The sequence below is a fragment of the Scomber japonicus genome, chromosome 2 (assembly GCF_027409825.1).
Source record: "Scomber japonicus isolate fScoJap1 chromosome 2, fScoJap1.pri, whole genome shotgun sequence".
Classification (NCBI taxonomy): Eukaryota; Metazoa; Chordata; class Actinopteri; order Scombriformes; family Scombridae; genus Scomber; species Scomber japonicus.
This window is the reverse complement of record NC_070579.1, coordinates 24,984,377-25,089,809: the sequence shown is the minus strand read 5'-3', so window position 1 is coordinate 25,089,809 and position 105,433 is coordinate 24,984,377. Positions and strand designations below refer to the sequence as shown.

General features: G+C 38.8%; 7 protein-coding genes across 7 annotated transcripts in view; 2 read left to right on the top strand and 5 right to left on the bottom strand.

Annotated features, from left to right (window-relative positions):
- Nucleotides 1–616: 616 nt before the first annotated feature.
- LOC128364753 (GTP-binding protein Rhes-like) lies at nt 617–1,311 on the top strand. Its single transcript, XM_053325358.1, has one exon. The coding sequence runs from the start codon at nt 617–619 to the stop codon at nt 1,241–1,243; it is 627 nt and encodes a 208-aa protein (XP_053181333.1). The 3' UTR covers nt 1,244–1,311.
- Nucleotides 1,312–5,248: 3,937 nt separating this feature from the next.
- Nucleotides 5,249–19,560, bottom strand: LOC128364686 (phosphoribosyl pyrophosphate synthase-associated protein 1-like). The gene is made up of 10 exons (XM_053325280.1): nt 18,949–19,560; nt 15,513–15,565; nt 15,323–15,389; nt 12,891–13,063; nt 12,304–12,419; nt 12,050–12,105; nt 11,626–11,771; nt 7,016–7,086; nt 6,593–6,739; nt 5,249–5,768 (listed from the first exon to the last, which is right to left on the bottom strand). Exons 1-10 carry the CDS (start codon nt 19,110–19,112, stop codon nt 5,610–5,612), a joined length of 1,152 nt encoding a protein of 383 aa, XP_053181255.1. The 5' UTR covers nt 19,113–19,560; the 3' UTR covers nt 5,249–5,609.
- A 1,884-nt stretch (nt 19,561–21,444) lies between these two features.
- si:dkey-45d16.4 (scaffold attachment factor B1) lies at nt 21,445–25,286 on the bottom strand. The gene is made up of 7 exons (XM_053325334.1): nt 25,236–25,286; nt 24,330–24,452; nt 24,055–24,196; nt 23,820–23,928; nt 23,163–23,250; nt 22,484–22,669; nt 21,445–21,900 (listed from the first exon to the last, which is right to left on the bottom strand). Exons 1-7 carry the CDS (start codon nt 25,270–25,272, stop codon nt 21,773–21,775), a joined length of 813 nt encoding a protein of 270 aa, XP_053181309.1. The 5' UTR covers nt 25,273–25,286; the 3' UTR covers nt 21,445–21,772.
- Nucleotides 25,287–33,478: 8,192 nt separating this feature from the next.
- LOC128364781 (bMERB domain-containing protein 1-like) lies at nt 33,479–42,834 on the bottom strand. The gene is made up of 6 exons (XM_053325394.1): nt 42,768–42,834; nt 38,408–38,528; nt 36,233–36,306; nt 35,463–35,577; nt 33,954–34,024; nt 33,479–33,591 (listed from the first exon to the last, which is right to left on the bottom strand). The coding sequence occupies exons 1-6, from the start codon at nt 42,832–42,834 to the stop codon at nt 33,479–33,481; spliced, it is 561 nt and encodes a 186-aa protein (XP_053181369.1).
- Nucleotides 42,835–43,258: 424 nt separating this feature from the next.
- On the bottom strand, nt 43,259–65,189 carry LOC128364594 (phosphoinositide 3-kinase regulatory subunit 6). The gene is made up of 22 exons (XM_053325162.1): nt 65,134–65,189; nt 56,678–56,753; nt 55,564–55,648; nt 55,228–55,332; nt 54,547–54,638; nt 54,313–54,381; nt 53,670–53,802; nt 53,174–53,243; nt 52,828–53,026; nt 51,968–52,115; nt 51,097–51,183; nt 50,150–50,390; nt 49,521–49,808; nt 48,659–48,758; nt 47,908–48,030; nt 46,770–46,877; nt 46,496–46,598; nt 46,277–46,341; nt 46,052–46,142; nt 45,892–45,953; nt 45,646–45,752; nt 43,259–45,188 (listed from the first exon to the last, which is right to left on the bottom strand). Exons 3-22 carry the CDS (start codon nt 55,628–55,630, stop codon nt 45,032–45,034), a joined length of 2,415 nt encoding a protein of 804 aa, XP_053181137.1. The 5' UTR covers nt 55,631–55,648; nt 56,678–56,753; nt 65,134–65,189; the 3' UTR covers nt 43,259–45,031.
- Nucleotides 65,190–67,857: 2,668 nt separating this feature from the next.
- On the bottom strand, nt 67,858–90,527 carry pik3r5 (phosphoinositide-3-kinase, regulatory subunit 5). The gene is made up of 18 exons (XM_053336276.1): nt 90,261–90,527; nt 81,754–81,869; nt 77,666–77,781; nt 77,469–77,537; nt 76,575–76,713; nt 75,834–75,903; nt 74,779–74,953; nt 74,263–74,431; nt 74,097–74,165; nt 72,850–73,745; nt 72,574–72,681; nt 72,235–72,366; nt 71,947–72,040; nt 71,365–71,441; nt 70,782–70,875; nt 70,384–70,466; nt 69,694–69,809; nt 67,858–69,374 (listed from the first exon to the last, which is right to left on the bottom strand). The coding sequence occupies exons 2-18, from the start codon at nt 81,851–81,853 to the stop codon at nt 69,224–69,226; spliced, it is 2,658 nt and encodes an 885-aa protein (XP_053192251.1). The 5' UTR covers nt 81,854–81,869; nt 90,261–90,527; the 3' UTR covers nt 67,858–69,223.
- Nucleotides 90,528–94,317: 3,790 nt separating this feature from the next.
- ntn1a (netrin 1a) overlaps nt 94,318–105,433 on the top strand; it is a 61,139-nt gene continuing 50,023 nt past the window's right edge. The window contains 3 exon segments of the mRNA XM_053335210.1: nt 94,318–94,457; nt 94,739–95,151; nt 95,153–95,793. Coding sequence (XP_053191185.1) covers nt 94,772–95,151; nt 95,153–95,793 — 1,021 coding nt within the window. The 5' untranslated portion in view covers nt 94,318–94,457; nt 94,739–94,771.

Genomic DNA, 105,433 nt, shown 5'->3' with positions numbered 1-105,433 from the left:
TTTTAATGTTTCATTATGTTATCACAACCGATACACAAAATAGATGGAAAGATGATTCCCCATAGGTACTTGATGACTGCCTGGAATTATAGGACCCCACTCAAACAGTATTTTCAATGCTCTTCTTTCTGTTTATTCACTGTTTATTCACCTCCTCTCTCCTCTTGAATTTGCCCCCTGCACTCATTTACATGCTCTGCCATCATTGGCTGCCTGGATGTTACGCTTCAACAGGCTGCCTCCTGCTGATTGGTTACAAGTGCAGGAGGGAATGAAAGCTCTCTCACCAAAACAGGGATAAAAGGCAGAGTGGGATCACAGACACAGAGGAGCACCCAATAGGCAACTGTGAGGAGCTTTAACAGAGAGCTGCTGCCAGCCTGATAAAGTGGCAGGTGAAAAAGAAAAAAGAAGCTTAAGAAGAAGGCCCTCAAGAAACTGCTGAGGGGAACATTTTCAAGAAAATACTATTTAAAAGAAGAGAGTAAGTCTGACAGTTGTTGAAATTGATAGTGTCAAGCTTTACAGAAACTGTTGTAACCACTAAGGGGAAGTGAGTATATTTAGGCAGTTTTTGTGACATTTTCTTCACTCGGTCAGGTCATAAATAAGCAGCATGTCTCTGGAGGTGAAAGAGAAGACCCAGGTGCGTCTAGTGTTCCTGGGGGCAGCAGGAGTGGGCAAGACAGCCTTAATTCGGCGTTTCCTTCAGGACACCTTTGAGCCCAAACACCGGCGCACAGTGGAGGAGCTACACAGCAAGGAGTATGACATTGGAGGGGTCAAGATCACTGTGGAGATCCTGGACACCAGTGGCAGCTACTCCTTCCCAGCCATGCGCAAGCTCTCCATCCAAAACAGTGATGCCTTCGCACTGGTGTACGCTGTGAATGACCCCGAGTCATTGGAGGCTGTCAAGAGCCTTAGGGATGAGATTCTGGAAATCAAGGAGGACAAGTACACACCAATTGTGGTGGTGGGGAACAAGGTGGACCGGAAAGATGAGCGTCAGGTGGCCAGTGATGACGTGCTGTCAACGGTAGAGATGGATTGGAACAACAGTTATCTGGAAGCTTCTGCAAAGGAAAATGCCAACGTGGTGGAGGTGTTCAAGGAGCTCCTGCAGCAAGCAAACCTTCCTAGCCGCCTCAGTCCCGCATTACGCAGACGCAGGGAGACCTTTCCGAAAGACACTAACTTCCGGCCACCTATGAACAAGACCAACAGCTGTATTCTGTCATAATGAGAGGCAGGGAAAAAGAAATGTGTGTCATGAAGGGACGAGAGATGGTATGATGTGCAATTCAGAGCTGCTGGACAGAGGAGAGTCAAAAAGATGTGACTTCAAGTCATTGTGGGTGTAAAGTGAAGAGTTGCCTGCTTAATATACTGTAACTGATTCTGGACCAATACAGACACTTCAGGTTCATAACTGAGAAGAGAATACACTTAGGAGCAGAACTGTATTAAGACTGACCTTGAAAAGACTGCCACTTGAATAATTATGAATCTGAATTACATGAGGAGGAGAAAAAGGACATTAATTGCTCAGTTGTTTACTTGATGTAATGTTGTTGCTGCGTATTTGGAGACATGCTGCTGGTGATTAGATCAATGTATAGCTTTTGGATTTCTATTTAAATGTTCACCAACATCAAGATTTCTGAACTGTTGCAAACAGATTATTATTTACTAAGCAAAAGTGTGTGTGTATATATATATATATATATATATATATGTGTGTGTGTTGTGGTTTGTGCAAAAGTCATATCTTTCATATAAAATGTATTTATTCACCTGTAGCACATCATAATGTTTACATTTTTTGTATTTCAGTTTGTATTTGCAATTGAGAATGACATTATTCTTGTTTTTTTAAGTGGTGAAATGCAAATGTTGACTATAAATGCACTTTTTCATTTTGGAATCAGCATTCAATTTTTTGTTTATGAATTTAAATTTTTTATCATCATATTTTGTTGTTTAATTTACACATGTAAGTGTAATGTGAATTTAAATGTGTAAATAAAGATAAATAAGCACAAAAAGTGAAATTAGTTGTGTGAAATTGTTGATATTAATGTACTCGATGTATAGGATATCTGTAAGTACTAAAAGTAAATAACCAAATCGTAAATTACATTACAATTAAACAATTTCTTTAAGAGATTCATGATAGTACCTCTGATAAATGACAACAATAAACAAACATAAGATACTTCAGGGACATGGGTCATGTTCTCTTACAATATAATAAAACTGTGTTATAGCAGTGCTGCTAGTTTGGCCAAAGGGAGTTGTGAACTTTCATGGTACATTTGAGAGTTTTGGTACCATGGTACATGGTACTTTCTTCACAGGGTCAGAAAAATGCAAAGTGTTACTTTTGGTGGAAAGCTTGTTAGTGATTATTATAGGATATGCATATTTTGATGTTGTTTTAGGTACGAAGTGTAACACAAAAATGGGATACAAGATAAAACTGTGCTTGTGAAATATAGAACAGTGACGATGAGAAGCAATTGTATTGATAATTGATTTGTCACTGCAACGCATGCATTACAAAACTGTTTACTGATTGATTACTGTTTACTTGGCTAGAGTCCCAGCATGTTCACTTTCTAGTTCCACTATTACTGCTCCTGCGTCCACGCAGTCATAAAATAAGGCAACCCAAGTCCATAAGTGTCAACAAAAGTTATCACCGCATTAGTTCCTGATTCTAAAAAGTGACTAAAATTGGTAAAAAATATGAATTGCAGGAGCATGAGCACCAGGTTTTCTCAACTGTCACAATCCTACAGTATTTTAAAGTATATGCTGCCATCTGTTGGTGAAAAGCACATACTACACTCACTAAAACTAAACTCACTGTATGTGTAACCCTGGTGTCCATTGTTGTACCTTCAATTGATGTCCTGTGTTTGATTCATGTTCACATGTGCACATTTAAGGTTTTGAGAAAAATGATTTTGTCAGTGACTTTTGTGTTAGCTGTCTCAAACTTCATGGCTCTGTGTTCCTATCGTCTTAAAGATTCCCTCCAGACATGTTTTTGGATGTACATAAAACAGTCTCCTTTGACTAATAATTGACTTTGAGTCATAATTTGTAATATGGTTTTTCCACAAAAAAAGTTCTAATATGTCATTACTACATCATTGAAAGGGTCTGTTATCAGTGTTTGCACTTACACAAAATGGTGTTGAGTTGAATACTGGACAAGACTTGGCTCTAAACTAACTTGCCATGTCACAAATCATGTTCATTGGTAACCTACAGGCGTTAAACTCAGATTAGGTGAGCGCAGAGAAACCCACTCCTTTCAGCAGATTAATGTGAAAACAGGATGGTTGTCTTAAACTCTGCACATACATCATTCTGCACAGTGAAGCTCAAACATCCAACTGTAGCACCAAGAAGCAGAACACATTTTTGAGTGATGGGGGGGCATTACATTTTCATCAGTCTTCAAGTTTTCATCAAGTTTCAAAGATTGTTTGCTGATTGTCCATCATTAATCTGGAGTGATTGGATTGACTCAGTGTACTCAGTCTGTTGTGTATCAGAGCTGGGGACAGTAGTCAAAGTTGCACAATAGATACTCAACTGTCCCTCAGTAACATAACATTTGAATACTATATGGTTCAGCTGTACTCCTGTCTAACCGGTTGACAAAATGGTCCATTGTGTAGTTCCTCAAATAGATGTACATGGTTCCCCTATAGGCAACCTGCCGAGCAGAGACAGTTGTAGTGCTCAGGTCCAAGTCCCCCCCCCACACCTCACACCATCAGATTAGACTGAACCAAGTAAGTTTCCTGTTTTAATTTGAGGAAGTGGCAGGGTAAACGTTTGTGGGCAGTTCCTCTTTCAGTCCACATTTAAACATTCTTCCGCACTGTACTCTTGTTCATTTATGAAGGGAGGGAGGCCTAGCAGCTTCACAGTCACTCAGGTGTGTGGATTTGTCATCTCACGACATGGACTTTTAATTTTGATTCACTCTATGGTCAGAGATGGATATTTTAAGTTTTAAGAGTAGGCATTTTACAAAGACAACGTTCACTTTAGCATTGTTATTTTGATCAGAACTCCATGGTAAGATTTTAGTTGCAGTGAGGGAGGCAATTCATACAATTACGACTTGGTTTTGTCAGATGTCTTTGCCCCTGGACTTGGTCAAAGCTCCTCAGCATATTAAAGCAACTCTGAGGCGTTTAGAACAAGTTCAAGGTCATGGATAGAACACAGCAAGATTATTGAACAAAGTAATGTAATGTCAGCTATGTGTTGCTTATATGTCATTATATTAGTATTTTTGGTGTATTCAGATTACTAGAATGCAAGGTTCAATTTTTTCTGCCTCTTTACAAGAATAAAAATAGCTAGAATGTGTCAAATGCCTAAATTTACTCTGTCTGAGCCATCATTGGGCATGTGTCAATGTGTAAGATATGCTAGTGGATGAGTCACCTATGAGGCAGCAAAGAAATGTTGAATTTGTTTGCTGGCATTTGACACATTCTAGCTTTTTTTGTTCTTGTAAAGAGGCAGAAAAATGTAAACCTTGCATTTAAGTAATAAATATTTTTTTTTATTTTAAATTTTTTTTAAGGAATGAATATATTTGTAGTTGAATTTTACCTTAAATCAGGGGACACAGTTACAAAGATCATCCTAACTGGTCATCTATTGTGTATTAAAATTGTATTTCACATCTTGTTATTTTAAGAGGCATTACAATCTTCATTTACCTTTAGTGTTAGACAACGTCACACGCAGCATGACAAGGTCAGTTTTAATTTTTTTGAAAAAATAAATAAATCAAGGCACGTTACAACAATCTAAGCTCAGTACTCTGCCTGCATAACCAAATCTTCTTCTAGCACTAAACTGTTTCCTGATAAGTGCTGTACTGTATGATATACTGCAACCATAAAATGACAAACAGCTCTGTGATGATTATTTTTATCTCAAGTGTAGCTGAATACTGCAGTGTGACATTTCATACTTTTCTATGCTTCATAAAGCAAGCTGCCTCCTGTGTGACTGAAACTGCTACTGAAACTTCAGTCTGAGGCGTGAAGCTGCTCTACTGTACATTTTCTGACAGTTAGAGGAATTTCTTCACTCTTCCACTGCCAAAATGCAAACCATACTTTCTAATGTAAGCTGTGGTGTTTTCTTATGAACTTTTACCATAGAAAAATGTTTAATATAAAAAACAACAACAAAAAGACACAACTTACTCTCTCAAGGGAAATAGCTTTATTTGTCAAACTCAGTAAGTCAAATACTGAGAGTCCACACATGATACATTATGTTGTGCTATTTAATGTCTCCAGATGGTAGGGGGCATATATTATGAAAATAACAAACTCTGTATTGTCTGTACAGTCCCAATATGTAACATATAGGAGGAATGACACAGTTTGTGTAGCTTCATATGCAACATACAGTAAAAAGAGCAAATGTCTATGAACATGTTGATCAGAAAAAAAAAACTATGAGAAATATAAAGTTAAAGAGCACACCGTAAACTGTTGATTCTTGGTCTTCGTGTGTGATTGGTCATGTGTGACTGCTTTGTCGGGGAATATGTTGCCTCAGTCGTCTAAAGCGATGTTGCGGAATAGATAAGCCATGGACTCTCCATTGTGAATGCGCCGGATGGCCTCAGCCAGGATCATACTCACATCCACAGTTTTGATTTTTGGACACTGCAGCTTCTGTACCTCATGGGGAACAGTGTTGGTCACCACCACCTGGAGGTGCAATACATCAGAGAGTTCATTTGTTTCAGACTTTTTCTTTTTTTTTTATAATCATGGTTTTAATGCCCTGAGTGTAGTCTCTCAGGCAGCACTGCAACCTTTTTTTTTCAAGCCGCACAAAATCTGTACCCAATCTGTACACCTTTGCTAACACTGGGAAATAAAACAAACCATGTAGCTAATTCTGAACTTGATTTTCTACATTTGTGTTATCAAAAACATGAGCAACCCTAACCCATGGGCAACAACTAATAAATCTCACATGGAAGATACCACATACATGTGCATATAAACAAACCATCAACAAAGTAACTTTTATGATCTCCTATGTGAAAACTTCACTCTCATAACTCACCAATAATTACAGCCAATTATCACACTGTATCTTACTAACACAGCTGATGTTTTGACAAGGTCTGTATTAATAAATACTGACAACAACAAAAAAAGTATTATATTGACAGAAAGTCAAATTGTTACAAACTCTTAGTAGTTTGCATCTCAATGTTACTAAGATGTTATTTTTTTTAATCAAATAAGTTATTAAAACAAATTGTTACATTGGTGCTCTCTCCAGCTACCATATGACACATTATAAAGCAGAATCAGAAATGAAGACTTTGACATTTAGGAGGACAAATCACATGTTTCTCAGCCTCTCATTTCCCGATGTAAATAAACCAATTTAGAAGTGGCAGTTTTATCATATTAAAACGCATTTAATATAGTTTTTGCCCATGTATCTGTGAATTATAACTTCAGTGAAAGGAGAAAGGATGACAGTTGATAATTTTGCCAGCCACACATAATTTTACCTCATCAATAGCAGATTCCTCTATTAGTCTTGGTGCCTCTGCAGACAGCAGGCCATGTGTAGCCATGATGTAGATCTTGTAGGCTCCCCTCTCCTTCAGGATTTCTGCTGCTGCAACAAAGTCCTCCACGTCATCTATGATGTCATCCTGAGAAAGTGGGTTTAGGTAAGTATTTAGCTTAAGAGGTGCCTTTTTGTATGTGTTTGAACAGAAAACATTCAATCCCATACATTTGCATATCAATTAAGCAAGTCATTTACCTTAATGTCCCTATCATGACATAGGATTACCCAATAATTAAATCCATTCCTCACACTATATCTTACCAATGCAGTTGTTTCTGAGGTCCTATGTTTTAGTATGAGGAATGAAATCCTGAATTGTAAGAATAAAAGTAAATAACATAAAATCTAGGGGTCTTACAATAATGATGGCAATTCTGCCTCCTACATCTCCAACAACAGTGATAGGTGGCTTCTCCTTCGCCATCATCACTGGAAGACAGATAAAAAGGAACATTATCATCAGGAAAGAAAGGATCTTGCAATCCCAATCAGGAGTGGATTCTTGAGGGCAAAGAGATTAGGTGAGAAGGGTGGTTAAAACCTCCAAACATCATGCAAGACAGCTTGACTCCACAAGCTTTCAGCTACCACAGCACCAATCCGACAACTGCAGGGCATTTGAGTGATTTTGGGCATTAGACTGTTTTTGGCAAAATAAAGTTATTTGAGGGACAAATTTGTGCTCATGCTCAATTCAACACAAGACTTAAGAGTATGTATATGGTGTAGTTGCAAGTAGCTACTTTTGGTATGGTGGTAGAGGAAGAAGGGAGTATAGAACTGAGCCTCTTTTAGGAACCACCAGACCAGAGTCAATCATTATTTATAACTACCCTGTTACAAAAAGAGTAACTTATCTTTGAGCTTGCTTACAGTCCCCCAAATAGAAGTTGCTGATACCAAACAGACATATACTAATGTATAACGTACTTGGTCAGATTTCAAGTAATAAATCTCCCCAGGTGCCTGTGAGCCATGCCAAAACCTTCCTCCAAACAAAAGCAAGCCAGAGGTCAGTTCCAATATTCATCACAGACCATACAGCAAGGCCGCTGTGCATGTGAAAATGTGTATGGATGATTACAGATTTCTGGATTGAAAGAAACCTAGAAAACTATAATCAAATTGCTGATTTTTTTTAAAAAAACAAAAATGAATCAAGCAGTTAGTGAACCTACAACTCAAAACAGAAACTGGAAAACATGAACAGTCAGGCCATGATTTTATTGTTTGCGGATTTTGCGGCATGATTTTGTTCATTAAAAGCAATGAATGAACGAACAACAATATCTAGTTCTTAATCAGCACTGTTCAAATGTATGTGATTCCATAACACAAATCTAATTGAATTAATTGGCATGAGTCATTATAAAGAAAATCAATGATGTAGTGTTTCATGTCTCAAATCAGTCTTCAGGCTCTATTCAACCTCCTAAATGTTAACATTTAGCAGCCTGAGGACTGACATCTACGATGACTAAAAAAAAAACACCACCACGCTACTCATACTGTCTGAGTCACAATTTGTCACTCCAGTAATCTATCTTAATTTTACAAGAACCAAAATCATTTCAAGTGAGAGGATGTGAGACTGAGAGCTTCACACAATTATCTTGGGGCAAAATGATTTTTACCTCATAATCTTGATGAAATATTTTCCCTTTGCCTTGCCAAAAGGAAAGTATAAACAGACATGTATTGTTGTCAATAGAGCAACCTGATGGCTTTAACAGCAAATCTGGGACAGGAAAGTTCCAAGTGTTTCATTTCCTCATTCATTTGAATCTCTTTGCAAATAAAAAAAAATCCCCTGTTTGACTCAGATATAAGCTCCTACAACAAAAATATGCCCCTTGGATTCCTGTTGATCAAGATAAAGTGCAGGGAAGAGAACATATTTTGAAAAAAATAATTTACATCCTGATTGCTTCATAACCTCAAAAGGTAAGCAGGGGGCCAGTGTGTGAAATACCTAACGTCAATAAGAAGACCATCAATTTTCAAGGCAGTTTTAATTTAGCTCTAGAAAAAGGCACAAATTAAAATGAACTGGCATGTTTTCTGCACTGAGGTGAGATATTCACAGACCTAGACTTACAGGACAGTGAAATATTGTCAATTCAAATGCAGTAATTACATTCTATTTTATGTAGTGCAACAAATCTTCTCACGAACTGCTTCTGAATTGTTTTCATAAATGGCCAAAAAAAAAAGTAATATTGAGGCTAACATAATGTGCTGCAGCTATTTTCATTTTTAAACATGACCATATTAAAAAAAGAGACACTTAACTCTAAGAAAAGAGCTATTCTTAACTGGGCACCAATCAAAATCAGCCAATAAAATAACTGACCCGATTGGTGTCAATAACTCACAACTTCACTGCCCAATCCATCAAGGCTTACATGTTTTCCTGAAACAAGCATCTATGGCAGTTTGTCTGCAAGGGAAAAAAATTGTTTTGTTTTCCATTTCTCCACAAGTTGATGTTAGTATCGTGACCAGTGTTCATCGACATTTCATTATAATTCATGATTGTCCAGATGTAAAAGTAAGAGGAAGCCCTCAGTAACGCATCCTGTCATTCCATGCAGGGAGGAATAAAAAATCAACAGGAAGCAAAAATGGATTCAAGCATCATGGTCATACTTGGGAGCTCTATCCCAGGGAAAGGGACTGTATGTCTGCTGCCTGCTGTTGGTAAAAGATAGGACATACAAAAGATATTTAAAAACTGTACAATTAGACATAATACTAACACAGTAATAATAACAATAAGCTACTGCTTTTTTGAAAAGGAGCTTCATAATCCCACAACTGTATTCAGACGATAGAAACTTTTTTGTACCATGAATTGAAATTCTACATTAGTGATTCAAGTGTGAAGAGAGAGATGGCTGGAATGAGTGTGATTTCACTCCAGCTGGAAAAGAGAAATAGAAAGCTGACATAAAATACATTTCCCAGTCAAGAGGCAGAATGAGATGGATGTAAAATTCAGTTGAAAAGAGGGCAGGCAGCATAAGATGTGATGAGGTGGGGGGATAAATCTGGCTGAGGAAGAAAAAGGGGCAATGTCAGGGCACTGCCTGCAGTATTTCACAGTTGGCTACCACAATGCCTGGGGTAGAACCAAGAAACCTGACCTGAAAGAACTAAGAAAACTGTGTGTGTCTGTGAGACTGCAGGGTCAGCTTTCTCATTACTCGTGTCTTACGCTGGACATTTTAGGCAGCATAAGGAAGAGACTGTGAGCAGTATAACCCAATTCAGTACACTGAGGGATTTTGTTGCTGCAGCCTTATTTGGTCTGGTATGACCAGGACCTAATGGTCGCTAATATTAGCCAATGTCAGCAAGACAGATTTCTGATAGATATTGCCATGTATGTGGCATTAGGCAAGGCAAGGCCATTTTATTTATATAGCACATTTCATACACAATGGCAACTCAATGTGCTTTACATAAAACAGAAAAAATGAGCTGCAGCTGTTTACAATACTTTTTTGTGGGAGTCCAATCAGAAGACCGTTACAGTAATCGAGTCTACTTGAGATGAAAGCATGAATCAACTTCTCCTGGTCTGTTGGAGACATAAACCCTTCACTCTGGATATGTTCTTAAGCTGATAGAAGGCTGTTTTGGTGATTGATTTGATATGACTGCTGAAGGTCAGATCTGAGTCTATCAGCACGCCAAGGTTTCAGACTTGGTCCCTAGTTTTTAGAGAGAGTGACTCGAGATGTTTACTGACAGCAATCCTCTTCTCTTTATTGCCAAAAACAATGACCTCAGTTTTGTCCTGATTTAATTGAAGGACATTTTGGTTCATCCAATTTGTTACTTGCTCTAAACAGTGACACAATGACTGTATTGGACTGTAGTCATCTGGGGACAGTGCTAGGTATATCTGTGTGTCATCTGCATAACTGTGTCTAGTTTAGTTGTTGTGTCTAGTCTACATTAGAGTTCTGCAGAATTTGACCCAAGGGCAGCATATATAGACTGAACAGAAGGGGTTCAAGAACTGACCCCTGAGGAACTCCATAGGTCATAGCCACTCGATCGGATTCATAACTTCCAATGGTCACAAAATAACTCTGCTCCTCCAAGTAGGACCTGAACCAGTCTAGGACTGTTCCGCTGAGTCCTGCCCAAGTTTCCAACCTGTTCAACAGTATACTGTGATCCACAGTGTCAAACGCTAAGCTTATCAACCGTAGCAAACAGAGTACGAGTGTTGTTGATGTTCTTATTAATAATTTCAGAAAAGTGTTGCTGTCTAGCCTTGAGTAACTCATAGTTAAAATTACAAAGACTTTGTTTGTAGAGGCCAAGGTGAAATTTGAAGTTTAGTTTTTCTCCACTTACGCTCTGCTTTCCTGCATTCTGTTTTTAAAGCCTTTATCATCATAGTGTTCCTCCATGGTGTTTTCTTTCTGATCAAGGTCGTCTTAGTTTTAATAGGTGCAACAGCATCCATGACATTTGAGATTTTCCAGTTAAATTGATCCAGGATCCATTACTGTTCATTAACTTTATCACTCTTCTCTACTCATGCTGCACTATGTTTTAGCATGTTCCACTATCCCACATTTGTCAATTGTGGTCACTATTCACCAAAAGTTACATATTTTTGCTTTGGATTGGATTGGATTTTGGATCTTATAAAGAGCATGGTAATTAATATAACAAAGATCCACAGATCTCTGTGAGTAGTTATGTTTAGCAATTTATACAATTAAACTTTAGTTCATAATTTCTGTGTCTAGAGTACCTTGGCACTCATTCTTCTCACTCATGAATACAAAGTTCAAAACTCAATCACTCTAATACCCCTACTGGGAAATTTGCTATCCAACAAAACGGTTGCAGTTCCCTTTGTTTACCCAATCCAAGTGCTGTGGGAAACCCTGATGAAAGACAAAGAGACAGAGAAACTTGTGAATATGCACAGGTGTGTCTTACATGGCAGCTCCAGGCCGGTGTGTCCTGTGGTGGTGCGGGACAAGGGGGGAGACTGTCGACCATCAGCCATGTCTGACTCTGAATGATGAGCGTCCCCATGCATCACTGCCAATCCGAGCCGCAGCCTCTCAGCATAGGACTGAGCTCTGAGACAGACACGCAGACACACGAAAGTCAAAGAAACTGACAAAAACAAAACATACAAACAAATACATGGGCAAAAGAGAGTAGAAAGAAGTTTTTGGACAGACGCATCTACACACTTGACATGAACTGGTATTATGAAAAGACAAAGACAATAAGGACTTAAGGAGGAGGGAAACTGTCATGATCACAGTAAGAGAAGAGAGTCATGGGCATAAAACAGAGAAGGCAACTAGAAAACTTAAGTATGTCAGCACGAGCAAGCTCTGAGTGTCCCTACCTCTTGGCAGCTGATGGGGACTTGGCAACAATAATGGCATTCCTGTAGTCTGGGATCTGAGGAGACAAAAATACTCTTTTCAGTGCTAGAATATAACCTGACCTTTAACCATACACAGCATATGAAACAATATAAGAATATAAAATAGCTTTAAATGACCCTGTACCCAGTACCAAAAATGAATTGATGTAGAGTATAACAATATCATTGTGATGCTGACAAAGAAGAGTGTGTGCAGTTTAGTGTAGCTTCACCTCCTCCTGAATGTACTGGATGAGGAACGGGGAAGCTCTCAGATTGTCAACAGGGAAGCTGAAGAAGCCCTGGATTTCCTTCTGGTGGAGGTCCATAGTAATGATGTGAGTTAGCCCTGCAACAACAAAAAGTCACATACATGGATTGCAGGATTAGAGAATATGTCTGGGTTAGTATGGTTTTAGAGCATATTTCTGGACTTATAGTTGTATAAAATGTATTTTTTCACACCACTCTTGGTATGGAAAGGTATTGCACAATGAGCAAACAGATAATCATTTAGAAGATTTAGGATAAGATTATGCAAAATATTTTGAATACAAGGAGGCATTGTTATGAATAATAATCGTACCTCTCCTTCTACCACTCTGCTCTATCATTCACATGCATACATGTAAAATATTTAGAAATCTGATTATAAATGGCCGAGAAATCGTCTTCCTCTCGGAAAAATGTACGCTGGGGAAATCAAGTCTCTAACACCATACCCCAATTATGGAAACCAGGTTTCTTGCTCACAAATCCAGGTTACTGACAGTAACCCAGTTACTTGCAGTACCAGCCACTTAGTAATGAGAGTTCATACCAGCTTTAGCTAACATGGATGCTAGCAGCTTGCAGACAACGGATCCCCTCTTCCTCATCTTGCACTGCTTGCTATAAGGAAAGTAGGGGATGACTCCAATGATGTTTTTGGCACAGGATGTCTTCAAGGCATAAGCCATAACCAGCAGCTCCATGACTGCCGTGTTGACATCTCTGAGAAACAACAGATGAAATTCAAGAGACTGCATTAGATACCACACCCTCAACAGCCCTGAACAGGTGTGCAAATACTTTGAGCCAATGGGGAATGACTGACCAGCAGCTGAATGTTTACAAGATCATGCTCCCATAAACCTGTGTACATAGAATGAACAGTTTGAAGCAAAGACTAACCTGTTTTATCAACTGTTGTTTTTACATGGTATGTTGCTGGACTCCACCCATAACCAGCTTTTTGCCCTAAGCCAAAATAACCTCAAAATAAGGCTCAACATTTCAAGAAAATATCTAATTGCAATTACTTTCTCTGATACTGCAATTGTGATATGATTTATGATATTCCAGTGATTGATCATTTTTACATCATTATTCTCATTTTCATTGAAAAACACTGAAATGATTATGGTATTATTTTTGCAAGGAGCTTTAGGAAAGATGTGTTCGTAAGTAGAATATGTTGTGTGTATGATGTGTAGGGCAAGACATCTCTGCAGCATGATATTATTTAATCTAAAATGGTATTTTGATGCACATTTCTCCTTTAAAAAGTTTGCACCACCTGCAACTAAAAAGAATTGCGGTAGGCCATACTTCCATTTTGATAGGATTTTAATTAATTTATCAGCACTACCTCACAAGCTAATGGTTGCTGTAATTTGACTATCAAGTTGTAACAAAGGAAACACATGGCTGACTGCCAAACTAAACATGACCTCATTATAAAGCAGGAAAACCACATTTGCTTACATGATATTTTTAAATGTACATCCTAACTAACTAACTAAGTAACTAACAACAAAAACACTGTATTGTGGAGAGATTATGATTGTTGACAGCTTGTTGAAACCAAAGTTCCCACACAGGCAGGTCAGTGTCCTACTGGAAAAATGTGATGTTCCCTCCAGGTTCTGTCGGAGCCTCAATCTTCGACATAGCAAATAACTTATTAACAATGACAAACAGGAGACTAAACTGGTTGCAGTGACATGATTACAGTTACATTATTCCTTCCCTCTTTTACCCTCTAGCAAAGCTTGGATCTATTCAGTGGTGGACGAAGTACACAGACCACGTACTTGAGTAGAAGTTGAGATACCTAGTGTAAAATATTACTCCAGTAAAAGTGAAAGTGCTCCCTTTAAATGTCGACTTGAGTAAAAGTATAAAAGTACTTGGCTTCAAATGTACTTAAGTATCAAAAGTAAAAGTAATTTGGTGTAATGTAGTTCCAATGTCTTGGTATGTCCTTTATACACTCAATCAAGTCATTTAAGGTTAAAAAGCCCACTAACACCACCCTGAAAACAAAATGTTTTCCATTTGTGATATCTGGTATTGATATCTTTTGAAATTATCATAAGCACATCATACTAAATGGAAATCACCTGATTAGGAATTAATAGGGAGGGGGAAAACCACACTAGACACATATTTCTTTAACTTCCATGTGTTGGCAGGGCAGGCTACTGGACAGCGAAACTTTGTCAAATGAATGCTAATAGAGATATGGATGGAGGAGAAGGCAAGTTGGGACAAGTAGCCAGGTAGGGGGCCGGGCCAAAACTGCTCGACACACGATGTGTTCTGATTGGTACACTTGCGGTGCACGTTCATTTGGACCTGTCACAGCAGCTGGTCACGCATGCATGTTGTGGAAAGGAACATTGAAAGGAACGACAGGTTTTTGGAAAGTAGTTGAGTAAAAAGTAAGATTTTCCTCTTCCAAATGTAGTTGAGTCAAAGTATAAAGTCTCACAAAACAATGATACTCAAGTAAAGTACAGATCCGCTAAAAAGTTACTTAAGTACAGTAACGAATTACTTGTACTTCGTTACTGTCCACCACTGGATCTATTTAGAGCTATTAAGATCAATTGGATCTAAATTCCACTATTCACTGTAATTTTAGTTACTGTGATCTTCATCAACTTCTGCAAAATATATGGGTGTTTGGCTTGCTAGAAGTTCAATATAGTCTACTGTTTGGTGCCAAGCTGTTGAAGTACAGTCTGTTATTTTTAAACTAAAATCAGCTGCCTGCCACTGTCAGAAACAGGGATGACTGACTTGGTGAGACTTGAACCAATAGTACTAGTAATAGTACTTCACATCTGTGAACTATAAAATCAAGGCAATTAGGTTAAGAAAGCTGATTGGAACTGCCGAGGTGGGTGACAGTCCTCTACACATAGTGATAGGATTAACTGTGAACACGAAACACATTGAATCATAAAGAGCTTGTCTCCGTCTCACCTGGGAATGGTCTGAATGATAAAGATGTCTTGTCCACGAACAGACTCTTTCACATCCACTCTGGTCTCTGACAGCAAAATTAAAAAAAACACACAATCACTGTAGGTTCAAGCCATGTAAGATGTCACAAAACCAAAAAGACATCCAACATGGATACATGAGTGACCTGATGGATATTTCTCTGCCTTACCTGTATTTGACTCTTGATAAACCACCGACTTTCCCAACTCCACACCCAAGCGTCTGGGAAGAACAAACAGGCAACACTGTATTAAAACATACACAGACCTATTTGTAATTCATTAATTAAAGAGTGTTAATGTTGTGGCGTGTACTAGACTGTCTTTAAATCACTCGGGACTGGATAAGCTGCCACCCAGGAGTGTGACCCTGCAGTGATGATCTTTATAGGGTGAATCTGACTCACTTTCCCTCTAGCTCCAAACCAAATTATCATAGCAGTGAACTTAAAAGTGACAGATTAAAAGTACACTGCGCAGTTTTCAACCATTGCCAGTGCTATGGAGCAATGTCGTATGGGTGGGTCCCCGTTTTGTTTGTATCATCCATGCGTGAGTCATACTCAAAGATAGACTCAATGCATTTCAGTGAAATACACTAAATGTAAACAATTTATTTGTTTACAAAAAAACTCCACAGGTTACGTTTAGTTTGCTGGTAGTAATTTGTGTGGCAGTCATGAAGCAAGCCTACAAATTTAAAGTTTTAATAGGTTCAGCAGTGTAATAAGGCTGTTTATCTATTTACAACTTCAAAAACAAAACACGTCACATAATCCACAAAAAGCACTTGGCTCAAACAGACACTAAGTTGATATTGGCCTTAATAGTTTTGCAGCATCAAGTCAAAGTTTGAACAAGCCCACTATGAATAGAGCTGTGCCTTGGGCAGGAAAGTATGCTGTGAATTTCATAAGCAAACCATGACATAATAGTGCCAATTACAAAGCATGAACTTGACAGCCCTTTAAGGCACGCCACAGATGAGTGAGGGCTTGGCTTGGTGACAGTGGGAGGCCCTGCCAGTACAGTCAGCACAGTTCCTGCCAGGCAAGACAAGTATGTCTGCCACATTTCTCAAACTTGTGCCAATATTTGGTATAGTGCCGTCATCTATTATGAACTACTGTGCATTAAAGCAGCAGACAAATAAAAAGAAATATCAAATAATATGGGGCCTGCCCACCATCTTGGTTCATAGATCTACTGATCTAATAAGGGAAGGCACCAAGAATATTGTAAATGCAACTCAATTTGCAGGCTTATGATCTACTATCTATTTAGCACATTCAGTGAAGAATAACATGGTTATAAAAATAAGGAACACTTTAGTTAAAGGGGTGTTTACCCACAGCCCATGCACCACGTGTACACCTCAGTAAATATTCAGGACAGTATTCATTAACATTTTCTGTGTACTCATGTTGTTATTTAACCTTTGCTCCATAAGAAAACAACAGGGCTCCAGAGTGTGTATAATCTCCCTAATAATGTTTTGCAATGTTGCCAAACAATGAAAACTGAGAAAACTAAGCTCTTTTTCACTGTGGGGGCAGTGCAACTTCTGTTTGGCTGTCTGACACGTCTGCAGGGCCGAGAAAAACATTGTGGTTCCCTGATTTCAACAAGCAAACAACAAGAGAGGATATTGATGTTTGCAGAGATCTAGGTCAGTCTGTCACTGTTTTCATAAGAATTTCAAACACATTATTCCCATCGTCAGTCTCATTGTCTATCATTCAGATGCATTATACTTAGTATTGTTTGTTTTACTACCCATTTTGAATACCCCATGAATCACTGCCAGAATAACATCCAGAGTACAGCATATCTGTCCTGCAGTGTCTGCACAGTACACTCCTTTCATCACAATGATTCTAACTGAAAGGTCCTTTGAACGTATCACACCAACACCAAGAAGACAATACAATACAACAATTCTGTCATCTTCACTGTATAGCCTTGTGCATAGTGAGTAGCTTATTTGCAACTATACTTTTAAGTGCAATGATGATTAAAGGGAAAAGGCTTCCATTTCTCAAAGGCTGACAGATTCTTTACTTCACTTTTCAACAGCAAACATTTTGTGGTTACAATCAAGATCAGTTGATCAGTTGGCTGAAGTCTTTGAATTAATGGTTAACATAGAGAGATAGATGGATACTTTATTAATCCCTAAGGAAATTAAGCAAACAATGCTTCAATTTAGATTTGAATTGTTTTTAACTAGTTACAATTTCATAGCAAGTTTTACATCATGATTATAGACAGAAAGAAGTGACACCAACTGTAACCACAGACTAAAGGACTACACAGGCAATATACAATATCTTTTTATTTATACTAATAAAACAATACAGAAGTCTATCCAAAGCAAATTCTACCTCCAGTTTAACTAAGTATTAAGTACTAAAACAAAGCCTTGTTTCTAACAGTGGAAGTTGTAGGTGTAAGTGACAGTGAAGTCAACAGTGTTGTGTTTGTAAAAGATCAGACAAATAATATATCAAACCAAACTATTCTCAAAATGCTGGAACATTCACAAGCACTCATATAGAAATGAGTTTTCTTTCAGGTTTATTCTTACCACTAAAATCTGTTACTGATGTTGCTTCTGAATCTTTTAAAAGCTGAAAAACAACTTGTTGCTGTGTGGGTTACAATGTTGTTCCTGTCCAACCCAATTATGTTTTTAATTATATTGCAATTTTATGGTGTGACTCCTACTTTTTTTTTATTGGACTGATGTTGAACCGACGTGAAAGATGTTATTTATCACACCAACATCTTGTGGACAACATCTGTTTGTTTTTGTAGCCTATCTGGAGTGCCTTAAATTCAAAACAATACTCCCCTTGTGTAACCTACAACCAGGACTCCCTGGTATAACGTGTATGTTTAAGAAAATTAATTCCCACTTCTTAGAAAAGAATAAACCCTCTTTTCATTGCTACTTGGCATTCATAACGTTTTTATCCTGAGAAAGGGTGAGATGGGACATACTGTTTAAAAACACTGACCCCTTATGGGCTCAACAATGAATCTTCAATTGGAAAAAAAACAATTTCTGTATTATGGCTTTCTTTTGGACTGATCTTCACAGCAATGGTAACACAAAACTCTCACTATACAAGTTAGCATCTGATATATAGCTACTTAGCTTTTTGCTGCCTGATGATTAAAATGATCTTTTAATGTTGTTGGTGTTACAAATGTCTACATATTATCCAATGGTATAGCCCATAAATCCATTTCTGCATAGCACTGACTTTTACATTATCATCTTTAAGATAGGCTATATGAATATATTAGGAACAAGAAGTCACTTTGTGTCAAAAAATATGGATTTGAATGAGCTCCCTCGTGGAACTCAAATGTGGACTACATGAATTGATGATGTCACTGATTATGGATTCGTACCAGCTGTGAGATAAAGGCATACAAAGACATTTGTATTGAACTTGCTCTGAGACAAAGTGAGGTTGAAACGGTTTCTGGAGCAGATGTAGCCCAGTCTAGGCCTGAATATGTAACAAAGACAAGCCAATCCTAAAAATGACAGACATTAAATGGTAATAGTCATGGTAGTATCGTTTAATCACTCACTCTGTGATCTTCTTGGCCAGCTCGGTACAGGCAGTCGTAGAGTTGGCAGAAAAAACACGGTATCCACTTCTTGAAATATTCATTTTCGGGTAACCATACGACAACTTTGGAGTTTGAGAGTGAGAGACCAGAGACCTGTGACCCCCAAAACGCCTAATAGGCATGTTTTTCTAGACACAATGTGGGATTTGGTCACGTTTCGCCTAAATTGTAAAGAAAAAAAAACCGTCCTATATTACGAGAACAACTTCCACACTAAAATATTAGTACGTGTTAGTTTACACTTCTACCATGCAGACGCATTTTAAAGTAAGAAAAATACTGACATCACTGTAGCTCTGTAACGTAACACTGTATGTAAACTAAACAACAAAGAGCACATGTAACGTGGGAGCAACACTCAACTTCCACCTTAACACCAACTACTCTACCACAACAGCAGATGCGAAGCTCAACTCTGTGCTCCCTTTATCGTCCCTCACAACACACACCGCGGCTTTCAATACAATGAAGACGAACTGAAATGTACAAAGAACAGCATAGGCACTGCTACAGTGTAATACGATTTTTTTAAAAACTCAGCAACATTCAAGCGTGCCGACTGTAAACTTTGTAGCAATGCGGTCGCAGCAGTAAAAGAAGAAGAAAAAAAATCGAAAAGAGCGTAGTGACGTTTAAGAGAACCAATTACCGAGCAGTTCGAAACGACAGGGGGCGTGAAAGATACAATAATGACCAATCAGTGCGCGGGATTTGAATGACATACTTTTAAAGCGCAATTGCCAAAAATGTGGCGGCGGATGTGTTTTTCTTTTTTTCCCCTCAGGCAATAATGTAGCAAAATACAGTTAGAAACGTGACTGTCAGGTTTAGGGATTGCCACAGTGTCGTGGAAGGGGGTACTCCGTGTAAAAACAGTGTAAAATAGGCGAAAAATGTCAAATTGGGGCTAATTTTAAGTACTTTATATACAATGTTGGATAGTTTCATATTTCATAAAGAGATCATACAATGCCCTGTATGTAAGGAACAAATAATACAACTGTCAAAAAATGTAGTTTTAGGATAAAGTAAGATATTTCTGTTTGAAACGTGGAGGAGACATGTAAAGTAGCATGAAATGGAAATGCTTAAAATCAAAGTGCAGATCTACCTTAAAGTTGTACTTACATTAATCATTGAAAATACTGCCAACTCAGTTATGCTCTACATTAACATGAGATATGATCTTAAGATATGAGGCATCGTCCAAACTTTTGCATGGATATTATGTAGATTTGATTGTTTAATTGCACTACAGAGAGTAAGTACATACAGCTGGTCTTTAAAATAGCCTACTGATTCTTGGTACAATAGTCATCATCATACCCTAAAGCTATATCTGACATACATAGGGTCTCATTACAAGTACAGACGTGTATTGCTGAAACGCCAGCAGGACTTGTGCACTCACACTTTGTGGTAATTTGAATGTAGCAGGTGATCATCATGAGGAATCCACACAAACATAGCATGTACTTTTTTATTATTATTTGCATAACAGAAATGATCAGCTTTTTAGACTAAAAAATATTGTTTAGATGCTTTCATTTTATACAAAGTAGGCTGTTGCAGAAAAATGAAGTGGCTTCTGCAACTGTGGCAGCTTATAAAGAAAATAATAATACAAAACATATAATAATACATCAATGTACAGTAGGTTACAGTAGCAACTGCCATATAATGATAGATGGATAATTAAATAAATCAAAGAGCAGAAAAACACTTCCTGTAAATCAGTGAAAGGCGCAATAAAAACTGCTCTTGCATGTAGATATAAGTAATATTGTCACACCTCATGGGTGTTACAATTTCAACTGAAGATGTCATTTCACTAATAACAATTTTATTGAAAAAATACTGTAACATGCCTCCAACATGACATTAGAACTATAATGTAATTTTGGGTCAAATAATGTTAATTGTGTATATTATCTATACATTATGAACACATACTGTACTTAGTACTCATGACTGGTATTGGTGTGATTATATGCAGTGCAAAAGTGCTTACCAATCAATGGATTCACAGACAGTAAAGATAGTTTGAGCAGACTTCCATATCAATCAAATTATCCATATGGAAAGTGACTGAATAAAGCATGGTAAATGCTCCAGGATTTCCAAAAGCTTGAACTGCACTCTAACTTTCCTATTAATAACATAGGTATACAACTTTTTTTCATTCTGACACCACAAAGACTGGTGTCCCAACAGACGATAAAATATACTGTTCTTGGCATCACACAAGAAAAAGTATTTATCTGCTTTTGTGCAACTAATCACAGCTGATCATGCGCTTGTTTGTGATCCAGTTTTGGCACAGTGGATCACCATACCAAAGACGTCACACCCTTTGGTCCAATAACTTCTTGGATGAAAATCCAGTAGTTGTGGCAGTTTTTAAACCTCATACAGAGTATGTCGTCTTCGTTAAAACACACTCTTTTGGTTTTTAATCGAATAGCTTTCTGCAGCTGACCTTTTGAGACCCAGTCAGTTTATGCCTGTTTGGTACACATACTGTATACTGTATGTCTGCACACACTCAGACACCCATAATATTACTCAAAGACTGCCCTCCATTTGAAATCTCAATTCACTGGATATCCCTTTAATCCCATTTTATTTTGTTATTTTACCAGGTCAATAACCTGCATATAACAACCAACAGCAATTTATATTTTTACGTCCTGTTTCATTGCTTTCCTTCCTCTTTTTAATGGCCAACACTGTTCTTCTTTGCTTTCAGTTTTTTGAAGATGGCATTAAAATGCCAGTGAAATCAGCCTTTCAGCACCTTTTCTTTAAGAAGGTCCAAGATGACCTGCCTTTCTTGGCTCTCCAGCTCAAATCTTCGCTCCCTTTCTTTTCTCTCAGCTCCCAGACGTTCCCGCTCCAGAGCAATCTTACCTGACAATTAAAAAAAGGGAAATCAGATGTGTAATTTAATGCCCCTTGAGGACGATAATAGTTTATCAGTCAGCATATACTTATTTACTCCCTAATTTTGAACAACATTTTCACAAGACTTTGTTCTTGTTCAACTGATCTATCTGTACACATGTCAAAGCTCTTGTATTTTCTATGAGTTGCTGATATGGGATGTGTTCATTCTTAAGTGATCCCTGTTACTTTAATTCAAAATTTAACCCAGACTTTATTACATTTTGTCTGAGATGAAAATAAATGAGATTGTTAGAGCCTGTTTACAACCTTAAAATGAATAGTGTTGCATTAGTAGACAGGATATTTATTACCCACTTTAGTTACAATGAATGTTCCAAAACAACTAACATTGTTCCTGTCAATTCGTGTCTTTATTTTTATTTTTTGTGGCTTTAAAACTAATCAATATGTCGCCTACAAGATATAAATATCCACACAAAAGGAAATCTGAAAGAGGGCTGGGTTAGGGATATATATTTTAGCACCTTTATGTTTTTGCACATGGATGGATTAAGAGCCACACTGCACTGCTCTATGGAAATCTTACTTCTCTGAATCTCTAGCTCCTCCCTGCGGAGGGCAAGCTCCTCCTCCCGCAACCGTTGTTCTGCCTCTGAGCGTTTCTCCAGGAAGCTGAGGATCTCTGAATAAGTCTGGCAGCAACACTGGCAGGCCTGCTTGGCTGTGGGTGCCGCTGAAAGTTCAGCCATTTCTTCATGGTCTTCTTCTGGTTCTGCTGTTAATGAAAGTTTGTGAAAACGTACTACTTTTTGAGGGGAGGTCACATATAGCAGTCAGTTATAATGTAACACCCCTGGAGTTGGCATGGATTTATTGCTGAAGGGCATTTGAGGAACTGCAAGTACTTGTTTACCCAGGTGCATAAAATTGGAATTGACGGATGCGGCTGAGGGACTTAAGTTATGCTACACCTAATCTGTATTTGGAGTATTTCCATCATGTCTTACCTCAAAGCACACATGCTACTCATCCATGCATTGCTTGCATAGCTGATTAAGTTGATATACACTGTTGTTTATTTGTTTTGTTTTTCAATTATTAAAGTATAACTCTTGCATGGACTCTCTCTTTGTCATGTTGATTGAACCAGTTTGTCACAGTTCCTTGATTTAGGAATCACACTGAAGGCACTAAATACATTTTCTGTTGACTATGTGCTCCGGGCATCAAGAGATTCCTATCCAGTGTCCTGAATTGGTTTTTACCTGTAGTAGTTTGTGTGATTGTTATGTTAGGCTTGTCCTGCTCTGGAAGGCTTAGCTCTTCTATTGCTCGCTTTCTCAACTCATCTTCCTAGGAAAAACAAAAAAAAAGATAAAATATATTTTAAAACAATATAAGTAAGTAAGAAAATTAGAATTATAAACACCAGCACCTGTTGCAATAACAGTTTCCACAGAGAACATCGAGAGGTATGTCCAATTTGAATGGCTAGCCTCAGTTCCACTTAAATGTTACAGCAGATAATCTGTCATCATGAGAGTAAGAAAAAATGGATGTCACTTCTTGTTTGTAACTTGAACGAGAGAGATTGGAAAAGGGTTAAAGATCACAATAGGCTATGCAGAGCTGTTGACAACATACTGCATAACACAGTATATCATCTTTCTTTATCTATATATCATAAATGATTATGCTATTATAAAGTTTAAATATGCAAAGACTGGTCAAATTTGAAATTACAACAATTTTAGTAAAGAGCAATTTCTGCAACTCAGAAGTACCACCATTAACTAAATTAATATACCCCCCCAAACCAGGTCAAGGGTACAAAATACCCTTTGTAAAAAACAAATAAAAATTCTTATGCTATTACATCAGTTTACCAACGCTCCTCTGTTGAAACAACACACAACACCCACCTGGTACTTTGTGCTTTCACCACTGACCAGGAGCCCCCTCTCAGCCTCCAGCTCCAAAACTTCATGGAGCAGATCCTCTTTCTGGGCGTACAATCTCTCTGTTCCAAACCTGAGTACACCAAAAGCAGAGTTATACTTATGTTTGTTAAGGCCAGACACACTTCCGATGCAGGCCATTATACTCAAAGGAAATAATACAGTATACAGCTTTACAGGTTCTGTTGACTGCACCAACCTGCGCAAGCTGGGGAAGTCTTGCTTCTTGTAGTAGTCTAACAGCAGCATCGTTCTCTCTCTACACCTCCTGGCATCCACTTCAAAATTTTCATCTTGGAGGGCTGCTGTGATAATCTCCCCCACACGAGCCCAGATCCGTCCTGACAAAGATTAGTAAATTCATACATCTGTGACCACATATTGTCCACATGTGTTGTGTATCTGTAGTGCTCTGCAATTGAACAGTCTTGGGGAGTTTTCAGGTGGATTAGTCCTTTAAAAAATCAGGCTAACCTGGCTCTTTGGAGGCAAAGGGGTTCTGAGCAATAACTTCACGCAGAAGGATGATGTCATGCCGTGCTGAAAAGCGCACCTGACGTTTCCGTGGGGTTGTTGAAGGGCCAGCAAGAGAAAAACCTGAAGTTGGGAATAAAATGAGATAACAATAAAATGGTTACAGCATTGTAATGTTTTGAAATACAGTGTGACTGGTTCAGTGTTGGCCTGACTTTTGACTATCATGAAAGTCAAACAGGTCAAATTGAATCAATATTTACATTATACTTGTTTCTATTGTTATCATTATTAGTATCCAGAGATACCATGTCCAACTTGGGGATATATGTGCAAAATTCACTGTAAAGTAGGAATCCCACTGTATTAATTTGGCCAATAAGATTGCAGTATTAAAATGATCAAAGTTAAGTAATTGTAAAACTTAAAAAAACAATAATAATCTAAAACTTTTCAGAAAAATGTTCATGAAAACTGATTGCTTTACTTCACGAAAAGGGTTATTTTACTGCCACCATGTAGTCATGTAATCATGTTATAACTGGCCATAGTGAGAAATAAATTGGGCCTGTGTTTTGGTCCAAAGGTGTAAGTGACAGCAGTCTGTCAGCTGCAGCACTGCTGTTTGTCAGATGACAGGAGCTCTGTCATTGCTGTCTTCCACAGTGCACAAGTGCAATCTGCAGGTAACCTACAGCTATAAGAATCCACACAGAAAAGAGACAAATCTCCAGTAAAGTACTGATGGTCCCACAGTGGCTACAGCACGTCCAATGCCGGACCATGCGTCAGAGGAGGCGGAGCAGCGTTTGTGCACGATTCGTCAAAATCCCCTAATGTCATTTGGGAGATGTTAATAGAAGTGTTTAAGAGACGCGTCAGACGTAGGGTGGTAGTATTTCTCACCGTTGTTGATCGGGACCTCCACCACTACCCGTTCCATGTTTCTGTTTGGAGCATCCGGGAACTGCCTGACGCGCACTGTACACGTCCACTCACCAGTACAGGTTCCCTACTGACGTGTAACTCAACTTGGCGGAGAATCAGATTCTGGCAAAACGGAGGTCGCGCTCGTCTAAGTAACACTTACTCAAACTGGCCACTAGATGGAGCGATATAATCGCTTTTCAGTAATATTGAAGGAACCGGTGCACCATGATGTGAAGGTGATTGGTACACGTAAGACCTAAAATTGATTTTCTACCTCTCAGTTCCTGATGACAGCTGATATTTACATGGTGTAATTTTTTTTGTTTTAATTAAAATCCACTGAATGTTTTGTCAGGGTTAAATAACCGTAGTTGGTTCATGCAGTTGTAAACTTCTATTTTTTTTTCAACACTACACAAAAAATATTTCTCTCAGTGTTCCAGATCTTTGCAGATTGATTCATCAATTTTCATAGTGAACTGGGAAAAAAATGATTAAGCCAAAGACTATACAGTTTGTAATTAATACACAAAACTACTAGTGTGTTTGTGCCTATTCTCTCCCATGATTTCACACTAACTAAAATATTTCAGTTTTCAGAAAAAGTTGCATGGCTGTGTGAACATGCTTGTGTGCGTTTGATGGAACTGAGGGATAGATTTAAAAAATAAAAAGAGCAGGAAGGAGATCCCTGAATGAGTCCAGATCCTTGCCTGAGACTCATTAATCAACCTTTCCGGTCATCTGCTTTCCTCTAACCCACACCTCTCACTGCATCTCTCCTGCCATCTATAAGTTTTGATTATTTTTCTGTTTCTTTTGACCAGCTGTTTTTTTCAGGATCATGAAAGTGATATTGAAAGATCCATCAGATGTTATAAGTTCAACTACAAAGAAGTTGGATGACAGTACAAAATGCACAAATGGGATTCAATTTCGATAATGTGAACAATCTTTAGCATTATATGGCCACCACATGTCCCAGGATGATTGAAAATAAACTTTTGTTTCTATTTATCATAATCTGATGAATTTGTCAGCCACATTCCAAAGTGGACTCCTAATAAAACCATGGCCATGGAATACCATGAACTTCACCCCCTTATTTCTACTGTTTTGAGTTATTAGGTATTTTTGCTTGTTTGTTTGTTTGTTTGTTTTAGTTTGGTCATTCCTTCCTCTTCTCATCCATCTTTTCCAAGCAAAGGGAGTAGGTACTCTTATGACTCCATCCTTCATCCATATGTTAATGTTGTCCTCTGTTGTTGCTTGCTGTTAACATGGGAGCTGTGGCATGGATTTAATTATGGGTCCTAACCTCTGCCACACCCCTATTGTATCCTTAACTTTGGCTAAAATTGCTTGCGGTGATAAGTTTAAGTTTTGTGTTGCACTTTTTGTTTCTAAGGTGAATCTGCAACAGTCCACTTCTAAAAATTTGAGTTTGAGACTGGCAAATATTTATAACCATCTCTTGACGGATTGTTTTGGTTAGATGGACTTTGGTTAGCTTGAGTTCTCAGAAGTACAGACAAAGCTTGTGCTGGACCTCACATCTGTTTATTAAACATTCAGGGCTTAGCTGCTATTGTGCCATATATTGCATATTTATTTGGTTTATTTGCAGTCTGTAAAAACAATCCCCTGCAGTTAAAATAATTATTGGACCTGCCATACCATCAAAATAACCTTCAGTTTATTCACCAGTTAATCATAAGTGGAAGGGTCAGAATCAGGAGTCAGATTGGTTAAGTGCTGGGGGAAAAAGGAGAATAGAAATAAGCAACAAACAGAAGTGTGAATTTTCAGGTCATAAATGGTCATACTCCCTTTAAAAAACTCATATACTTGCAGCCACACTGTCATTGCTAAAAACCAGCATGAAATTGCTGCTGACATAATGAAATGGAGATAAGCAGGAGAGCAGATGCGGGACCTGGCAACCTGCTGCATCTGAATCATCTGATTATTTGGTTGGAGTTGCTGGAGGAGTGTTTTGATGACATAGGAGGGAGTGACAAAAGAAGGAATGGAAACAGAAAGGTGAGAGCATAAAGAGGACTGACTGGGGTATGACTCAGAGTTGCTTTTTTAAAGAGAGGAAATCAGTTTGGTCTCCTGTATTGGTGACTTCAGGAGAGAGTTAGTGGAATATGGCAACCTTCCAAGTCAAGGCGCTAGTACTACCCACGCTCTCATTACTGGTGACTGTGATGTTGAGCATTGCTGTCATTTAGAGACCCCTGGACTGAAGAGAGATGACACCAGCCACGAATGAAAAACAGAAGGAAACAGTTTGTTGCATAAAACCGAATTTTACAAAGTGGTGGCGATTAATATATGGAAGATATATTATATTACTTGGATTGAATGCCATAATAATCATCATCAACACTGTACTCCATATACAGTACAAATCATCACTATGGTTATGCACATGAAAGAATAGAAAACAGGCAGGCTCCAGCTGCCTGCACACCAGCAGCTGGCAGTTTCAGTGCTCAGATGTCACTGGACTGTTAATTAGCTAGGACACACAGTGCTGGTCCTGCTACGATCAAAGAACTCCTCCAGTGAGTGCTTCAGAGCAGATCAACCTCCATAATAACAACATAAAGAGTTTTTCTTCATAGTAGCAATCTGACACCCCTCCAAAACATCCCTTCTCCGCTATTTTGCAGTGTTTACAAAGCATGTTTCTGCCTTTGTACATTTGCTTTCCCAATTGGCAGGATTATTATTTTATGTAGTATATTCATAACACTCAAATGTAGTTATTTTCCTAATTTTCAGTGTTTTATTATATCATATCCTAGTCTCTCTTGCTATAATAACTACAGCTGAATTTTTGCATTTGTTTTAGGCTTTGATGTTATATGCATGCATGCGGCTGTAATGCTGCTTCTCTTTCACAGAAATTATTTGGAAAATCCTGAACTTTTAATGGATAAGTTGGTTTAATATAAGCTTGTACTCTGGTCCTTCTTGATAAGAATATTGCAGGATTAAGTATGCTTTAATTCAAAAACTGACTTTTAGAACTGCAGTAGCAATATGTTTATAAACACAGAAGTGCTCATATTCAGTACTTCATGTTAATAAACCGTGAACACCAGCAAACACCACCTATATTTGTCTTCAGAAGTCCATCCTTTCATCTTTCATGGGAAACAAATTTGACATATATTCATACTGTAAATAATATATATATATATAATATAGTGTAGTCATTGTACAGTCAGTTCAGAACAAACACAATGAGAAGCAGGAAAACATATGCAGGGAGCAAAACCTCTCAGATAAAAGCACACATCAACAAAAGGAAGAAATATATTAAAGCAACAGAATAGGTAACGTGTTTGTATGACTGCTTAATTTTTACATCATGGATATAACCCTACATATTCCTTTTGTAACATATCATACCAGTTTCAGTAATTATTTTCACTTCTTCAATATTCATCATACTGCAAGGCATCCCCTTGACATTGAGTTGTTTGGTAATATTTCCCCTTTGTTCATTGCTCTCACTGACTATGGATGTGTTAAATGACAGCTGGCATTAACAAAAGTAGACCAAAAAGAGGAAATTATGATCTGAAGCAGGTGTAACACAAGGAAAAAAAACATCCCTACAGCTATACCAGTAGAAATTAGATAAAACTGCTTTTCATACAGTAAAAGTGGATTGCATGTTGAATTGAACCCTGTGAAACATGTAAATGTGATCTGCTTTGTGAACAGGGAATACGTGCATAATAACACAGGTGGTTATCATGTGCTCAGTTACTGGTTCCTGTGTCATATTTTGTTATTGTGGCTTACATGGCGACGAGCAGGATGAGAAGGCATTTACAGTTTCATTGTCCCTTTTTTTCATTTAGTCTCTCGAGTCTGCGTCCTTGCAAAGTCACACAGTCATACTGAGCACAATGTCAGATTACATAAAACTACAGACTGTGAGTTTACACATTTGGATTCAGCAAGTGTTTTCTTGAAAGATAATTCAGCAGAGAGCAGACATTTTATGACACACAACTTCCTCTTACTACATCCAGTTAGTAAAATAAGGCTTTCTAACAGCTCAAACACCGTGCTGGGCTCTGAGTAACTGAAGCTGCCAGTCAAATTCAGCATCAAAGATAAAAAAGAGACCCCCAGGCCACTGATGCCTACTGAACTTCAAATTCAGTTCTGCAAACTTTCTGTTGAGTTTGTTTTTTATTTTATTTTTGTAGCAAGGAACTAGCATCAGCTATTTTGTTGATAACCCTCAGAGCTGACAATTACTACTGTAAATGTCCATCTCACTGCATGCTGGAAACGACAGCTTTGAGGTGTGAGTTTACATACATTATCTCTGATTTTATGGAAAAAGTCCATTAAAAAAGTAACCTCAGTTTAGATTTTTAGGGTTGTTTTTATGTGTGACAGTTAATGTAATCAAATATCTTAATTAAGCTAAAGTACAGTTTTAAAGCAACAGTTCAACAGTTTTATGAAACACTTATTTGCCAGTCTCATATTTGTCTATTCAACATGCCGAAGCAAGCAGGCGATTCGTTTAGCTATTTATTTAAGGGATGACGACTGTAGACGTTGAATAGCTTCTCACCAGGGCTGCAAATAATGATTATTTTCATTATCGTTATTTTCTCAAATGATTGACTAGTAGTTTGGTCTATAAAATATCAGAAAAATTGTGAAAACTGGTGATTACCAGCCCAAGATGCAACCTTGGATTTCTTCTTTTGTCCCAACCAACAGTCCACAAAACCCCAAACATACTGAGTTTACTGTCATACTGTCATACACAATTACAACACAGAGAACACACATTCAAGAAGCTGGAACAAGAGAATTTGCCATTTTTCTAAAAAAGAAATTTAGCTAAGAAAAATAGCTACATTTTATGTCTATTATTCAACCAGCTGATGCAGTTCTACTTCACACAGATGCTAACATTTTGTTTAATTTTAACATGTAACACAGGTCACTGTCATTTTGTGACACATCTAAGGACAGGAGCTATACTACTTCAAAAACATGTGAGAAGAGTAGCAAAATATTTTATTCTAAGCAGATAAGGGATTTCTGGCACAACTTTACCTTCTTTCAAGATGCACGAAGAAGGGACACCAGCAACACCTACAAATACGGTGTTATTGTGATAATGAGACAGAAACTTGAGATAAGATTGAGATTTATTAAACTTCCATCCTTAACTGACACCATTTCAGAACCATGAACATTATAAAACAGGTCCTCACAGTCGTCCCCTTATAGTTTTACAACATGTGCTGCCTTGCCTTAGAACCCAACAGTTTATAACAAAACATGACCAAATGAAACAAGATGTATAAGAGTATATCATCAAGTCATAATAACCATAGTAACAAAGCAGTGACAGCAATTTCACCTCTTGTTATCACCCTTGTGTTCCAGCACACAAACAACCACAAGTACTGCACACATCACAAGTTATCTTTCATACAAGTACAAACGCATACTATCTCCTCTTATGACAGAAAGTGGACAGGATTATGATGTTTGAATGACAGCCCTGCCCTTTTCCCATGGTGTTCACAGAGAGCTGCCCTTATGGGAACTCAGTGTTTCCACTAAGGATGACTCATCCTGAAGATTAGACCCCCCCCCCCCCCTTAAACACACACACCCCAACTCTGTGCCCTCCCTCTCGCTTTCTCTATTTTTCTTCATCTCCCCTGCTTTCAGCTTCTCCTCTTTTATATTTTTTTGTCTCTGATTCCCTCCTTAGTCCTGCTAAGAGGCTACGTGTTGCCTCTTCCACATCTCTTAAGAATTTATCTCAAAATATTCTCGCGTCCTCACTTGACTGGTGCAGAGCGCTGTCAGGGTATGCAACATGCCCTCCAGAGCTGATGTGAACAGCTGGTTTTCTGTCTACATGTGAAAACTGAAGTGAAACATGTCTCACACTCAAAGTCCCCATGCAAATAATGATAACTGATGGACTGAAGGCTATATTTATTCATGCTGTTGCCCCACCATATCAGTAGGCTTGAAATAGAATTACCTTGCCACAGCTGATTGATTTTATGCTTTCACGATTTGTATTTGTATTTGTATTCATAGGCTATCACCTGGTCAATTAGCTGTGAGTGTATTTGGTTCATATTGTCATAATTGAAACACATTTTCTTATCAAAAGTATTCACATCTTCTTATGTATTATTACTTCTTACACACAGCCATATAACAGGAATACATCTTTTTCTGAAGAGTATCTTTTGTCTTTGTACAATGGCTGTTACATACAGTTTTTCAACATTTCTGGCAGGCTTCCAATACCCCTGTGGCCCTCCACGACAGCACCAGACACGGTTTCTGGGTGATATGTGACCCAAAGCTCTATGACAGTGTTGAGACTGAATATCAAAAGATCCAGTGACTGAACAAGTGACAGCTGTATCCACGTATCCATCCCAAAGACTAGTAGGGATGGACGCATGCTCGCAACCATACAAGTCGATGCTGAATCAAACAGAGATGAGAGAGATTCACTGAGAAATGTGTTGTATATGTTTAAAAAGATTTAAGAAACTTCAATTTGCATTCATGTTCTGTACGAACATGACTGCTCTTATATGTCGACTGTCCGACAAGCAGCTTTGCTTTTACTTTATCTCTAAGCAGTTTTAAGTTTATATCAAATTGTGTGAGAGGGATTCAGAGGATCAATGATGGCAGTTATTTTACAGTCTTTACTGGGCTATGTTGCCCCTCCAGTGAATCCAAAACATGCAGCAGCAACAGCAATATCTCCTGTTTGCCTTTCACATTGTAAAGGTATGGGGTATACACAGTTGCCATGGTGACTATTCTTCTTGGCAACACCGAGATCTGCTCTGTAGTTTGATTGGCCACTACATCTGTGTACCCCATGTCCTTAGATGTATGAGTCAGTGGCCATTGAAGAGCCTTATGGACACTCTCTATACATAGGCTATAGAAGGCCGGTAACAAAGATATAATGTTTATGCAGCTGCGGAAGTAGGGTAAAGAGGTTTGCACCTGGGTCATAGATTCATAGGACACATAAAGTACCCACTCAAAAACTTGTCAAGTGTGTCTAAGTATTGCAAATAATGCCTATATTTATCACCGGAGTGGTGGATATATTAGATCTAGTCATCTGCAGTGTCAGTTGAGCACTGTCTACCTCATTTATGAAAACATATGAATATACGGAGAAGAATTACTTACCCAGGTGAAAGTGGTCTGTATGTGCTCCTGTGCTTACAGCATCATATGGGCACCTACTGTATGTATGTGTATATGTATACGTATATATGTACTTTATGTGTCCCCGCACAACACTGTCATCCCTATCATTCCCTTATGCTGTCAACTTGTTAATCTCCTCTGCACTATATATCTATGTATATATATATGTTAACAATTAATCTGTTAACAATTAATAAAGGATAAGCCTGATGAGACATCTGTTAAATTCTTCACAAAACCACCACTTTTGTAAAGGTCATACACATTTGCTTCTGGAGTCAAATCACACGCAACTCTTTGACAGAGTTCCTGATTAATGTCAGTTTCATTAGTGTTATCTCCTTAATGCTCATTATAAAGTGCCTGCAGTGTATCGAGACTGGCCTGCTGACTCCGGAAAAAACCGGAGAGCTATGATAACTATGAGAGTTATCATAGCTCAGTGAAGTATTTAAATATAAAACTTGTAGGCGTGCCATGGTGGTTAAATCCAATTAGTGTATGCTCTGTGCATGTGCAACTGCACTAGTGTGATATTTGACTCATGTTATGCTGCTTCTATCCTTTAAATCCTCTCATGTCTGCCTGAAAATGAGAAAATAAATACAGTATAAGTTGGCTGAGCAAAGATGATTAACAAAAGCAAGAATGAGAAAAGGAGTAAGATGTGAGAGAAGTGGAGAGAGGAGGCAAATGAGGAAAACCAAAACCGATATAAACCAGAATGAGAGAAACAACAATCTGACAAACATGGGTCCTGGTATGAAAATCATTGCAACATCCAATGCTCTATTGGAAATTCTCAACTGGCATCTGCACTGCACCATCCATGCTTCAAAGTCTTGGTTGGGACTGAAAAGCTGAAACTGGTAATATTGACTCTGTGGAATGGCCATTCTGGTTTGTGGCCCCTGTGTCAGCCAGTGGGGCCCCTCTGTTTTGGCTCCAGTCTACATGATAGAACATGTGAAGCCACAGCACTCCTTCAGCAGGGTGAGCCCTGTCTTTGTGAAGGGCGATGACGTCTGCTGAGCCCTGGATGTTGCCCGTCTTGTTGGTACACCTGCGGCACAGGGGGGAAAAAGGTGAAGTATTCAACATAAAAAAAGACATAGTATCTCTTCTGTGTGTGGCAAGAGACCACTACTTGGATTTTAATGCTTTAAAAAATTTAAATGAGTAATGACTTTACTAAACCACAAACCAAAATCTTTTTCAGACAGGTCTGAAGCATATCCTCAGTACATCCATTTCTATTTTATGGCAAAACAGTCAGTGAATATATGAAGAATCATCTTTCCAAGCCCTCATGAGGAAAATATCTGGAGCAAGGGCAATATTTGCCACTTATATCCTCCTCGGCACACTATTACATGTTGATATTTGATGGAGCAAACACTTGCAGCTCTCTTTGTACATAAATACCTGTCTTCCTCATATTTCTTGGAAATTTGGACTTCAGAAAATCAGCCATTTCTTTGTCTTCTTCTTTCTCCCTGTACAAATGGAGAGAGATTGATATAAAATCCACAGAAATAGACGAATACATATAGTATTTGTACTACAATTTAAAGTCTTTTGATGGCCTTAACAAAAGAGAAAATGGCCATAATACTGTCTATCCTAATCTATCTATCACTCATGGTAAAAAAATTGAAATTATTTTCAGTTTACATTTTCTAGCCTGTCTTCTATTTCACAAGTAAAGGATGAACACTTTTAGTCCCCACTGCCTGTCTGATTGCAAGAAGGTTGATGAAACTTGAAACTTTGAAGGTCAGAATGAAAAAGAGCAAAATAACAAAAAAGGAAGCTCACTATATTTATCAGCATGGACAATGTGGCCTTGAGTGCCATCACATCCTCTCCTCTCTCCGATCCATTACCACACTGTTGTTCTCCTGCTTCCTGCCTCTCACCTTCGCAGCAGCCCTTAAGCACTTTCACAGCATGCTGTCAGCTGCCACCACAAAGTCTCGTTCACACAAACTAACAGTGTTTGATATGGTCTTAGAATTGGAGCACAGAGATGATTAAAGCTAAAAACATGCAGATCCTGGATCTGCTGGTCCAATGTCAGGTCACATTAGATTACAAGTTGTGTGTCAAGTGAAAGAACTTGTGAGGGTGTTGTTTTCATAGCAAGAGAGCATTCGCAACACAACACAACAGGATTAACAAGCAAACTGCAAAAAAGCAGACTCATCCATTGTTTGAATGTCAATAATACAGATTTAACCTACAGTAAGCCCACATTAAAATAATAAGCAATACTTGTTTGACAGCTCTGCCTTAAGATATACTCAACCTGCTTTCCTTTTAAATATCTAATATTTTGTAAAAAGTCAGAATGCACCTGTTGTGGCAGAAGGGTTTGGACACGATGCAGACAGCCTCTCTTCATCTCTATCATGAACAAAATAAAAATAACATAGAAACAAAAAGAGCCAAGAGCAGTATTTCTCAGGTGAGTTTTTTTTTTAACCAATGGAAGCGCCTCTGGCAGTGCTTATTGACGCACGCTGACACATCGTTAATTGGAAAGGCTCTCTGCTGTGCGCGCTGCAGTTCACTCTCTCACAGTGCTGTGCCTCAGGAAATGCTCCAGTATTTTAATGGGGCTGCTTTGTGGAAACATGCATATGGATGATACTGAACTGAGACTCAACTTTGCCAGCCTTAGTGGCAATGAGAGATGTCCCAAGCGGATGCCTATTGTGTCATTATAAAGACTGTTAATGGAAGATGATCTGAATTTGCATTAACAAAGATCTTAGTCCATGTGCATGCAAAACAAATGTCACCCACTTTTCTAGGAGACTGCAGGTTAGGTGCACTGCATCTCTGTATCTGGTGGCTTTGTATGTGCAGTGGGATTTAATATTTATGGCCAAAGGACTGCTAGCAAGTTGTAATGAAACCATAGAGGCACACCTAAGTCGTTCAAACTCCACATCATCCACCAGGAAATCTCTGGTCTCGACCAGCTTGTGGATCTGCAGCAGTAGTTCTTCTTCTTTCTGCCGGTCCTCATTGGACTTGTCATTATCTGTAGCAATAAGGAACAAAATATCTGAGTATTTATGATTTTCCCCAGTTTTCCTGAATTTTCTAAAAATTATATCTTTTGAATATTCAAAATGTTCAAAGAAATAATATCAAACTCAAGTAGAAATATAATTAAAACTTTGTAAAATGCATTTCGGAAATTCATTCATGTGGAACTTAAAAATAAGTATATTTACATATACAAATATGTAAATAAATTAGTGAATAATCTGGAAATCAAATAACATTTGAGGAAACATGCTTCTTAGCCTTTTTTATTAGAGTTAGATGAGAGGATTGAAACCACTCTCATGTCAGTGCGTTAACATTGTTTTAGATGAGCCTGGAAGTGTTTACATTTTCCAATATTCTGTTTCTTTTTTGTTATAGATTGAAGAAAAGATATGTAGTGAAGTGTCAATAAGTGAGCTTTAGAGTAGCAGACGTGGATTTTTTAAAACTTTGCCAGCTGTTTCCCTGTTTCCAGTTGTTATGCTAAGCTCAGCTAACCACCTGCTGACTCTAGTAAAGTGGTATCGAACTTCTCATTGAACTCTTGCCAAGTGAACAAATACGCTTCTCAAAATGGCAAATTATTCCATAACACTGTTTTGTCTTTCATCAGCAGCCATCAATATGAATATGATGATTTCTACCTGGTATGGACACTAATTTTTGCAGATCTTTCTTCAGCCGTGTGATCTCTTTGCACAGCTGAATGTCATCCATCCTATGCAGGCATGATGGAACAAAAGAAACACAAAATGTTTGTATATCAGCTGACTCTGCAGCATGGGAGATTTAAACACAGACAGTTTGCTATTAATCTTATGTCATACAGGATATAACACAATCTTTTCTGAGCAGAATTCCTGTGTCTCAGACAGCTCTCCCTCTGTCTCTGTATATATTGCATTCTTTCTCTTTGAATTGCCCTCCACATCACTGGCTCATCACTGACACTGAGGAGAGGTGAAAGACCCTCTATACCATCCTGGCCTAACAGGAGTGAGAGGCCCTCTTGTGACCCAGCATCACAGAACTGAATCTTTGTTGAAACACTCACACATACATACAGATACACACAGACACAGGGTCAGAAGCACACTCATACACATTCATCAATGTCAGTGGCGAGCAAGCCTTGCCAAAGTGCTGTGTCTACCTGTCATGTGAGATGCTCCCCACAGATATTTAGGTGGAGAAATCGCTGCGAGGTTTGGAATACAGATGATACGCTTCACTTAACTAACCACCTAGAAAATACACCTTGGGCTTTGTTAGTGGACCAAACAAAAGGGATTTCAAATCCTGACTCTCAATCTCAGCCCCCCCCCCCTAGTCTCCCATTTTCTCACTTTATCTTCTTGAGTCTTGCTTGCTACTCTGCATACATGACTCCTCACATTTCCACTACTGTATGAGCAGTGGTTACTGCCTATCTTTCAGAGGAGTAGATGAATAAATATCCATGCCTTAGCCTGCTTTAGTGAAGCAAAGGTAGAGCCATTGCAATTTTAACGGGAGTCAGGCTGGGGTGTGATGGAGAGAAATGAAGGGAGAGAAAGGAGGCCACTGCTTCTAGAAAGCTGTTGGTTTCTTAAGGTGTGCTCTTCTGTGGAAAACTATGTTTGGACTGCTCCTGGAAGAGAAAGCATGATGATGCAGCTTCTGTCCTGTTGTTCTGGTTTGACAAGATATTTATACTTTTTGAGTGATTTACTGAATCTACTGAATTTAATTATTTTTTTCCCTATAGAGGCGGAATTGACAACCTGAGGCAGAGATGTTCTTAAACAACTCTATTGCCAAACAACAATTTCTGATATTGGAGGATTCTGTAAAACACCAGATATAAACTACACTTGAATTTCAGTATTTGATCATGGATACTAATGGTCAAGGTTAGAGGAAGATTGTGGTTGTGGCAGACAAACTCTGATTATGGAGCAGTGGCGTGCACAGACTTTTTGAAGGGCGGGGGCAAAAAGAAAAAAAAGGGCACATACAGAACGTTCTCGCCACTGAAGAGCGCACTTTAGTGCATATTTTTGCCACCCAAGAGGGCAGTTTTGCGTGTTTTGGCTATCAAGAGGGCACCTTAGCATGCGTTTTGGCTCTCAAGAGGGCACCTTAGCGCGCGTTATTTAACAATTGGGCCAAAGAGGGGGGGGGGGGGTGACCGCCCACCCCTAACCCCCCCCCACTTGTGCACACCACTGTCATGGAGGTAGTTATGCAACAAAGACAGTTGTTGGGGTTACAGAAAGATTGTGGATACAGCTAAAACAAATATATTTGTATGCATGCAATAGGACAAAAACTGTTTATTTTGCTCCTCATGAAAGTTGGATCATCTACCACCCCAGTCTCCGTGTCCTTAACTGTTTTCATAATGGGCACATTTCTTCCTGCATTTGCACTGCATCCTTGCACTGGCGGTGCAGAATTGTCCAATATGAACACACTTCCTGGGGATGGGCCTAAAATAGCCACTGTACATAGTGCAAAGCCTTTTGATTTGGTAACAATATAGGGTTTTCTCTGGCTCCACCCTGAGGCCACACTTTATATTTAATAGCCCCTCTTGTGGTTTACTTAACAAAGTTGCATCTCTATTTTTCATCTGTTAATGAATTTCACTGTCTGATGTGTAATGATCAAACCAGACCACAGCACCAAAATAAGAACCTAAAATAATAGTGCATTCCTTTTTCTGCTGTAAAGGGATCTTGGTTGCTGTTCTTGAACCTGTTTTGTCTCCAAATTAAACCAAGACACACTGGTTGCAGACTGCAGCAAATGAAACAAAATATTGGTGAGCCACTCACATATATCTGAGCTCGGACTCCCTCCTGACCAGGACATCCCTGATCCTTTCAATCTTGAAGAGTTCCCCCTCTATGTCATCGACGGTGATGGTGGAGTCTGCCATGGACACCATGTCGTCCTCTATGAGAGAAAGAGACAAGGACAAAAAGTATGCTTGGGACAATGTAACATGCCCAATTCAAAAACATTTTAGGATGTGTATTTAGACTCTTACACCTCTTCCTAATGTACCAACGAAAAAAAATACCATAGTTCATATAATATGGAGACAGGCAGACACACAAAGGAGCTACTTGAATCATATGAATCTGCATTTAAACAGCTGCATCTGATGTAGTAATTGCTGCTTAATGAGGAGCAGAGCATCACAACCAGATTACCATCAGTGGCAGTGGTGACTCGACTCTTAGCTGCTCTCTCTCTCTCTCTCTCTCTCTCCCTTTTTCACACACACACACACACACACACACACACACACACACACACACACACACACACACACACACACACACACACACACACACACACACAAACACACAAATTAGTTGATTGGCTGAAAATTTTCATGCTTCTCTTTTAAGATCATTTGAAATTGAATCCCTTTGGGCTTGTGACATCCAGATTCACTTTTTTGTAGAAACCTTGCTTGAATGTTAAATAAACACATGCTTCTAATTTCTTATTCCATATTCAAAATCGCAGTTTGTAGTCTAAACATGGCACAGAACAAACTTTTTTTTTTAAGAAAACTTTCAGAATGTTTCTAAGGCAAAGAGTGAGATGTAGATAAAATGTGAGTCGCTATAACCTGTCTACCGTATTCTAAAGGCATTATATAATTTGAGGTTCCTGCCAAAACAAATAAATAATAAATAATAAATTAATGTCTGAATACTATCATTCCTGCATGCTACATGTTCATATAAATAGCAGGATGGTTACTAATTATCTAAACATAACAATGACACCCCTGCATGATATTCACACACACAAACACAGCAGCTCTGCTTTCAAACAAATCAATAATAATATACTGCACAGAGGCTTTTAACTGAATGTGTTTAAATGAAACATGAAATATCAGTCTTCAATCTAAAATAAAGAAAATAATATAAACATGTACGTTTTCTGGATGTACTTCAGTCACCAACTAGCTCCAAAAACCTAGTGCTAGTTTTTCATACCTGCATATTTGCATGGTATTCAAGTATTCAAAATTCAAATTCAAAATACGTACACCATAAGATCCAATTATATCCACGACCTGTAGTGACAATCTCCAGTCTTTACAATTGAAGAAAATCACCTCTGTAAGAAGGACTAGCTCAGTTCATCACCACAGTAGTCCTGGATGACTGTCACTTCCCCGCAGAGAACTGCACAACATGATGCCCAAGATAGACATGACCAGGGAAATACCAATACCATCACTGACAGACAGCAACTTATCCCTCCTGGGGCCCTTAAATCTCTCTCTGTACACACACCATTACTTACTAGAGCACTATGTAATATCCCTATTCTAGTCACATTTAGCCTTGGAGAGGGTAGAGCTGACTGGGTTCAAAGTGCAGTCAAGACACATCTTCTGCACTAGCATGAATAAAGGCAGAAAAGAAGAGAGGTCTATACTGTAGTTCAGACTTGGTTTGTATGACTTCAGGGTAGTAGTGAAAGCACTGTAGAAAGCAGTAATTCTTCTTAGCGATAATTGCTGGTTTACATGGACTCATCTCCGTGCTGGCATTAAAGCTTTGTTTGTTGGTTTGCAACTGCAGTCTGCTTTGTTAGACAGATAAAAAGATGCCCAGAAGTACCAAAGACATCTTAACACTGACACTCCATACTCTCGTACAATAACAAATCTGGCTGACGTCAGAGTCAAGATAACCTTGACACCTTAGAGGAGAAAGCTGTGAATTGTTGCAGTAAGTATTAAACTACATCATCCATGCAACTATCTACTCACACTTTCCCATAAGTGTTAATTATAGAATACAATTGAAATGCATTGCATAATAAAGTAACAAATGAGCCAGATTTGTAAGGCTGCTAAGTTCAAATATAATAACGCTCAAAAAACACACTTTTTATACACCATAAAAAAGGTACACTGTATATCTCTGTTTGTGTTCAGTGGTCATTTATCTTCTCATCTAAATCTCAACGAGAAAGTAAATAAGCCAAAATGTTGAACTATTCCTTTAGTCAACATGCTAACAGACAAGCCCACTGTCAAAACAGTTACACCTTAAACTTCTAAAATGAAAGCAGCCACGGTCTTTTGTTTTCAGAAAAAAGGTGAACAAATTAGATATAAATGAATAACAAAACCACTAACTAAATAACTATTAATAGATAAATGTTGGTTTATTTCTAAAATATACATTTCTATACTTTTTTTAACACAGGTGTGCAACTATTGATGGAAAGGAGCCCCGTTAATGATATTAGTCCGGACAACTAAATGTTTACTGGGAAAAAGGTCTAGTGTCCGATTCATTCTATTGTTGCATACTGACATAATGAATGTCAATAACCAAATCTTCAGAATTCAATTCATGAGACTGTGGTACAGTATGCTATCGTGCAGAAGAGTGTGACCATTTCACAAGCAGATACACAGATTGAGTGGCATATTGTGTATGTGTGTGCATGTATATGTAAATTTGCACAGTGTTCACATATTATACTAATTTATCAGCGCCAACACCTAATTTATACAGCAGATGAAATGTTGTGTTTAAAGGTAAAAACAAGACAGATTATTGTTCATTTACCACTTAAGCAAAATTTCCCTGCCAGAAACTCAAACAAGCTTCACTGATAATGACTCTTCACTCTTATCTATCTGACCGAAACAATAGATCGGGATGTGGATCCAGAAAATGCACAGTGTGATGTCAAAAGTGTTGTTTAGTATATTCTTACATTGCTGGAGACATATTCTGCTGCAGACACTCTCTAGGACAGGTTATTCTACCGCTGATGACTCATCACTAGACCTCCCTGAAATGTTCCCTCCTTTACACTTGCTCTCCTTTCTAATTATGTCACAGTTTCTCATCCTCTTGCTTTTTCTCATTCAGCCTCATATCTCCCCCACCCTGCTCCTTTTATTATCCAAACCCCTAAAGAAGTGAATTACATCATGAGCTCAGTTTTTAGTCTTTGCTCCGACTCCAATCCTCTCTTTTGCACCGCCACAATGTCCCTTATGCCTAATGAGGCAGAGCAGCATACAGATCAGCCAGATTTGAGATCAAGAGGCTGAAGTTGAGGAAAGAGGAGGAAAGAAAAGAAGGTGTTAAAAGAGATGGGAAGGTGAAAAGGGAAGGAGTAGAGAGAGAGTAAAGGACACATATGGCTTGCGCAGAGAAATCTTTCCATACAGAGTAAAAACAGACAGAAAGAGATTCCGCACAACTTTGCAAACTTCCCACTAAATTGCTCACATCAATACACTTATTGAACATCGGCAATGTAGAGGAAATGTGGTGAAATGATCAGTCCATTCATTGATGATGATTAGTCATTGATAGTTGATTGACAGATCCAGAACTACTTTCAAACTATGGATCGATCAACTGTTGAAGTAGTTTACATAGAAAAATTGTCAAACATTCCATGGATACAGCTTCCCTAATGTGAGGATTGGCTATATTTCTCTGTTTCATACTGTATCACTCTAAACTGAACATCTTTGGGTTATGGACCTTTGATCGGACAAAGCAAGATATCTGAAGACATCAACTTGGTACTAGTTAGTTGCCGTTACAGTCTAAGAGGAACATAGTTAATGAGGAACACAGTTATTAACAGTTGCTGAGGTGTAGCCAGTGTCATGTCATGCCCAACATTTTTCATCACTTGACATGCACTGAGTAATGAATCCTCACTTTTCTCTTACACAAGTAAAGACCCACACTGATACACACTAGCAGAGCAGACACCTGTGGATTCTTGACATTTTCAGAGTTGCTGCCTGTACTGCGACCAGAAAAACACACTGGCTGGCATCTATCAATTACTAAATATTACTCAGATAGTCTAGTCTATAAATGTAAAAGAATAAAAAAAACATTTGCACTAACCCTGTAAGACAGTGGGAAAATAGAACACAAACCAAGGAAGCCTATTGTAGTGATGCCATTGAATATTGTAAAATATACAGTGCAGAAGCACATCTAGTTCAATCTATTAATTCACTATTAACTAAGACAATGTAACTCATACAGTGGCACCTAAGGATAATTTGCAGTGGTATTGCAGGAGATTCAAAATGTACATATGCAGAAAGGTAACATTAAACAAAGTAAACAGATCGGCAAGTAAAGCAGTGCTTGTTCGTTGGGTAACCTGATTTATTGTGGTCTCTGCTCCATTCAGTGCGCTCCAGTGAACCGTACGGATGCTTCTTCTCCATCGGTCCTGCAGCTGCTCTTTTCTTCTTCCTAAGGCTTCCAGTTGCAGATGCGATGCAACAGCGGTGAGAGAGGTCTGGGAGGGAGGGTCTTGCAGTCTCAGTTTGTTGTTGCGTTTCATTGAGTCATCGCAAGTCAGTTACCAACCTGCATTTCAGAGAGAGCGAGATGTTCTGGCAGGTGTCATTGTGCATCCAGCAGCATACAGGAGGCTCTGTGTTAACCAATATGCCAAAGCAGGTTATAGCGACTAAATATCGCCATCTGGTGGCAACTGAACGCACTCACCATTGTGGGCACGTCGAGGCAAACTAGTGCAAAACCACTTCCTCTTCAATCAGCACGGAAACAAGTCGTTTATTCAGGAATAGTGTTGAGATTTAAGCTGAGACTTGTCACATTCATTAAAAGACACTTTTTTTACGAAACAAAAAATAATTTATTTACACAATTACATTACTAGATTTGATTTATAATGACATCATCTTTGTACATGAAATAACATGAAAACAATGTGCAAAATAGATCATGAATTTCAAACTCATGATTTCACCCTGCCAGGCCAGCAGACACAAACGCACACACTCACATGATTTTGATGTTGTGCACCGAATAAACACATTGCTTTCAGTTCCTGAGGCTGTTGACCTTCACTGTCTGAGATCATAACTGTGGCAATAATAATTATGTGGCTGTGAATTGATCTTTTTAATAAATAACCTACCATTGTGTCAGATCTTCAATGCCTCTCTATAACTTGGAGAATATCCTATGATGGCAGTATGTTATGAGAGTGTTTCCATAATTACGACACATACAGTAATGTCATATTTACACATGTAGTCATAATTACATGCTTCACACACAGCTGCTGGATTAGCGTGCCTCTTCTATTAGTAAATGAGAAACAATACTGCTGTCTCTGTGCAACCAGGTGCAATTCAGCACATTTATGTATCTGTTGACACACCACAATGAGAGCGTGGGGGTTGGGGTGATTTTTTAACACCACAAGGTTAATAGGTTACATTTGAGACATTTACTAGCATTGTGCAAGTTTCACTTTCACGTATCTCCAGGTTTAGCCCTTTGCATATCATCAAGCATAGACAGGGGCGTCAAAGACAAAGCCAACAGTCTAGTAGCCTAAAACTTAGTTGTTTTCTGTAGCTCAGTACGTGCATAATGCAAGGGTCTGTGTGAGACAGTAACATGCAGTAGTTGTGTTCATTCTGTAGTAATTCCAGACAGTGCACATGGCTCTAGTTTCTGCACTACACAGTGTGGTTCTAGCAAATTTCTAGAACATTTTCAAACACTAAACCTGAGGCTAAAGTCAATCATTTGCATTTTCTTAACAGCTTACATCATGCAACCAGGTACAGAAATAGCAACTTATTTAAATGTTTCAGCAAAAAAAAAAAAAAAAAAGCCAAAGATGGGGAATTGTCAACTGCCATCGTACCAGTCTTTCAACAAATTAGCATGTTTTAATAGCTGACAGACTGATTCTGTGAGTCTGCATTTTTGTAAGTAGGAGTGTGTGCTTGTGTCAAGAAGGCAGTAGAAGGTAGTGTATCTTTGAAGGAGAGCAACTGTTACAATTAACCCTTCAAAATCTGCTTCACTGAGTGGCAACTTTGTGATGCAGATTTTCCAGATTGCCTGCTGAGTTGTAACAATATTGTCACATTTACAATCCAATTATCAGTAGTTAAAGGATTGAAATCATTTGCTTTCTCCATGCTGGTCTCTCCAGTGTCAATGTTGGCTGGGTTGTTCTTTGGCATGATTCCAATCTGCGTATATTTTATGACTGTCATAAAGTATGCACAGTAGTTAAACTCATGAATCATGAAATACTGCTAGGAGTTCAATCATAGCTTACTGTGTTATATAATTGTGTTCCCGTTACTGTAAAAGCAAACTGGTTGTTCTTTCAACTGCAAAATTTGATATTAGTCCTGCATGCGTTGCATTGGGCCTTAAGTTGTTTTGATTTGCAGTCTTTTTCCAGATGTGCCAGTCAACTATTTTGGTTTCAGGAGCAGCAGAGTGCAACTAAAAGGTTATTCCTTTGTCTGTTCATGTGTCAAACTAGATCACAGAAGCAACAACCATTCATATCAAAACACAGTGTGAATGGTCTCGTAATTCTGAAGTTTCTCTGCAAGGCAACTCCATCATATTAAGCAGAGGTCAGTTGATGATTCCAGCAAATGTGTTGATTGGTAGAGGAAGTCCTTTGCTCATGTATTTGGTCAGTCCAGCATCTTTGTCCCCTCCCAGGCTGAATTTGGACCTCATGGTTTTCTGGACGCAGTATCCAGGGTCGAGACACGGGAAGATCTCAATGCTAAAACACAAACATGTTTGACATAATAGAGCAATCAGTTTAAATTGCACAGAAGTATAGTCTAGATTCACCAAGACTGAATTAAAGAATACATTTTCAGATTTGAAAGGTCTTACCCCCCTGAATCTAACGTCATTTTAAGTCTACACAAATGCGTAGCCATGTCAACAAAGTGGCTTTGCCGGTGAGAGTTGAGCAGAGGGAAGTGAAAACAAACTACGATGCGGGATGAGATTGAGAAGACATGCTGTCTGTGTAAAATAAATGTGTTGATCTAGGGCATATTAAATTCAAGAATATTATTCAGCGACCCAAACAGGTGAATGTTTCTGCGCAGCTTGCTGCTTTGATAGCATTGATGGCTATCAATGATTATTTCTCTAACCAGTGAAACCCAACAGTATCTTAATTAAAATGAATTCAGTCACCTACAGTACACTTGAGGATTGTCTCTCACCTCTGCACATGTCTGTAGGCCCTGCGACAATCTTTGTCCAGAGTAACAGTGAAAGAGCGACTCTCCAAGCTGCGGATCTTAATGTTGCTGGCCCGAATCTTTGATTCCTGACAATTTAAAAATAAATAAATAAAATGATTAATTGCTGTATAAACCATTTACATTCCATTAGTTGATTTAACAACAACAGTCTTTGTAAGACACATTTGAGTATTCAAACATTTGAGAGATATTGCATGGACATACCACAGTGTTGTTTTTAGTTCTTGTTGGAGATTCATTCAGTGTTAGTGTCAAACAGTTCAGATCTGTGAGGCAAGAATAAGACACAATAATAGTTTAAAAAAAATATCAAAGACATTGGAACATTGATTTTCAATATAAAATACTGAAATTATTACTAAACCTTCTGCTTCATTGGAGGGAATAGCACTGATCTGAGCGCCTGACATCCTGACAGAGATTCCTTTGTCAATATCTCGGCCACTTAATGTCACCTGGACACACACACACACACACACACACACACACACACACACACACACACACACACACACACACACAGCACAGAAGTGTCAACACCCTCATGCCAGTAATCTAACAAGGAAATAATCTAACAAAATGAATTTACCTTTTTGTAATTCATGGAAACAACAGCTCCACACACCTCCCCTGAGCTCCTCTGCTTTTGTTTGTCTGTTTTGGAGACAGGCATGTTGAAGAACAGGTTTGTACACATATCCATGTAGGTATGGGTGCACACACATTGTGTGTCACACACATGCACACAAAACACAAAAAAGAAAACAATTGATAAAGTTAAAATAATCTACATACTCACCCAATTTACCTCTTACTGAAGCTAAGATATGTTTGAACTCGGGAAACTCCATCTCCAAATGGGTAAGGAACACTTCTTCCACGGGATCCTTTGTCACACTGGTGAATGTGATCTAATAGAAAACAAGCAGTTTTTGAAAAAACAAACGGCACTTGAAAAATGTAAATGTGAAATATTTTTGTCAAAAACTTGGTGTAAACCTAGCTCAGCAGAGGAGGACTTTGCTTAAATAGCTAAGAAACAAACAAAACAAACAAAATCCACACGAAATATATCACTCTACCTTAACAAAGTAGATTGTGAAGTAGACAGGCTGCTGGCCAGTACGGACATAGTAGGATATGACATCCGACAAGAAGGGGTCTTTTGGTCTCACCGGGTTTGTCTCTTGCTAGAGAAGAACAGTTATATAAAATTAGCTTGCTTGCCGGCATGATCTAACCACAAACTCATTTTGGTCACACTTGGGTTACATCACGCGGATATAATGAGCATCACTTAAAGGTCGACTGCTTGTTAGGTAATACAAACAGTGCTTTGTAATTTTCCAACATTTAATAAACAGCCAAACATCCCTTTTTTTCTTTTGTTTTAAAAACAGAAATTACCCTTTGTAAGTTAACACATAAAAAGCAACAAAAATGCATTTCTCTTCTTTCCATTTACTTGAAAAATTGATGTTTCTGAAGAGAGATGAGGATGCAGGAATTAGAGAAAAGTTGAGAAAAAACAAACAAAACGAAACATGAGGTTCTGCTTTGCTATACAAATCATGTTCAATTTGGTTATCAATTGAGAGGAAATAAAGAAAGAGGACTTAGCCAAATAGTGCCCAATTTTTTTCAAGAAGTCATATAAACAGAGATGCCTCCAGGCACTGCAACATAAGACAGTGTTTATTGTCTTGGGAACAATCTAAAGTATTACCAATTTTTTCTTAGACTTTTACATAATTTTACAAATGATTAAATTCCACTTAAAGGTTCCTTAAAGGTTTTTCATCAATTACTTGTTAATTTGATTTCTTTTTTAAGGCTTATGGTGTCAGAGAAGTGTCAAGACGTCTTCTGAGTTCAGCTCACTGTAGCTGTGGTTTCAGTGAAATCAACGTGCTTATGTTCCTTGCAGTAAGAGATGTTGTGCAACTTCCTGTGTTTTAACACATACAGAGAACACTTGCTATGTTGACTAAATGAGATGCGGTAATGTCATTACATTTTCAGGGTCTCTGCGTACTGTATGTGAGTGACAATCTATTCTGCACGTAGTCATACTGAAAAGAATCATGGTGTCCAAGCTCTACAGGGAATTTGACATGTTAATTATTCTTTTCTCTTACAAGTCACTCAAAATCAAAGGCTTAATCTAACATAGACATGATGTGAAGATTTCATTCAGATTTGTTTTGAATTGGGTCATACCATCATAGCCAGTTTGGGGATCATGCAGCCTAAACTCTTGATGTTAGAGTTGTACCATGGATCAACCATGCTCAAGTAGGAACCAAGAGCACAGGGGTTTCCCTTTGATTGATGTACGCTTTCCTAGAAAAAGGGAACATGACAAGTTTAACCAAACATACATTAAATTAGCTAAATAAACGGCAGTGAGAGAACAAAACATATCTGAAGTTTGGGTTGTTGTTTTTTTCGGCATATGGCATGTTTTGTGTTTTACTACCTAATAGTATTACGCATTGTTTTTTGATGCAATCTGTGTCTAGACTTGTATTTTTTCAAAGCAAATTATTATGAAAGTGAGATTTGGTCTATATGAGGCATACTTTGTATGTCAGAACACAAATGCATTTAAGGGAGGATAGCCAAAATAACTAACTAATAATAACTAACTAATAATTAAAATTCTGGAGCAAAACAGCAATATGTACAATTATCTTTGCATGTCTTGTAACTCATGTGTTTGTTTCCCACAAGTTTGTTCAATAACTCTAAATATAAAATACAAAAATAAATGTAAATATGCAATTGATATAAGGTGAAGTTGAGTATATTGAGTATTTCTGCAGTATCAATACAGCATCATTTATAAAAAACTTACAACAACAACAATGTAATACAAATGTCCACATGCTGACCTGTCCTATTATCTTGGTATATTTACTTTCACACAATAACAGTCAGAAGGTGTGTAGACAAGAGGAAGTTGCCTTACCCTGACAGGAGAGACAGGAGTAGGCGCCCTGCAAACAGGGATGTAGTAAAACTGGAGGTTGACTTTCATTGTAAGAAAAAGCCTCCGTGCTTCCCTTTTCCTGAAATGGCAAACCAAACCATTTGTGAGAAGAACAGAAAGTGAGAATGTTTGATAAAGCAAAAAGGTTTTCATTTTCAAACGTTGGACATTTCCAATTTGGAGAAGTACAACTTCCTAAAACAGACTTAGCAGTAATCTAAAGCAGTGATCTGTTACCTCTCCAGTTCAGTAGAAGTAATCAAACTGTATTGTTGGAGTTTAAATGACACTGTTATACATTATATAAGTACATGCATATTCACTGTATTTTTTTAGTATGTAGTCTATCTAGGTTGTATTACTGTGGCAAAAGTGATTTCCATTAAAGCATCACTGTCACATATTCTACCCAAAATATATTCAGAAATATATGACGGGCGCATTTCTAATCATAGAAATGTTCGCCAATATACTGTTCTTGCAAGATAGGTGATTTTCATATCTATGTGTATTTAATAATGATGCAAAACAGCAGTAAGGTGCTCCAAAATCTCATATCATTTAGGGCTTATTTGTGTTGTGAAAATAATGTTTCCATCATAACATGAAGATCTCACCTGCCAAAAAATATTGTCTACAAAACAACAGTAATAGTACAGTGTAACAGAGGTATGAATCAAAATGATGAGTCAAAACTTACAGAAGCAAATAACTAATGGAGGTAATATAGTATGTTTACAGCTTAGTCAAATACACATCTAGTCTGAGTGCTGCTGCCACCAACTCTAATCCTCCATCTGCTATCAAATAAACATGATAATCTTGTGTTTGCATTACTCACCTGAAGAAGTAGTAGGCCTTGGCCAGGCGGCCCAGTACCCTGTCATCCCCCATGACAACTATCCTGGCAGTAAAGTGTCTCTGCTGCTTGGGGAAGGGGTTCTGCATTGCACTGTTTCCTGCCCGCCTCTGGAGAGTTGTCCCTCTTCTTCCTCCCCTCCCTCCACTTCCTCCTCCTCCGAGACTTACATGCTCTTCCAGGGTGTCCTGCATCAGCACCATACTGTCCTTCACAGATGGTTTCATCTTGATGCCTCCACGTCGTGACAGCTTTGATGACTCTGGCTCACTGGGAGAAAGTAGGAGGTCCACTGTCATAATCCAAGTACTGATGATTTTAAAGTAATGCAAGGCTTGCAGACCGAAATAAGTGATGCAAAAGAGCCCATTAAGAATGATCGTGAACATTTTTAAGGTCAGGAATGATTTTTCATTGAACAAAAGTCAGGTGGTCGAAATGTTCTCTGTGAGAATTGTCTACTGGATCTCCAGTGAATTTTAAAATGTTTCACATGGAAAGGTAGGCAATTATTCCACAAACTTTGGAAAATATCTGTAATTTTTCATCTTTTAATAGAAAGACTGCAGAGTCACCATTAATTACCATCAGCTAACAGGTACTAAATTCACCTTTTGCATTGTTCCCATGATGAACTCATACTGGCAGCATCCAGAGGTGACACTGAGGATGGATCAGCAGTGGGGGGAAGATCTCTTTCAATGCCACTGTCGTTGGACATGACTGAGAAGCGAGTCTTGTCAGATGGTATCAGGTCTGGTGACTCACCCAGCTCAAAGTCCTCCTGCTCCGGACTGAGGGAGAACTGCTCTGACATCGAGCTGGATCGAAACCACTTGGCCAGCTCTCGCCCTGTCAGTACATTAATATTCATCATTTACATGTGGATCAGGGTTCAGCACTCAGACAGTGCAAACCTGAGCACAACAATGACACACACATTCACATGCACACATTCACTAATGCTTTACCAACAGGGGAGGAAACTCTGTGTGTAAAACTTAAAGACTGCTGCTTCCATCCGGGGAATCTATGAAAACATTTAATCAGCTCCTGCATTATGATCCACTCAGCATTTAATGCTTGTTAATGTAGCACTAGACACAGTATACAGACAACAATCACAGTTAGTATAGAGTAATCTTATTCAAGATATTAAGCAGTACAGCATTATGGCTTGCTTTTTAATGAAATTGCCTCATCTATAGTAATTTCTGATATAAGAAAAATATAAGAAAGATATCCAAGTTACACTGAATAATTTATGCTATTTGTCTAATAAGGCTAACTAAAGCTAAACTTTAATTTATCAAGTATATCATCCTTTGTAAGTTATAATAAAACTTGGCATCTACATGTGATGCTCTTGATCACAACAGAAAATATTGTATTTGCTGCTAAATAACAAAATGACTTGGTTCATGGGAATCGTTCCCCTTTATTTCTAGTTTCTTCCGTTTAGTTTTGAGTCAAAGATCACAATTATAGCCTCATTCAGTTCAGCTGACTGAGAGTAACAACTTCCTTTAGACCCCCCATGATGTGGAGAGGCACTCACAGATATCCAAATCTTCAGTCCACAGGTGGAAGCTCATCTCTGGGTTGGGAAGAGGGCAATCAGACAGTGGTCCTCTGGACAATGGCTCTACAATACATACACATACATACAGAGGAAGAGAGAGAGGAAAAGACCAAAACGGTCACAATGACACTCAAAACAAAACAATCCCCCCTGCACTTCCTCTCTGTCCATCCCTCAGTCTCAAAGCTGGGAAGAAGGGTAGCAGGTTCACTGGGTGGGTTGCAGACATGATAATAGTAGGGAAAAGAGTGGATGTCATGGAAATAGATATCCGGAAAATTTAAAACATACAGACAACTGACTCAACTGTTTTGGACACAACAGAAAAAAATAGATAGAAGCAAGGTCACATATTTGATCTCAGCTCAACAGCTGCCATGTCAAGCCTTTGTGGACACAGAAAACATATCCATATGCTTTAACCGCACACTGCACCACTGCACTTGCTTACAGTGAAGTAGCAGTACAGACAGACTGATTATGGGCTCAAGCAAAAGTGGAAATAGATACAAACACATTTTTCAATGCACTCTATAGCAGAATACATTTTTCAATAGAGATCCAAATTAAATACCACAGGCCCATTTAATGCAGATCATTTTGTAAAGTCAGAATCCTTTTATGTTGGGATTAAGATGACACAGTAACATATTTGTCTCGTCACTTGCCTCTTCTCTTTTTTCCATTTGACTCCACCCTGTTACATGACAAGATACTACTGTGGTTCATGTGGTTCTCCCCCTTCACTGTTGTTAAGCTAAACCAGTGAGTTGACTTATGCCTAATACAGAGTGGCTCTGCCTCGCGAACTCAGTTTTGTTGTATTTCCTTTTCAGGGAGCCCCTACCTGAATCTATATCAGTGACGATCTCACTGTAGAGCTTCTGAAGACGGCTTCGCGATGTTCGACCGTCACCTCTGCTGCCCTCCTCAACACTTTGCTCTAGAGTCGCCACCACTTCCTGAAAGTACTGCTCAACGTCGTGGTCCATGTCCTGTCCCAAAAGACACAAACACATGTGGGTGAACTAACTTGCACACAGGAAGATAAACACCTACAGACCATGTATTTATAGTAGTGGGGTGAAGGGCCAGCAGAGTGTGTGTGTGTGTGTGTGTGTGTGTGTGTGTGTGTGTGTGTGTGTGTATGTCTGCCCTCCTGTGTGTCCTGCTGAGGTGTTACTTTAGGACCAGTGCCAGGAGACACTTCCACTATACAATGCAGGCAACAGCTTATTGAGGATGTTTCACATGAAACATAGAAATTGAGAGGGTACTCTTTATTTTTAAACCAGGTGCAAAACTATAAAGCACACGGCCATAATAGACTGCTTACTGCTATAACTAAAAACAATGAAATGAACAAACAGAGTTGAACTTTGTGATTCTAGGATCAACATTCAAGTGTAAAGTAAACTCACATTTGATAAAGACAGTCAAGTTAATATGTTAATGATTTAACATAATACAGGGAGTACTAGGAACTAAGAAAGAGAAAATAGTAAGCATGCGGAAAAGCAGTCACTTTATCTTTGCAAGTATTGTTAGTCCAGAGAAGGGTTTTTCAGAAGGGAAGACAGGCAGAGCAAACCTGCAGTTGGCAAACATACAAAGATAAAAGCAGTGACACAATGAACAAGAAAGGTAAAAAGAGAACTCAAAAGAGATGGCGAGCACAAACCAACAGTATTGTATGGTTCCACTGACCTTCAGGGCCTGAGCCAGTTTTGACCCGTTGCACTGCTCTGCTCCTAAAGCAGCCTGTATGGTGTGTTGGACCACACTACGCATGTGATCTAAAGGACTTAGAAATCCACCTGAAGCTGAAGCAGACGCCTCAATATCACCCAACAGGACTTGTGCCAAGGAACCAGAAAAGACCTCTGGATCAGCCAGAACAAACACCCTGCAGAGATTTGAGTGATGGCCAAAGAAGGCATGTTACTGTAACTACATGCAGCAGTATGAGGAAATAAAATCAGCCGTCAGTTCTCTGAGGCATCTGTGTGTCTGTTCACACAGACATGTGATGCATTATTTATTTTTGACCTACCTCTCCTGAAAGGGATAGTGCTCATTTCTTAGTCTCTGCTCAGCTATGAGCATCCTCTGGAACATCAGACCTGTAGATAAAATTGACATTGGCATTGAATGAATGACAGTAAGCAATTTGAGCTGTGTTAAGACACAAAGGACATAATTGTAATGTCAACAGTATGTTTAACAGATAATTCATGTTTTGGTTGACCTGTTTTTGTGGGAAATGACATTATACAAACACATCATCATCATCATAACAACATATCATTGTCACCTAGACACATAACCGCTTGTGGTTGAAGGCTTCAATTTTCACTAGAGAGAACCAAGTAAAGACATCCTGATACCAAGGCTAGTCAGGCTATAAATGTTGAGTGCACCTGAATATGACCCTGATTAAGCAGCTGGAGCTCCTTAATCAGGTAGTTCTGAAGTAAATGAACCCAGAAGGAAATAAACCAATCACATCTAGTTTTAAATGTAAAACTACAGTAAGAGTTGTGTAATACCTGGAATGAAACGCTCAGTTTTTATCTGTCTTGTGTAGCTGAGGCCTACAGTGCAGTATGGATGAGGGTAAGTCAGGAGTCTCTTGCAAAAGTCATACACACGCTTGTACAGTTCATCTGGAATGTAGGCTGTCTGGGATCAGAAAGAACATGAAACACACACAAGCAGAGGTTACAATTAATTCTGGCAAGGAAATCAAATACTGTTTTCCTTTTACCGTAAGCATAGGGTAATTATTGTTGCTAAAATATGACAAAAAACTGTTCGTTTGAATCTTGTAATTTAAAGCATCCACTTCCTTGATCAGACTTATTCCTGAATGAAAACACACCTCTTCTGTTTGTTATTATTTTAATTAACAGTGATGGAACTTTCAAAATTTCCCCCCCTGCAATGCATTTATAATTGTCTGACATAACAATGCAAGATTTGTGTGATCAATGAGGGATCGTGTCAGTCTGGTGAATATGTAGATTTATCTTACATGCCAATGTGATTTTACCACTGGTGTCAGTCAGGCTACCTATATTAAATGACTAAAATAACTATATTAAAACAAGGCGAAATCAGTGTAGAGAAGTAAGAATAAACAAATCCAAGGCAGATTTTTCACCATGCAACAATGTGGCATGAATACTGTACCTGAATGATGGCATACATGAGTGTGTGAAGCAGAGGTATGATGTGTTTACGACAGTCCAATCTCTCAGCCTGCAGAGAAAACACACACTATGTCAGGGCTCTGTTCCATCGCCTTGACAGAAGACAGACTAAGGACTGTACACTGCTAGAGCTAGGGTCAATCAGTCCATTAATCGGTCAACAGAAACACAGAAGTTGCAAAGTGTACACAGGACTATAGCAGCGATCACATACCTTCTCCAGCTCCTTTATCAGCACCCACACCAGAGATAAGCTGTTGGCAGGATTGTTTTGAACCTTCTTATGAAGCGTCCATCTGAGCATGCCTGCACACAAGCACACACACACACACACACACAAGCCATTAACAGATGCACAATTTCCATGGCACTAAACACAAGCTTGCCAAATGTGTCACTCTTTTTTCCATAACACAGCTGATTCAATATGTATCTGATGACTAACCACTAAACAGCCCTCATACAGCTGACAGGGCTAAATATTCCACAATGTCAGTAACACTAGAGGGCTGGCTTCATCAAATATCTGTAGATGGTGGAAAAGTTTACAAGAAGGATTTGGATTGGTTTCGGATTAAGAAAAACACAAAAACAGAAAAGCAAGTGACTTTCCTCTGAAAAACCACACAATTATATTAAACCAATGTGAATGTGAATGCATAATCTAATCTTATCTAATGATAAAAATCAAAAATTATGGTTGTGTTTTGTTTTTTGATTCTTAACCATAAGTTAAGAGCCTGTGAAACAATCAGATAATGTTTGTGATTTTTGTGATATTTCTTGTAACATGCACGAGCAGAGACAACAGCCGAAACAGATCAAATTGCCTCAGTACTGAGAGGAAAGTTCTCATATCTGGCAATATGCTATGATGTGGTTGATCGTATTTGACCTTTGTTGAGGCAGTCTGGAGCCTGCTGGTGGTCTGTGTCTTTGGGCAGCACAGCCTGAATGCTGCGGTAGAGTTCTGGCTCTGGAACCGTGGGGGAACAGCCAGCTGAAAATAAAGTCAAAAGGTTAGGGTGTTAAAGTACAATATGAAAAGGTTTTGCGTTAAGTTTAACACAGTATAAGATCTTCTTTTGAACACAAACCAGCTCTAAAGTACTGAGACTTGCATTCTGATTCTTTGACTAATAACTATACACTCAGGGAAAATAACTATAGATGTAACAAAAAACTAAACAAAAAAAACTCTACATGAATCGCTGAGTACGGTGTGTATTACCTGTTGGTTCCATGCTGCACAGCCTGCTTGAGTTATCCCAGGGGGCCAGGTTGGTCATGTCTCGCATGCATTGTGGGTCTATTAACTGTAATCAGGAAGACGACACAGACAGGAAGTTTCACTAATGTGGGCAGTTTCTCACAATTACTTTTGGTGGCTGACAGTCACTGTGGTTAAGTGATGTATTCTGAAGGTGTTTCTCTGTTTGCTTGCTAACAGGTGTAAAAATATATAAGTTCAATGGAGCTATTTAAAACTCACTTTCTGTGTTAAGAGGGGGGTTGAATATAAACTCTACCCATATATGTCTCTATATGTTTCTATTTTTTTGAATTGGTATGCGAAATATGGTTCCTCTAGTTTAAACCTGAGTAGTTACTGCTGGGGGACAAAATTGCAAGTTAAGTGTCTAAAGTCCCCCCACACGAACACCTTCCCACACATACACCCACTTGTATTCACTGAAGCTTAATAGGTGAAAGAGCGTGCAGTTAACCCACACCAACCCTACCCAACAGTGATAAAAAAAGTGTTCTTATAAATAAATTAAACCTCCCTCAACCCTGAAGCCACTACATCATCCCAGGTCCCACACAGGCTTGTGAGTCCTCCACAATACAAATGTATAGTGAAAATTAGCCAAAGCAACCTGAGCAAAAATCACCTTCATTGAATGTCCTCTTTTAATTTTCAGATCCTATATGATCTGATAGCTAGAGCCAACATAAATTAAATGTAAGACCATCGCTACCACAACAAACATTAATAGCTAAATATCCAGACGAAATGCAGTTTTCTCTATCATGAGTTATTAAAAAATATCCACCCGACTCTACTCTTAAAATGCTGAATGTAAACCAGAGCGCTCATGAAGCTTATCATACCTTTTGTGTAAAAGAAACATCAGAAACTACAAAATTTTAAAAGCACAAAGTTACAAAACCTGATGATTTTACAAAAAACAAATCATGTCCAAAACAGCTTTAACCCTATTTGCTTCATGGAACTAATTAAATAACTACCTAGCCACTAGCTAAAATAAATCAGCATGTCCAAATATACAGCTGTACCACCACACAAGGTGTAAAGTAGAGAAAACATTACACAAACGTACCCCTGCTATGTACAGTCACGGACCAAGCGGGCCTGCAGGTATCTTACATCCACACACTGCACACTCCGTATGGAAACTAATGAGTGACGGAGTAAGAGAGAGAGACAGAGTGTCACAGGCAAGCGAGGACAGCGATTCACTGGCGAGAGCATTTCCTCTTGTGTGAGGGTATGAGTAAGGTAGTCACAGGGGATAAGGGCTGTGTGTGTCAGCAGCATTGAAGGGGGAGGTGGAGAGAGAAGGGAGGAGAGTGTTCTTATGTGCAGGTGTTTAAGTTAGAGTCATACACTGTTTGAGTTTGAATGTTTAGGTGGCTCAAGGCTGAATGGTGGATAGATTTGTCTTTATTTTCAACTTAGACAGGTTTCTCTTTCTCTTTCACGTTGGTTTCTCATTCTACCTATTCCTCTTTCTCCGTCACGAACTCGCAAACAAAAACACACACACACAGGCACGCGTGCACACACACACACACACACACACACACACACACACACACACACACACACAAAATGGGGTCATTCCACAGGCCGTATGTGTACAATGAAAGGATTTAGTGTGATGGATTTAGCCCTGATCCCTCGGAGAAAAGCAGCACTTTCAAAAAAAGCGAGTTAGCAGCGCTGCCTCAGCAGCTGAGCGCTGCCTGTTTGACCACAGGTTTCCGGCTGCCTCTAGTGTATTCACTCTCCTGTCTCTCTGTCATATATATATATATATATATATATATATATATATATACATCCCTGTTTACACCTTCAATCATCTAACTGGTGCCCATTATGAAATGCATGCGCAAAAGGTTAATTTTGAGAGTTTATTTTTCCTGTCCTATGTCACTGGCTGTCTTTCACACATGCACACACACACACACACACACACACACACACACACACAAACACACACACAAACACACACACACACACGCATGCTGTCTCACCACTGCCACACACACACACACACGCATGCTGTCTCACCACTGCCACCATACAGAGACACAAACCCTGTTTTTAGCTTTGCTAATAGCAACTATTAGTGCAGTGCAGGAGCTGACACATACACAGCACTTCCTCTCTGTCAGAATGAGTGGGCAGATGACACTCTATATTTAGACAGAGAAAGCAAGAGAGAGAGAGAGAGAGAGAGAGAGAGAGAGAGAGAGAGAGAGAGAGAGAGAGGCAAAGAGACAGAGAGTGAGGGACACAAAACAAACTTAAAAATAGTTGCACCACATCATTCACGGCCTTTCCAAATACCTAGCTTGGAAAACCCACAGTCTGCAGAATGTTTGCTACAAAAAAGTGAACCTGTCAAAGCAAAGAAAGCATCATTGTAGCTTTTTGATTTTGAAATGCTTAAACAAAATATTTAAAAGGAAAGAATTTTTTATGGTTGAAGTTGAACCATAACATCGACAAGACAATGTCATGCATGATTTCATAGCAAATTTCCGGTATCTAACCATAGTTTAAGCAAAGTTCTTCTTCTTCTTTAGGTTTGTTCTCACAAAGCAAGTTATTTATAATCATGTGCTCACCCAAGGCTCTGCAGGGTAGTCCAAATTAAAAAATTTTCTTAATGCAAAATGGTTGCATTGAGTTTTAAATTAAAGGACGATTTCACAATTTGTCAAGTCTTCGGTCTTAAATAACTCCAAATAAGTCCATGTGGCTTTTCCACAAACAATGAAACTAAACTTAAACTACTGCCATGAAGTGAAAAGCTATTTTTTCTTAACACTGCACGTGTACTGTATGCAGATAGATGTGTTTCATAGGCAAAAAGCATATAACCTAATCTGAAAGTACACACAGTACATGAAAAAAGAGGCGTTACAAATACGTTTTGCAAGCACTATTAGCACAAATGTGAGGTCACTACTACACCACCTTACTTTTTGGATCTACTCTTGTACAACAATTAGCACTAACTCAGATTTTTCAGCTATGTTCTCCAATCATTTTGATAAAACACACATCCACAGGAGTGCTCCGGACTGCAAAATCCCTGGTATATTTTTAGTTACTGCAATAAGTTCCTTCCTGCTACATAAAACCAGCCAAACAACACAGATCAAACAGAGCATACGTAGAGATGCTTTTACAGGTGCCAAGGCCACATGCCAATGAAACAAACTTCCACTGTGACTGTTGACTATTTACGGTTAATGTGAATCAGTTCCTGATCTTGGTTTAAGCTACGATACACATCCAACGACACCTTCCCTATGTGGGCAGCCGCCGCAGCGCATGGCAGTAGTCGGCCAAACAAATCTCAAACAATGCGACCTAACAGAAAACAGGAGTGCTCATTTCCGTTCAGGCATAATGCAGATATCACAGAAAACAGGAAGGACCTGACAGCGATGTGTGGAAGTGCGTTCATAGAGCAAAACAGAGGTGGTGTTACAGTGGGGGTGGGCTTACATATGTGCTTTTGCTTGATTGGAAATCCCCAACCTAGGACAGTATGAGGTGAACTGAAATGGATGCGCCACATCATCTTTAACATATAGGCTATACCTGGACATAGAGAAAAGTTTATCCCCTAATTATATAGCACACAATCCCTGAAAAGCAAGTATAGGTACAAAGTGGCAGCATTTGAATTTTCTAAAAAGGTTAAATGCATACAGTATGTGGAAGGAATCTGTGTGCATGAAGTGTTTAATAAGCTGATGTTAAAAATTGTATCATGAAGTTCATTTAAGATTTTTTCCTTTCTTAAGAATAAATGAGCTTGACCTACAAACCAGTTGGACAACATACTTGCTGTATTGTCAACATTATGTTTTTAAACTTTGATTATTACCTGAAATAATATAAGCAGGACAGCTTAAGGCCACTTAATGCTGTGGCTTGCATGTGTGACTGTATGCAAACGTTGCAAAGTAAACCCTAAAACCGACAACTTTTAATTTAATGTGATATCAATCAAAGTGATTTCCTGCATCAACATGCTGGACAATGTGAGGAAGTCCTCTTGGAGTGTGTGTGTGTATGCGTGTGTGTGTGTGTGTGTGTGTGTGTGTGTGTGTGTGTGTGTATGTGTGTGTGTGTGTGTGTGTGTGTGTGTGTGTGTGTGTGTGTGTGTGTGTGTGCATAAACTTGCCTGGCCTGACTGGCTATAGATTATTTCCTCCCCAGGCCCTGCAAACATTTTTCACACTAATGGCCAAAATTTGTGACAAAAAGGTGAATAAGTCAAACAAAAAAAAACCTCAATGAGAGGTGATGACTGGGTGTGTTGGTATAAATACAGCATCCAATCACAGGTCTGACTGAACAAAGGAGAAAATATATGCAGCTGCTGGGGATAGTGTGCTAAATCCATCAGGCAAGAGGATAGGAAGAGGTAGCACTACAAAGGGGGTTTCCCAAGGTGTTTGTGTGTGTGTGTGTGTGTGTGTGTGTGGTATGAAATCTCTTGTGGGGTCTGTGATGGTGTGAACTGGGCCGACTGGTCCATTAGGGGTCATTTAAGGGTGTGACATTTAGGATGAAATAGGCAACCTGCGTCAGTCAGGTTTTGTACAAATACTATGTTGAAACACAAATGCACATGCAAGCTGATGGACACGCACATGTACACACACATGCATATACACACAGTGCGTAATAGGAAATGCCATACTGCACCAACACACACTTCATGAGCAGTAAGTTCCTGCAAGATGCTTACCATTTTGTGCATCTGAAACTCACATTAATATACTCACTACTGAATCTTTGACTAAACAAAAGAACAGTAGTTTTCACTGGCAAAATACAATGTTTGCACCAGAGCTTTAAAGCTGCAGTTGGTAACTTTGAGGAGAGAGAGGACTTAGCATCAAATTTGAAGAAGTACAACTTTCAGATCCTGGCTGACGTGCGCACGACGGCACGCGACCACGCGACCACGTGCACGCGGTGGTTGTTGCTGCACCATTACTTTCTCTACGCTCCTGAAGCCGCTCTCGGAGATATGAGCTTGACCGAGCTGAGGAGGAAGGGGGAGGGGGCTGTGTACATGAACAGTGATTGACAGCTGTCAGACACTTCATCAGACACAATCCTGGCTCTGATTGGTTCTTTTTGTCCAGTGTATTCTGGCAATTTGCAGTAGCAGCAGTAGGTGGGGCTAAATGAGCCAGTGACAGTTTTAGCAAATATGACAAAAAGTTACTTTTACAAGACTTACCAACTGCAGCTTAGCATAGTCAACAGTTTTCTGCTTTCTTTGAGCTTAGCACTTGTGAGTCTTTCCTGTGTGTGTGAGCCCTTATTGCAGAGATTTTCCATCAGTGTGTTGGAATAGTGATTAGATTCGTTCTTTATGCATGAAATACTTCTAAATCCCTTCTTGTTGAGGATAAAAACACCTCTGAACAAAGAGAGTATTGTTACCATAGATACAGCTGCGGCCTCGGGCAGAAGGCCTGTCTATAACCAGAGAACTGTGGGAAACATTAAGAAAGAATGATTTGTGCTTTTCACTAAAAACTCTTAATGAGAAACAAGACATTTTTATTATACAGATGCAATTCAGTCATCTGCAGTTGTGACTTTACTGTAGCTTAAATGACCTTTTGTTTCCACTAAGTTGCCACTTAGGAAAGAAGTAATGGTGACCCACCCACCCACCCCCAAATATTTAACTTTTTTGCTATAAAACTACCTCTCAAACTTTTCAAGACCTTGGTGTGCAGTGCAATACAGCTCAGATTTCCCTAATATTAATGCCACATACTGGAAGCCTTTATATAAATAGTTAATAATCCTCCTTCAGAAAGCACACGGTAAAGCACAGGACCCAGTGTGAGACGTTCTCCAACCACATACTCTGGACATTCTGCAGGTGACGTGTGTGGAAAAACAAACAGGCTGAGGGGAGAAGTAAAAAAAGTGTGCAGAAAAATGTGAGGATTCCTGTGGATCGTCAGCCTCACCACGCGGCAGACCTTATTTAGTCAGTGTGGGCATAATGAGGCAACGCAATAACATTGCAGTAAACTTTGAGAGAAGGTCACTGGGTGTAATGTGATCTAACTGGTAAAAAGCACAGGATGTACCAAATGCGTCACATAGACATGATCAGCAACACAAATAGACACATACTTGGCATGAAACTGCCTCAGCCACGATGGAGACTGCTTTCCAAGGAGAGCACAGGTACCCGACTATGCCAAGAAGTGTTGCCATTTATTTTCTCATTGCTCACAGGGCAAACAAAAGGGTGGTGTCTCAAACTGAAGAGAGTCTGTGGCTGTCTGCATCTTGGAGGCTGCGGTATGTGGGATAAAGAGTGTTTTGCAAAAAGTTTGGGCAGGGCTATCATTTACTGTAAAATGTTGAGTACACTTGTCTGGGAATATGTGACTGTAGTGGTCTAACTTTCAAAACAAAGATTCCTCAGCAAACTTTGTAATTGTCAAAAATATGACACAAATATAAACTGACTATTGTAACACTTTATATTGCTTGTGCATGACTGTAAATATTGGTATGAATGGTTTTGCTGAGCACTTTGTTGAGAAGATATTACGTCAAGTGACTAAGAGATAACTTGAATTCATCAGGTCTTCAGATGCCTCTTGAAGATCAGCATTTCAAACAAAGTCCAGATACTTCCTTTAAGCCCGTAGGTGTAATTCTTTATGTGTCTGACCCTCTGACATCACTGGCCTCATGCGGGCTCACTTGTTGATCAACTGATTAACAACAACAAAGATTATTTGAAACGCCTTTGGGACGCCACAGCAAAATGGGTCCAAATGTGGTTGACAGCTCATGCAGGACTGAGAGGTCTTTGTATAGAAAGGTCACAGAGATGACACATGACGTTGACCTTCATGGAGCAGAGTGGCACAATAAAACTCCCCCGTCAATGTATTTACCAGTCAGTGTCTTATTTTAACAGAACATAAAAGGTCAATAAGCAATGTCTTCCACTGTTTTTATAATATCACTGATTGAACCACAGACCGACACGCGGAAAAATATCAACTTAAAAACATTCATTTAATGACTGCCCTGGACCTTTTGTTGCATATCATCCTCTCTCTCTGCCCATGTTTCCTGTGACTGTCTTTCAACATCTTTAACTGTCAAATAAAGGTAAAAATCACAAATGAAAATCTTTAAAAACTAAACAAAACAACGGCATGCACTTCAATGTGATCAAGGATTAGGACGTTGGTACATTAAAGAGAAACTCTGGAGGGATGATACATCTTATCAGGGTAGTCTTTGTTGGCATTAAAACACATTACACTGACTTAGACCTTCAATGATGACTATGAATCAATTAATTTATTGTCAGAAAATCACAAACTATTTTGTATTTTGTTTTTGAAAAAAAGAATGATCTGATTCCAAATGTGAATATTTTCTGGTTTCTGTAGTCCCATATGATTGTAAACTGAATAAAAAGGAGTCACCTTGAGCTGTGACACAACATTTTTCACAATTTTCTAATGAAAATAGTTGCAGTTAGTTGCAGTCCTTCACTACCTGATCTGGTACTTAGAAGACATTGTCATGATACTTCCTACGAACTGACTTCTGGTTTCCTAATATAAAGGAAGCCAATGCAGATACTCTGCACATAAGTACAACTTCACAGCAAAGTTCGATTCAACTGGACTAAACTATACAGATTTGAAAAACTTAAAGTTTCTACGAGGCTCCAATCTGTGTACCAAATTTACAACATCGTGCTCCACACAACTGACCAGATAGCAGTGACAGGTGGATATGGCCATTGGTTACTTATGAGAGGAATTTTGATACACGCGTGTTGTTTTTGGACTTAGCAAAGTCATTACAGTTTCAGTTTTGTAGGTTACGGTTAGTGAGTATGAAGCTAATTACTGTATTCATCATCATTATTTAATGCTGACGTTGTTGAGGTTAAACTAATGCCTAATGATGTGTTAGATAGATCATTTATGATGATGCCGTGGTGGTGTTTCAAAGGTAATACTGTGTCCTATGATGCATCTGTTCCAGCCAATGCCTCACCTATCAACTATCCAAAACATGTTTTTTTGCTGCATTATCTCATCGTAGGTGTTTGTATTATCCCAAGAATTGTGGCTGTGTGATTTTACTCAGTAATCATAAAATAGCTGGGTATAGTGATAACACTGTGTAAGGTTGAGTTTAAAATGACAATGGATTTCAGACTCATCTCCACGTGGACTTTTTCCTCTCCATTTGGAGAATATTTACAGTTGGAGTAAGATCACTGATTATTAGACTACTCATAGTTTGACAATGTTATTTAATTTCCCCATGTTTTTAGTTATTCTAGAGCTACACTACTAATTACTAAAAACTAATTACCGGCATTCATCTAATCTGGCCTAAATATCACTATGTGACTGTTTTGTTGTCTCTGTCTGGAGGACCTCACCCAATGGCTGACATCACCAGTCTGATTTTGATCAAAAAAGTGGAGGGTGTGGGCATCTTAATTTAGTCAACATTTGAGATTTACAGGGCCTATAAAGATTTAATGTGAGCCTTGTTGCTGAAGACAATATTTTCATACAATAGGTTATTGCATGTAAATGATCACTGGCTTATTTTATGAACAAAAATGTCATTTATAATGGAGACTAATATAATCTACTACTATATAAATATAACTAATATAATAACAAAAACAAACACAGAGACATGCACACACACTGCAGCCACTCTTCATCCCCTTAAGACCAAGTGGTACCAGGAAGCCCTGATCTAAAACAAGGAAGCTGGAGGAAATACAGCTGTGCTTTTATACCCCAACAGACACAACATAGAGCTTGGGCTTCAATAGGATCAGGCACTGTTATCAAACCTTCGTTATTATCTCAGGAGCGGCCCTATGACACGTTTCTTCCCGTGTCATAGGGCACGATGTGTAGAAGTGTTTTTTTTGTTTGTTTGTTTTTTGGTCCCATAGCCTCACTTCCATGTAAAGGAGCCCATTCACAAAAAGAGATGCTTCTTCAAAAGAGCCAACTGACAAGTAGCTAGAGCACAGCAGCGAAGGAATGACTGGTAAGCAACAATCAGGTGCTAACTGATAACAAACCGCTGCCATATATCTTATCTGCATGCCTGGTACACTCTATTCGTAACCGATCAGATAATACCCTGTGGCTCATTAGTGCGAAACGTTTATGTCATTAAGACGGCAAAACAACAACAGCATAAATAGACACGTTTCAATTACAAACGGGTATGAGAAAGACAGTAATTAAGATAGATACAAACAGTAAAACACTTTAAACTAAAATATTCACATAGTTTCACCTTAAACGGAAATAAATGTAGCGCCAACTAGTTTACACGCGTAGAAACATATGCCTAACATGAATTTCATCACCTGCAATGCTTGCAACAGTTAACAGTATTTAATATTATTTTTTCAGCGAGTAAGTAGCCAGTGAACTATATGTGAAATATATGTCTGGGAAAACGTACCTGCAATTAAGTTGTACAAGCAACTCCAGCCGCCACCGCTCTCATCTCTGTCGGTGACACTTTACACAGCTCCTGTCAACTGTGTGACTGTGAGGCTGCTCCTCTGAGTACGCCCACTGATGCAGCCGACCAATGGCATTTCACTGAACATGTCACTGCCTTATTAAGCACCAATCAGAGATTTCCCAAAGTTTAACACTAGATAGATAGATAGATGGATAGATAGACAGATAGATAGACAGATAGATAGATAGATAGAGAGATAGATAGATAGATAGATAGATAGATAGATAGACAGACAGAGACAGATAGATAGATAGATAGATAGACAGACAGAGATAGATAGATAGATAGATAGATAGATAGATAGATAGATAGATAGATAGATAGATAGATAGTATTCAGATCGTTTAAGTTAATGCAGCAATACCTCAATGTGAAACCTTGCCAAAGTATAAAAGCATGACTGTATCAGTGAAATGGTATCAAAAGTAAAAGTGCTGCCCCTGTTCTGTCCTACAAGCATTCACACCTCACTCACACCTTGTATTTATAAAGTGTTTCCTGACATATGTACCTGAGAACAGTTTCAGTGAATCTTATAGTCCCTAAAAGTTCTTTAAGCACTGTATTACTGGTTTGGACTGATGCAATGGTGTAGCATTTTAATGTTGAAGCTGTAGTTGGTAAAGTGATCTTAAAGGTAGAATATGTAGAATGGGCAGAACAACGCCATCTAATGTCTCGAGATCGTAGTCGCGTATGTATATATACGTATACGTATATATGTCTATGGTCGCAACAACCAAAAAGTAATTCCAGCAGTCGGGTTGCCAGGTCCGGTGCCGGATTTTATTTTAGCTCTAACTCTGTAAATATACCACTTTATCCACATGTCTAACCTTTTTAGGCGAGAAAGTAGCCCTTTAGATCCACAATGTGACGCTAATTTGTCCAAATAACATCTGCTTAAAGTTTTGTTCCTGCGAATTCGGAGCCACTCAAGTTAGCCGTAGCGAGTAACGCACTTCCGGTCATTTTCACAAAATAAAACACCCGTTGCCTTTTATTATTAAGAAAACCATAACGATAGAGTTGGTGCTTTTATTTTGAAAACAGGAAGCGAACATACCCTCGCTGTGTCTCTGCTTGAAACCACCGAGGTACATTACATTGTAACGCCAGTGTGAGTAGCAGCAATGTCTCTGCATGTACTGCCTAATCGTAAACACAGATTGGCTTGTGTGTGGTGTCGTCAGAAGCAGAAGAGGCTCACGGTCGTAAACATCTAGTCACGTGTAGTCTGAGATGGACGCGCAGGTCAGGAAATGACGTAAACGGACCGTATATGGTTTGTTATTTGTGTTATTACATTACGAGTTGGACTAAATACATGGACATATTGAGGAAAGTATTCCGGTTTTATGAAAACGGATTTCATATTTCACAAGAATGGATACTTGGCGAGCTGTACAGAAAGTCCTGAGTCATAAGATGATCGTTGTGGATAAAGGGAAGACTTTGAAGGTATGTAGGCATTATAGCTTTTCTCACTTAGCTGAGTGGCTAGCCGAGCTAATCGGTAATACTATTACGGCTGTGAGCAACCATATAAGTCGTGAGTGGTCTTGAATGAATCAGAACAATCTAAGCTTTCCAACAATGTACGGCATGAGTATATATGTTTAATGGTTGATGTTTAAAACATTCAGAAGAACGTGTGGCTACCTCCTAACATCCGTCCCGTCCCGTGAGCGGAACAGCGTGCGTTAAGAGGTTAATGATCAAATATCAAAATCCGAAGAGCGTCAGAAAGTCAACCCACTCTCCACATTTCCATTGCTACCGTTTTGATACTTCATGGTACACAAACAAATAGCATCTCATATGAAAGCTAAGACCCTGGCGAGTTCAACAGTACCACTATTATTGTGCTAAAAACTCAGTGAACCAGCAGCCAAAGAATACAAAGGTAAACAACCACTTATTTACAGTGACTAACAGATATTCTGTCTTACCTTCGAAGTTTTGTGATGAAAAGTTGTACTTGAGAGCAAAAAACGCTGGTTTTAGTGAGTCCAACACGGCCGTGTTTGTTTACAACTCCATTTCACCCAGTGCCAGCCTACAGTAGCTGCACCGGAACAACAGACAACCCTGGCAACCCGCAATTCCGGCCATTAATTGGCTGGTACAATGTACACAGAACGTGTCAGAACGTCATTGTCGAACCCGTCAAAAAATTTTAAAAATATTAATTCAGACTAAATATTTTTTTTTATGGAAAAGCAATACTTTCATTCTGTACCCCTCAAAACGCCCCGTGGCTGTATTATTTTAAAAAATATATAGCTTTTAATAAATATTCTACATATTCAACCTTTAATTTAAACTATAATATATTATGTTGGGGTTAGTGTAATCTATAACAATACATCATATTTTATAAAATGATTACACACTTTGTATATAAAATCTTTATCTGCAAAGCTACTGCTAATATTGCTGTCAGATGAAAGTAGTGGAGTGAAGTAAATACTGATTTCCCCTGACATGTAGCAAAATAGGATAATGAGAAAAATGTATTTACAATATACTACTGAATATATTCTCAAACTTGCTGTATGTTTATATAACAGGTTGGTAATATACACAATATACAGAACATCTTCAAATTAAGGCATATAAAGAAGAAATGTGAAGAAGAAGAAGATGAAATTTATTTTTGAAGAAACATATTTTAATGAGTATTGAATTTGAAATGTATCAATAGTGTGGATGTTTGACATATAATTATAAAATGAATCAGTCATTTGCAATATTTTCACCAGAAAAGGCATGTAGGTAGAGAGAATCTATCTGAACATTAAAGTACCGTAATATTCCTATAAGTCATTCACTCAAATGTTCAAGTGCTTCTTTTACAAATGCTACTATTACAGTCTCAGTCAGGTGATCAGGATATCTTCCCTTTACAGCAACAAAATGAAAACACATTTTTTTTAAATGTCATTGTTACAGTATGCATACAGTATACAGCATACAGTATGCCAAGTGCAATGAATCAGGAAGAAGTGCTTTTGAATGTATTTGTAGCACTAAAATGGCAAATTTGTATTTTCCATCTATTCCTTCAGTTTTCAATATAAAATTGTATTATTTACACATTAAGCTACATAAAAGTCATTCTAAAAATATTACAAACTCAAGACTGTTAAAGTAATCTTTACTTCAACTGAAGTCACCTTGAATATCAACAGAGCCCCCTGCTGTTCATATTTATAATTCCAGTTAAACAGTGGATTCATTATAACTCCTTAGGAGAAATGTTATCACTACAAGCACATTATAATAGACACACAACAAGTTATGGTATGCAATACAATATTTCATAAACACAGTATTTAAAAAATTAAATCCATAGTGTCCATAGTCTGATAATAGCCCCAATGGAGCCGTTACATAGTACAGTCCGGCCAACAGATGCCAAAATACCACAAGGTCCTCCATGTCCATGTGGGCTGATTCAGAGCAAACTGAGACTTTGATTCCAAGATGATTTCTACATCTTTACATCCATCTCTCTGTCTATTACAACAAATTAGTCTTGCCAGTTTGGATGCCATCTTGCTTGAGCCTCTGCAGATTCGACCTGTATGACCAGCTTACATTCTGCTGTTACTGTGGGTAAGGCCACTTCCCTGCCAAAAACGATAGGAGAACTGAAACCTGAAGAACGTAACTTGTTTCCTACACAGCAGTGTATAATTGCTTTGTATAGAGGAAGCTGAACTCAGCATCATTAGAGCTATTGTATCGCCAGAAGTTCTTTGTGTCTCTGGTCCGAACGATCACAGGCCAGCCTGGTCGGAAGTTTCCTCTTCATCTTCTCTGCTTAGGTCCTTCTATTTTCCAACAGTTGCCACATTTGAGCATACCAACGGCGGCTTTAAGGCATGAGGCAGAAATGAAAAAACAACATGTCCTATGCACACTTCCTCTGCAGTCAGTCAGTCAGTCAGAGCATATGAAGCTCTAAAGATATGCACAGTCTTTCCGTTCAAACCACCTGTACCAGAATCCAGTAGTCTCAAGGGAGTGCCCCACTGAAAGTCACTATGGGCAGGCAGAGGAGGGAGCAAAAGGTTGGGTTGAGAGGCTGGATTTGGGCCGAGGTCCGGGCTTTTCTTAGCCTCCAGTCCGAGGTGCTGTCAGGTTTATAGCACACTGATATTTCACACCTATAAAGGACAGACAGAGACACATAGGTGAGATTCATAACACTTGAGAGTTGTGGTCGGATGGTATAAACATGTGTGCATTCTATTCATATACGTTTCCTGAGACTGGGTTGTGACTTCTGACATGAGATACTCAATTCACTTTATAAAGAAGTTAAGAAAGTACATGAGTCGGTTTAGAGGGGCTACCAACAATTGACAGAACTATTCATTTTCTTGGAGAGATTAAATATTTGGTGGTGTAGTGTACCACAGCTTTGCCAGACATTGTTTATGTCTACATTCAATTCCTGTGTGTGTTGTGTGTCTTTTACTTTACCTGGTGACACTTTGCAGTATTTTTTTTTCATCTTGGTCCAGACATACAGCAAAGGTTGTGTTTTCAGCACCGCTGACCTGCACTTTATCCACTTTCACCTCTGTCATGCTCAGCTGCTATAAATTGAAGGACCACAGAAAAGTAAATATATTAATAATAATAATTATTATTATTGATTATTTGCATACCATTTGATATGATTTTCATTGCTACTGTAGCTTGTTTGAGTTATTTGTTTTATTTTGTTTTGTTTTGTTTTATTTTTGAAGCTCTTCTTTTTGGCCCTGAGTTGTAAAGAGAGCCTTGACCTGAAAATCAATAACATAAATAGGTTGACATTTTGCTGAGATGCGCAATGATTAACAAATCAATGATCCAAATCTAGATGAGGTATAGAGATTACGCTACAGTATTGAGCAAATTATATTATTACAAAAACACACACAAGCACAACAGATGTGACTATTGCCTGTGTTGTGGCTTTTTGTTCTATCACTGTCTGTTTAAAAAAAACTTTCATCTCAACACACGTGAGCTGAGAGATTCAGTATAGCTGAGTTTGAGACGACTATGGTGTATCAAGATCTCCATCTTCAAATAGAGAAGATGTTGTTTGTGAAAGTGTGCTGCTGCAGCACTTTTTTATATCCCACAAACCACAGAGATAGACTGATGTAACATCTAGCTCACCTGGTTGTAGCCCTTCTTGCTTTTACCGTTCTGTCTCTTCAGGACCTCAGTCATCGTAAGCTGCAGGCACTCCATCTTCGAGTCTGACAGAGATTGTTTTAATTTAAATATGATTACAAATGCACATCTGACAGAAATTGATTCATCATTGTCAAATGCAGGTATAACAAGGACAATATCAAGTAATTTGTATTTAACATTAGCTGGAGCAGCCATATGCTGTATAGAGTACTATAAGTTTAGTGAATCATTTAAATTTACCACAATCAAATTTCAATCTATGTGAAAAAATTGACTTACACCTCCAGACAGCTTATGTTTATTAACAGTTGAACACTATTTGAAACATGTCAGTGACTCAGTATCATGTATTATAATGGCCAGAGGCAGCAGCATACCTAGTTCCTCGGGATTCTTGCACGCTTTGGTTAAGTTTATAGAAGTACAGACTTTGGTTTCTCTTTTCCACTGGCTTCTCCCACTAATCACCACCTGAATGAGAGAAGCAGGGAGGATAAGTTTACTGCTCTTGCTATTTTAGTAAAACAATAAAATATTGGAAAATGAGGAAAACATTATTATAATAATTATTAGTATTTTTATTATGATTGATGTCCACCTATAGAAAATTTAAATTTGGTACAGTATTAAGATCTGAGGAATTGTATCTAATGACATTTTGGGACCAATTGTAACATCAGTAAACAGTGCCATTATACCACTATGGGCAGTTTATAGCACAGGGACAACAGAAACAAAAGTTCTAGCTTTGACAGGACAGAGCGCTTATTGTTTTTTTCTTTTTTTAGCAGCCTTTGTGTTTTGTCACAAAATTGTGATGTGTCATTTCCTTTGGGTGGAGAAGTGTTTCCAAAAAGAGATGATGTGACACTTGCCAATAAGATGGTGTATTTATAAATACAATTGTTTTTAAATGCAGACACACATTTTGGCAGTAAACAGATTTAAACAGCATCTTACCCTGTTGTACACCACATCCAACTTTAGAGGAACTGCTTCTCGGTCACCATCGATACCAAACCGTTTACTGGCAGCACCTACACAATGAGAAAACACACACACAGCAAGACACAATACCGTTAAAAGTGCAACATTTAAATTTACTACCAGGTTAAAAAAAATAAAAAACGCTGGCACTAATTTTGTGACACATTTTTACAGATAGTAGCTAGGGTAGAAACCGGATAATTTTGGTGTGGAGAACATTGTGAGTAATGGAATACAGCAAAGTAATTTCAACAGTAATAAACGTGTTTGTTCATGTAGATGATGGGTGCACAGCCTTCACTGAAGTTTTACTTCTCCAAGGAAATTAAAAATCAGAAGTGGGGTTGGTGGTGACGAGTGAAACCAGAAAAGTAGAAGTAAACTGAATCATGATATAGAAATAGCAGATGTTCCTCAACCATAAATTTAGTGGAGTCTCAACCTCATAATAACTCATGATGCTTAACTGCACGGAAATTAGGGAGAACTCTATTTATTGTGGCACGGTTGCTAGGATTTGTGTGCATGTTTGGTATGTGTGTGCATTACACTCACCCATGGCCTTGATGGCTCTTGTTCCTGCGGTGTGACCCAACTCTAGGGAGTGGACGAACACTTCAGTCCTCCTCTCTCCACAGGCTAACGTCAGCTACAATACAAAGATCCTCAGTCACTAATTTTGTTTGTAATAGAGTTTCATAACTTATGACCAAGATTTCTATTTCTATTCCATATATTAGTCCTTGGCGGAAAATATCTAAAGAAAGGATTTGTGAAGGAAAGGCAAACATAGTGAATTGTAGCTGTGTGTATGTGTGTCTTTTGTGTCAAAGTTTGTCTTACCTCAGCCTGATAGAGCTGGATCAGAGCTGGCCGGGCAGCATGGCGGCAGTAATACAGGACCAACTCAGCCAGGATGGGTAGACGGTGCTCATATGAACCATCATATGAGTCTGACTCCGTCTTTGAGGTTTGCTGCAGAACAACACAATGTAACACTTAATACAATATAGAGTTAAATGATATATTTAGGTATAACCTAAACAAAAAATTGGACATTGTTAAAACAGTTAACAATTCTCTGGAGAACATATTGGTTGAGAAACTGAAGGTTGATCACGTTCTAAATGTGCGCCAGACTTTTGGATTATGTTTGGTTAGGCAGTGTAGTTCCAGTTGTACCTGGCAGACGACGTTGGTAGGCAAGTTAAGCAGGGTAAGGGTGTTTCTTTCGTACCAAGGGTCCAACATACCAAGGAGATGGGCAATGTCGTTTGTACTGTCCCCATCCTGCTTGAGCAAAAGCAACCATTACAAACAAATAGTGGAATTTCCATAAGGTTTCATTGTTGGTATGCCTTTTTTACTCTAAACAACTGTACAACTCAGCTTAGGAAATACAGTGTTGTAAACAAGCCTTCAATGTTTGAAGTTTGGTTGGAGTATTTTTACACTCACATTAGACAGGGCTGCTCCTTTTAGAGTTCCAGTTTGAACCACAGGACTGGGAGACCTCAGACCCCCTGGCCCTGTAGCTGAGTCCCTTTTCACAGGCACAAAGTAGAACTGAATATTGAAGGCCCTGCTGAGACGTGGACATGCACTCTCCTTTCTTCTCAGGCTACTGTAGGCCCGGGCCACTTTCCCTGCTACATGATCAGCGCCAAACACGACCACCCTCAGCGTAGTATTCTTACTGTCCTCATCGCTGCTTAGAATAGGCCTCCTTCTGAAACAAACATGTCTAAGAGTCTGACTTTGTGGAATCAGTGGGGGCTCAGGAGTACGTAAGAAGACTTGCTGGGGTAGAGAATTGGAGCGCTGCTCTCGCACCACCGAAAGCTCTTTTGATTCTGTGTTTCCTAAGCTTTTGGCACGATACAGTGACCGAGGGTTCTTGGGTTTTATGAAAAACCGGTACAAGTGCTGGCTGAGACGAGCTGCAGCTTTGGCAGACTTTGGTGAATATTTTTCAGCAACAGGAGAGGAACTGATATAGTCATCAGAATCATCAAAGTAGTCACTATCAACTCCAGAAGTGACAGAGTAGAGAGATGAAGCGTAGGACTCTGAGGCTACAGACATGGTGGAGAACATGGAGTCTTTAGAGGCAGTGGACACAGAGGAAATGGTGGAGAAAGTAGAAGCACGATGGTTGACGCTGTAGACATTAGGAACAATTGACATTGAAGGCAGTTCGTGTTCCTCCTCTACATTGTCTTCCTCCTCCACCTCCTCCTGTTCCTCTTCTTCATCATCCTCATCATCATCAATATCGACACTATCCTCCTCCTCAGCATGCCCATTACTGATCAGTTTGTCAGACTCATGCTCCAAAAGGGTGTTCAGAACATCTGAAGGAATCAAAACAAACAAATATCAACCACATTCAACAATCAATAAGCAGACCAAAAGCTATCTGAGGGTAAGGAAGGAGCTTAAAATGTATATTTGAAATATCTTTCTTGCAGCAAAGTTGAGGTCACAGGAGACATAAAGAAATAAAAAGCTATAAACTTGTGGCTTCTTGAAATCCTGTCACTGTTTCTTATTTATCCAGTCTGGTTTTATGCTATTGAATACTGTATATGTGCAAATAAACAAACTAACTAATAAATGAATTTAGTGAATATTCAACAGCTCAAAACAAAAAGATAATTCCTGTATATGTATATAAATCAGTAAAGTGTCACTGAATGATTTACCAAAGTTATCCTTTTCCCAATGAAACATGTGACACTTGGCTGTAGGGAGTGGTAGCGTCTGTAGCATTCCTAAGAGCAAACACAGAAAAAGAGTAATATTAACTAGAAACTGATATATCAACATCATGCACTGTGTTTAAATATCCCATAAAACCTGCCGTCTTACCATCAGACTTTCGCCCATTGGATGCAGGGATTCTCAGCCTCTCCCTCAGTTTCTCCAGTCCCTGGATCACATGACTACGGCCCTTTAGAGGGTCACTCATGGCAGCGGCTGTCTCTAAGAAACTGCTTACCATGGAGTAGATCTCCCCCAATTCATTCACGCTTTTTGTCTGCAAAGAATATTTTATGATTTGGTTTTAGGTAAAGGTCCTGACACATGACTCATGTATTGTTATCTTTGTTAAATATATAATGCAGTTTCCGGCTTACAGCAAATATATAGTATTGCTGCATATTTCCTTGGTATTGCTTACATAATGCAAAGGCTTTTTGCAGTTTGAATGCATACAAACAAGAGAAACAGGTCAGATTTATTTTTAAACTCATATCTGTATTGATTCCATAATAACGCCATACCACAAAGAAACTTTAACACAAAATTATATTAAAAAATATAATAATATAATATGAGAACTATTAACAAATTATAGTCATAGTCCACAGCTTCAGAACATACCTGCAGAGCTCTGTGGATGCTGTGGAGAGGGTACTTCGTGCTTAGTGTGGACTGGAAAGCATGTTTGATCAGGGTAATGTAGGTCTCTTGCTGTGAGTGCTGAATGCGACTAAGCTGCTCAGCCACTGAGAGAAAGTCAGCAGGAATCTCACCTGGGTTCATCAGCAGCACAGTCCTGCAGGCAGCAGACAAATGGTGTTAGTGGTAATGTATGAAACATGTACTACACAAATTCACATGTAAGAGAGAGCAAACAGGATGCCATGGTAATCGTAGCAGTGGTGCGGGCAGATCGGTGGAAGAGGGGATGAAAAGGGACTTTCTAGGTCATGATTAAGATCAAGATAAAGACTTCTTGAAATTCCCAGCACTAACATAAATTTAAAATAAAATGTATTCTCTGCAATTGACCCATCCAATAGGAGCAGTGGGCAGCCAGGCGGGGACCAACAACTTCTTTTTGTCAGTACCAGTGTTCAATGGCACTAACAGGAATATAGACCCTAATATACTGTATGTCTTTGATGTCTTTGATGATAATGAACCTAAGCACTAGCTGTCTAAGTACTACTCAGCTTATTTGAACACACATCTTTTTACTTTGAAAGGATGGTAATCAGATAAACTTACTGTGAACCACTGATATGTATTAAAAAAAGCAAAACCGCCTATTCTAACAAGAAAGCAGAAGGAACGTGAGTGCAGAGACAACATATCTGAACCAGACTGAAAATAGATGGTCATGAATACACAGCTCTTAAAAAAGATAGAAACAAGTTCTCTGCAGTGTACTCATATAGTCTTGGTCTGAATATCAGCAGTTTTTAGGTAAAGATGCACTGATTAAGTCACATTTGAAATGTAAAAATGTAACAGTTGTTCATGGTATAACACAATACTTGTATATATACAGAATCTATAGTTTATAGAAAGTACACAAAACGTCACATAGCTGATTACACATTACATACAGTAATGTCACCTCTGCAGGCAATAACAAATGGGCTTTGTTACAGTGTATGTGAGCAGTGAGCACAGATGTTGTGTGGACTTACATGGTCTTGGAGCACTGACTAGAGCTGTTAAGGCCCTGCTCTTCTCTCACCAGCCTCTGAAAGGAAATCCCTTTGAGAAAAAACAGGACAGTATTATATCTCTCAGTGGGTTTTAACTTTTAGACAAGACAGGAACACAGTTTTATTCATTGATGTCCTGCTGGACTAGATGCACATAGATGAAGAACACATGTTCCGCTGTTGGCCACTGAGCAGGACTGATGGACAGAGGTAATCAGAGCTGTTTTTGAAGTAGCTTGTTGTGTACAGAAATGTCTTCACTTACTAAACAAGTAGACCACTAGGATACTACTAATACCCAAAACAAAAAGCACCTTAAACTCTGTCTTCATGTCTGTCTCATTCATTCAGTTATTTCAAATGTATTCATTCAGTCTGTTGATGCACTTCCTTTGACCCTTACAGTAAATTTCAGGTTAGGTGTGGCTTCTGCTTTTTTTTCTAAATACCTGAACTACATCCCTTTTTAAATAATGTTGTATTAGTTTGAAGAAGTGAACCTGAAGTCTCATCGTATTCTTGCCATATGCTGTGGTGTGAACAGTGTCCCCAGGTACATCCTGAATGCATTACTTTGACTGGCCACAGGGGGGAAGCAAGTACTGTACAAGGCTTGGAAAAAACAGACCGAAAAGTCTGAAGAATGTTTGTGATTCCAGAAAGACAGAGACGTGAGAGAGTGGACCTTAAACAGAATCAGTCCATATACTCTATATCTACCTGGGGCCTTGATCTCCAGCTGTAGTGTGGAGAGGAGGTTCTTACACACACTGCAGTATGGCTCAGGCCAAGTGAGGAAGCAGCGAAACACCTCAATAGCTTCCTCCAGCAGCTCTGTGTCTGGAGGACAGTACGGCGTCTGCAACCAAAGCACAAACCAGGTACTTTATTTCAGCAGGGTTCTATTTAGATGCAGCAATACCTGTTTATAGTTCACAAGGGTTTCATTTCTTATATATTTGGCGGACAGTTAAGTACTGTCTGTGATGCAAGTTACATGAGCAACATGATAACTGGTTAATGTGATAAATTACAACTATTTAGTACAATAACATTTGTAACTTCACAAGAGATGTATTATGATTTTACTTTTTGTAATATGATTTGTTTATTATTACATTGCTGCTTAATCTTATCATAATCTGTTATAAACATGTTATATACATTATATAGATTTAGTGTATGCAATGTATCCCGATCCAATGTTATATTACAGGCTTTATCACAAACAACCACAGTTGTCAGTTCCTGAAATACTGAATCATGCCTGTCTACATTTAGTGTTTGATCTGGCAATCCATTCAGTTTTTTTCTTTATTTTCAACCTCTCTAATTTGTAATTAATAAGTTAATCAAAATGTGTTTGTGTACTGTTACTGGACAACTTGATGTTTAGGAATATTAATTCAAATCAGTCTGACTGAAAAACAGAGGCAGTGTTCATGAATCCCAGTGTTCTCATCAAGCGTTTGTCACATGGCAACACCTCAAACAAGCGTCATTGTGGTTTTAAATGAGGAACCAACTGGCCTTTGGAGCAAAGAGTGCTTTTACACATCTGGAACAATGGTACTCAGAGGTGACAAAAGGTTCAAGTGTAAAAACAATTTGTACCTGAAGTAGTGTGGAGGAAAACATGATAGCGAGGGGAGCCACCAGCTCATACTGACACTGCTCCTGAACCTGAACACACATTAAGAGAGAAACAGAGTAGTATATGGATAGGATCAAAATTCACAAATTCTGTCAATGTTTGAACAGCAAAAAATTATGTTCTCTTTCGCCATAACCTTTGACTTTTTCCTTCTCACCTCTTTGGTCTTTCTGATAATCTGTTGCAAGAGGATAAGGAAATTCTCCGGATCCCTCTTCACCAGCTCCTCCAGGCTCCAGCGGTTCATTGACTGACCCGCCGAGCACATCAGCACTGAAACACAGCACAGGTGGATTCATATAAGTACTGTTCATGTTCAACATACACTGATAGCCCCATATTAAATGTAGGAGATACAAAAGTTGCATGTTCCACCCCAGAAAGGCTTACACTGTGAGGGAAAGCAAACACAAAACGTTCCTGAAAGCAGAAGAGCTTACTTTAGCCCTGATTTTACTGCTAAAGCCTTTAAAAAATATTCAGAATTATATAAAAAGGTGTAAAATATATTAATATAAAAAATATATAATTATGTGTATTTCCGTGTCACGCATGAGTTGACAGACACATCAGTGGGTTGAAGAGCTTAAAGGACTAAACTACTTAAACGACTTTACATGTGCATATTATATTATTAAGCATGTCATGCACTGTATATATGGTTAGTCCACCACGTAAGACATTAAACAAAAAGTGCCACAAACCAAAACATGATTTCTTTTTGTACTCCATTTCTCCATTCCTCTCCATGATAGACAACAGACACAACTCGCAATGATGCATTACAGTTTAAAGTTTCACCCTGAGCTGTTCCCTATTGTTGCAAACTAGTAACAAGTAACAAGTGTCTTGAAACTCTCACAGGATAAACTGAAAGACAGAAACAGTACCGCAGTTAGAGCACAGCGGACAATTTTTTGTGTGTACTTGTATGTGGCCGACAATTTATAAATACACCACGAGCTACGGTTATGACTGCTACATGTGGCAAGTCTAGATTCTGACCTCAGCAGAACTATAAAAAACCTGATTAAGAAACCATGAAACAAAAATGTGACACGAAACAAACAACTAAAACAGGCTGCACAAACGAGTGTAGAGATTCCTTGAATTTGCAAGAAACTGTCCAAATAAATGAACCCTTCTAGCTCATTCTTATGCTAATAACATCTTAATGAACCTAAAGTTGACTGCTCCTCTCACATCTCGATTTCATGTCCAATGAACATACAATTAAGCAGCATTTTACAGCATATTACCAAAGCAAAGATAATTCCATAAACAACTCCACAACAAAATGTTAATTGTTCATATGGAGCATGCCACTCTTAATGTAAAATCACAGCCTATAGGAATGAAAGTGCATCTAATACCACCATATAAAACATTACATTAATGAGGTGTGTGTCAGACAGTCTTTGGGTTTGAGAATGTTATGAACCAATGCAAGTTTTTACAACCAGCTGTGGGCTTTTAATACCTGTAACTGTCAGTGCTGCTGTATTTCAAGGGTGTGCCAGATTTGTACATAAACAAAAATCCTTACTGAAACATTGAACATGAATCTGGCAGGATGGATTTCCTGTTGTAACAGATTTAATAAATAATGTGTATCCTCCCCAAAAGGACTTGTTTTGGTACTAAAACATCTCTAGAATAAAGTTAAAGTGAAATTTGCATGAATTGGTGATAACCAGACTCACTGCTCATTACTGATCAAGTCATACAGTAAGTTAAGTAAACTCACTGGATACTTTTCCTTTTATTGTCAAAGGGTTGAGAGAGTGATGTTTCACTGAGCGCTGATTGAAAGTTTTCTATTACAGTGTGAAATGAAGAAATTACATAAAATGACAGGCGAGAGCTATGTGTACAGTATCTAAAACCGCACTCACAAAAACAACTGAAAGTGATGGCTGACTCCTCACAAGCACCTTCCTCTCCGTTTTGATCCCTCTGTCTCAACGCATCAACAAGTGCATCACTAAGGAGTTCAGTTTCCAAAGAAGTCACACATCAGCAGTTGTTCAGGATACAGAGAAATGGTTTCTAAGAACTTGTCAGTTTCTCTAGTTATTTGCATCCTGATCGTTATCTAACATCTCTCAAAAGCAGTGCGCTATTTAAAGGTTACACTGTAGGTGTATTTGCATCATGATTATTTACTGGAGAACGCAAGTTCATTCTGGTAAGATGCCAGCGCTGCAAATTAAGCCACAAGTTAAAAATTATCTTGTTAAGATGTCAATTTGATTATCTTTATATTTAAGGCCACTGATAAAGTAGTTAAAGGAAAATTCACATTCTGTAAATGTAATCAAATATATAGATAATATATATCCCTGAAGAGGTGGGGAAGGAACCCGAGAAACAAATCCCAGCTTCAGTTATGACACTTTTGTTTTAACGTAAAAATCAAATCATCTCAATGTACACAGATATAAAACCTACAACATGCCTGTACAGTGTATGCCACTCTGGCAATGGTTGATGTGCGGGAGGCTTTTGCCGATTTGATCTTCCGCCCTCTTTTTACACTCTGCACCACAGTAACTCCTGCCGCATGATGCCTCACTCACACACTGTGGTCGGTGCCACCACTTCCTCCCAGCTGTCATGTCTATTCACACAACTTCCTCCAGCACCCAATAACACATTTCCCCGATGATCTTACAGCAGCAGTGTCATCAACAACAAGCTCAGACTCTTATAGCTCATATGCCCCATATGGTTGTTGAGTGTCTCTCACACTCTGTGCTTGTGTATGAAAATGTGAGAACAAACGACTGCTTTCTGCTTAAGTTGAGCACTGTGATGATAAACTTCGAAATGTGTTTACTGAGGTTGCTGTTTGTAAAAACAGAAAGTAACAGGTTTGACCACCAGCGTTATCCATGTTCTTCTGAGCAGGGTTGCTCAATTATTGTAAGTCACCAAGATTACCTTAAATACACAACATATATTTTGATTTAACAAAATTTGCCTAAAAAACTAAAGAAGTTGGCCTAAACTAGGACTTAGGAGTGAATGATGTGATTTTGGTGTACCTCCAGATAGAGGAACAGATCCCCAACTTTTTAAAAGGCTTTTTAGAAAAAACATTACCACTGATAAGGCACCATGATAAAGGTTTACTATATAAGCATAACTTAATGGCTTACTTAATCATTAATAAATGATCCACTAACGCTTTATAAATCCTGTATCAGTGACTTTGATAAGCATTTATAACTGCTAATGTTTCACATTTTCTGGTATGTCATCAGTTATGCAGTTATAAATGGTTATGAATAATTATGAAAGGTAAAATGTTTCACACTTTCTGATTAATCATCAGGTCTTGAATGTTAATAATAAAGGGTCAGTGTTTCACAGACTCTAAGTAATCAGGTTTGAAGCAATAAGTCATTAATGACAATAATTAAAGACGTAGGTAGTAAATGTTAATAAATGGGTTTTCATCTAGATGCCCTGCAGCCCTTTCTATAACATCAATGGTTGAACAGTATGTCAGAGTTGTACTCCTAAAGCATTGAATAAAGCAAATGTTATGGTGATACATAAAGGAAAGACTTTTCACAACCTGGCAACCCAAAAATTATGCCTTTTAATGGTTTATACATTTTTTTAAATAAAGCATTTGTAAATAACATATTCATTTGTACTCAATCCATTAATCTATTCTTATAAAGCCTTTATAAAGGCTGGTTTATCAGAAAGTGCAAGCAGATTAACATTGCAAAGACATCCAGGCTATAGATCAAGCTCCAAATAAAGCTGAATCCACAATGCAACTTTTTTTCCTGTCTCAAATGCCCACGTTTTCCGCACTCCCAGTTTGTTATTCTCATATGTTTTAAGTCTCCAATCTGATTATTTTAGGTTTTCAACAGTTCCGTTCAGAGACACAGAAGATATTGCTCAGCTTTTGTCATTGGCTGAGTAATTCTTCTCTTGACAAGTAAACTGATATTTATGTGTATCTTCAATAAAACATAGGACAAAATCAATAATGCATTGTAGGCAAGCTTAAAACAAGCCTGTCACTGTATTCATTCAATTGTCATTTCAAAGATGATAATGTAGATAATTTCTACAGCATTTCAATTAGCATTATTATAACAATGCAGGGGAGCAATAAGTTGTACATACATGTTTCATTGTCTGCGACTAGTCTCGACTCTCTGCAGCACAACCAAAAAACCCACAGTGATCTATATTGTTGATATAGCTCTGAAGTCTTACCGTTCCAGTGGTGCGCTGCTGTGGGGCTTTGTCTAAGCCCATCCAGACACCTATCCAGAGCGTGCTGGATCCTGTCCTCTGTACATGAGGTGTGCTGCATCTTTGCGGCTCAGGTTCTGCAGAGAGACGGTAAAGAGAGCTGATGTTAAGCATCAGAACAAGATACATAACTCTATACCGCAATTCATTTATTCTGAAGAACATTATCTTCAAATTCCAAATTCCTTGTATGCACGCATACTAACATGCACACAAACACATACTCTTTTCTTTTCATGGATAGCATGTGTTATCATGTCTGTTTTGCATGACGGCAAATTAGATGTTAAGTATGAAAATGAGTCCAAGAAGATACACAAACCATAAGGGACATTTCAGAGGGGAAGGAAAAACAGACACAGGGTTGCTTGTATTGCTGTTTTGTTTCCATAGTTCCTTAAACATCACATGCAGTACAAAACATATGATTGGACGCTGTCAGGTCCTGTTACATATTTGGAATATTAAATCGTACAACAACAACCTCTACCTCTAGCTCTTAGTTTTGACTTTGCAGATTAAACCATGAAAAACTGGAAGAAGAAATGACAGTTTAACAGCTTCTTTCACACACAAGCCTTATTGAAACTCTTGAGTTGAATAGTACTTGCTTTGTACTACCATGCTTTGAAAAACAACATTTAGCCAAAAAAAAAACAAGCCCACAATTTTTCACAATATGACTGTTATGATCGGGTAAAAGACAAAAAAAAGCCTCAGTGATTTCAGATTTAAAATGTGTGCGACAAAATATAGAGCATTGTAGTCAAATGTATCATTCAAGTATGACAATAACACCGTTAGTGCATCATATCTTCACCACTGACTCATTAGGATGTGTTGAACTTAATTTCTTAAACCTTCTGTTTATCAGTGCATTTGACTGGGACAACCCAGGTGTGGCCATTTGTTTCAGTTCTGTTATGAGCATGTTTCATCATAAGCTGTACGCATAATGAGGTACCAGGGACGTCCCATTAGTAACTTTAAGGGCTGATAGTCAGATTTATAAATCGTGCTGTCTTTGTGCTAGATAAACAACATTCTCAGTGACAGGTGCTTAATGACTCACTTTGAAAGCCGAGACCCTAACCAACCAAAACCAAAAAAACAACCAAAGTTGCTTTTCTAACCAAGAGAACTGTTTCAATAAAAACAGATGGTGCAGTAGTTACCATTCTTAACTGTAAGTACAGCATTGCATAATCTATGAATGGTGTCTCCTTTTTCCTCAATGTTCTTTTTGAGTAATGACTTATCTTTATATTCTTTTTGGAAAAGAATATCCCTAGTTTCTGGGTGATAATTTAATTTTATGACATTGTTCATTTCACAAAAACTTGGATGAGTGGGAAGAGGCATTTGGCTTGTGATTAGGATTAGATGAACTTGTCTTAAAGGCTGGACCATGAAATATGAATACATGTATTGGAAACTGCTTGGGTAACATCAAGTCAATGGAATATATTAACAAAAAAAACACACAAAAAAATTATTATAACACCTCTCATGTATTTGAATGTGCGTAAAAATCACTGCAAAATCTCTGAATTTTGGATTTGATCTGGAAGTAATGATGGAAGTTAAATTATGAAAGTGACAATGTGTAGGATTTCATTATTTTTAGACAAATACTGGAATTCACTCGAACCTGTAATGAAGACTCACTGGAACGCTTTCATAAGGAAACTTACATGGTTGCTGATCAAGCATTATGTTGCGGCTTGATATATTTTCAAAGCCTTTTCTTGCCTCATGTTGGAGTTTATCACGTAAACGCAGTGCACAAATACTGGGAAACATCTAAATTTGAGAAGCAGAACAAATACTTCCCCAACGAAATGAGGACAAAGCTTTTTAAAGATGTGCTGTGTTTAGAACATCAATAGCTATATATGTCTGTGAAGAAGAAAGCTCAAAACCTTTTACTACATTTTCCTTTTAGCTATATTATTCATATTTTGATCATATCAATGTGAGATAAATGTACTTTTATGGGCTTTTATGTCTTTGTGAAAAAAATGCATTGTGTGTGTTTGTTACTGTAAGTTGAGGTTGTGCAACTCTTTTGTATATACCACTGATTGTATCTCTCTCTCTTTTAATGTATCAATAAAATCTGTAACAAGAGTTAGTTACAGAATAAGGTCAGCACTGACACAAACATGAGCAATGACATCAAACACCAAACTCCTCTTGCTTGATTACATCTTCTCAAAATTTCCACAGAGTGTGACAAATTCCCCATTTCATAAACAAGCTAGAAAAAAAACCAAGTCTGTCAAATGAAAAGTGTTAATGAATGACTCACTTGCTCTAACATGCACCCACTCACCTAATAGCCCTGCCTGACATACACACTAACACACACACACACACACACACACACACACTTTAAAGCAGTAGTTTGACATTTGGGAGCTACACTTTATGCCAATCAGCATATAGAATCTTAATTAAAGCTTGTTGCCTATTTGTCTTCTGAGACAATATTTATGTGATTCACAATAACCACAACACATTAACATTATACCTGTACAAACACATAAGTGTCAAATGATATGTGCCAAACTGCTTCTTGATTTGGAGAATCATGAAGTCTTTGCTGGTTGCCTGTTAACCTCATAATGACCAGTTATTGCACCTGGCCAATTAAGCATTTGGCACAAAACACCTCTTTTTCTTCTTTCTTTTCTTTTTTTGTTGTTTCTTTTTGTTACAGATTTTTTTTTATCTTTGGACAGAGTCAGGATTGCAGTTTCTCCTTGATTCCAGTCTTCATGTTAAGATAAGCTAAAGTGGTAATAATCTAATCTCATGAACAAAGCGAAAAAGTATATTCACCAAAATGTACAACTATTCCTTTGGAGGCATGCCAACCTACGTCAAGTCATGCGTGTTACATGTGTTACATGTGTTACACAAACAGTTGTCCATGTATCACACACATGCACACGTATGTACACACTACATGTGCATGTGTACACACTACCGACACTGTAAAACATCTGACCCATGACCTCATAAATATCACCGGTGGAGAAGTGGGGCAGTAAGCTCATGTAAATCCAAGTTCAAGAGGCCAGAGGAATGAAACTCAATTATCCCCCACTAGTTCCCTGCTTTTTTTACATTTACCATTCAATAACAATACCAGCAGCTCCAGATCTAAACAATACATCCACGTAGCCCTTTTCTCAGCAGTCCCTCTTCCCCAGAGAGGTATTGTGTCTAAGAGGTGTCCTCAGTGGCACGGAGCAGAGGTATAGAGCCCAGTGTGTTGGATACTTGCTAAGGGCTCCGGTCATTGTCAGCGCTGCAAAGAGCTGGATGAGAGCCCGGTGAGAGTGGAAGGAACTAATAAGTCAGAGCCGTGATGACTCCTGCATCCAGGATGGGGTTCAATGGAGACATGTAAAGGTAATAAAAGAGGTGAAGAACTTATGAGGCGGCATAATGCAGTGAAAGTAGGCTATTAGAACAGTGAGCTATGGTTGTAATTGAAATTATTAGTAGGAGTAGTAGTAATTGTCCTGTGGACTACTTTAGGTTAGCTTTTCATAATTTCATAATTTTATCTCTTTTGCCTTATTGTGTATTTGTTTGAAGTTGCAAAGGTGTGAACATTATTTTAGTTTCATAGAAAAGTTAGAATTTTGACAGCCTTACCTGGTGTAAGAGTAGGTACTTTTTTGTTTGTACCATATCATACCAATTACCACAAAGAATGCGCTTAATTGATTAAATGTTGTGAGTGCAATTACAGAGCAGATAAAAAGCTTTGAAATTCATCTAAGGCTCCTGTATATTCATTTAATCACTTAATCAGTTCAATACATGAATTTTTACTGGCAAAACATCATACTGAACACTGTAACATATAGTAAACAAAGCTGTCTGGAAGCACTGGTACTGTTACTGGTTGGGATTTTAACAACCACATTCAATCCCAACTCCAGAGTGTCATCACAATTGTTGTTTACGTAGATCTCTGCTAAAATGTTGCAAATGCATGAGTCTGGTGTTACATAAGAGGATGTATGCAGTACATCCCTGAAAGTCAACAAGGTCACTTCCACTTTTTCATGGGTTGCAACTTGCAACAGTCATACAATAACAAGCTGTTTTTTTTTTTGTTTTTTTTTGTGCGGTGGTTGAGTAATTTGGAATAATCTCAAAACATTAAATGGGTTTTCACTGAATTTACCATAGCCTTAAGAAACTGATCAGATAATTTAAGGAAGAAGAAGGGTTGTTCACAGATTGAATATACAAAAAGGTGTATTGATGCAGTGGTTTGATCATCAATGTCTTCAACAGGTAAGCACTCATTAACAAAAGCAGGTTATATGTACAGACAAACTGACAGCCACACCTACAATTAGGAGAACACATGACACAAAACAACAACCATTATCATAACATAAAAAGACAGATGTCTTAAAAATGACTGATTAATGCCAACAAAGCCAGAAACCATTGATCCTGACGAAAGTAAAACCAAAGTAAAGCATAGATTCTTGTCTATTTCTCTTAGCCTTTCATTTTTTCATTTCCTCTATTGACCACATTGCCAAAATAACATCCCAAACAACCCAATACACTCCATTCTTTCATCCGTGTCTACCTTACCCATATCAATGATTGCCAAGATAAAAAAAAACACTGAATAGTCTTCTCAGCTTTCATTATGGCACAATACTGTCTTGGGTTTTTTCACTGCAAGTTATCGTATGTCTACATAGCATAAAAACTAAAACATTAGAAAAACTTTAGAAACTAATATGATGTAAAGCCGAAGATAAGAGCCATGAATCCTTAAGGGTGACTTCTCAGATTTAATTTTGTCACAGTAACAATAGTTGTTATCATTGCACCCTATATGCACTCCACAACAAAATGCTTACTGAGAAAGGGCATTACAAGTTGTTGCCTCATATTATAGTTTGTTTATCCACTCTCAGCCCTCTTGCTCCTTGTCTGAAAGTGTTAGAAGTATTGACATTTCCCAAACAAACTGAGCATTTCCAGTGCTGCACTTCCACTTGTCTCTTTTTCTCTTTCTCATACTGTCCTAGCTTTCCTCTCCTTCCATGTCTTCACAGGCTGCTCACCATCTCTCCCACTGATCCCATTACCAACTGCTTCCTTACAGGAAGATAGCTTCCCTGCACAGCTGAGGAAGCAGGTGCCTCCCTATTGTTGTGGTGTGATCGGACTCTCAGATATACTCCCACAGACCATGGAGGAGAGCTTGCGTGTGTATATGTGTGTGTACTGTATGTGTGCTTCTCATTTTTACAGACCCCCCTCCTCTTTGATTGATTGAGTCTGATATTCACATCCAGTCTTCCTCTGCTGGCTGACAGAGCTGTTATCCCGCCTCTTTCTCTCTCTACATTGACCCACTGGATGTGAACTGGTCTCTTATGGCTTTAGGAAACAACAGTGGTCCAACTCCAAAGCTCTACTGTAACTAAGTGCTTCCCTTTAGTTCAAACAACCACTACCGGTGGGAACTTACAATTCAGACAGAGGGGATCTCTCATAGTGGGTTTCAAACTAACACAACAAAGGCATTTGTTATTTACTAGTGCCAAGAATTGATGTTTCACAGATGAGCATCAAAGTTCATTCTTGGCCTCGGAAACAGCAGCCTCACCTTAGGGTCAGTTTATTAACTATTCTGTTCTGCAACTTTCTATCATATCTTATAATCAGTTTTGGCAAATGGAGTTTGCCTGCTTGTCATCGAATTATGGCTGTTCAAATTTCCATTCTCTCTTAGTACCATAAGTTTCTCTGAGAAGTGAAACTGTTCTGTCAACGGCTGTTTCCAAGGTCAGGAATAACATTCTTTTAAAGCCTTATTTTCTGCTTGCTGTGCGATTTGGTATGATGATGATTCCAACCTCATAACAAGTCTAGAATAAAGGTTTTACTGCAACTGTGTAGACATGTTTCAAGAAGGAAGTGTCAGCTTGAAAAATATATATAGATAGGAACAATCTGCCCTTGTGCACTTGACTACAACACCAAAGACAGAGCTTATTCTGTCAATTGGAGAACAGAAAGACAGTCTTTATAACTTTTGACCTTAACTTCCTCAATAAACACTGATAAACATATGATGAAACTCACAAATGCAAATATCAGATGCAGTAATTTCAGGTATTCACACTTAACTCCAGACAGCAAGGAGCCAGTGGTGGCTCTGCTACACAAACACAATCCCTTGTTTGCTTAATTTCATACTGAACAACATCACATTATATCATCCAGCTTAGAATGAGGATGTAGATATCTATGATTTCCAATGTAAATGCATGCCCTGTTACACTTAGTTTAATTGTTACAGGGGGGAAAACATTTTGTGTACGGTACTTTAAGGCTTACATCACTGCATGTTTTTTTGTAGTTTCAGTTGGGTTGTGCATGTGCACTGATGCATATTGTTCAGACACAAACACAAGGGTGTTGACCTCAAAGTATGTGGTATAAAGGTGAAGATGAAGATCTTATTGATAGCGCAGAGACATAGATAGAAGATACAAACAGGAAGCAATGTTGTGAATAACATACAATGTTGCACTGGGATAAGGCAGTCACCTCTGCTAGATGTGACATAAAAAACACAAACACGCAGATTGTGACAACCTACAGTCGTCATATCTGATAACTGTGGTAAACAATAAAAGCTGTCAAAGTCCCCCAGTCCCTCCAATGTTTTTCAAATCATGTCTGACACATGACTGCTACTCTGACAGTTTTTATTTCTCAACAAGAGGAGATGTTTGTATTCAAGCTGATTGTGAAATTGAAAATTTCTAAGAAGAATACATGATCCCTTCCTGTGGTTGTACAGGAAGAGTCTGTCGTCAGAAAGGGCAGGATGCAAAAATATGGTAATGATATTTGGCTATGGCCTTCATAGTCACCAGATCTCAACCCAGCTGAACACCTATGGGTGATTTTGGGCCAACGTGATGGACAGTGCTCTCTCTCATCATCAAAACACCAATTGAGGGGATACATTTTGGAAGAAATAACATAGATATTTAGACTGCTGTAGATTTGAGATTTAAATTTGACTGCTGTGAAAGGCAAAGCCACATACTTGAATATATGAATATTTGTTCTGTGCATTGTCGAAACTTGGTCCCAGTTATGTAAATAACAGGATTAACACATCTTTTAATTCTGTGTAATTTACACTACATAATAGTCAACACTCAGATACTTGAAATCATTCAGTTGACTTGCAATTCATGAGAACTCACTACAGTACAAGTAACTTGATGATTTTAGACCTACTCTGGCAAGACTGGATATCTGGATTGATTTGAGACTTGACTTGAAACTTGAGCAGAAATAAGAAAGAATGTACTTTTTTGTAGTGGGACTAATTTTCAATATCACAATCGCTGACGGTTGCCATTTCCATTTACCTTTACATCACTGGTTATGACTAAACATGATTTTCCAGCTCTATTAGAAATGGCACCAACTGTCATCTTATATGATTGTGGTGCCTATAATCCACATGTGGCTGACAAGTTCAGGCGTCGGCTCAGTTTTGTTTCTATGGGGTGGAGCCCTCACAGACCACTGATAGACCGAATGCTTCAGGGACAGTTGCTGTTACTGGATTCTTTGCTTGCATCACTGGTTGTGGCTTTTCTGTGGCTACAATTGTTTTTTAATCTTTACAAATCTATAAAAAACCTAATACAAAGTTAAGAGTATGTGTAATTTTATGAAGTTTTATATATTGTTTCGCATACATTTAAATTATCAAATCAATTTCAACTTCACCTGTCCAATAAAACCAACCACTCACTGCAATTAACTCAACAGCAGCATGGACCCTTCTCAACCTGCAGTTTCTCTGACTCAGGTATCTCATATCAAACTGGCTTAAATTATTGTTCCCATTTACAGATACAGGCACAGACATTTAAAGCAAGGCACGTCCAGCTGTCTAACACGTGCCCCTGAGTCTCTACTTCCACACTGTTTATTACAAGTATGAATTACATAGAGCATCTGAAAAAAGCAGAAGTTCCCAAACTGCTGTCACAGTGGGGGTCTATGAGTTCACAGAGGGACAGCCCTCTGCCTTTCCCGTCACTGACACTGCCCATCAGCTCCTCTGACAGATAACACACGCCTAAGCTTTTCACACTGTAGAGAAATGATCTACGATATTATAATTTTTAAAAAAACATTTAAACTAGTCAAAACAGGTTGACATGTAAGTTGACTCTGCCAAAACCAACTCCAGTCCCAAAGATGATAACATACCATCATATCAGTTAGATAAGTAGAAGACAAAGATGACAGAGATGGTCACCCCCAGAAATGTAAAACTGGAGACACTCTCCACTGCTTCACCATTAATGAACACTGGCTTGTGACCACATCTGAAGCCACAGAGCAGGGTGCAGATACCATTCAACTACACTTACCTGCAGTTTACTGTCCTGCATCCATAGCCTCTGTTCTTGTCTTAAAAGTCCAACAACACGGCAAGTCTCTCTCTCCAGCTCAGAACCACTGCCATTCATTCACCACAAACATCACGGTTTAACAGACAAACCCACATCCTGGGCACGGCAGAATAGTGCAGTGAAACAGGAGTGAGATCAGTCGTTGTTGCTCTCTGCTGCACTCAAAGACGTCTGCGCCTCACTCACACACCGCGGCTCACAAACACAGCAAACAGGAAGTGTATGAGTTAGGTGCATGTGAGTACAATGAGGAAGGCTGCTGGTGTGTGTGTGTGTGTGTGTGTGTGTGTGTGTGTGTGTGTGTGTGTGTGTGTGTGTGTGTGTGTGAGTGAGTGTGTGAGTGTATAGGTGGGACCTGTGTTTGTGTGTGTCTGTTTGTTTCGTGTGTGTTTGAGAGGTTGCATGTGGATTTTGAAGGGATGTTGGCCCCTAAAAGGAAGTCATCTGTTTGACGTGTTTGTTTTTATGCTATTCTCACACTTCAGAGTGAAGTGTCTTTGTTCGGGTGCTGTGACTTTGTGCAGTATTTTCTAAAGATGGACAAGTTGAGTATTGGCAGTACTGTATTTTTTGTTGCTGTGAAAACAAAAACAACTTCCATTAAGTGTCCTTTAATATTTTGTATCCAGTGGTAATAAAGTACTAACAAACTGTAATATCAATAACAATAATAGAATGTAACAGCAATAATATGCAGTTATTTATGGAAAATGTGAAGTAATATAAAGTATGTTTTTTCATATGAATTTGTGTGTAAAATAACAAATCAAATTATCCCTGGTATTTATTTCCACAGAGTTTGTGACGTCCATATTCCTCATATTCTCTCTCGACATCTTCCTCACTAAGGGAAACACTAATCTTACTTCCCCCTTCTGCTTTGCTTGTCATTTACATTTCATGTATTACAGTGACTGTGAATTCCCCTTCTCTTCAGGGGAGGGAAATGTAGTGGCAAGCCATACAAAACAGTGACAGTAAACACATATAGATAACGTGACTTAGTGCTGCATCGTTTGAACATTATAATTCAAATTCAGTTACCTGTTTGTGATAATAATATATAATATATAAAATACAGCGATTTAACAAAACTACATTATAACGCAATTGAAAGATTGAAGCATTAGATGCAATACATTGTCATTAGACAACATATTTTTACAGTTTGGAATCAAATTTTTATTATCAAATACATAAAATGTATTTCATAATTTAATAACAACTTAAATTATTCAATGTACTTTGGAATTAATGATACAGTATTTGCCAAGTATGAAAATATGAAGTCTCATGATGTAAAAGAGTGAGGTAAAGTATTCAATTAATCGATCTATCTCAGAGTGTTCAGAAATGTTCAGAAATGTCACTCTTACCGTTCTCTCTTCAGGGACTTGTTGGCAGCTAACATCTTACAATGCACAGGATGGTCCTCTGATCTTATGCCAGACCTCTAACTTAGAGACAGATGCACTGAGGGATAAAAAAAGAATAAGTTGACAGAAAAAGTGCTCAACAACAGTGAATGCAGAAGATGGAAAAACCAAGCTTTTCTTTTTAAGTCCAGTGAGTTGAAATTTGGGGAAAACACAAAGGCAGTGTTGTACTGACTGAAGTCAGGGGGGAAGTAAGCAAAGAACAGGATCCTGAACAAAGAGGAAAAATTAGATACAATTGTTCAGAGTTACAAACTGAAAATCAAGAAGTACAACTTCAGAAAGAAAGAAAGATCTGAGGTGAAAAATGTGTTATAAGACCATAAGAAAGTCTCTATGTGTGTAGGTTTTTCATGATGTCCTTTTGAAATGTATATGTCTGAAAAGTCAGTGATGTTGACCATTACACACCAGCTGATGGGCCAGAAGTCCAGTGCAGTTTGTTTTATCTTTTGTTTGTTTTCAGCTCTGGGTAATTCACTTTTCTTATTCAAGTTCTCTGTGAGCCTTGCCAGCATGATTTGTTGATGTGTTCCAGATAAAGGAAGTCATATCGTTTCACAAAATTAAACTGAATTGCTCCTGTTATGTGTTGGTGTGTTGACCATAGCAACCATTAGTGTGCGTGCGTGTGTGTATCTGGTTTTTCTGTAGGTGTAAATGAACTGTAGTTTCCAGCTGGTGGTGAAGGTAATGTGTGTGTGTGTGTCCACAAGAGATCTACAGTAAAAGTAGATTAAACGTTTTTTGTTCTTCTTTTCCTGCCAGAGCAGATAACTGTGAGGAGGGGAGTCAAAAACATAGTGATCCTGTGTTGCTTATAAGAGTGAATTTGACAGTGCTTTCTTAACTGCTTTGCCTACAATGTTCTTTAAACACTACTAAACACTTTTTGTAGTTCATTATTTGCATGATCATATAACTTTTACCTTGTGCCCCATACCCACATTTCCCAAATTTTACAAACATTAAAAAAAACCTAAATATAAGGAACATTATAAGTGGCAGTCTTGTAAACTGCCCAACCTCACATGCAGCATGGAAGAATATGATCCCATAATTCTACAATAGATCTAATATATTCTTTTAAATCTATAAGTTTGTTACTACAAAACATAAAAAGTCTCTGGGCCAAAGAACAAGACCTCGCTCTCAGTTTGAACCGGTGACAGTACGCGGTTGATTAATGAAGGCCAAGAACATCTTTCAAATACGGGGCAGTCAAAAGTGTTAAAATCTCAGTACTATTATACGTAGCCTATCTCAGATCAACAGGCCACTCCAGCACCAGATTATATCAACAATTCAGATATGCTGTAACCAATCGTCTTCATGCTCATTCAATAAACGGCGTTATGCCTCCACCGTCTGGAAGAGCAACAGACGCTGCTTCGCTGCACAGGCTGAGCAGGTGTTTCCTTCTACTGCCACAAGATGGCGCCACTACCTCTGCTACCAGTATTCAACAGGTCTCCTGGAGCCGCAGCTTCGCGCAGGATGGACTGCATAAAACAGGCTTTGCAGAGCGACATTAGTGGAAGGATGTACCCTGCAAAATAATACAGTGACATCTGGTCTTCAAATGTTTCATAAGACCTGATGTTGTTTGCATGTAAATAAAGGCCTTAAGTGTCACATCTGGACTCATGATAGCCTGCTATTTACAAAAGCAAAACTTGGGCAGGCTAATGGTTTTCCATAAACTCAGAATGAATACTAAACTGCTGCCCTGTCAATATCTGCCCTGCTTCACATGATGCAAAAGCAGCTTTTAATTCATAATGAGGTCGATTAAGTTGCATTTAAAGTAAACAAACTTACACATTATGTACACTTTAATTAATTTAGGTGGCTAACTCCCTTAGTTATTCCTGTTGCGTGTTGGTAGTTTACACAGACATTTAAACTTGACATACTTTTGTTCTGATAATCCTCTCATAATAATATCATGTATCATTTATTTACATTTAGTTTTAGTAAATGATTGGCTACTTGTGGCGTGATAACTGTCATCAGCATTTCATCATTTAGCCAATCACTATGGATTCCACATGATGCGCAAAGCAATCATTAAAAAATAGAAAACTTAATACCCAAAACATAGTTAAACCCACCACAGCTGTTATTATGGAAAATTGCAATCATAACATAATATTGGTCCATTCATGTTTTTTTTTTTACATAATGTGCTCTACTGTGCATCATGTTGAATAGATTAGTACATGATTATCACTTTATCAGTTGTCTTTCAGGTGAAGGTGTGTGCCCTAGTTATTGTCTCTCTGGCCAGCACTACTTCTCTCCACGCGTCAATCTTCTCACTGATGCGCCGCCAGTGGATGTCGTTGTTCCGCCTGGTGTCACCCCCTCAAGATGAGCTGACCTAAAGCTGCATGCCAAGCAAGATCCGTCCTTCACTTTACTCTGCAGACAGAGAGAGTGAGAGAGAGAGAGGGTGAACGAGGCAGAGAGAGAGAGAGAGAGAGAGAGAGAGAGAGAGAGAGAGAGAGAGAGAGAGAGAGAGAGAGATTGTGAAAAGACCGGCAGGAGGAGTGGGACTTGCTATAAGGACACTAGCGACTCTTAAATCCAGCCGCTCCTTTATTTTTACGCAGGAGATTTGAAGAAACAAATAAAACAGGACGAGCTGTGATTGGCGTCATAGAGAAAAGTAGCCCACCGCCTTCGGTATTTTGACATCTTATTAAATTACTCTCAGGTATAGTGAGCTTTATAGAAATTATACAAAACTGACATGCGTGTGTTGTGAGTGAATTTGACTTTTATATCACAGTCAAGTACAAATTGTTGCCCCAGTTTTGTTTGGGGGTTGTTTGTAGACAGCCTAAATTTATGTGCATTTCTTCTTGTGTCATCGCCAAACTTTGCTCTCTCTCTCGCTCTCTCTCGCTCTCTCTCTCTCCCTCTCCCTCTCTCTCTCCCTCTCTCTCTCTCTTTCTCTTCCCACATGCTTGCTGTCTTCTTCCCTCTTTCCTCCAGCGGCAGAGACACTTGGGGACCCAAGGACCTACCATGAGAAGGGCTGTGGATGTTGTGCTGACTGTGCTGCTCACCGTGTTCCTGTCGTGCCGGAGCGCCCTCGGTGGCTACGGGATGAGTCTGTTCGCGGCGCAGACGTCTCCCCCGGACCCCTGCTACGACGAGCACGGCAACCCGCGACGCTGCATCCCGGACTTCGTCAACTCCGCCTTCGGGAAGGAAGTGAAGGTGTCCAGCACCTGCGGCAAGACGCCCAGCCGCTACTGCGTGGTGACATCGGCGGACAAGGTAGACGAGAGGACCAGAAACTGTCACACCTGCGATGCATCGGACCCCAAGAAGTACCATCCACCGGCGTACCTGACGGACCTCAACAACCCTCACAACCTCACCTGCTGGCAGTCCGAGAACTTCCCAGTACCCGCAAAATGTCACCCTGACTTTGTCCCTTGGCAAGAAGTTTGAGGTCACATATGTGAGCCTGCAGTTCTGCTCGCCTCGACCTGAATCCATGGCTATTTACAAGTCCATGGATTATGGTAAAACTTGGGTACCCTTTCAGTTTTACTCGACACAGTGCAGGAAAATGTACAACAAGCCCAACAGGGCTGTTATCACGAAGCAGAACGAGCAGGAGGCCGTCTGCACTGACTCTCACACCGACATGCATCCTCTGACCGGCGGGCTCATCGCCTTCAGCACACTGGACGGTAGACCTTCGGCGCACGACTTCGACAATTCGCCGGTGCTGCAGGACTGGGTTACTGCTACCGACATTAAAGTAATCTTCAGCCGGTTACACACTTTTGGTGATGAGAACGAGGACGACTCGGAACTGGCCCGGGACTCGTACTTCTACGCGGTGTCGGACCTGCAGGTCGGAGGGAGATGCAAGTGCAACGGGCACGGATCTCGGTGCGTAAAGGACCGGGATGGGAGTCTGGTGTGTGAGTGCAAGCACAACACCGCAGGACCAGAGTGCGACAGGTGCAAACCTTTCCACTACGACAGACCGTGGCAGAGAGCCACGGCCAGGGAGGCCAACGAGTGTGTCGGTAAGTCTTATCCATAGTCCTCCATCCCGGAGCGGCTTTTTCTGCGCTTACGTTGCTGTCTGTTTGAGCAGAGCTGCTTGATGTAGTTGGATGAATTTTACTTGTGGTTGCTATGATTTTGAGATATTAACTGCCGGCTTCAGTGGGAATATTTTAGTCAAATAAAAAAGAGAGATTCAGGCAGTGTTGGATGGATATGTAATGTGAAATCACATACATTTGCGTTTGAGTGTATTTCAAACGTAAAATAAATTGATAATAATAATAATGATAAAATGTTGAAAAGTTTTATCACCAATCCGCGACTCATTTTTCAACTTCACTTCATTAAGCCCAAACTTGAACATGCTTCATCTCCAAACCAAAACCGCATCAAAGCCACATTGTTTCTGATATTGTGGCACACGTCCGCGAACATAACATATTATAAGTCACATGAAACAAGAAAATGCAATTTTAAAATCCATTAAACTCGTTGTAGGCCATAATGGAGGCTTTTAAACCACCTCAAACGGGACCACTGAGCCTAATCATCCACATGAACATTTCTCATAGCTCGACTTCACCGCTGCAATAAAGCGATGCCTTTTCATTTATCTCAGGACTCGTTCAACAAACCCACCACAGCGCTAATTGAGCACAGATTTGTATAATTGCATAATTATTTCCCATATATAGAAATCAATAGGGAAACGACGTACCAAAATGTCAAGTGTGGTTAAGTTTAAAATCTCGCTTTATTATTTCTGTCTTGTAAATTAATACAATGTATTATTATAGTATAAGATATTTAATTCTTGTTGTAATTTTGCATAAAGCAATTTGCCTCTAATATGCATTAATTGCATGTTTTAAATAAGTGCTAATTCCTTTAATCTGGATATTTTACTGTTGACGTTCAAATTAACAAAAATACATCAAATATATTAATCAAGAACATACAGTCTTTTCTATCTTAAAAAGAAAGAAGGTGTAACAAAAAAGAACATCTCTGATCATATCTGTCATTGTTTGCTATACTGCTGCTCTTTGTGTTTAAGGGTCAACCTGGCATAGACATATATCACATATCGAAGAAAGCATAGTCACATGCCAGATTTCTGTTAGTTTAAGCTCTTTACTGGAGATGAAGATGATAGATGAAGCCTGAATGTGAATAATGGCTGATACTGATTAATGAAATTATTAAATTATGTGTCTGTATGTGCATTGAAAAATTGATCTCCGAAGTGTATTTTATGAAACCTTGAAGAAGTATGTGTTCACCATCCTATTTGAGGCCTGATGTCTGGTTTGGCTGTGCATCAAATTCCCAGTTGCAATTCTTTGTCTTTGTCAGTTTTTTTATTTTGATTATTGGACTTAAAAGCATTTATTAGAATCTGAGGATTTCAGAAAAACTAAGAGTTATTTAGTCATTTAGTAACATAATGGTTGTGCAGCTCTTGCTCACGAGGAGGTGTGTATAGAGGAGGATGAGGGCAGCCAGAGGAAGAGAAGGAGTGGCAGAAAGATTGAGATGATGAGACTGAAATTAACCCATCACAACCTGCAGTAACACAAACTCTTATATTTTCCATTCGGCAACAGGTTTGCAGCAAAGGAGGCTCAGTATTGTTTGACAGTCACGACAGATGTCAGCCACTTTGTCATGCAGCAGCTGTTAAAAAGCTTTTTGTTTGCTGGTGGTGTCCACTTCTGAAGCTCAGAGATATTCTCACTGGCAGATGTGAACATGTTGCTAAATCAACAGGAGCAGTTTTGTGGAAATATCTATGGTACATTATCTAAGAATGTACTCAGAAGAAAGTCACAGTGTGTTTAAGAAAGCAATGAGGCCATGACAGTGGGTTTTTTTTCAAGGGTATTATCAGTTAACAAAGCAAAGAGGTTTTCGGTGTAGCCTTCAAGCTTTTTTTAAAGGCCATATTGAAGTTTTTTTCCCCTGTACATTAACAAGCTATATCAATTATACTTACAGTGCAAATTCAATTAGTAAGGAAAGGAATCCTCCATGTTTTTCAAAAAAGAGGGGTCTACAGAGAGAAACCAAATGAAATAAAATTAGAAAAATATATAAATATTTGGATGCACTTATAAAGCTGTCTATCCTCCCTCTGTCCCAGCAATAGAATACAATCTGATGTAGTCAACAGCAATAATAATAATAATAATGATAATAATAATAATAATAATAATAATAATAATAATAATAATAATAAAATAATAGTCAAGTTATATCAAGTACATTTTATTTGTATAGCCTCATAGCATAAATCACAAATTTGCCTTAGTGGGCTTAATAATGTACTGCTGTTGAAAAAAAGGCAATAATACACATATATTTTACCTTTACCTTTCACATAACAACGTGAAATTTATAGTGAGAGATTTAAAATGTGACAATTTTTATATCTATATGATTTACGGTAATAAATGATGCTGCTGTAAAGTGTGTGTGTGTGTGTGTGTGGGGGGGGGGGGGGGGGGCTGAAGCCTGTTTAGACACAACCTCCGAACTAAACACAAATGACTTCCTTTAACTAATATCCTTGACACTTACTTTTTTTAGCGTACAAGCACAAATATATAACACACCTCACACTGGGGCCACAAAAGCTTGTCACTTGCTGTGTGTGTGTGTGTGTGTGTGTGTGTGTGTGGGTGTGTGTGTGTGTGTGTGTGTGAGAGAGAGAGATAGAGAAAGAGAGAGAGAGAGAGAGAGAGAGAGAGAGAGAGAGAGAGAGAGAGAGAGAGAGAGAGAGAGAGAGAGAGAGAGAGAGAGAGAGAGAGACATCAAATCTAAAAGAGAAGAAGAAATCTCAGATGAGAGTGAAGGGAACATGGGAGGAAGTTGTGTTTGATGGATGGGTGCATGCAATCGGACAACTGTAGTGATGTCAGATAGTTTATGGTTGCGTCCCACCTCAGTGACGGCAATGTGAGTGTCACTGAACTCTCATAAGTGTAGTTATCACAATGTTTTTTTTCTGTGTACATTAAAAAGTATTTTGCTGTGTGGGCTATTGACTCCCCCAGTATTCCCTGAACCCCACCAAACACACACACATACACACACACACAGACAAACACACACACACACACACACACACACACACACACACACACACACACACACACACACACATGCGCACACATAAAGCAAAAAGCAAAATCACAAAAGCCCATTTGAACACACAGATCTGTCTGTGTTTTCCTCTTGAAGTGCACTTTGTTGATTACTTCCATCAGGATCTTGAGGGATGCTTGAGTGTGCACCTCGATCCATTTGGGTTATTGACTCTCCACAGTGTAGGAAAAGCTTCTAATGCAATGAGTTAAAAAAGCCATTGCCTTGGGTATAACACTGACCTGTTTCAATCTGGTTTCAGAGGTATAACTGTTGGAAAATTATGGATGCACCATAGCCTGAATCTCACTCTGCTCAGATATTAAAGGAAGGTGACATTATTTCTTCTTCTTACTGTATAATGAAAAAAGTCTGTGGTCAGAGAATCCCCTGCATTCTTCCAATACAAATCAATAGTAATTTTTATGTATCCACCAGTTAGTCAGTTTTCAGGTTTGTGCAGTTTACTGGACGTGTTGGTTAAAAAAAAAAAAAAAAAAAGGAATGGGGAGAAACTATCTGAATAATTCAGTAAGATTAGAAAGACAGCTTGAAGGCATGCAGAATGAGGGGACAGGCACTGCACCACAGAGAGAGGCACGGGGGGAGAGCAAGGCGACAATAGTGAAAATGAAAGAAATGGATGTAAGCGAGAGGATCAGGGACATAAAGGGGCAGTAGAGTGACATTTCCATGGCCTGTGGGCCAGTGAAGTATTTTGACAATTGTCTGTTTTTCCAGGCGTCTCTTATTGGGCCAATGGGAATTTAAGGCTGCTGGGACAAGAATAACTTTTTTTTCTTCCTTTCTTCAACTTAGAAATTCTGAGTTCTCTTGGCATATCGATACTATAACATGTCAGCGAACTGGAGGAAATTCTCACAACTTGCTGTAACCCTTTTCTCAACTTCACTGCTATTACTCCTCTCTGTTTGAAGCAGAAGAGTCTCTTTCTCTTCAAAGTCCAGCATTATCTGGAAGATTTGAACAGACGTGCTTGCTTGTCTTTCCTCACTGCATCAAGATCCAGACTGCAGAAAGCACAAAGTACACTCACATGTTCTCAGGTGCTGTTCAGAGTTACCACCTGACTGACAAGAGCAAACATGTGGTGCAGAAAAGCTGACATGATTGATTTGATATCCATTCATCCATCCAAGTAATTGAGTTTAAAGCCACAACCACGTTATTTCTATGCCTTGTCATAACAGACAGTTTTTTTTTAGGCCAATTCAGATATCGATATTTTATAGTTTAAAAAAATAATGAATAAAATGAATAATTATATATCAGCCAAGAGTAATTAAAAACAAACCCATAAACAAATATTTAAAGGAAGTTTTTGTTGAAGGAACTGTGACCAAGATAATACTGAACAGGACATTTTTACAGTTGAAACATCAACTTGCCAGTGCTCTCTGCTGGACACACTATGTAATGGTGACACTGTTTCAAAATGACCTCAACCCTTGTTTGGATTTTTTTTTTTAATTGAATTAAAAATTGAATTATTCTTGTTACTTATCAGTGTATCTGCAAAAAGTTAATATTGGCTGATATATTGGGTCTGGCTGATCTATAGGGTATCCAGCGTAGATGGTATGATTGCTGCTGTATTTTTATCCACAAGCATCTGTAGTATTTGTGTTTGTGAAGTCATTGATGTAAGTACAACAGATAATTCAGGCTGAGTAAAAGTACTTAATTACACCACAAAAGTTAATTTTATGACATGAAAAAACTGTGTGGATGCATGAAAGAAGAGTTGTGTTTTTACACCCCTCTTGCACATATCTGGTAATGATGAACTGTAATCAAGTCTTCAGTAAAGGGGGCTGAATCAGCTGCATTATTTATCATCTTACCTGTCAGACATTTGCCTTTCCACATTTGTTTGTACAAAGAATTGACAACTTCTTTAAGTCTGGAGCATCTGCGCTTTCATCCAAAAAGAATATCTAAAATTTTTGACATCATCAAATTTTGACAGGTCTTCTCTCAAATGTCTCCAGGCTGTCATGTTTGTGTGGTACCTCTCAGACATGACTGGCGGTCTGGTTAATATTTGAGCAGCTCAACGTGCACTTTTACAAACCGGCATCCTTCATCTTCAAAGATGCCGGCAGGATGCATTGTAAGTCACTCACGGCAAACAAAGCTGGGAATAAACTGACAGACTAGCTTTGCACTTTGCACTCGCTCACTGCTCTTCACCTACATTGATTCACTCAGCACTCACCTCTGTCTCTTGACATGCACACACCTGTAGGCACACACACACATACACAGTTTTCTTCAGGTCTTTAGCCGGTAGTTCAAACAGGGGGGAATGGCCTTTCTCTCTCACTTAAAGAATCTCTTTTCCCTGAGCTCTTATCGGTGTTTATGACTCATTTTGTAAACCGCTGCAAAAATAAATCCCTCACCAGTCCAGACGGCCTGTTTTACATTCTTAGACCTGTTATATCTCTCCAACAGACAGAAACATGGCCACCAAGCTTGCACGTACTGTAAGCAACACTGATGGCATGGTCATGGTATTGGTATGATCAAGCGCTGTAACCAAACACAAAAAAGACAGCTAGGAAAGACACACACACATACAGTTAGAAGCAGTTATAGTTACAAACTTTCCACAGCTTGTTGCTCACGCTGTCTTGCGAATACTGGTAGTGTATGCGCCCATGAGAGGTTATGGTGAGAAGCCTGTCATGCAGCTCATTGCTAATTTTCCTGAGCTTTTATGCCAGGCATTTAAAAGATTGTTGCATTTGAAATTTAAAGAACTTGAAGTCTGAACTTTCAGCCCTGGTCAGTACAGCTGTTAAGTGATTAAACCTGACTGGCAGAAATGTAATGCTTTCTATCGGTTGTCAGGTGGGGGCAGGTGGCTCACTCAAAAACATAAAATTCATAAGTATGACTTTTGCCTTGTGAAGTGTGATGAGAATAAGTCAAATAGCTTAAATGGTGACAGGAGGTAAATTTTGTTCCTTGGCCCTCAGATTGTCTTTTTGGACCAAAAATAGTCTGCAGGCCTGGGCCAAAAGAAGAAAGAGTACTTTTATTTTAGCTCTCAGCCTGAAGACTTTAACCTCTGTCTCCGGAATCAAATTATTTGTATAAAACTATAATGATGATTAAATAAAACCATTACAATCACAGGACTTTCATAAAACTGCTACTTTGGGCACATCTTCAACTGGAGACCATGCAATCCCCAGGAGTGAGATAATTTGTAATCACAAAAATTTAGGCTAAAATGAAAGCAATAGATGTGACAAATAATACATATACTGTTGAGTATGTTGAGGCATGGGAGATCTTGAAGCTATTAATGTCGGTGTTTGGCAGGAGCCCTTTTCAGCAGGAATTTTGGAGCTAGTTGTTGCTTGTCATGAGGCCTGTTCAAGAAGCAATTCAGTTTTGATGAGATTCCAGTTTTGCACAGATAATACATTCTGACAGGTCTTTGAAGAGTGGAAATTAGTTTATATCAAAAAATGTCTGAGGGTAACATACAGATACAAGACACGCAGGCAACACACAAACTTTAATTAGGAAGTGAGTGAGTGTGTGTGTTTGTGTGGAGAGAGAAATACAAGGCAGACTGCCACCATTCATAAAACTTAAAACTGAATCCAAAATACATCTGTAACTGTGTTTTACTAGAGCTATCTGCATGTTGTACGGTATTAGTCTCAAGCGAAATAAGATCATTTACATTGCAGCCCATTTTCAAGCTTTTGACAAAGCTCAGGTCACACTGCTCGGGGTGATGGAGTGTGTTTGGTTGTCAGAAAAGACAAAAATCCATTCTGAAATTTCACAGCCTGTGTGTCTGTTGTTCAATTCAGGGTCCTCTGGGCAAGGTGAACATTTCTGCGGCCATGGTTTTGTTTCATTGCTTTGGCTACAACACATAATGCAACACAGATCCCACTCACAGTGTGAGTTTGCATTTTTACCCGGTGTCTGTGTGCATGTGTGAGTGTACGCACGCAGGCCTCTGTACGCGTGCTCGTGCCAGAAATGGAACCTCGACCTTGTTTTTGAGAAACGTTTTGGTAGGAAGCCATATTGCCGCTGAAGGAAAGCCATATTGCGTTACTCTGTTGGCTTCTGGCCTGCACTCACTTCCTCTTGTCACCCTCACTTGTGCTTGAACTCAGCACGGACTGTAGCTGCTTTATTATAATGTCCAGCCAGGCCAGAAAAACTGATCATCACCATTATTATCATCCTCCTTTTTGTTATGATTAGAGTTATCATTGCTATGTATCTTTGGGCACAAAACATATGTGTGTGTGTTTGTGTATTTAAAATGTTTCCATCCAATCTGTGGTGTACTCATCTAGCAGCTGGTGATAATTGTTCTGGCCAGTGTGTTCCAAGCTAATCTTTTTTTCTTCTTTCTGTCTTTCTAACACAACACGCCTCGTCTTACCAAATATTAGCTGTGCGTCCATGCTGGCAGGTATATTCTCAAGAGGGAAATCTAGACACGCTGCACACGTCCACAAAAAAATTTCAACAATCTAATTAATCTTTTTGCAGACCACAGACCTAAAGATGAAGGCTTCCTTTACAGTGATGACAGCGGTTTCATTATTTTCACTGGAAAGCGTGCTGTTTGACAGCGCCTAGAGCTCGATTGTAGCGGGGCATTTTAGGTGCAAGAAGTTAAATGCATTTCAAATTTAGCAAAGCGGTGTTCAAAAACCACTAGGATGGTTCCCAAACATCTGCTAAAGTGCTGATCGCTGTTGTAAAAAAAGGTGTTTTAGGGACATGAGGGACGCAGGCGCCTCAAAATATTTTACGCACTTATAGTGTGTATACTCGCTACTCAACAGGTTGTTTTACTCCCCCTGCCACAGACAGACACAAGATGTTCCTCTGAGTCTCTGTTGGTACCTGTCTCTGTCATCTGCCAGGTACCTGTTTATATTTGTGGGAAAGCATGCTTGTGTGTGAGTGTTTCCATGTGTGTCTTTCTTGTCTGCCAGTAGGCCTTGACATTATACAGAGTATGTGTTAATACTGTTGAGTGTGTGTGTGTTTGAGAGAGAGAATGTGTGTGTGTGAGTGTGTCTCCTAATCTGCGTTGTCTGCCAGTGGGTGTTTACGCAAACAGTAATTCTGGCCGGGATGTGAGCAGCTATTCAGAGCCTGGGGAGACGTCTGTTAATGAATTAATTGGTGACTTGATGCCGTAGTGAGAGCTTGTCTTAGCCGAGGCAGGATTTCTGTGCACTGCGGGTTTGGCATAGACTGCGGATTGTGTGTGTGTATATGTGTGTGTATGTGTGTGTGCGTGTATGTGTGTGAGAGAAATACAGAACAAGAGAGAGCGAGGTGTTTGTGTGCAATGGAAAGGTTTAGTTTGAGCGGGTACCAGATGATTAGGGGTAATTAAAGCAAACCTACGCCAGACATAAGCATGTGTTCACACATTAGACGCAAGACACTTTAGTGCCTCACTCATCAGCTCTGTGAATCACAGTCTCTGGTATATCAAGCTGTCCCATTTACACCACAGAGTAAATCCTGTCACACAGGGGTGACAGAGGCTAATCAGTCCCATTATACTGGAAAAGAGCAGTAGAAAATGTTGTGGCTTAAGATCCTGTCAGGTTTGTGTGGTATGTAATACATCACTTGCATTGTTGCTTTTATCCCATCCAGATAAAACAGCTAAACACAATCTGTGCATAAAAAACATGCAGGGCTTTACTTATTTTTGCTATAAATGTGAGAATGCCAAAGAACATTTCACTTTACTGCAGACAGCAGAGCGTTTGTGTTGCACTAAAGCTTTATCCCCAGAGGGATTGCTTGGAAAATATATCTTACTAGCGGAAATGTAAAAAATGACCAAAGTAGTACTACTGTGGTAATAGATAATGAGCAATTTCTACGTCAGCTACAACTACAGCTGTTTCATTTCTTTCAGTCCACCAGCCTATGAAGGACCTGCATCACTCATTCACACAATCATCAAGTCTGAAACACACTGTTAGCATGATCCTGATTCATCACCATCATAGACAGGCCTGAGCGGGCTTATTTGTTAACAATGGGTCATAAAGAGACTGTTAAGCAGAGTAGGAAAAAGTGTGTATGTGTGTCAGTGAGACGGAGAAATTAAGAGAGATTGCCTGGTTTTGTGTGTGCGTGTGTGTGTGTGTGTGTGTGTGTGTGTGTGTGTGTGTGTGTGTGTGTGTGTGTGTGTGTGTGTGTGTGTGAAATCATATATTCTCAGACATTGGCAGCTTTTAAGAGTTTAACAGTGGTGTGCGTGCCTATATGAGACCTGATCCTGAGGCCCGAGCCAGCAGTGCTGCAGTGGATCAGGGTTGATGACCTCAGCACCTCTGTGTGGCAGCAGGTTACCAAGAAGAAGGCCAGTGCTTGCAGCCAAAACAAATATATAACGTTGACTGGAGGTAATGAGAGAGAGCGCAAGAAAGAGAGAAAGTGACTTTGAGAGAAGAAAAGAAAGTCATT

What these genes read in the sequence shown, in the direction of transcription:
- LOC128364753 (XM_053325358.1), top strand. Translation starts at nt 617, where the DNA reads ATGTCTCTGGAGGTGAAAGAGAAGACCCAGGTGCGTCTAGTGTTCCTG.
- LOC128364686 (XM_053325280.1), bottom strand. Translation starts at nt 19,112, where the DNA reads ATGCCTATTAGGCGTTTTGGGGGTCACAGGTCTCTGGTCTCTCACTCT. An exon ending in TCCCCATCAGCTGCCAAGAG is followed by an intron (nt 11,772 to 12,049) that starts GTAGGGACACTC and finishes TGTCTGTCTCAG; the next exon opens with AGCTCAGTCCTATGCTGAGA. An exon ending in CACCGGCCTGGAGCTGCCAT is followed by an intron (nt 7,087 to 11,625) that starts GTAAGACACACC and finishes TCTGTCTTCCAG; the next exon opens with TGATGATGGCGAAGGAGAAG.
- si:dkey-45d16.4 (XM_053325334.1), bottom strand. Translation starts at nt 25,272, where the DNA reads ATGGAACGGGTAGTGGTGGAGGTCCCGATCAACAACG. An exon ending in GGAGGTCCCGATCAACAACG is followed by an intron (nt 24,453 to 25,235) that starts GTGAGAAATACT and finishes TCCCAACTTCAG; the next exon opens with GTTTTTCTCTTGCTGGCCCT. An exon ending in AATCACACAAACTACTACAG is followed by an intron (nt 22,670 to 23,162) that starts GTAAAAACCAAT and finishes CATTAACAGCAG; the next exon opens with AACCAGAAGAAGACCATGAA.
- LOC128364781 (XM_053325394.1), bottom strand. Translation starts at nt 42,834, where the DNA reads ATGGAGAAGAAGCATCCGTACGGTTCACTGGAGCGCACTGAATGGAGC. An exon ending in GTGGAGTTTGAACGACTTAG is followed by an intron (nt 34,025 to 35,462) that starts GTGTGCCTCTAT and finishes CCATTTGTACAG; the next exon opens with GGAGAAAGAAGAAGACAAAG. An exon ending in AAGAAATATGAGGAAGACAG is followed by an intron (nt 33,592 to 33,953) that starts GTATTTATGTAC and finishes CCTGTGCCGCAG; the next exon opens with GTGTACCAACAAGACGGGCA.
- LOC128364594 (XM_053325162.1), bottom strand. Translation starts at nt 55,630, where the DNA reads ATGCGAGACATGACCAACCTGGCCCCCTGGGATAACTCAAGCAGGCTG. An exon ending in AACTGGCTCAGGCCCTGAAG is followed by an intron (nt 52,116 to 52,827) that starts GTCAGTGGAACC and finishes CTTTTGGGACAG; the next exon opens with GACATGGACCACGACGTTGA. An exon ending in TATCTTAGCTTCAGTAAGAG is followed by an intron (nt 46,342 to 46,495) that starts GTAAATTGGGTG and finishes TCTCCAAAACAG; the next exon opens with ACAAACAAAAGCAGAGGAGC.
- pik3r5 (XM_053336276.1), bottom strand. Translation starts at nt 81,853, where the DNA reads ATGCAGCACACCTCATGTACAGAGGACAGGATCCAGCACGCTCTGGAT. An exon ending in GCTGGAGATCAAGGCCCCAG is followed by an intron (nt 75,904 to 76,574) that starts GTAGATATAGAG and finishes TTTTTCTCAAAG; the next exon opens with GGATTTCCTTTCAGAGGCTG. An exon ending in AGTCAGTGCTCCAAGACCAT is followed by an intron (nt 74,954 to 75,833) that starts GTAAGTCCACAC and finishes TGCTGCCTGCAG; the next exon opens with GACTGTGCTGCTGATGAACC.